Source organism: Amblyomma maculatum, chromosome 6, assembly GCF_055883805.1.
Source record: "Amblyomma maculatum isolate TAMU_Amacu chromosome 6, ASM5588380v1, whole genome shotgun sequence".
In the NCBI taxonomy this organism is placed as follows: domain Eukaryota; kingdom Metazoa; phylum Arthropoda; class Arachnida; order Ixodida; family Ixodidae; genus Amblyomma; species Amblyomma maculatum.
This window is the reverse complement of record NC_139349.1, coordinates 160854410-160998588: the sequence shown is the minus strand read 5'-3', so window position 1 is coordinate 160998588 and position 144179 is coordinate 160854410. Positions and strand designations below refer to the sequence as shown.

At 46.8% G+C, this 144179-nt stretch overlaps 1 protein-coding gene across 2 annotated transcripts; it reads left to right on the top strand.

The window, feature by feature from the left end:
- Positions 1-29029: 29029 nt before the first annotated feature.
- Positions 29030-116164, top strand: gem (transcription factor CP2 like gemini). Of its 2 annotated transcripts, none has more exons than XM_084607637.1 (20): positions 29030-29430; positions 30051-30101; positions 31293-31447; positions 38291-38392; positions 50954-51124; positions 55736-55941; positions 59815-59882; positions 61246-61351; positions 68533-68639; positions 72978-73127; positions 74324-74392; positions 75775-75816; positions 76243-76619; positions 80995-81064; positions 83530-83644; positions 88590-88680; positions 89326-89375; positions 101228-101370; positions 104685-104736; positions 107832-116164. In XM_084607637.1, exons 3-20 carry the CDS (start codon positions 31332-31334, stop codon positions 107891-107893), a joined length of 2097 nt encoding a protein of 698 aa, XP_084463763.1. In that variant the 5' UTR covers positions 29030-29430; positions 30051-30101; positions 31293-31331; the 3' UTR covers positions 107894-116164. The 2 variants fall into 2 exon arrangements, with proteins under 2 accessions (XP_084463763.1, XP_084463762.1); XM_084607636.1 differs by having other exon boundaries at positions 83527-83644.
- Positions 116165-144179: the final 28015 nt, after the last annotated feature.

Genomic DNA, 144179 nt, shown 5'->3' with positions numbered 1-144179 from the left:
GTCTTCTTTGGGCGCTGCATTGCCTCCCTTCCGCAAGTAGCATAGTCTCGATGCTTAGCTCAATAGAAGAGAGAACTCATACATACAAGCACACATATAGTCTAAGCAGGTCTTGCTTGGCAATAAATAAGTAGTTGCTTAAAATTAGGAAGGGCTCCCCTGTGATATCAAGTAACACAGTTTAAGCAGGACTACGTGCACAATTCAAGACGTGGGGAAATGTATGACGATCGTCCGATTCTCCTGGTTAACGCCTCATAGTTAGGGTGACCGATGCGAAGAATAACCCTCAGTAGTCCGAAGTGCCGCTTCACACGTTTTTCCTGGAGACCTCGACGGCGAACCGCTGTCCACATCCAGACCTTGTCACCGTGGCTAAAATTAACGTCAAGCCCCCGGCCATTTTATTAACGGGAATCGGTACGCTGTTGGTGCTGCATATATGGAGTCGTGCCAGTTCCCGAGCCTCCTCCGCGCGCTCACATACTAGTCTGGCGTCATCGATTACAGCGTCAGGCGGTTCATGCGGCAACATAGCATCAAGCATTGTCGTGACTTACCGTGACTTACTTACCATCCAGTTGTGATGTATGGATGCGAGAGTTGGACTGTGAAGAAGGCTGACCGCCGAAGAATTGACGTGTTTGAATTGTGGTGCTGGCGGAGACTCTTGAGAGTTCCTTGGACGGCCAGAAGATAAAATCAGTCGATATTGTCGACCATAAACCCTGACTGCTCATTGGAGGGTCAAATTCTAAAGTTAAAGCTCAGCTACTTTGGTCATCTGATGAGAAGAAAGGAGTTGCTGGAGAAAGATTTGATGTTGGGAAAGGTTGAGGGCCGCCGGAGAAGGGGTAGGCAGCGAACGCGATGGTTAGATGGCATCCTCGAAGCGCTGCAGATGAAGTTATGTGATGTTAGGAAGATAGTGAGAGACCGGAAAGCGTGGAGTGATACGGTCCATAGGGTCACAAAGAGTCGGACACGACTGAACGACTGAACTGAACTGACCTGCCATGCACCAGGTGGAAGGGAAACATATGGGTTGTCTCCTTGATTACAACGTTATATAAGAACGCGATATAGACAGCTCCTCGTCTCTGTTTCGATAGTCATCCCCTCACACTCGTGAGCAAAAGTTGAGAAACCACGTGCTTCGACGTAACTGCCCGTCGGCTTTTCTGACAGTGAAGCGGTTATTTCCGAGATACGCATGGGGTGCCATCCTAAATATACTTGCCATCCTGCCTAAGAAATTTGTTTGGCACAGAAGCAGTCGTTGCTGTTCGCGTGGTCTCTCTATTTTTACTCGTGTGTATAGCATATCAGTCATTGTCTTGTTCAGCTTCTCCGTCAGTTGAGTGACCTCTTGTAGAATTTGTGCCAGAAATATGGTACTCAGTCAGTGATCAAAACTGCCGGTGCTCCATGCCGGAAGATAATGTGCTCGATGAAAATTTTGGTAGTCTCAGCAGCCGTTACCGACAGAAGTGCGCGGAACTCAGTGTAGCATGAGACATAATAATTCCCTATGATGATGCATTTGTAGCTGGACTGCGATGTGGGACATTTGCCCAGAAAATTCATTCATATTGTGTGGAATGGAGCGTGGGCTCGGCATAGTGTCACGATTGGTAGCAGAAGACACGCATGGCTTGTGGGTAGCGTCCTGCTTTTGGCCCTCCCGACAAGTTCTTGCATTCTGACGCGCATACTTAGACAGTTTCGAGTCGTAATATTTTCATCGAATGCGCGGAAGTGATCGGTTGTAACCTAGATGACCAGCTGTTGGTTCGTCGTAGCAAGATTCTGTGACCTCGCGTGTAGAACTTCCGGCACAAGGACCCTAGAGTTCTGGTTGCTGTCGAAGTTCTGGTACAGCATCCTGAATCCTAAAAGTAACTAGAACACACAGGAAAATGCAGAGCATCGCATCTACGTTTTCGAGGTGCGCCATCAGAAAACAAATCAGCTGATCGTGTATCTCGATTCGCCATAACTGACGTTCACGAGAGCAAGCTGCCGGGCTATTTCCATGAACGCATAAAGTCTGCGTCATCATCTCTCCCTATATGGTCGGCTCCACCGGAGATTGAGAGTAATTTGTCTCAAGCCGCCCCAAGAAAAGGCGTGGCCCCTTAGAAAAGCACCCGCCTCGTCTTCGGCTTCGGGAGGGGTAGGTTCGACGAGGCCGGCAGGAAAACCAAAGATTTTATGATAGTGGTACAAGCCACCATCCGGCCTGGGGTTTGGCTGTCGTGAGTGATTGGCTTGGGAAAGCAGCCTGCGCCTTTAAGACCTATCACAGCTTTGAAATGCCTGAGTCTGCCTGATTTTCATTGTGCATTTGTCCAGATGACACAGCCAGATCTCAGTGATTGGAAAGAGTAGACGAGAAGACAGGCTAGTGCGCGAGGTTGAGAGGGCACTGGCGGCAACCATAGTGGACAAACTTGTCAGCATAACTGCAGTCAATCTTAGAACCAGAGAATCAGGACTCTTACGCAGAGCCTAGACGCATTCGTTCTGATTTATCATCTCTAAAGAAAAAAAAACGCAAAGAAGACGCGGAAGGTACGCTTCATCGCCCCTAAGAAAAAAGGACAAAGGAGTCATGCCGCCTCTATATTCCAAAGGCACAACAACAACAAACGTTGCTCTTCCCGTCAGTACAGGTGTTGGCAGAGTCAGTGTAGTGCTTCGTCTTTTATTTTTCTGTGCTTATTCTTGTGCTTACGCCACTCTAGGTAATAATAGAATATGTTGTGTCATCAACAAATAATTCTGCCGTTTGCGACAAGTGTCTGGCGAACCATGTCGTGTCGAAATAATCGTGGTGGCGATAAAATACGTGTATTCAGGCGTTTGGAGGAGCGACAAGACGAAGGCGCAGGAGGAACAAAAGGAAGCCCTTAAGAAATCGGACACTGAATAAGCCTGGAAGTTGGCGGAGGATGAAGCGTTGTCAAGACCACAGAGTGCGGTGGCTAGTAGTTGGCGCGTCTGGGACAACTGAAGTTTTGTGTCGAGTGCGGTGGCTAGTAGTTGGCGTGTCTGGGACAACTGAAGTTTTGTGTCGAGTTCAGTTGCAAGGCCTTCTCGTCGTGGAGCATGGGCGGCATACAATGCTCAGTAAACGCAACAGCCTCGCGAATGTCACTAATTTCTCCCACATGGGCTATAACTGTCCTTTTATTCGTGCGTTGCGGCTTATTGTTGGTTGTGAAAGTATTGGCACGCTATTCTTTGACGTTTGCCCTCTCGCAACGCCGATTCCCCACATTATCAGCCTCTGAACACTTCCTTCCAGGACGCCTTTTTCAAATGCGGATGTCCTGGCTCTAAAGAGGTACAAAGGCTGTCAACAGCAGTGGCAAGTTCACATGTCTGGAATCGACTTTAAGCGAAGCTCGGTTTGCTGTGCGAGGCCTCGGTTATGGAGAGGGTCCGGAGGACAATAAAGACGGTGCCCGGAAGGTCAAGTTATTTATTATTGTGATGATGATGATTAGATACTTGACTGCGAGTCGTTTTGTAGCAGCGTCATTGTGCCCTAAACGACTTCATCGGAACATTAGCCAGTGGCAACCGTTTCGCAGTCGGAAATTAGCTCTTTAATACTTCACACGTCGTCATCATCAGCCGGACTATACCCACTGCAGGGCGAAGACCTCTCCCACACACCTCTAATTACCCTGGTCCTGTGCTAGTTTCCTGCCGCCCCTTGATACGCTTTCCTTTCCATGGAATCCGATTTGTTACCCTAAGAGACCATCGGTTTTTCTCTCTTCGCACTGCATTTCTTATTCATGCCAATTTCTTCTCGATTTCGACTAGAATGTCATTAACTCGAGTTATTCATACGTAGTCTTACAAAATCACCAATGGGCTAATAAATGTGCATGCCTATTGAACACGGATTTCAGCGAAGTCTTTTTATTATTATAACGTTTTGGTTCAGAAAAGCAGTCCTTATGGCATAGTAGGGCTGCTGTGGCAGTGGATGTATAAAAAGGGATGAGTCTTAATAGCCGGCGCATCGGCTACGTAAAATCGAACAGTTCCCACTTCAGCTTCTGCAGTTGAACCAATATCTGCAATTACGTATTTGCAGATGGCCGTTACTATAATATCCGTACCATTCCTCAGAACTTCTAAAACTCGATTCTCCTAGTTTCCCGCCCTCCTGGCCTTTGAACGGAAAACGAGTGGCCGTTATAAGGGCGCAGCGGTATCTACAAACTTCACTTGCTGGCACGCGTGTCACATGTTTAGAACACCGGATAAAGAGATGGCCAGCAACTTGGATTTAAGTGTTTGCGCAGAAAGGACGTTGACTCACAGTGACGGAAAGGGAAGAGGCGACTAACAGTGCAGGAAGCCGGAACATTGAAATAAATTTAAACGCCGGTCAGAAACGCAGATGGTGAGACCTGGACTAATTCAACGCAAAAACTAAATAGATCGGTGGTTTAGATTGGTTTGATTTGTTTTTGAAGGTTTAGCGCCCTATAAAGCGACTCGAGCTACGAGAGACACCGGTGTGGAGGCCTCTAGAACTGTCGACCCCCTGGTGCAGTGCGAGGAAACTGGGACTTCGTTTAAACGCGAAGCAATTGGGGGATATATAAGATAATGTGCACTCGGTGACGGGAATGGTGTAAGTTTCCAGTGCGTGGAAAAATTTTCTTTTTACACTTTTTCGTGCGTTCGCAGAGAGCTGCCATTGAAAACTACTGGCCGCGTTTGTTGAAAGTAATTGTGAGGAAAAGCGGAATATTGCAATATATTTTCTGTGAACCTATTGGTATAAATCGTGTAAGCTTCCGGTGCGTATACTAATATTTTGTTTCTCATGTGTGTCCTGCGCTCAACACAAATGGGTCAGATTGCCGTAGGAGATCAATGGGACGAGTTTCTGAAATTCGACAGCAAGAAGCTAGAAACAGGGAATATCTGCGGAAATATATTGGTAGGTATTGTGTTGTTGAACAATGTGGAAAAAAACGATGTACGAAAATGCGCGCAGAAACTTCTCAATTTCTGTGAAATTGAGCAGCCCCGTGTGAACAAGGGCTATAAGTAGGCAGGGGAGAGGAAGGAATACGGGATTGTAGCTGGCGCTTTGTTAAGTGCTGCAATTTAGTGAGAGATTTGTGCGGAGGGGGATACGTAATATGTTGCTCACGGTAGTGTAGAGTGATCTTGATGTAAGCGACCATACGATCTCGAGTCGTCGGCAACTCTGCTCGGCTGGCAAAACCTCGAGATTTGAATGAGCCACCTCGTACCTATGTGGCCGGTGTAGGCCGGGGAGCGGAGAAGGTGATAAAGGTCGGATCGGGACAGGAGACCGGCTTAGAAGTCTGATGGTGGATTCGTAGATGCGGCCTTTTGCAAATTTACTGACCGCAGCTACTGAAAAGGTCGTCTATGTAGCAGCGATGCATAAGGCTACGGCCGCCTCGTCCGCTTCCGCTGAAGTAGAGGCGATGACAGTGCCTGCCGTAAGAGTTGTGTACGAGTTCGACATTACTGAAAGACCAAAGGCGGAAAAGGAGGTGTAAGTGCCCGGCGTCTGTCAGAAACAATAGTTCAAGGTTCTGAAAAGGAAGTCAACAAATGAGAGGAGGGTTCAGATGAAGCAGACTTGTTGAGGAGGTCCTTGTAATGGGTGTACATAATTCTGTAAAATAATGCGGTGCAGTTCCCGACGTTGGTGATCGCATACAGATTACCTTCGTGCCGAACGAGCTCGCTACAACTTCAATATTTTCATCACCCTAGGCCACAAAGGCGTATTAGCGGAGGACGTGTAGAGAATGTGTTTTATTGTGTGTGAGATAGTAGCGTATATATGATTACTGCAGTGATGCGCAATATAAGAGAGAGAAATAAAGAAAGAAAATGTCAAGGTGAGCTATGGCACTTGAATCTTAAGCCAAAGCTTAAGCAACTTCCGAGTAATAGAAATACCAAGATGCTCCAGAAAGCAAACCTAGAAAAACAAATTTAACCGAGAGGATTTCACCTGTGCAGAGTGTGAGACCTCGGGGTTTAGAGATAACAAAGCTGGTGCAAATGAATTTGCAGTAGACGACTTTACTAAAAGGTGAGTAGAAAAAATGATTACATTAAAGGACAGCAGTGTAACTATGATACGTTCGATATTTAAAACTGATCTAGAGATGCGGAAGAACGGCTAAACGGGCACCTCCTAAAAAAGGAGAGGCCACAGTCCATGCCCCGTATTTGTCTCCAACTAATCTGTCAAACATACATTCGTACCCAGGAATTGCAATGTTTTCAAAAATATACATTACTTGAATTCGGAAAAATTGGATTTTCTGGATAGTATTGTATATAATTGACAGAGTAGTTTGGTTTGCTTTGTGGGGTGCAACGCCCCAAAGCGACTCAGGTTATGAGGGTCGCCGTAGTGGAGGGCTCTGGAAATTTCGTTCACTTGGGGGTTCTTCAACGTGCATTGACATCGCACAGCACACGGGCGCCAAACTTTTCGCCGCCATCGGAAAGTAACCGCCGAGGCCAGGATTCGATCCCGCATCCTTGGGCATAGTAGTCGAGTGCCCTAATAACTGCGCCACCTCGGCGGAACAGAAAAGAAATGCCGAGCATGGACTCCTGTGACCGTAACTTTCAAAGGTTAAAGGTTTAAAGGAGCTCGTTTAGCCGTCCATCCACCCCCAACCAAACATCCGTGAGGATGGATGGTGTAGCGGACAGCCCAATCACATAAAAGGGAACGAAATAAACTGAAATAAAAATGACAAAATGGGTTTTCGCACTCATGCATGGGCTCCGGCATAATTTCGGTCATCTGGAGTTTTTTTACGGAAAACATTTGCATGTCTGATTTCAAAGAAGCGGAGGCCACCGTGTCGCGAAGTGAAAATTTACAGGGGTGTACTTAAGTTTTCCTAAGGTTGATTCACTCGAGGAACCGTCGGTACACGGACCGCGCATTACGTGTTCACACGTCACAACTATGCGAGTCACGCTTTCGTCCCGCGAACTGCATGGTCAAGCAAGAAATGTAAAGCGGCTTTTCTCCAGCGGGTTTTAGCATCGGGCCGCGAAGCTGTGCACGCTAGGTGTGGGAACCAGCAGACTCTTCGCTATGTTTTAATAGGGGAAGGGGGGGGGGGGGAGCTAGTTAACGGAAATGGACTTCTGATCTCCTTGCGACCACTAAATTTGCTTGAAGATGAGCAGTGTACTGCCAGTGCGCTGTTTACCCGTGCTGAGTACATACGCGAAAATGAAGGCATGGTCTGAAGAATTAGCGATTTATAAAATAGCACTTGTTGAGGAGTTGCCCGCGGACCGGCGCGTTGACGGGCGCCGTTTCTAATAACATGACACGTGAAGACCATAATGGCCGATGCCTGGCGCGGGCGAAAGCCCTGGGCTGCCATTATGGGTCGAAACCCGGCACTTATTACATGGACGTCTCCTGCCCACCACGGGATATGGTACAGTACATGGCCACAGTTGTCCACCAGTTCAAAAGTGTTAACGGTCTTAAATTTCGCGCCCGCGACATAAAGGTATGAAGGAGGTCGCCATCAGACTGGCTGCTACCCACTCTGATTCAAAAATAAAAAAAATAGTTGTGGTTTAGGTCTGGTTATAACAAGACCTAAACCACAACTAATTTTCCTTAGTTGAATTGCGAAAGCAGCGGTGGAAGCTTCTTTTGCCTGCTACATTATTCCCCTATCACGTCCTATCAGTGTAAGGTGCTGCATTATTGGGGACACTTAAGCTCATCCTCGAAAGGCATAACGCGAGAGCGTAAGCTACCAGTTTTCGTGTTCCTTCTTTGTCTTCGTCCCTTTCGCGCCGTCCTCAGAATCAACATAAGCCGCATATAAAGTCACGCTCTGACCAACTTCGTATGGAAGTGCCAGCGTAAGGGTAAACTTCATAATCTCGATAAACCAATGGAGAGCCTCGCGGAAAAAAATTCGTGCAGGACGCGCATCAGGATCACAGTGATATCCTGCGATGCGTGAACGCCATATACCGTGGAGGCCCATTAGCATGATTGAATCAAATGGAACCCCCTCCGCATTTTGCGTGGGTAAGTACCGTATTCCGTAAGGATTAATAGGTAAGGATAATCCTGAGTGGTTGCCAAAGGTAAAACCTTTGATGGATCTTAAGGAATTTTAGAAAAGCCAGCCCCTGGCAGGCTTATTATATCAATGTCTTGTGTGTGTTTGTTTTGTCTTGCAAAAGTCAGGCAATAAATAAAAAAAAAGCGTGTCGTAAGGGTAAAAAGAATTCAAACGGTTGTGGCAGGCTAATTCTGATATCATCTTCCCATATGAAAGGAGCGACCCGAGTTGGCAGCTCCTCCCGTTGCAGCGCCAGCTCGGGGACCACGGACACGCACAAGGCACACAGCGACGAGCGGTTAGACCTGGCTTAGTATTGCTTTCGCGATAAAGCAATTATCTCAAACTCGCGAGGGGCCTTTCAAAATGTCGAGCCTACCGACAACTTCGAAACTGCACCTACATCCGGGACCCCGCTCACCAGAAAATTGTATAGGCTCCTGCTCGAATGGGCCCCGAAACAAATGAGACAGCCGACGCCGCCACCCACGCATTCTATTTTGGCGCTTGCTTTCTCGACCTTTGATCAGGGTCTGGAATTCAATTCCGCGTATTCTTTTAAAGACATTGTGCTTCATTATCAATCTCGCCGTAGCGTTTACCCTCGCCCGAATAAATGTATATCTAAGACGGAGGAGCGGCTTCTGCTCCGTCTCTATACCAACACTCTGCTGTGCCCGGCAGCACTCGAACACTGATCTTTCCTACACGGTCAGTTGTCCGCAGCGTGCGAAGAAGTCTTCGAATATCTACCACATGGCCTGAGCCTGCGTATCCAAGCCAATTATTGCCCTTCATTCTAATCCAATTCGGTGGGGCTGGGAGGCGACCATGTTTGACTGTAATGACCTGCAGGCCCAAAAAGCCTTGGTTGGGCATGCATGGACCGTGGACGACGCCACTGTATTTGTAAGTACTTAAAATTATGGATCGGCTCATGCAAACCTCCATGTGGTTCTCGTTTTAGAGTAACAAAGGTTCTTTACCACGACTATAAGAGTCGGCCTTCAAGTGCGGTGATGCGAAAGCATTGCGAATTCCGTCCTTAGATCCGCTATGAGTTCTATCTGCATTTCGTTGTCATTCTAACGTATACAAATTTACTTTTACTTCACTGTCTTACGTTCCTTACTTTAATTTTTATCAGTAATTTTCTTTGTTTAATATTTTCTATTTGGGGTATGGGGCTGTGCGCGTTTGTAATTTGCGCCAATGGGCAGCTTGTGTTGTTGTGAGAGTCGGGGCAGGGATGTGTAAGTCCTCCTGTTTTCGCTGTAGTAAAGGATGTCACGAAATGACAGCAAGCACTCTCCGGCATCTGAGGAAGGCCTTTCCTCCCCAGCCTGGAAAGTGAGACCTCGGGCCATGGAGTGAGCCTCCTCATTACCGGGAAGGCCCGCATGTGCGGGTGTCGAAATAAGGGAGACAGATTGTAGAGGTTTCCAAAAGAAAACCTGCGCTGGAGTTTTCCGCGTACCAGCAGCGTCGCCTAGCGACCGTCGCGCCACTTCTTGGTAGGACGGCTGAGACTGCCGTGGCTGGAAGCGCTGAAAAGCGTCTAATTTATTGCGAAACCAAAGGTATGCTGCTGCATTTAGAAGCGCTCGGTTAGGACACAAAGATTGATCTGTACTCAATTCCACCGCAGCTGTACAAAACAGTGGCGGTAGAACTGAGCTGGATTCAGGAGACTGGAAGAGTACGGAGGATTGTTGAGCTTCTCGTTTGCGAGCTGCCCATTGCGCTTCATAACGTGGCTTATCCTGCCGTGTCCTACATATAAAATTCTGTTTATTCGCTGTTACCATTTCCGCAACCTAATGAGAACGTGTTGTGAAGGGCGCCTTTTAGAACTGCGCGTGAGTGGGCCCATCGCAAGATGGACGGAAACTCAAAGTCAACAAAGGGCGAACGTAAGTGGCATCCTGATATGCATATTGCGATCATCTAGATGACAAACCAAGAGATTTAAAACCCATCCGAATATGCGTTATTTTGTCGGGATTGCAAAGAGTCGGGTAATGGCCTAACCGGCATGATTTCAGACTCCTTTCTGCATTAAGCTATCGCAACTCACCTAGTGACCGTTCAGCAATCAATGGTCAGCAAGTGAGCTGTGATTGAAAAAAGCTCCACAATTATAAAATTAATTCCTTCGTTGTTTGCTCCGACTAAAAGGTGTATTGTTTCTCAGAAGGCGCTTTTTGTTTTTAAGTTGGATGCTTTAGTTTGGTAGCTGAAGTACAGCTGAAACCATTCCTGCAATGATTTTTTTTAGCGCAGGTGCAAATTAATAGGTAGATATTCTTCCTATTCAATCTAGAACTTGGCTATTATAAATATCGCTCTGTACGATCTAGCTGCCTCACCATGAATGATTCTTGTAAGGCACGCATGCTGCTAACTGGCCATGATTGCTCGAGTCTTTTATTTGGGCACGAAATAGTATAGATACACCGATCTCTAGTAGCAGTCGGCGCACGGGGCGGGTGGAAGGGGTGGGGGATACGTCAATGTATAACCACAAACATCACACCGTTAAATGGCGGCTGCTAGAATTTTAATTCTGGGCGAGGAACAAAGCATAGCAATTTAGTTGTTTCAAATTCGCGCCATTTTTTTTATTAACCACCACCGATACTAACCCCATCCTTCGATGTAGTTCATTATTGGCTCTTAAATAAAGAGAGCATTGGTTTAGACTAAGGAGATTCAGGGTATGGCAACTCTCATATTGTATGGCACCAATAGTTTCCGCCCGAAATTTATCAACAGGACAATTGCGGCCACTTAACTTTTTACAGTTAAGTGGCCGTGAGCATTTTGGATGCATGCTTCGTAGCGGATCTCGGTGTTATTCGCTTCGAAGAAAAATAAAAGACAAAAAAACGCATCAGTTACTTCTCGTTCGCTATCGTAAATAGGCAAGTGCCGAAATGCAACTGCGGGCATTTGTTTCTCTACAGATGATTTCGACAGCACCGTCCTAAAAACGGTGCATTATATTTCGCGACACACGGGGCGCTTTTCTAGTTGACAATTTTTTTCATCATGAAGCTAGTTGAATCATTACTGTTCCTCAAATGGGCAGTAGGATTGTACAGCATGCGCTCAATGCGCTTAACGCGCGCAATATTGCTAAATCCTACTCAATGTTAATATAGCACGGAGGTCGTTCCATTTTGCTGTGATATATTTACCCTTCACTAGCAATGCTTCATCGCAGGAGAATCTTATTTGCTTGAGAGTGTGCCCGTAATTCACCGTGCAGAGGCGCTGTACTTTTCAAGCTCCCCATAACAAGAAAGAAAAAGAAAGACTGAACTCAAGACAACCGCGTGAAGCCTACGCGTAGCGACGTTATAGCTTCCATAATGCAGCAGCGGCGCGGCTCGTAGATAAGCTGGCATGCAGCTGAGGAGGTCAGGTAGCGCCTTTAAGCAATCCAAAAGGAAACTACAAGTTCTTCAAAACATTAAACATGCGATAAGATCATTATGAACGGTATAGAAAGCTCGAAATCCGCCGATGGGAGCAGCCACGGCACGACGAACGGCGTGCTCCGTCCTACTTGTCCTACTATACGCTTGCTCATTTTGAAGCCAGGTGGTGTTGGGCGTCTTATTTTCAGCGTGCCCCCTGGGCAGCGCAGGTAACGCAAAAGGCGGTGGTTATTGGGGGACAAAGTTAATGATAGCCGTTTTAGAGTCCGATATTATTTTCGTGGCGGGTGCGGATGTCATGGCTAGCGCAATGGCTGCCTCCTCTGCCTCTGTTGTAGAATCGGTGAGAATTGAGCAAGCAGAGAGAATTCGTTTTGCATGATTGTTTATAACTGCTTACACGTGACGATGGGTGTTTGCATAAGTGGCCGCATCTACATATGCTACAAGATTCGCTTGTTTTAAAGCGTTAGTTGTACTGCTCGCATTCATCAAGGTCATTTTACGCCATAGTTTCACCTTAACTAAAGTTTTCACTGCGAACGTAACCTGCGCCGCGCGCTAGCTGCCGTAGAGAGGAGAAATGGAGAAGGTGCTCTACGCAGCCTCCAAACAAAGGTCGTATTTAAGGTGGTGCAAAGAAAGGGCGCACTATCTGTCTCACTTAGCACCTAAATTGATTGATTGATTGATTGATTGATTTATAGGAAGGGAAAGGTGCGGTAACGGTCTCACTTGTTTTCTGTGGACACCTCAACCGCGCCGCAAGGGGAGAGAGAGGAAGGTGGGAGTGAAAGTGGAAAGAGAGAAAGAGGAGCCGTAGTGGAGGGCTACGGAGTACTTTCGACCACCTGGGGATCTTTAACATGCGCTGACATCGCACAGCACACGGACGCCTCTTCGTTTCGCCTCCATTCGCAATTGTCACAATTGAGAGCTCTGCAATTGCCCCGTCGTGGTGGCGCTGTGGTTACGGTGCTCGACTACTGTGCCCAAGGACGCGGGATCAAATCCCGGTCTCGGCGGCCGCTTTTCGATGGAGGCGCCCGTGTTCTGTACGATTTCAGTGCACGTTAAAGAACCCCAGGTGGTCTAAATTTCCGGAGTCCTCCACTACGGTGTGTCTCATAGCCAGAGTCGCTTTGCGACGTTAAACCCTACAAATCAAATCAAGTCATTAATTCCGACCACCTGAAATATTTGACCCGATCTTAACCACATCATAAACCCCCGCGTTCGAACTAGAGAACTTCGATACGAACATCGTTCTTAGTGTGCATGGTGCCAACCCAAATAGGAATGGCTAGAGCAGGTGCCGTATTTGGTAGGTCGGAAACACTGTGTGTGCAGACATGAGCCGCTAAATTTAGAGGGCCACCGCCATTTACCGTATCCTTCTACTATAATAGCGCTTTCCCGCTTTCTTCTTTCAGTACCTCTTTCCTCCCTGCCTTCACATCATGGTTGAGGTGTCCATCCAAAAGGGTGGCAGATGCTGCGTCTTTTCTTTCTTTTAGATCAATTTATAATTTCACTAATAAATAGACAAACCACGCTCTGCCGCGGTGGTGCAGTGGTTAAGATGCCTGACCACTGCACTACCGAAACCGTGTACGAACCCCACCTCCAGTGGAGGCGAAACCGAGGGGCGTCCGTATGTTGTGCCATGTTAGTGCCCGTAAATCCCTCGGTGATTGAAATTACTCCGCAGCGCTCCACTACGGCACTTCTTTCTCTCTTCCTGCTTTCACTCCCGAACCTTCCTTTCTTTACGGTGCGGTTCAGGTGTCCACAGAAAAAGTACGACCGATATTGCGCTTTTCCTTCCTTGTAAACCAAGTATTTACCATAGAAACATGCCCCATCGAGGCAGAGGTGGCTCAGCTACAGAACCACTAGTAGGATGCCTCAATGCTTTTGGCCTCCGCCTCCAGGGTGAAGACACCTTTTGTACCACCCCACGCCGCTGTTTGGGTCCCACTCGTGCGTGCGGCGCGGCGTTTCTACGTGGCGATGGCGGCGTTTCGGCGCGGTGTTGCAACGCGCCGGTTCGGTGCGGCCTTCCAGCGCGGCGTTCCGGCTCGGTATCTCGGCTCAGAGTTGCCGCGAAGTCGTGCACTCCAAGCCTAATCGGGCCCTTTCAAAGCGTAGACTTTGCTGCAGGGTACCCTCGCTCTGTCTGACACCAGCAGCCAGGAATCCGACACTGACCACGGATGCCCCACCAAACTCCTCCGCTAATGGCGGGGGCCTACCATTCTCAGCCCCGTAGGACCAGGAGCAGTCACTCCACCTCCGTGATGTCAGTGCACATTCAGATCCACAGGTGGTCAAAATCAAATTCTTCCGAACGGGTGAGTGGGACCCAACATGCCGCCGGTGTCTCCACCCTGGAAGCAGAGGCGAAAGGCATCGAGGCACCCTAGCTAGTAGCAGGCCTGTGGATTTTCTTTTTTCGTTCCTACAGTAGCAACAACAACAGCTTACAAGGGAGATCTGCTCGTAATCGTTACAACGTGAATTAAAATCAATAAAATAAACATCGAAACCAGTCTTGTGTCTAATATCAATGGAGCTATCGCTCGACATTAGTTCGGATCAGCAGCGTTGAAGCCCTCCAGCTTTTTTCCTTTCCGAGGGCATGCCGTGATTACAACTCGTGTACAAACCACTCATCAGGCAAGGTATAAATACTCTTATCCCTCCAGCTCAATATATAGCCTCCACAGCCATAACGCGGAATACTCATGGATGGGACAAAGCGCAAAAGGCGCTTGAGTAATGTGCGAAGTCGTGCAGGCTAAAAACCCAAAGTTGGGGTTAAATATTCCGGAGCCCTTGGATGGGCGTTTCCTTGAGAACACTTGCTTAGACACCCCGCCGGGGTGACACAGTGGTTACGGCGCTCGACTACTGTTCCCAAGGACGCGGGATCGAATTCCTGCCTCGGCGGCCGCTTTTCAATAGAGGCTAAAAGCAAGGCGCCCGTGTATTGTGCGATGTCAGTACACGTTAAAGAACCTCAGGTGTTCTAAATTTCCAGAGTCCTCCACTACGGCGTCTTTCATAGCCTGAGTCGCTTTGGAACGTTAAACCCCACAAACCAACCAACCAACTTTCTTAGACGAACCAGGTGACATACAGCCACTACTACTTAGAGTAATACACTAATAAATGCAAATTGCGCGAAGAAAATACAAGTGTTGTAGGCATATTCTAAGAGTGTGCTCCCAGGCACCCAACAACGCTCGAAAGGTTACAAATGAAGAACAATGGGATGTCAATACCTGGACCACCCACAATGCCAAAGCTCTAGAGCTCCTGGTAGTCGTCCAGGCCAAGGGATAGAATCACCCGATTGTTGTACAAATAAAAGTTTCTTCGGCACTTGACCTGGAGGCGTCCACTACAAGACTTCTTTCTCTCCTTTTCCCGCCTTATCCCCCCCTCGCGGAATATGGTTAGGGTGACCACTAAGAAATTAGAGCTACTGCGGAGGAGGAGGAGGAGGAGAAAGCTTTATCGAGGAGAAATTGGTGTTTTCTTTCTTTTTGAAAGGACGCTTCTCCTCAAGCCGCCCCAGGGGTGGTCGTCGCTCGATGGCGCTCGACGACCTCCTTGGCCTAGGCCGTGATGGCGTGTTGCCGGCCTGGATCAGAGCTAAGCAATGCGGCCTCCCACTGTTCCGAATGGGTAATCTACACACCCACCGGCGGTTGCATGGTTTCACATTTAAATCGTTTGTGTTCTAGATATGCCCTCCGCAAAGGGAAATGAGGGGCTGTATTCGCCTGGATACAATTGCTCTAATTTATATGGAGAAAAGCACGTATTTCGCACGAAGTTTCCTGAGATTGATTGATTGATTGAAAACTTTATTTGTCTTTTGGAAGTTTGTTAGCGGTGGAGGTCGAGGCTTCTTCTGGAAGTCCGTCACCTCCCTGGCCGTGGTTGGGCCCCTAGTCCAGGGCTCCACTGAGTCGGGCCACCTCGCTTGCGTGTGCTATGAGTGCACTCTGGGCCTCTAGCTCGCAGCTGGTGAGCCGGCTCTCCCATTGCTCCGCACTTGGTGTTTTCTGTTTGTGAAATGCATGATTTCTCTCGCATTCCCACGTGATGTGATATAGTGTTGGTTTTGATCCGCACCATGGGCAGCTGGCGCTATATTGTGTTGGAAAAATCTTGTTTAGTATGTGTAGGTTTGGGAAGGAGCCCGTTTGTAGTCTCCTCCATCCCGTGGCTTCTTCCTTGGTTAGTTCTTTGAGTGGCGGGGGGTAGTGGAACCTCAGCCCCTCATATAGGTTTAGTAGGTCTGAATAGCTCTCTCCGCATCTGATCTGGGGGTCCTCCAGGGTGTGCGACGCTCCCACTCGGCTGGTCATCCCTCGAGCTAGGTTGTCTGCCCCCTCGTTGCCCCGGATTCCCGCGTGGCTCGGTATCCAGATTATGTTTTGCTTTGGTGTATCCTCCGAGGGCGCACCCTCTTTGAGGATCTTGAGTGCCGCACTGCTAATCCTGCCCCTAGTGTAATTCCGGCACGCCTCTTGTGAGTCTGTTAGGATGTGGAGAGGTCTCCCTGTCCTATATCCTTCTCTTACAGCCAGAGCAATGGCTATCTCTTCTGCTTCTGTTATGTCAGACACCCTGGTCGTGACACTTGCGATGTGTTCCCCTTCGTGGTTTACTACCACCGCTACTGCGTTTCCTTTGTGTGATTGTGGATATCTAGAGGCGTCTGTGTAGACTGCGTCTTCCCTGTATCCCATGTTTTTCTCGTAATGCTCTGCCCTAGCTACCCTTCTGCGAGCGTGGAGATTTGGATCCATGTTTCGGGGTATGGGTTGTGTGCTTATCTTTCTTCGTAGCAGATCCGGTATTGTCACTCGGCTGCTCTGTGGTTCTTCTAGCTTGCGACCTAGTCTTGTACGAAGACCGGAAGAGCGCTCCTGACAAGTTTCCTGAGAAGTGTTTGTTGTGATGTGCTGAGTGTAGGGTGGGGTTCTGGATATTTCAGTCTGTTGTTTTTGTACCAATTCGTAATTTCTCTGTACGTGGGGCCTCTCGCGAGTCGATCTTAGTTCGGGGTAACGCACTTCCCTGTCTACAACGAATCCCAGGGCATACTGGTGCGCCGCCTCGTATCTAGGATGACCAGTGTGGGCGAGGACCCATAAAATGTTAATCGAACGTGCATTTTTAGAGTGATCAAAAGCCTTCAAACTTTCGGCTGCTGGTGGATGAATTCTACCTTTTACAAAATTTCGAATGAATTTAGAGTTCGTCGTGAGAATCGCCAGAGCTACAGCCGCCTCTACTGCCTCCTTCGGGGTTCGTGCTTTGTTTATCGTTCCTGAATTTTGTAAGCGATACGTGTGATTGACTAGTGCTAGGGAATAAGCTCTCTTATCCCCGTATTCTGCCGCGTCAACATACGTCGTTTGTGGTAGATTAGAATAGTGTTTCTCTAATGATTGGGCTCTTGCTGCTCGACGCTGCAGGTGAAACTCCAGGTGCATGTTTTTAGGTAGTGGAGGTACTTCCAGTATTTTGTGTATAGAACGGGGAACAGACGTTACCTGGGAGTGTCTACCCTCCTAGTGTATATCGGTCTTTTGCAGTACCTGTCTTCCAGTCGATGTTGCGGTCAGCCGCTCGTACTGCGCCGTAAGGTGCACTTCGGTCATTTCTTCTAGTGTGTTATGTCACGGCCGCTCGATGGAAGCACACTGCGGCCGTGGTTATGTACTCCCACTTGCATGAGTTTCTCGGTAGCCGTGGTAATTAGGCAGTGCCGTTTTGAAGGACTGCCGAATAATGGAGTCGATCGCTTCTCTTTACTTGGCCTGTAAGAATAAGTAGGGCGTGGAATATATAATGCGGATGAGAACGAAGGCTTTCACAAGTTTTAGTGTCTCCTTTTCTTTCATTCCTCTTTGTTTGATATCCTCCGTATAAGGCGAGATAAAACTCCGAACGATAAGTGATCAAGCACCTCGCCTTATACAGATCGCTATTGCAGCCTTTCCTTTCATCCGAATCATATGAAGCTCGCGCGACCTTCGCCGAACAATTGGGGCGTGCGCTCATCCTTGATCACACGACAGCCTTCGTTACCTCGATTAAATGTTTGGTCGTAAGCCGCCGCCAATCGAAATGCCTCTCGAACGCTGCACGTGGGTGGGAGGTCAGTGACCGCGAACGTTTGCAGGGTTAATGAACGCAGGAAGCAGGCACTCGGAAGTGAGGCCGCCGTCCGGAAATGTGCTGACCGACAAAATCCACAAATCTGGTAGTCTGCACATTTCACAAAGACAAAAAAAAAATGACGCCGTTTTGCGCAGCGGTACGTAATGCTATAGAAATTAGCCTCAGCAGCACCCTCTCAGCGCTGGTGACGCTTGACAATAATATATAGCTCGATGCACGGCTATTCGCCGTGAAAAGCAAATTGATCGAGAAGTGAGAGAAAGAAAGAAGAGCAGATGAAGGCTGGGGGAAACGCCAGATACCGCCGAGGCCTCCGTGACGCCTATCTTCTCACCGGCGAGGCCACAGTGTGCTCAGAAATAGGCATAGCAGATATTTTTTTTTTTTTAATGTTAGGGTTGCGCTTCACCTGAGCTGGCCCTGACGGGGCAGGGACAGGTAGGTAGGTCAGCGCCACTTGCGGCGGGGGCTAGCCTGCCACTGATTTTTATCTGTTATATGCCGTCATTCCCCCCCCCCCCCCCCTGCTTTGGTGGTGGTGGACGACTGCTATTGTTGCGGCGCGCGTCTTTCTCTCCCTCTTCCTTTTTCTTTTTTCTTGTCTATTTTCTCTTCTGTCCGCACGAGGCAGCGGAGGTGGCTCAGCTACAGAGCCAGTAGCAGGCCCGTGCATTTTCTTTTCTTTCTTCCTACAGCCACAACAACAACGCCTTATAAGAGTATAATGTGACCACGGCCTGGGTTCTGACAAATTAGACGAATACTTATTAGCATCATACAGTCGAAAGATACCTCTTTGCGTGAAAGATAACAAGGCATACATTATAAACCCCGCTTGTTCCCAATCCATTCAAGCGTGTCCTCAAAGACTCGCTTGCCCTAGTCCAATGTTTCTCGAAGGGGGGTCCGCGCATAGAGCTTATCACAATCTACGGCAAAACTATTGGCTAACCACAAAACGGCTGCGTTTCGATGGAGGCGAAACGAAGAGGCGTCCATGTGCTGTGCGATGTCAGTGCAAGTTAAAGAACCCCAGGTGGTCGAAATTTCCGGAGTCCTCCACTACGGCGTCTCTCATAGCCTGAGTCGCTTTGGGACGTTAAAACCCACAAACCAAACCACAATCGGACATGCTGCTACAGCACAGTCAACCATTAGTAAGCCGACGTTCGCACCAGTACATGGCACCGTACTGCGATGTCTTGCGTCAGTTCATGTCAAACACATCACAATATGGCGGTTTACCTCGTTTAACTACCGTGTTATAGTCCCTCGTTTTCCCGTTTCAGGGACGAGCGAGCCGCCGCCGCTTCAGAGAGCCTTGGAAGATTTTCCATTTCCTCCATCCTGCCTACCCCTTGGCGCTGCCAAGTGTCTACCGAGGAGTTACTGCATCTTCCTTTCCACCTTATACTCCTTTCTGCGCCAGGTATCTCTGTCCGAAAAACATTTATTGCGTAAGCACTGCATGGCTATGTAGGCGGGTTTCGCATGGGCATGACCTTGCCGGCGCTGTAAAAGAATAACTATAGTATATAGGAAAAGAAATTGGTACCATAGGACAGAGCGTCAAGGAAAGGTGCGCAAATCACAAAATGGTTGACGTAGTTTAACAGGTAATTAATTAGAGCCAATACCAATAATAATTGGTTCAGTTCACAGAAAAGGAAATGTCTGCCACACTCCTTTGTAGACATCTAAACCCGCCGTAAGGTTTAGTTTGGTTTGGTTTGTGGGGTTTAACGTCCCAAAGCGACTCAGGCTATGAGAGGCGCCGTAGCGGAGGACTCGGAAATTTTGACCACCTGGGGTTCTTTAACGTGCACTGATATCGCACAGCACATGAGCGCCTTGCTTTTCGCCTCCATCGAAAAGCGGCCGCCCCGCATCCTTGGGAACAGTAGTCGAGCGCCGTAACCATCGCTGCCTTTCTGAATGCGCGTACGGCTACGCTCCATTTCGTTGACAAAGTTAGCGACAAAATTACACTAGGGACGAGAGGAACACCGCAAGGCGCCGTACTTTCACCTTTTCTCTTCAACATCGTTATGAGCGGCCTCCCGCGTCTGTTAGATGATATCCCACACATAAATCATTCCATATCCGCCGACGACATCACCATATGGACCAATTCTGGCTCCGATGGAGATATTACAGATTCATTACAACGAGCTATCGACACGGTACAGTCCTATGTGCAGGAAAACGGCCTTACCTGTTCACCGGCTAAATCAGAACTATTAGTTATAAGGAACAAACAAGCTTCACAGGTAAAACCAGATTCTCGAGAACCTATCCAGTTACACATTGACAACCATCCGATACCCCCGGTAGCCACGATCAGAGTTCTCGGAATATTGATTCAGAATAATACGCAGAACACAGAAGCTATACGCCGGCTACGCGTCACGGCGCACCAGATAGGTGGGCTGGTGAGACGCATTGCCACACGTCGCAGGGGTATGAGAGAAGCCGACCTGTGCAGGATCATCCAAGCCTTTATGATAAGCAGAATCATGTACGCTTGCCCGTACTATCATCTGCGTCGTAGGGACGAACATGCACTTAATAGCATAATTAGAACAGCATACAAAGCGGCCCTTAGCTTACCAGTATACGCTAACTCAGATCGACTACTGCAGTTAGGAATTTTTAACACACTATCTGAACTAATTGAAGCCCATAAGAAAGAACAAGTGACCCGCTTGTCACGCAGCCTTGCGGGACGTGTAATTCTCGACAAGCTCCACATACACCCCACTGAGGAGGTGTGCGCAACATCCCATTTATCGGCTGACATAACTAGTAGACTAGTTGTTAAACCAATAGCCAAAAACATGCTACCAGGTAGACATGATGCCCGCAGGAAGACAAGGGCACAGACCCTTGAGAAACAGTACGAGGACGATCCACAAGCAGTGTACGTGGATGCAGCTCAACACATCAAAAACGGAGCATACGTGGCATATGTATGGCCACTCCAAAGTCAACTTTCATTAACGCCATAACATTTCATGCTAGCTCCATATGCGAGGCAGAGGAAGTAGCTATCGCACTGGCCATCGCGGATCCCCACACCAAAACTATTCTAAGCGACTCAAAAAGCGCCGTTCAAAATTTTGCCAAAAATTCTGTAAGCGCACTCGCGGCGCGAATTCTGCGCAACCGATCTCTCAATCACAACATCAATCTCGTATGGGTTCCGGCTCACGCGGGTAACTCCGGAAACGAAGGGGTCGACCGTCTAGCCCGAGGCTTAACCAACCGGGAGACGGGAGATCTATCGGGAACGGACGCGCCTGTCTAGGCACCGCGCACATACGCGGAGGTAACAAACTTTTATCGCGAGCTGATGCACGTACCCCGCCCCTCACCCCGACCTCAACCGGGCGCAAGCCACGACACTCAGACGCCTACAAACAAAGGCCATTCTTAGCCCCTACCGACTATCGTTACTTACAAACGGAGAATTCAACCCTGCATGCCGGCACTGCGGTGACGGGACGCAGGCCACTCAAGACCATATACTGTGGGAATGCGCCAGCAATCCCCCTCCAAAGACACTCTTGCCAGCTCCCTCAGCGGAGGAATAGGACAAGCTGTTGGCCAGCCCAAGAAAAACTACGCAACTGGCCCTCGTCACGCGAGCTCAAGAGGTCGCTCCCGACTGGAGGCCACCCTAGACTCGCCCCAGCCCGAAATAATTCCTTTCATTTCGTGGCGGGGTGGTGCAGTGGTAAGACGCCCGACTACTGTGCCGGAGTTCCCGGGTTCGAACCCGACCGCGGCGGCTGCGTTTCGATGGAGGCGAAACGAAGTGGCGTCCGTGTGCTGTGCGATGTCAGCGCACGTTAAAAATCCCCAGGTGGTCGAAATTACTCCGTAGCCCTCCACTACGGCTCCTCTTTCTCTCTTTCCACTTTCATTCCCACCTTCCTCCCTTCCCTTACGGCGCGGTTCGGGTGTCCACAAAGCAAGTGTGACAGTTACTGCGCCTTTCCCTTCCTGTGAACCAATTTATTTATTATTATTATTATTTCGTGGCAATAAAAGTTGTTACCACCACCACCCGTAACCATGCACTGCGTCACCACGCGGGGCCCGCCGTAAGGGACGAGAGAAATATGGGAGTGAAAACGGGAATAATAAAAGGGGTGCCGTAGTGGAGGGCTACGGAGAGAGATGGTGGTTGCTCCTGGTCCTACGAGGCTGGAACTGGTAGGTCCCGCCTGTTTGAGGCGGGGCTAGCCTGATTGATTGATTTATAGGAAAGGAAAGGCGCGGTAACTGTCTCACTTTTTTTTCTGTGGACACCTCAACAGCGCGGTAAGGGAAGGGAGGAAGGTGGGAGTGAAAGTGGAAAGAGAGAAGGGGGAGCCGTAGTGGAGGGCTACGGAGTACTTTCGACCACCTGGGGATCTTTAACATGCGCTGACATCGATGGGGCTGGGACAGGAAGGTCACCGCCGCTTGCGTCAGGGGCTAGCCTGCCACCGAATTTTTATCTGTTGTAGGCCGTTATTGCACCCGCCACTGCTTCGGTGGTGGACGACGGCTGTTGTTGCGGCGCGCGTCTGTCTTTCCCTCTTCCTTTTCTTTCTTCTCTATTTTCTCTTCTGTCTGCACGAGGCAGCGGAGGTGGCTCAGCTACAGAGCCAGTTGCAGGCCCGTGCATTTTCTTTTCCTTCTTCCTACAGCCACAACAACAACAACAATGACGCTGACATCGCACACCACACTGACGCCTCTTGCCATCGGTGATTGTACCTGTTATAGGCCGTCATTGCACCCGCCACCACTTCAGTGGTGGGCGACGGCGGTTGCGACGTGCGTCTTTCTCTCTTCCTATTAAGGCGAAAGCCTTTAATGGCTCATGATCGTGGTGGTGCAGGGATAAGACGCCCGACTACTGTACCGGAATACCCGGGTTCGGACCCGACCTCGGCAGATGTGTTTCAATGGAGGCGAAACGAAGAGGCATCCGTGTGCTGTGCGATGTCAGCGCACGTTAAAGATCCCCAGGTGGTCAAAATTTCTCCGTAGCCCTCCACTACGGCTCCTATTTCTATCTTTCCATTTTCACCCCCACCTTCCTCCCTCCCTCTACGGCGCGGTTCAGGAGTCCACGGAAACAAGCGTGACAGATACGTCGCCTTTCTTTTCCAGTGAACCACTTATTATATAATTATATAATGGCTCATGCTGTCGTGGACAAAATGTGTCCCGCTTTTGCGGCGGTCTGATTGGCTGAGGCGGGATGCGTCCCTGCCATCTGCAATGCAACACTTGAACACGCCACGCGACAGGAGCGATGGTATACCGTCCAAACTCACACTTGCCGAAGAAAATACTGCGCCTTTCCTTTCCTGTAATCCAATTACATATAATTATATGCAGCACTGCAACGAATGGCGACAAGAGGCTAACGATGGGAGGCAAATTATAGGATAGGAAGGGTAGGCTTTCGTCATTCTCCTTTTATTAGGCATCTAAGAGACAGTCTAATTTTTTTAAGGCGAAAGCCTTTAATGGCTCATGCTGTCGTGGACAAAGTGTGCCCCGCTTTTGAGGCGTTCTGATTGGTCGAGGCGGGATGCGTCCCTGCCATTCGCAACGCCACTCTTGAGCACGCGCCCAGGAACGCCACGCGACAGTAGGATGGACCGTCCAAACACACTTGCCGGAGAAAGTGTGATAGATATTTCGTCTTTCCTTTCCTGTAAACCTATTAAATTATATATTTGGTTTGGTTTATGGGGTTTAATGTCCCAAAGCGACTCAGGCTATGAGAGATGCCGTAGTAGAGGACTCCGGAAATTTAGACCACCTGCGTTTCTTTAATGTAGCACTGCAACGAATGCCGACAACAGGCTAACGATGGGAGGCAAATTATGGGATAGTAAGGGTAGGCTTTCGCCATTCTCCCCTTAAGAGAGACTGATTTTTATTTGTTTCCTTTCTATCTTCTTCTGTCCGCACGTGGCAGCGGATGTGGCTCAGCTAGAGTTCCAGTAGCAGGCCCGTGTACTTTTCCTTCTTCCTACAGTCGCAACAACATCTACGGAGTAATTTCGGCCACCTGGGTTCCTTACCTTCCGCTGACATCGCACAGCACACGGACACCTCTTCGCTTCGCCTCCATCGAAACGCAACCGCCAGCGATCGGTATCGAACCCGAATACTCCGGCACAGTAGTTCGGCGTCTTACCACTGCACCACCGCGGCGGGCCGGCTCTGCCGAGAGGCCGAAGGGTGGCTGGTCCTGGCCCTGATGGGGATGGGATAGGTAGGTCACCGCCGCTTGCGGCGGGGGCTAACCTGCCACCGAATTTTTATCTGTTTTAGGCCGTCGTAGAGCCCGCCACCATTTCGGTGGTGGACGGCGGCTGTTGCGGCGCGCGTCTTTCTCTCCCTCTTCTTTTTCTTTCTTCTCTATTCTCTCTTCTGTCCTCACGAGGCTACAGAGCCAGTAGCAGGCCCGTGCTGTTTCTTTTCCTCCTTCCTACAGCCACAACAACAGCAACAACAATGGCTCTGCATGCCTATAGACCAACACCGATCTGTGACGTAAAGACGATGCGGTGGCGCTTCTTTCGCCAGCGTGGTCCGACTAGGGGTGAAAAATAGGCTTAGCGCCCATAGGAATACATGGAAGGGAAATATTCCAAAGCAGTTTTCTAAATTCACGGGTCATCAATGATGTCGTTATTCGGTACAGAGCAACTATTAACGCCGCGGAATAGATCGTGGAAGTATGAAATCTCATTACCGAGGCTAAGTATTTTTAAAACACCGCAAAACGCATCGGGGTGTGAGTTGAGAGGGCGACCCATAGTAATACATGTAAACACAACTTACCGCAACATTTTGCGCGGTTCAGCAGTACGACGCCCCGACGTCATGTTGCATGACACACTACATTTTGTTTGCAAGTAATACAAGTCTGACGACTTGCGGGACCGCTCACAGCACGATAAACTGACCGCGCACAGTTGCAGACGACCATGCACCACCCGCCGTCGCTAGCAGACGCTCCGGAGCTGGAGGCGGCCGCGGTGGGTATCGCCAGCTACGCTGTCGTCTGCTGCAATGCGCGAATCTCGTTCGGTTCATATTGTCGTATGGCGTTTGATAACTGCTATTTAAATGTAATTCTGTCTAGCACGTATCACTGGAGCGACAGTATCATCAAGCTTATTTACCCTATGCGGCAGCATATCAGATTGTAAGCAAAACTGCGCGATTCGCTACACCCAGCTTGCCTTTTGGCGGTGTCTGGATTCATAACACAGGTTATTCGGGGAGTTTTAAAAGTAGACTGCCTCCGTAATGACGCACCATACTTTATCACACACTTCTTCAAAGGTCAACGTTTAACTACCGGCCACCACTTCTGATGCTCTGCGAAATGAGAAAAATGCTCCGGTAAGTTGTGTTTACATGTATTTCTACGGGTCGCCCTCCCAACTCGCACCCCAACATGTTTCGCGGGGTTTTAAAAATACTTCGCCTCGGTAATGAGACTTCATATTTTGATGATCTGTTCTAGGATGTTCATAGTTGCTTTGTACCTAATAACGACATCACAGGTACCCCGTGAAATGAGAAAACTGCTTAGAAATATTTCGGTTCCATGTATTCCTATGGGCGCTAACCCTATTTTTCACCCCCAGTCGGCTGCGACGCCGCGAGCGCCCCCTTTGTTTGTAAACACGGTGTTGGTCTATAGATCTGCCTTTACGTTTGAAGTGTTGGGGAAAGGAAGGCGCAGTATACTTCTGGGTGGATACTACGGAATCACGGACACCCACACTTAATCAGGTGAAGGTCACCTGGAGGTTAAATTCAGTGTCACTCAAGGTCAGCTGTACCTAGTATTGGCAACTGGTTTATAAGAAAGGAAAGGCGCAGCATCTGTCAAGGTCACTTAATGGCCGAACAGGCTTGCGCGACGATTGCTTTACGTAGCGCCGTGAAGCTTTCACATCAAAAGGAGGCAACAAAGGAAATTAAACGCTATAATGGAAGCATAAAAATCGCCGACGTTTACGACACTCGGTAAAAAGAAGTTTCAGCACTGCTTTTTATGCTTTGGTTTTCTGGTATGCTAAGGTAAAGAATTTGAGAGAGACGGGCGAGAAGTAGAGCGATGCCTATAGAAGTGGTCTATCTTCACCACTGATGTATCGCGAAAAAACATGTGTATGTACAGTGATACTTTATTTTTTATTTTTCCAGATATAACCATCTGTCACAACGAAGGCGTCGGAATGATAGATAACCTTCCGACACTCACCATGCCTCGCCGCATTCGTCTCGAGCGGTACGTACAACGTGGCATGTCTTATTTCTGTGCAATCATTTTGCATCGCAACACGCTACGCATTAGCCGGCGAGATTAGCGCGACCCTTTCCCATGCCTCCATTTCAACCTCCTCCTCCATTTCTCAGTTTACAATTCTACCCTTCTCCCTTCCGTCAATGACCTTCGTAATCTCCACTAACATCTTCCTCCCCTGCCTTTCATTATCTCCTTCCAGTTGTGTATTCCACCTATCTCGCCCAAACTTGCGCATGTCCGGTATTCACCCTTTGGCTCCTTGGTATCACTACTCTCATGTAGCTGAACCCTCGGTCTTCCCCATGACCGCCTCCTTCGGTACGGTTGCCTACCCTCCCCTGAATGTGCGAAAGGGATTGCAATCCCTCAAATGCGCCTCCAGCTAGCCGTGGCAGGTAGCGCTTCGCTTTGTTACACGGCTGACAGGTGACGCCGCATTTGTCGAAAACGACGCCATCATTAATCCAGGATCTGTATTCAGAGTTGGTATCGTTTTCAGAAGTGTCGTTTCGCCCTCGCTTGCCCTCGCTTCGAGTCTCCTGAATGGCGGAAAAAGCGGAACCGGATCTCAGTTCGGTGCCACTTCCGGTTACATTTCCGCCAATCAGATGAGGATTAAAACGGCGAAAACGACTCTTCTAAAAACGACGCGAACTCGAAACATGGGCCCAGGAACGAGCGCCTAAGAGCTCCGCCCTGAATGAATTTTTCTTGTCTCCGGCTACAATTACTACCACCATGGCAGGTAATACCTCAGTGAAAGTGTGTCACTGTACCAATCCACGAAAGACCGTCACGTGGGCAGAGAGTGCACCTCTGCCTCCGGTCTCACTCTACTATTTTACTTTATTTTACTGTTAGTACCGCGCAGCAGAAATGCTTACAAGTTCGCAAAATATCCAACATATCCCCGGCGTGTCCCGTTTGTCAGCGCCAGCACCGCCAAAGCCACGCAGATGCAAATGTTCGCATGAACACGCCGAAGTACGAGCGAGCCTGCGCGCAGGAAATCATGCAAGTTCGCCGAATGAGATAGACAGATAAATAGACGAAAAGAGAAAGCGAAGAAGACAGCGCGCACCGCTCAAGCGGCTTCCTTTTAGCGCCGAGCTGCCAATGGCGACCAAAGTGGGACACCCGAAGCGTGAAGGCTCACTTGCATGGCTGCGAAAAAAAAAAAAAAAAAAAAAAAAAAAAAAAGGTCCCCGCGTTTTGCTGCTGCCAGGGATCCAGGACTTCCTGGCACGGGCACCCCGAACAGATGGCGAAAGGAAAAGTGCACAAACGGAGAAAGGACGCCATGCCTGGTTTACTTTGGTTCTATTATTTTGTTGCGTCCTCGTATTTTTTGTTTGTTTTCTCTCACACGTAATATGTTGCATGAATGTGAAGCGCGAAATCTGGGCCGCGCACTTATAATTATTGAGCGATGCCCAGAATGTCATTTTCCTGATGATGTTGTGTCTTCTTTATACATAGTGAATATATAAATAAGTAAATAAAATTGAATATATACATACTCGCAGAGGCTGCTGCGCCATTAAAAAAGAAAGCTATCGCATCCGAATATTTAGACGTGAAACGGGAAATATAGCTGTGCGCAGTTTGACATTTGATCGCTTCAAATCCTCCAGCTGTAGGCTATAAAATCACCTGCAGTACACCGCAATAGAAAGAAAGAAAGAAAGAAAGAAAGAAGGAAAGAAAGAAAGAAAGAAAGAAAGAAAGAAAGAAAGAAAGAAAGAAAGAAAGAAAGAAAGAAAGAAAGAAAGAAAGAAAGAAAGAAAGAAAGAAAGAAAGAAAGAAAGAAAGAAAGAAAGAAAGAAAGAAAGCATGAGACGGGACCAGTTGTAGTGTGCCGGCACGGCTAGGGATCAATCTGCGTGTTTTACTTTTTAACTGTTATGATGTAATTATTGGCAATTATAATTAATTTGCGAATGCATACTGCTTACGCAGGTACCACGCCCCTTTGATTTCAGTCGAACAAGCTCGGCTTCATTGCACTTGATAGGCCTAGCTGTCAAGGAATGAAGTTGTGCTTTTTGGTTTTGTGAACACTTGTGAACAAAGCTCTTTTGTAAACATTTGCTAATCCACAAGCCTGCACTTTAGATGCAAACAGTCGGTGCTGCATACCAAAAACGACACAAGCACGCGTGCGAGTTCAACCTCCGCCGAGGTATCGAAATGCTTAATTCGTGTGTCAATAAAGTGATAAAAAGACTCCCCGGAATCGGATTGTTCAGAATTCAAAGTTGTTGCTATGGGCTTTACCAACAGCGCTGTTTCTTTCCCTCTCCCCTCTGGTGAGTATATGCGTTAAACGACTATCATTCATCTTGGCAGTCACGCGCATGTCTGCAGACAATGGGTTTAACCCCTGCTGACAGCCTTCTCCCCGCGCTATGAGGATAAACGCGTGTTTAACAAAATTATAAACGAAAATGGCTCTTCATCCTCAATTAACTACAACGTCTACTATAATAATCAAGCGATACAACAATTTCACGTTTGTACCTTGTGTACTCCCTGCTTTTTTTACCCTCTTTACTATATTTTTGTCGTTACTTCTAGCTATTTACTTTTCACGCTGTTCGAAAAAAACACACCAACCGGCATTACATAGGCATGCTACCGCTGACACGAAAGCAAAAAGGCCAGCAAACGCGCGGCCGCTGCGCCGATTTAGCAGGAAGCTGGTTGAACGGTATACCGAAACCAAAACTAGGTCGCTGAAATCGAAAAAATTGCTAAGCTATTCTAGCAAATTTTTATGTGCGCGTTGTTGCTCGTAAGAGCAATAAAATCTTTTGGATATTATCAGCGTTTCGAGGACGACAGTGGAAGGGGTTCTGACCTCGGTAGCTGTTTCGCGGCATTTCATGCCGTCTCGCCTTTTGTCGGTTGCAGCGTTTCTCACGTGTAAATCTGTAAATGCTGATATTTTTGTGTACGCTGGGGGGGTTTCATGTTGATCCGTCTGAGTGCGTCCTCGCCACCGCGAATTGACTGCCATTTAACGAAATCTTATCATTAGTGAAATTTTCAAGTGGCTTACTCGTTTCGTGACCAACTTCCGTCGTCGTCCTCTGCCTCAGAAGAGCCTCGCAGCCAGCCATCGCTCTTTGTATTTTGTGCCATGGTGGTATCAGCTGGTGCTCTTCTGTACCCCACGGAACGTCGTGTAGTGTGACCCGTCCCTCTTTTTGCGGCATCATTCGAATATCTTCGCTTCAAAGTGACGCCAGCGGGTGGCTAAACGTTCGTTAGCTTCACCGATGAAGCGGAGAAGGTGAGCAGATTGGCTTCTGTCTGTCCTTGTGGCTGCTGTTAACTCTCGTTCAGTATGCCAGGAGTCGTGCGTAAAATGAGAAATGGTGCTTGAGCCTTGCTGTGATTCTCGAGTGTCATTGCAATGCCTTGTTGCAGTAGTTTCGGCTGCTGTCAGCAGCTCTTTTCTTGTTGTTGTTCTTTTTTTTTTCTTTTTGTCTGGAACTAGGCGCTCGCCTCTCGCGGCAGCGCGGTACTTGAATATTCACAGTTCTGTTATCTACAGTTGTCTTGCGTTCTAACTGATCGACAGCCTAGGAAATGTAGTCCGGACTGTGGCCCACTGATGATAAAGTCTTGTCTTAACAAGGATGTGTAATTCTTTTGATATTTAAGAGCGCAGCTCTAGAACAAAGCGGGATTTTGCAAGCCAGCTGGTAGTGCACTGTCGATCCACTGAATCGGAAAAGCACGGAACATTTACCACTTTGCACGCTTCGAACGTGTCAGTGATATTGATTGTACAAGGATAACGCCATTAGTAAGAACAACAGATTAAACTTAGCAAGTCGTGATGATTTGGTTTGGTCGTTTCCGTCTACGTTTAATTTACCCTTTCATTACTGCAATCCAACGTCGCAGGTGATACGAGGTGACTGCTGCAGTGAGCCTTCTAGGACGGCTGTAATTTGTGTAAGTTTTGTCATTTAATTGTCCTCACAGGTTCGTCTGAAGATTACCCTTTAGTGCCTGACTAGTTTATTGTGTTTACGTACTTTCACAAATACCGCGAAAGCAGCCTTTTGATAAATATATTATGCTGCCAAGAATTCAGTTTGTTCTCTGGGTGCTTACTGCCTACTTTAGGTACACCATGAGTCGATATTCAATGGTGTGCTTATAAACGTCATGCATACTGCTCTCTCTCTCTCTCTCTTTTTTTTTTTTTTTTTTTTGCACATAGGTAATAGGTTATTACAATAATTTTTTGGCATTATTTTGGCAGAGAAACTGTTCTTACTTCAACAATGCTGGTGTCAGGAATAGAGCTTCCTGGCAGCCTAAATCATATTCCATGAAGATTGTAGGCTTTATTGCATGAATCAAGTGTCATTCTGTAGTGTTGTGTGTTTATAAACCACCGCTATTAATTTGCTGAATAATTATCTGAAAATAATTTTCTTTTTGTTTACAATATCCTTATGCTGCATGCTTCATTTATGACTAGGGTTGGGTGCAATACTTTTTTATGTCTCTTAAACGAAAACACTGTCAGTGGACAACCGTGTGTAAAATTCAAGGCTTAATTTTTTTGTTTTTGTTTACAATTTTTGTTAGCATTTCACATTGCATGTGTTACTTGTTTTTTGAAGCCGTGAATTTTCACACTTCTGTTCATTTGATCCTACTCAAGTGGTTCAGCTTTAATCTGATAAGTACTTTTCTTTTGTTGCGTCTTCCTTTTTCTCCCGGCACAAGCCCCTACTGGGACAAATATATGAGTTCTCACATCACCAAGTGAGGCTAAGGAAAATGCTTATATCCTAAATTTTGGGCATTTTTATGAGCTGCTACACCTTATTGCTTGAGTTAGTGGGGAAACAGTGGTATATTTCAACCTACTTTGCATGAACGGAGTAACTCTAGCCAGCAGACTTAGTAGTTGGCAAAAGACCGCTGTGAAATGCTGTGTCTGTGTGAGTGTTAAGTGCAAACTAGCCTGCAGTTTAGTAAATATTTGCAGCTATCTTGGCTTGGGGTGCCATAGTCTGCGGATATGTTACATCATCGTACCTCAAAGGTTTCATGGAGTGTGTAGAGGCCAGCTATGAGTACCTTCTTGGCCATGACCGGGGCTCGCCGTGGACGGTGCACTTGTTGCAGGCACCGTCGGGAAGTGCACGTGCGCGTGCGGGCCTTGGAATGACCTCTGTGGGCCACTGGCAGATTGACGACATTGATGATGCTTTGGCTGCGGACTTTGATGGCAGCCTGTCTGGCCTGGGCATGGAACTGGGCACCGCATCGTTCAACATGAGGTGGGTCACAACACAGCATAATCAGTGTGAAAGGGAATGCCCAACTGGAAATCGAAAACCAAACCAAAGTTGGCCTCTTTATTGTGTTTACGCAATTACTGCAAGAATCACTTGTCAATAGGGATGCTGTGTACTGTGTTATTGAATTGAGCTTGTCCTTAAAAGGATACTGAGGATGCATTTAAGTTCACCTTTGCCTACAGATGACCACTTTTCAACGACAGGCTGCTTTAGATGAAAATGGACGTTTTGTCAGCTAGCAAAGTTAGTAAAATACAGAAATACAGGTTGTACCGCCACCAGCTGTCTTTTCAAGCTGTCTTTTTACTGTGGTGACATCGTGGTAGTTATATTACACAGACCTCTGAGGCTGGGCTGTAGTGCAATTTGCATTGAAACGGTCATCACAGAATCCTTTGTTCATCTCTTGACTTCAACAGTATGATTATAGTAATGGGGAAAAAAGTTTTCAGTATTTAAATTCAGTTTTGTGTGCAATAATACATCTTCTACTGCCAAGCAAGCATGAGTCTTTCTTGCTGAATGCAGGAAAGAGTCAGGCAATCTCTTTTTATTACAAGCAGTTTGGAGGGAGTGTCAGTTTGTGTGTGAATGACGGGTTGCCTTTCACATCACACTGGACTACACATTTCTTTGTACTGCTATTCTCGCAGCTTCTCTTGGTGTTCAGTGCTTGCTTCATTTTAAAGGCTCAATGCGATCTTTGTAGGCAACTCAATTTTTTTTCTCTACTTTCCTTTTTCCTTGTTAATGGGAAAAAACAAAAAAACTTTGTAATCTTGTGTTTCTCTGAAGGCTCTGATGTATTCTTTTGCTTTTACTGAGATCAGTCGTGACGCTGCCACAGTCCTATCAGTTCTTGCCTTATTCATTCCTCCTTGATGGAGGAAAGCTGGGCAATCACTGAGCTATTGAAGAGGCGCAGCTACATGTTTGTTTGTCATAAAGGAGTACATGGCATGTAATGGGCACAACTAGACTGATTATATGTAGGTGTGTTACATGCTTTCGTTGGATTTTTCTTTATATTTAGTTGGAAAGCTAATTGTTGAATATATAAATCAGACATGGTTACCTGGGATGGGCTTTCCACAGGAACAAATAAGTTCTGTTACAAATAAGGAAGACTGATTGTTATGTAACATTGCCCATTTCACATATTTTATCCAGGCTCCCTTGCTCAAAACCAGCTATGTATTCTCTAGCAATATCTTTTTTTTTTTTTTCACAGAAGTACAGCAAAATGCATGACTGGATTAGCAGTATACGGTCGTGTAGCCACTTGGTCAAGCTTCAGCTCTTCAGCAGAGTAGCTTGGCAAGAAGCTCTTGCTTGAAATGACAAAGATGTCAGAAGAGGACTGCGTTTTTTCCTGCTCACTCTGTCCTTTACTGATGTATTTGTCATTTCTTATCATAGCTCCTCTGTAGAACCGGCAGTTTTTTTGTTTTTGTTTTTTTTTTTAATCAAATGGTATACCTGCTGTTTCCATAATCTTAAACATAAACTGTGGTCAATGGCATGACATCTTACATTTCATGTCTTGTTAACTTAGCCAACAGGTAATTTCATGAGCTGTGAGTCAAGACTAAAGTCAGGCTAACACTTCTGGTTCTAGTTAATATTGTTTGTAGATTGCCATCATTATTACTGCACTGATACACTTTCTGCTATTGGTTCCCTTGAGAGCGGGTCAAACGTGATTTGGTTTTCTTGAGAAATGTCTTGTATAGAGGTTTTTGTTTCGCAGTCGTTATCACTAGTGTGACATGTTTTGTATACCGGCATCCTATATCAATAGTGACAAACTTCCTTAATGCTTGATTTTATAAAGAAAGCAGTAAAAAAATATTAGTGCACAATGAGTGATGAATACAGCCCGGACACTGACATTCAGTTTCTGACAGTGAATAAGTTTTGTTTGAAATAGGTTTGACATTTTTTCAAACAGTGTTACTGTTGTGAGGTTTGTCATTTTCCTTGTGCATTATTTTTTAGTGTCAAAGCCCGAGTTACATACTATTTTTCAAGGTTGAACATTTCTTTTGTTGCCCTGCTGTTACGGGATTTTGGAAGCTTCGCGTTTTCACTGCAACTCTGTGCATTTCAGCTCCATGTCTCTGTTGCACTACTTCTCATGCATGGGGTTTCATAACATCATAAATGTTCCATTATTTAACAGCACCGGGTGTTGGCTCTCACCTTTCAATATTCTTAACAACTTTTGTATGAATACGCTTCCAAGGCACTGTGCCAAGTATACAGCAGTTTTTCCAAAGTTTGATACTTTAAACATGTTTTTAAACCCTTGTAATGTTTGGAAAAAATTGTGGCTTAAATGGGGCAATCTTTTGTTGCAGTACTACTGAGAAAGTTTTGAATTGCTAGCATGCCTTGTTTACAAGGCATAAGTGGAGGTTTGTGAATATTCGAATTTACAAAATACAAAACTGATGTTTTTAATCCACTGATTTTCGATTCAACAAGTTTAAATTCAAGAATTTCCAACTCGTCGAATATTTGGCGGTGACCGAATGCCATTGGCTTTCATAAATTTGGCTCTGGCAAAATTAAATGTTCGGACAAATTATGGAAAAATTCACTTTAGAATGCCAGCAAGACAGTACACAGGCATCTTTACTTTCTTTGCTGTGGATTGTTGCATGAACTGATCACATTGGAATGCTGCTAGGCAAAGACTTCATGTGAAATAATGCACATGGGCTTTGCCGCATACCGCACCTGAATACAAGATGGCCGATCCTTTGCTTCAAATGACCGCAATGCGAAATGTGCACATTTACGATATGAGCCATTTTACGAAGTCCAACCTGAGGCATTGTACGGACGAAAACAGTCCACGGTCACCAATTGATGCTGCCTGTATGGATGTGAGAAAAGAGGTGGGCAGCAGTAACAAACTAAGTGAAGAAGTATGGTGAAAATGGATGGTCACTGTCATGTACCCAAGTATAGAAAGTGAAAAAGAAAAGCGGGGGAGGGCTGCAGTAGCATTGCTAACTAAGCCATTGGCTAATTAGTTTTTATGCAGTTCTTCATTGATTCGTTACATACTGAACACCTGCACCTAGTAGCATCTGTGCTGTCGCTTTCACAGCTTGGGAACCTCCATTTCGTTTTGCTGAACTCTGGTATGTTAGTGGGAAAGCCCGCTTGCGAAATTCCAGGGTGACCGAGTTGAGGCGTTAATGCAGGGGCAAGTAATCGTGTAAAAGTCTCGCATGGTTTCCGCTTGAAAAAACTGCGCGGTAACCATGCTGTTCACTACTTGTTTGACGCAACCTTCTTAAAGGCTTTGGCATTTTCGCCATTTCTTTTTCATGGAAGCATTGCTTGTAGCAAATCTCCAATCAATTAGGGCATGTCTTCTCGCTCCTCGAAGGTCGTGTTAATGTCCGTCATTTAATGTCCGTCACGTTATTTTTAGATTCTAGTAACGTGTTAATGTCCGTCATTTAATGTCCATCACATTATTTTTACATTCTAGTAATGTGTCCATTCCTGAATTCAATTTTTGTCGCTAGTTTCACATGACCACATTGCGGATTACTTACTGTTTAGTTGTCTAACCGAACACTGTGCATGGTGGTTTGGCCACGGGGACGAAAATGCCATGTTGTTACAGACTCGGTATTTGGCAGCCACTCGAGGTCTGCCTTTCTGTGGAGCTTAAGCAGGCACTTTGCTAATGCACCGGAGTGTGGCTTGCACTTCACACTCTTAATTTCTTCGCAGCAGCAAAGTGCGTTGCAGGCAAGGCACTGCTGCGGAAGTCTAGTATCTGCCCTGCATTGCTTATGGATGCTGGATGCATTGCTGGACTTTGATACCTGGAAAAGCTATAGTACAAGTGTGTGTTATTGCGACGGAATTCAGTACTGTGCGCTCCCTCAAGATGAACCTGAAGGGAGGATTAGGTCATCTCTCGAGAAGTACTTCTGAAAAAAGCTGTGTGAGCATGCAGGGTTTGTATTAAACCTTTCTGAAATCAGAACAGTGAATGAAATTGCCTTCGAATGAAGAAGGTAATTGCAAGCGAGCATTTATTCCAGTATGCATGGAGTGAGCTAAAGGGGTCATAGAACAAGTTTATGTCAGCGCATTTGATAAAATCATCTGTCTTTCCTTTTTATCCCTGTCTCATTTCCCTCTTTTCTCCAGTAACCTCTGTTCGCATTTCTTTTCTATATTTCTTGCTCTCCTTCCAGTCTCTGAGCATTCCGAAGATGCTTACGAAGTGAGCTGTAAAATCTCATAATTTTATTTTTACCCACTCATCATCAGATTCGTGTAACCAACTAGCCTGCACGCAAGTTTCACTCTCCTCTCCTTTTCCTCTCCCTTGCTAGTTAGGCATGAGGCAGATGGACGGATTGATTTTCCCAACATACTTAATGACCACCAGATACACCCCGCACATATGCACCGTTCATCCACCGAGCAGAAGCTCGGCTAGTGGTGCATGTGACACAGTGATGTGGTCATGTTACATCTCCATGCTTTGCTCAGGCAGGTGGTTTGGTTCCCTGCCTTACCCACACTCGAAACAAAGCTTCCCTGCACTTTCTCTCGAATGGGCGAGCAAAGTTTCTTTTCAGTGTGCTTTCTTTTTGCTGAGCTTCCTGTCCTCCTTGGCTGTTTCGGGGGTGCCATTCTGACTCCAAGTATATTGCCAACAGAGCAGCCATGATTTATGGTTTAGCATAACCGGTGAGAGACACCGAATAGCTTGTCTTAGTATATTTTTAATGAGTATTGGGGACCTGCAACATTCTCTCAGATTTTTCATTGTACCCGAGAGTTCTTCTTAGCCAAGTTTGTTTTAACAGGAGTCTACCTAACCGGTTTGGTTAGCGCTGTTCCATGGTGAAGCGAGCGAGCAATGCGCAATAACAGGAGCACAAGAGAAAAGGAGAACAGGCACATGCTGCACCTGCAACTACAATTTGTCAAAAAAAAAAACACATTCATATACGCAAGCAGATAAGAAAAATCATCAAAACCCGGTTGCAATAAATGACCCTCACTTCTCAGCTGCGTCGGAGTAGGGCTGGTCCTTCCTTTATCCAAGGATTTCTTTATCTCACATGCAGTCTAATCTCTATGCTGGACAAGCCCCTAGACCAGAAGTAGTTAGACTGACAACAATATAAGATCGCTTGCTATCATGCGGAATGGTCAGGCAGGATTGAACCTATTTGCATATTGCCAAAAATGTAAGTGCACTCCATTATTTTCTGGTTTGTGCATCTTTTCTTTCCCAGCTTAGACCTTCATGTGAGATAGAGAGGCCTTCTTTACTTGAGTAGGTCCTACAAGACTTTACTAGTAGAGTACTTCACCAGAGTAGAGTAGGTAGAGTAGGTCATGCTTCGATGTAGTTGATGTTCTTTGTTGGGAAGATGAGTCATGTTTTTGCTGCCAGTATTGTTGGGCGATTTTCATATCTGCAGTAAAACTTCTTTGTAAAGAATGTGTAAAAAATTGCAACCATTTCAATACAGCAGAAATTTTTAATATAAAATTTAGTCAAATGCGCTCGAGCACTGCAGTTTGAAGGGACTGCAACTCGGGCAGTGATTACTAAAATAAGGAGGAGACCTTATTTGAAGCTTTAGTTCCATTTTCGATGCCGTTTGCAGTGATTCCCAAGCGCAAGCTTTGTTGGCTTTATCACAAAGCATGGACGGCACCTGATAGGGTGGCTTCTCCGCATCACAGTTGTGTAGCATAAGAAGTTATACATCGGCGCGAAACCTGTCACTGTTTTCACCACCGCGTTCAGATGGTTGCTGCAAGGTTACAACTGTCCACGCCGCTGCTCTGAGGCACTGTCAACGGGTTTCGAGATAAGAAGATTATATCGCGAGATAAAAGCGCTAGCCTTGTTGTGAAGGGTTGTGCACCACCACCAACCACTTGTGTAGTGTGGTGAAGCATGCTGTTTGACAATCAGTAGTTCGGTATATTCGTTTTAAGGAGAACCATGCTCATTATGGGGAGTTAAAATTACGTGTGTTTATCAAAAAATGTTAAAGGAGTATAGATGCTAAATCTTGGTGGCATTTTTCTTGCTAATGGTGCGTAAGACATTCCTCTATATGGATAACCACGTGGTTTTCGGCTATGACTGCGAAATAATCTTTAATTTAATTTTCTTTTATTACCAGCTGCGGTTTCAGCAGCCGAGAGATGGCTGTGATGTCACATAGTCTAGGTCACGCGCAGGATGAGAAAACAGCAATATATGGCTGACTCTTCACTTATTGTGGTTCCTGTTCTTGAGGCAGGCTGGCTTTAGCGTTGTAATGTATTCAAACAACAAAGGAACAATTATATCACTGTTTCTCTCATCCCTCATGTGACCTAGACTCAACGTTGACGTCACAGCCATCGCTCGGTTTTTGAAAGCGAAACCGAAACAGGCAAGAAACGAAATTCACTTATAAATTATTCAGCGGTTGTCTGCAAATTATCACGTGGTGATCCATGTACGGTAATCCCTTATGCATCGTTATAAATGATAATACATAAACCCAAAAATTAGGTAACTGTACTCCTTTTAAGGCAGAATTAGATATATCCAAAAACTTGTAATATCCGTGTTCTTTGTATCAATTTTTGATTGTATGCCTATGCAAGCATGCTCTTTTCGTCAGTGCAGAATATGTGTCTTCCTTCTTTTTTGCCTTGCGTTCATGTTACTGTGGGCTGTTATCGCTTCACCATGGTGTCTTGTTGCCACTGTGTGCGCTCCCTAACGGTGTGTCGTTGCCGTCTTGGTGACGGGCCGCCTTGCAGCGATGCCCTGCTGGCCCTGCCTAGCCTCTCATCGGTGAAGCAAGAAATGCCTCGAGAGAACGGCTACGCATTGGCCGACGCCCTCAGGGCGGGTCCCGCTAGGTGAGTGCTCTCATAGGATAGGAAAACTTGACCCCCCCCCCCCCCCCCTCCCCCGTGTCAATCCCACTGCTGTTTGCCATGTCAGGAAAGGAAAAAGCAGAAAGTTGGCTGCTCAAGCACTGCATTGCATTATTTGGAGGATTGGCACGTCTCGTATTTCACAGCTGAGACTTGTCATGGGGTGTGCAAAGCTTCCTGTGTAGATGGCTGGTGAAATGTGTGGGCAAAGCATTTTCTTAGTCTTCCTTTTTCTTCTTCTTCATGTGTTTTACTTTCACTTGCAGCCGATTCGGGCTGTGGTTGTTTCTGGGTAGTAAGTATCCAGCCGCGAATGAAGCCATGGGCACCAAATATATTAAAATGATGACTCTCCTGTGTTCAAACTCCACATAATTTGTTCATATTTTTCGTCCTTGCAGATTTTGAATCATCAGGGGTTGGCCATGTAAATTGAAGTTCTGTGACAGAAATCGGGGCAAAAACTGAGGCGTGCATGCACAACAATTCTTGCTGCTGATTAATATTAATATTATTTTTAGGATGGCTAACTCTTAGACTCATGCCAGGCAATTGTCGTACATCTTTGTATGCCTTTGTATGCCTTTATGCGTCAACTAAAAGTCAAGTCCACACAGATATTCAAACTTTTCACTTGAACAACTGGGAGTGCACTGTTTCTGTGTATATATACATCTTTTTTACACATGACCATAACAGCTTAGGAGCAGCAAGACTTCCAATTTATCATACTCTAATAATTTTTTTTAATTCGGCACTCAAGGCACAGGCAGAAAGGTGCGATTCATCCAAAAGCTCGGACTATCGAATGGCCGTAAAAAAATTGCCAAAAATTATTTGCATCTTAGTAATTTTATTTAATGAACACGTGGAAGAATGTCATCTAAGCATTTAAGATGAAAGCTAAGCAGTACTCAAGATGTTTTGTGGTTTAGTCGAGGGCTGTGGTGCTCATTGTCAGGGAGTGTTGATGAAGTGCTCCAAAAACGTTTATAAATGCCTCCGCTGCATTTTTCGCAGTACAGTGCAGTAGCAGCGGTGCTTCTCCACAAATGTCCTCGCCACGTTTTGAGGATGCTGAATTTTAAAGGGCCACTGTCCAGGGAAGGCCCTCTTAAGCAAAGGAGCCCAGTGTTTCGATCAGGTACCAGAGATGGTCTGTGCAAAATGCTACAGTGACACGCGCGCCGCAAAGCATCGAAAATACAATTCAAAGCTCTCTCACGCTCTCTGTTGGGAAGCCAGCTTCCCCGTTTCCTGCGCTGGCCCGACGGGCCACGATAATGACGTACGTACCACGAATGACGTCAATTGGTCCGTCTCGCTGACTGACGGGAGAAGGATGGGTGTCTACCGCTCGCTGCGCGCTTTTCCCTCGCCACGGCCAGACTGAATCCAGCGGCGCGCGCTGCCCCGGCCGTCTTTTCTTTTTTTTTTTTTTGCCCGCGCCCGCAGAGTGCCACGCCCCACCTCCCGCCAAACGCGGAGGAGGAAGGGGAATTTGTCTTGCGGAGGCTAGACGACCTCGGGCAGGAGAGTGAAAAACCTTTGCGAGGGAACAGAAGGAGAGAAGCATGACAGAATCGGATGATTGCGGTGGCTGTAACTGCGTTATTCGTTACTCTTTTCAAAAACATTTTGCGGCCTTGCGATCTAGGGGCGAAGTCTCACAGTTACCGTGGAAGAAAATATTTTCGATCGGAGGGTGGACAGTGGGCCTTTAAGGGAAGCAAAGCAATGTATGTTGCCGGGTTATATTTCAGCAATGGGTGACTTGCGGTCGTCAGCGTGCTAGCCATAGCGCGCATGCCTGAGGTGTGCGGACCCTACTGCTTGATACAATTCCAGTTCGGGGAGGTCTGTTGGGCGATTGCTGGCTTCGCGAGTCGTACCTAAACATTGTCTCCCTTCCGAATTAACCGCTGCAAGTCTGCCCGTGTCCAAATTAGTGAGCGGCCAACACCATAAATTGTCTGGTTGCTGGCCGGGACCGTGCCTCTAGTTCCAGTAATTTTAAATTTCAAAATTAACAAGGGTCAAATTAGTGTGGTTTTACTATAGTTAGTGGTGACATGTTTCAAGCTGATAATTGACACTTATTTTCACCAGGGTGACTTGCCCGGCTGTCAGTAGTTTCCACTGTTCAGTAAATTTTAGATCTGTTTAGAAAGCTTTTTGTTGACCTTAAAGAACCTTGAAGTGGTACTTGAGGCTATGTTTTAATGCGAGAAATCTATAGAGATGGTCTTTGGTAGTAGTCTAGTCAAATTTGAAAGCTTTACTTGGGGCTTACAATTTACAAATAACTTATAAAAAGTGCTCCTTGGAGACTGCTTCGAGGGACACATCCCCGCACGCAGACCTCCCCAATGGCGTCGTCGGGGCTTGCCGAGTGTGCCCATTCATCGGACGCTCCAGAGTAATGTGGGACGGGACATGGCGGGGCTCCGTTGTGACTTGACCTCTTCTTTTCTTTTTTCTTTTTTTTGCTCACTAGCATGCGCCGAGTTAAGGGAGGAGCGGAAAAGCATCATTTTAAATTGCCGATATGATTGGTGCATTGACGCTAGCTTAAAATTTTCGAAATGCATTTTCTAGTTTTAATAAATAGCTTTTCATGGCCCTTTCAGTCAGGTGACAGAGCAGTACCATTTTTGTAGATGTGGATTGAAATTCAAGCATATGACAAACATTCGAAGCTTCAAATACAGTTTTTGGACCATCGTCTTTTCCTTCCCCATTGATGGCACTCGCATGCTTCACTGCGTAAAGATTTCTTCAGAGTAAAAGCCTGACTTTTCTGGCAGCACCAATTCGCTACCAACAGCCCTTTTGTGATTTTCACTGAAATCTGCCAAGAATGTTATTAGTCCTGTGAAATGATGGATTGTTTTTTGTATTTTCTTTGTGGCTCTTGATATTAATCAATAGCAATTAGCTGAAAGCAGATGGCATTTGAGGCAGTGCATGGAGTTAAATTGAGAACTGAATAAAATTTTGCCATATTGAAACACAGAGACTGAATCATAGTTAAGAGTAGGGATGGTTGGCTCATCTTCATACTCTGGAAAAAGGCTTGAATCAATGACCACTGACAGAAAGCATGCATGGGATGACTTGCAGCTTACATTTTGTTCACTCATGAAAAGAGTTACGGGTTTTCAAATTTAAAGAAACCAAGAATATCTTATAATGCAAATGTCTGCATTTCGTTTTTGTGATACTTTAGGGATATACAATAGCCAAGACTACAGATACAAGCCGCATATTTTTTGCCGTTCAGCTCTTGTTCAATTAGAAAATTTTTTTACTGAATACCATTGAGGGTTGATTGAGGGCAGAGTTCAGTTCAGTTCAGTCGTTCAGTCGTGTCCGACTCTTCGTGACCCTATGGACCATGTCACGCCATGCTTTCCAGTCTCTCACTATCTTCCTAACATCACATAACTTCATCTGCAGCGCCTCGAGGATGCCATCTAACCATTGCGTTCGCTGCCTACCCTTTCTCCGGTGACCCTCAACCTTTCCCAACATCAAATCTTTCTCCAGCGACTCCTCTCTTCTCATCAGATGACCAAAGTAGCTGAGCTTTAACTTTAGAATTTGACCCTCCGACTGATTTGATCTTCTGGCAGTCTAAGGAACTCTCAAGTCTCCGCCAGCACCACAATTCAAACGCGTCAATTCTTCGGCGGTCAGCCTTCTTCACAGTCCAACTCTCGCATCCATACATCACAACTGGAAAGACCACAGCACGAGTTATACGGATCTTGGTTGGCAGACTAATGTCTCTGCTCTTTACTAGGCGGTCAAGGCTAACCATGGCTCTCTTTCCCAGTAGCAGGCGTCTCCTAATTTCATGGCTGCAGTCTCCTTCCGGGGTAATCTTGGAGCCCAAGAAGAGAAAATCTGTCACAGCTTCCGCTTCTTGTCCCTTAATGCTCCAGGACTTGATAGGGCAAGACACCATGATCTTTGTCTTTTTAATGTTCAGTTTAAGCCCAAACTTCTCACTCTCTTCTTGTATGCGCATCAGAAGTCTCTTGAGTTCCACTTCACTTTCTACCATTAAAGTGGTATCATCCGCATATCTAAGGTTGTTGATACTTTTTCTAGCAATCTTCGCTCCATCTGAAGACTCGTCCAGACCGGCCTTCCTCATGATGCACTCTGCATATAGGTTAAATAGGCAGGGCGACATTATGCAGTCTTGTCTCACTCCTTTCTCAATCGGAAACCAATCAGTAAGACCATGCCCAGTTCTGACTGTAGCCTCTTGCCCTTCATACAGGTTCCTGAGGAGACAGATGAGGTGAATTGGAACTCCCATCTCTTGGAGAGCTTGCCACAATCTGCTGTGATCTACACAGTCAAATGCTTTCGCATTGTAATAGGGCGTTTATTGACGCTCAGATGGAGAGCTGTGAGGACAGGACCTTGCAACGGCGAGCCCAGCGTACTTCTTCTTCGTCGCACAACGCACAGGTGCATGTCGATGGCGATGACTATCACAGTACATTTTCCCCCCGGGTAAAAAAAGGAGCCATCCTGGCGACTTATGGCGCGGAAAGCACAGCGGGGTCATAGAATGGCTTCAATCGGTTCACGTGAACTGTTTCACGACCACGGCGACGCAAGTCCGCAGAGGGCGTGACGGGCTCAACTACGTAGTTGACTGCAGATGTTTGCTGGAGGACCCTATATGGCCCGTGGTAGCGAGCAAGAAACTTCTTTGAAAGGCCAGGGGTTGTGGAGGGCACCCAGAGCCACACCAGTGTGTCCGGGAGATATGGCGAAGCTTCGCCGGTATCACGGAGGTATTTTTGTTGCCACTGATTTTCTGTTGTGAGAGAGCGGGCGAGCTGACGGCATTCTTCTGCGTACGTGACGGCATCGGATAGCGGGGAAGATTCGGAAACGTCAGGGCGGTAGGGAAAAAGTGTGTCCATAGTACAGGGTGGCTCGCGCCCGTAAAGGAGAAAGAATGGAGAGAATCCAGTAGTGGCCTGTGTCGCGGTGTTATATGCGTAAGTAACAAACGGTAGAACTTGGTCCCAATTGGAATGGTCGGTGTTCACGTACATAGCCAGCATGTCACCGAGAGTGCGGTTAAAACGTTCTGTCAGTCCATTCGTCTGAGGGTGGTACGAGGTAGCGGTGCGGTGTATGATGCGGCATTCTTTCAGGAGAGCCTCAAGAGCGTCTGATAAGAAAACGCGTCCGCGGTCACTGAGCAGTTCGCGAGGGGCACCATGGCGAAGAACCAGGTTTTTCAGAATAAAGGCAGCCACGTCGCGTGCGGAAGCAGAGGGCAATGATGATGTCTCAGTGTAGCGGGTTAGATGATCCACTGCCACGATAATCCAGCGGTTGCCAGCTGAAGTTGTAGGAAGGGGACCGTATAGATCTATGCCGACACGATCAAACGGACGGGCAGGACAGGGCAACGGCTGCAACGAAGCAGAGGACTTGAGAGGAGTTTTTCGGAGTTTCGGAGTTTTCAGTCGTCGACATCTTGATCGGCCGTGCCGCTGAACAGGCAAGGGTCACGCTGGCGCACGACGCCAGCACACATGATCGTGGGTGGAACGGCCGGCTGCGTCGAAGTGTCTTGCATGGCGGTCGTAGAGGGTAGTGTACGGCTTCGCAGTTCCAGTTTGGGTGGGATCGTTTCCGGCACCTCCACCAATTGTAATAGGGCGTTTATTGACGCTCAGATGGAGAGCTGTGAGGACAGGACCTTGCAACGGCGAGCCCAGCGTACTTCTTCTTCGTCGCACAACGCACAGGTGCATGTCGATGGCGATGACTATCACAGTACAGCATAATCAATAGAGTAGAAGTAGATGAGTTTCTGGAACTCTCTTGCTTTTTCCATGATCCAGCGAAGGTTGGCAATCTGGTCTCTAGTTCCTCTGCCCTTGCGAAACCCAGCTTGCACATCCGGAAGCTCCCGATCCACATACTGCTGCAGCCTACCTTGGAGGATTTTCAACATCGCCTTGCTAGCATGCAAAATAAGCGCGATCGTGCGGTAGATGGAATAATCTTTGGCACTGCCTTTCTTTGGAATGGGGATGTAAACTGACCTCCTCCAATCCTGTGGCCACTGCAGGGTAGTCCAAATCTCCTGACATAATGTATGCAGAATGTTAACAGCATCATGGTTGAGGTTTTGAAGCAACTCAGATGGAATGCCATCAATTCCACTAGCTTTGTTCTTAGCAAGGCTGGTTAAGGCCCCTTCAACTTCACTCTTCAGGATGTCCGGCTCGAGATCAGTAATCACGACAGTCTTATGTTGGGTTTGCACATCCGGGTCCTTCTTGTACAGTTCTTCTGTGTATTCCTGCCACCTCTTCTTTATCTCTGAGGCTTCAGTGAGGTTTGCCTCGTTTGTCCTTTATCACACCCAGCTTAGCACAGAAGCTTCCTTTGATATCTTTGATTGTCTTATACAGAGCTCTTGTGTTGCTTAATTGGCTGTTGTCCTCAATTGCTTGGCACTGTATGTTCAAAAAGGCATTCTGAAAATCTGCATTGAGAACCTTGTATCTTTCCCTTTCCCCCATAACTTTTTCCATCCTCCTTTCCTCAGCTATTTGCAAAGCCTCTTCAGATAACCAGTTTGCTTTCTTGCATTTCTTTTGGTTTGGAACTACTTTAGTAGCAACTTCTTGTATTGTATCACGAGCATCAGTCCACATCTCTTCAGGCTCTCTGTCTTCTAGATCTAATTCTTGAAATCGATTCCTCACTTCCACAGCATATTCTGATGGAATTTGATCCAGATCATACCTGAAACGCCTTCTAGTTTTCTGCGTTTTCCTCAATCGAAGCTTAAATTTGGCAACAAGAAGCTGGTGATCGGGGCCACAATCGGCCCCAGGCCTTGTTTTTACTGCTTGTATAGCGCTTCTCCATCTCTGCCGGCAAAGAATATAATCGATCTGATTCCTGTACTGACCGTCTGGTGAAGTCCATGTGTACAGGCGCCTCTTGTGCTGTTGAAAATGAGTATTCGCTATGGTCAGGGTGTTTTCTTGACAAAACTCTACTAGCCGCTGCCCAGCTTCATTTGGCTCACCAAGACCGAACTTGCCTGTAATTCCGGATATTTCTTCACTCCCCACCTTAGCATTCCAGTCTCCTATGAGAAAAAGGACGTCTGATGATGGAGTGCGGTCTGAAAGGCATTGCAGGTTCGCATAAAATCTCTCAACGTCGGCTTCTTCAGCAGTAGTGGTTCGTGCATAGACTTGGATAACTGTTATGTTGAAAGGGTGACCTTGTATCCGAAGTGAAATCATTCAGTCGTTTTTGGGGTTGTACCCTAGCACTGCTTTGCCCATTCTTCTGTTTACTATGAGAGCGACCCCATTCCTTCTCTTGGATTTGTGCCTACAATAAATGACGTAATTGTCGCCGGAATTAAATTCTCCCATTCCGGTCCACTTGAGCTCACTGATACCCAAGATATCAATGTTCAATCTGTCCATTTCTCGCTTGACGACATCCAGTTTACCTTGCGTCGTAGGTCTTACATTCTATGTTGCTATGTGATATACAGTCGAACCCGGATATATCGAACTCGAAGGGGATCGCGAAATAGTTCGATATATCGATAATTCGATATACAGAAATCGGCTGGTGACGGCTCTTACGATGCGAAAAAATGATACCGCATTTGTCGCGTAATCAACCCACTCGCATAATATACCCACCCTCCACTTTTGCACCCGAGAATTTGAAAAGAAAAAAAAAAGCTTTAAGGCCAGCTCGCTCACATGCGAGCGATCTCAGCGACGATGCGGCAGCGACAGAGCGAAAATTTTCAAACTTGAAGCTGCGTCCCTCTCGCCGCTCGAGCCACCGCAGCAGCTCAAAACAAAGTTTCTGTGTCGCCGCTGCAGAAATCAGAAATCGCGAGCGTTTTCGCATGCATGTCTATGGTGCGCGTCAGTCCGTTTCGGTCCTCTCATCCACAGCTCATTTCTTGGCAGCGTGCCAAGATGCTGCGCAGCGATAACGCCAGGGTGTGTTTATCTTTTGATAGCTCCTGCGGTGATGGGGAGCGAACTTGGCAGAGTGCCTGTGATGGCTTGATTGCACAAGCCCGGTTCGATTTATCACGCCGCGCTTGGAGCGGGCATCATGATCGCAGCAGTTGACCGTGTGCTTTGGTTGATTCATACATGCAAGGATAAACGACTCCCCCCCCCCCCCCCCTCAAAAAAAAAAAGAGTCCTGCCGCTTCTTAACGTCTGCAACCGCCAGCACACCTATAAAAATGAATGACTCTCGCAAAAAAAAAAAAGAGAGAGAGAGAGAGAGAGCCACGTCAGCCGCTGCGCGGGGGGTTCGCAACACACGCTAAAGCGTCCGACGTCTGTCTGAAAACGGGCTGAGCTGGCTTGGCGCATGCATAGCACGTGCTGAAGGAAAGAGGCACACCCACGCACATGGCTTGCAAACGGCATGTGCTGGCGCACGGGAAACGATAACTGCAGATGCGCGCCTTTGAAGAATGGGCGCGGCGCTGCCCAGAGCAGCCGTTGCTGAACTGTCCTCTCATTCCTTCCGCGCGTGGCTTGAAAACGTCACGCGGCAAACGGCCAAGGGTGATGCGATCGTCTTTGGGGAAGGCCCACTTTCCAGTGCGTGGTGCGGAGTTCGATATATCGAACGCACCGGTGAAATTGAGTTCGATATATGACACGGCTTTCCTATACTTTTACATAGGATTTTCAAGGGGATATTCCGCGAGTTCGATATAACCGGGTTCGACTGTATCTCCTTGCAACATCGGATTTTCCGGTCGCTTCCCGACACATCCACAACTGAGCGACCTTTTGGCTTTAGCCCAGCCGCTTCATTCATCCTGGAGCTACTAGGAATCGCCCTTTGTTCATCCCCAGTAACATGTGGGACGCCTTCCAACCTGGGGGGCTCATCTTCCGGCGCCATATTGTTACGGATGACAAGGAAGAAGAAGCGGGCAGTGGCGCGGGCAGGAGCGCTCGCGCTAGGCCCGCGAAAATTCATTAAACGTCATCTACCATCGTCATTGGTCATGTTCTGTCTCCTGTCTTCATCGGCTTGCCGCTTCGTAATATTTGGTTGGAGGTGCGCCGTACGGCATCCCCATCCTCGCCTTGGAGCATCGAAGCCGTCTTCAAGCCGGGACCATCACCGAGGGCACAGGGACATCGCCGAGCAGCTTCGCCCCAGCCCTTCAAGCCCAGACCTGAACAACTACCACCGCCCAGCCCCCAGCCCGGACCTGAAGACAAGAACTGACATACCGATCAGAACCGAGATGAAGGACCCGAAAGACCCGAATGACCCAAAGGAACTGATGGACACGAACACGCAACCCCCGCCCAAACTGCCTGACGTGACCTCGAGCCATCGGTCCCATGGACTCTGGTGACGGATGGTTGACAGCTCCAAGGGAGGCGGATCACCCACGCATCAGACATCGTACCGGCAAGCCGTTCTATTCTTCCTTCTTCTTCTTCTTCTTCTTCAAGCATCCAGACACGCCCATCATCATGCCATAAAATCATTAACATCGCTAAACTTCCTCGTCCATGATCGGGACGATCGCTCGGTGGCCCCGGGTCATGTTACAGACGACAAGGAAGAAGAAGCGGGCAGTGGCGCGGGCAGGAGCGCTCGCGCTAGGCCCGCGAACATTCATTAAACGTCATCTACCATCGTCATCGGTCATGTTCTGTCTCCTGTCTTCATCGGCTTGCCGCTTCGTAACAATATCATTAATTCTATTGTGACTGGCCATAGGGTTTTCTTGGCAGAAAATACTAGAGTGAGTTGCCATTACCTTCTCCAGTGAATCACATTTTGTCAGAACTCTCTGCCGTGACCTGTCTATCTTGGGTAGCCCTACACAGCAGAGCTCACGACATCGAGTTTCGCAAGCCCCTCTGCCACGACAAGGCAGTGATCCATGAAGGGGTGAGGGCAGAGTATCTGAGCTTATTGCGAATACTAAATTTACCTGAACTTTTTCTTTCGATGGAGATCACCAAGCTTGCATCAGCAACATTATATGTGGTGTTATGAGCGTACGGTTGGACCCCAAAACAGCAGAGTCCACTTCAACAAAATTTTCACTGCAACAAGGTACTTCTGATTTTTGGTATCGGCCCCTTCAGAAATTGTAACACGAAATTTCTTTCCTCAGTGAATAACCTTCATAAGTTGTTCTCCCTGAAGCAAGTGTTTCAAAAAACAGAAATGAATTTGGACAAAAATTGTACACAGGTGCTTGCAGAAAGGGCATCTGTGACTCGTGCCAGTCTGGACTTGAACTGGGGAGGATTTCCTGTCATTACTGCAAATTTGAGTTCTGTTGGCTGTATGGGGATAACACCATAAAAGTGCCTCACAGAGAAGGCGCACAGTTAGATGCAGGCAGATTCAGCATCTGTTAACTGTGCCGAATGGCTCGAAGTGTCTCTGTTGATAATGTTTACTACACACCTGATAACATTTTGGAATGACATTCTTGGGTACCACTCGCATTTAGCATTTAACAGAGAGATAAAGAGATAAGAGATAAAGCACCATTTTAACTTGCAGAATGGCAATGGTATTCACGAAGGAATTTGAAGGGGTTGCTACTGTTGTCGATGCGTTTAGGCGTTTGAAAGGGTTGCCACGCCAGTACCTTCAGCGACTTGCTGCACATGTACCGACGTACCAGTAGGCCGAACCTGGGTGGACGTAACATGAAAAGCTGCAATACTGAAGCAGTTGCTCGCCACGGCAGTTTCTATGGATTGCGTAGGTGCAAAGGGTTGAAGCTCAAAAGCAGCATGAACTGCAAAAACGATGCTGCAGCCGTTATTGCAGTGGCTTCTCCACATTGTGCCAGTGCAAGTTGGGGTAAGCATCCTTAATCAATGAGGAGATGTTGGAGGCAGACCTGCTGTTAGTGATGTTTTCTCCGTTCTGACAGTGCTAATGCGGTGAAATTCTGTGTGGGCTACAAAAGGAGCTGTTCAGAGCTTGCATCAAGAAATGCTAATCAACATTATTATTAAGTGAAATGGCAAATAAATTACTTTGTGTTCAATTCAGCAGTTACATTTTTTAAAATTAACCCTTTTAATAAAAATCCTATGTCTTCTCGGATAATGTTTTTTGCACATTTTCTTGAAGGATGTGTCATTAAGGTTCTACTCTTTATCAGAAATACTTAGCATCTTGCTGTTTCTTTTATTCTTTCCCCAGTTTTGAGAAGCGGGACCTCGCATTCATTAATTGATTTGATGTCGCAGGCATTTCTTGTTTTTCATGGTCACCACTAGAATGCTCATTATCACAAAGTGTTTCCAGTTTCTGCAGCTGTCTACGAAGCGTGGGCCAAGCACAAAGATGGAACTCCTAGTTTGCTCTGCTTTATCTTAGCAGTTCGTTTGTGAATACAGCGCAGTCCACTTATAATGATATTGAGAAAACCTGAATATCGGATCGTTATAATCGATTATTGTTATGAAAAAAAAAAGAATAAAATGCACACCCACATATTTTGCCGTGCATGTAGGCTTGCCTACTTACTAGCGATGAGTAAATAGGGTTGAACAACGCTAATCATCGTAAAGAGCACTTAACACTTTATTACAGTATACATCAATAGTCATAAAATAACTTAAGCGTACTTAAAGAAGTTTGAAATTCGTGCTCGCTTGAGCAACAGCTGAAGCTTGACAATTGCTGTGAGCATCGCTTTCAGTAGCGTGTACTATGCTGGCGGCAGTCCTTCTTGCATGCACGAAACCGATTAGCGACTGGATGAACTGGAGAACATCCCCAGCCTTGATGATCGTTAAAACCATAGAGTGCGAATGTCCATATTTTTTTATGAGGCTTCCAAGCTTGAAACCCTGCCAAAAATTCCGATGAATCTGCCGTTTCATCTCGTGAGCTATCACGCCGTCCGTCAATGTGGTCACCGCCATCTTCCACGGATGCAGAATCAGCGATGGCAATGACGATACGGCCACAGCAGCACCCTTTGCGCGGCTGTGATTGCGATGATGATAGTGCTCATTTCCTTCCGTTTTCGCCACATATGTCGAGTTTTCACGTCATTTTCTTCTTAATATTTCATCTTTTATTAAATATTCAGTTAAATTTTCGTGGTAAACACCTGTCGGGCGGCAATAAAGCTATCATTGTATCCGATGTAGCGCCGATAATCGACGTTATATCTGGTTTATTTTTACGTAAGGGCAATGGGAAAAATTATAAATCTCAAGAATTTGATCGTTATAAGCGATATATCGCTATATCTGGTATTGTTATAAGTGGACTGCACTGTAGTCTCCATATGGTCAACGAATCTTCAGTTTGTCAGAGTGTGCCCTAGTAATTTCCACTGCTCTTTCGTTGTTTTGCATTTTGTAAAACCTTGAAGTGCATTCTAGCATGTCTAGTTCTGCACCTTCCTGCCCTGTCGTGAACTCTCGCAAAGCTGCGTTCCCTCATTGGTGCTTCTGGTTGGGCCTATTGCAGCACCTGCAGTGAGGGTGGCAGCAACAGCCTGGGACACGCCTCCGAGGCACGCTCGATAGTGCATGGCAAGAAGAACCGCCTGCCCCTGAGCACCGACGACGACGTAAGCGGTGCCATCAAGCGCTTCTGTGTCAGCACCTCCCGGGAACCTGGCGAAGACACCAGCCCAAAGTATGTGGACTCCGCCCTTCAACACGTCATGGCGGGTGCAGAGGAAGAGGCCTCCTTAAATGGGGCAGCTTGCTTTGTCATTGCTTACTGCATTGCTTACTGCGCCTTTGGATGTTTCCTTCACCGGTCGTGCAAGCACCAAATTTTCGTCGTGCGGTCTTGCTCTGCAATGGTCCGCCACTGCGTGGACAGCAGTGTTTGCGTGTGGGCCTGTAATGGGCCTGTCACACTAGCACGACACGCCGCCGATTTGGTCTGCCTACAGAGCGTCTTCCTGATGTCTGCGTCCATGTCACGCTGTCGCGACGAAAACAGTCAGCCGACAGTCTGTGTCGGCGCTACGTCACTCGCAAGGTGTCTGTCAGCCGACGGTCACCCAAACTCTAATGTCACACTAGCGAGACAACATGCGAAACCTCCCCACCGACTAGGCCCTCCCATTCCCAGTCTCTTCTCGTGTCATTATACTATTCCTTTTCTTAATCCTTTTATTTTTTCTGCCATGCGAGATTCTTCTTTCTACACCTACTCCTGTTTTTATTGTACTTGGTGTGTTCTCATAAAATGAAGGGACGCTTTATTTTTAATCCTATTTCATAAATTCGACCGTACCAAAACAAGCGCTTCACCAGTCGTGATTATGGGTCGAGACTGAATACAGTATTGTATGGCTGTGGTTGCCGGATCAAAACGGCAGTGTTCGAAAAATAAAAGCTGTCCACGGTGAATAAGAGAGACAGTATATTAAAAGGAAAAAAAAAAAAAAGAAATCTACCCATGGGATCGAACTTACGACTTCCTGTACGATAGCTAGCTGCGCTAACCACTGTACCACAAAAGTTAGTCCTAATCGGTGCTTTCAGAGGTTGAGGTATGGCTTTAGCTGATATGCTGTCTTGCAGTGTGAAAGTCGTGAAGGCAGTAGTAGCGTTTACCGCTTAACTGACTGTCCAGCTTGCTGAGAGTAAACTGCAGATACTTCGAATCATGCCGTGTAGTGCGTAAAACCTTGAGCGTATTTCACAGGGCCGGCCGCGGGACCACAACTGCTGTTGGTTCTGTTGTAAAGTTTAAACGCAAGTTCTGTGCTTTCTTGCACACACAGTTCTTGAAACACATTGAATTATGGAACGAACATTTATTGCGTGATGCGTAAGGTAGCGTTGAAATTGACTTGCGAAGTAGCGATGCAGCGGCTAATTTTATGACTGTAAACACAACGATCTAAATGTGCTGGAGGATGGCATCTCTGCTGGCTTCAGGAAAATAATCTCTTCTTTTCATTATTTCTTAATCACATACTATGTTCATTTTGCACTATTCTGTGCAGTTCGTAAAGGCGGAAAGATTGCTCACGTTCCCGACGCGCGCCTCAAATCTATGCGCCCCGAATTCACTCGCCCCGAAAAGAAAACGCTGCCGTTGATATTCCACACGCATTCGGCGGCCCTGAGTATTCTGGCGGCTTACGTTCGTGTTTGGTCGGGGATAATGTATTGATCCTACTTTTTTACGTATATTAGTGCTAAAAGGTATTCGCCGTCGACGTGGTGTACTGAGTCGGCTTAGCGTTTCGAGAAAGTGTTTGCTTGGCGGCCAATCTCGGGAACACTCGGTCACCGATAGTCGGCACACTGGTTTTTTCAGTGTCCTCGGCCTCAAAGCCTGTCACACTGGGAGGACACTTGGTTTTCGGTCGTGTTGGTGTCGTCATCGGCCTAGTGTGACAGCTTGGTCGGCCGCAGACACGGTCGGACGACGAGTTGGCCGACCGTTGGTGTCATTGTCGGGTCTGCGTCGACGTCGTGTCACGCTAGTGTGACAGGCCCTTAGGAGAAAGCAACAAAGTAAATAAGCAATTCTTGGGATATTAGTGAATTTATGTCGCGCTTGTGCGTGACAGACAATTTGTAACTTCATTTTTTTATTGTGTGTTGTTTTGGTTAGCAGGACAGTGCTGTGCTGCGGAGGTCAGTGTTACAGAGCTCTGTTGCGGAGATCCGCCTGTGATGTGAAATTTGACTTCCGTTCAAGTGAGTTATTGGAAGAAAACGGTGATATGGCAGTTGTTTTCATTCCGCTTTTTAGGGAGTTAAATGAAGATCATAATGAAGCAGCTGTTGATATGGTAGCCCTTTAGTGCCTATAGGGGCGTGAAAATATTCAAAGTTTCGAATGTGGATTGAATATGTTTAATATTCGATTCGTATCCATATTCGAAAAAACTGATATTTGAAATTTCTGAATAGATTCGAAAATGTTCTAATTCACCGCAGTTTCCACGCACTGCGCACTTCACCGCGATGCTTGATCGCCTAGTCTCTGCAGTGAAGGACTCTGAAAATGCGACAGAGCCTTTTTGTGAGGAAGGCTTTCTTAACAGTACGCACGAGGGGAAGCACATGAAGAAACCGGGAAAAAACAACCTCATTCTCACTTCGTTTTTGTCTCAAATGCAAACAACCATTGTGCAGCTGCTGCTCATCAGGTAAATGTTTTCAGGCCCATTTGATAATTCAAGGTATTGAATAATTCCTGAATATTTTTTTTATTCTTTAAAGGCTGAATTAATGAGAGCTTACTGTATTCAGGAGTAGTATTACAGCTCCACTCGGTTTACAGCTTTAGTAGTTTAGTATTACAGCAGTTTAGTATTACAGCTCCAAAAAAAAAGGAGAAGAAAAACGGCATACCGAACCCTGTATAAAATTTATACTGGATTTTTCAGGAGGGCATACACTTCTGTGCAATTGTTATTTGCAAATACTATGGCAATTCTGAAATAAACAAGATAAACATTATTTTCTGTTTTTTTTTTTTTTTTTTTCAATTTTCTTTTTTTTCCCACATGAGATATGTGATACAGTAAAAGCTCGTTAATTCAAACTTCACGGGACTGGGAAAAAAGTTCGAATTATTCGATGTTCGAATGATCAAATGGCCTCGAAAGAACTGACAAGAACCATTTCTATTAAAATAAATGTATTGTATTTAGTCGCGTATTGGACTCGCTCGCATAATGAACCAACCCAGCCCCAGTTTGTGCCTATGAATCTGAAAAAAAAAATTAAAAAAAATGAGTCACCAGGTTCCACAACACATTTCTTGGCAGTGCGCCAAGATGCAGCGTTGTTTTTTGACTTTAGCTCCAGCAGGGGGGGAGGGGGGGGGGAGCGAATTTGGCAAAGTGCCAGCGCTTATCTGGTTGCAAGCCTCCTTTTCAGTATGTTCGCTTTATCATGCTATGAGCGACTGGGGCGGGCGCCCTCTACTGCCATTCCAGTCATTGGAACGCGCGATAGCAGCAAGCGGCTTTTGAAGCGAACTGATCGTGGCTGACTTGCGTGCTTTCATTGACAGCTAATGGGTGGAAGGATGGATGGCTATCGCAAAAGTTTAACCCATTGTGCCTGCCACGAGATCATTCATGGGCGTTGGCTGGGACCTCGCCGACAGTACTTATATCCCTATTTCCAAATTAATAGGGTTGGATTTAATGAGTATTTAGTTGCTAGCTACGGAGGTTGCACTGAAAAGAGAACAGGCAGCCGCCGCCACAGCCATGCACTGACCTTGCTGCAGCCGCCGTCCCCTCCCTCCAACACCGCCGGCCGCCGCGCCGCTCATGGCGCCATTTAAGTTTATCCACTCTTCCAAGGTTTTACCTGGTTCCATCTTCTGTCCCCGTTTTGGACGTGTGGAGCCTCTAATTATGGCTTCTGATCGCGGAGGTGTTTCTTTACTTTTATTGCGAAAGCAATACTACTTGCAGTTTGAGCCTTCAGCATGGAACGGCGGTGACCACCTTTCTTTGACCTTTAGACGACCCGCGCAGACGACCCCAAGGTGGCAAGAGCTGCCTACTTGGGTCTCTCGTTTCACATGGGACGCTTATGTTATAATCAGCCTGCCAGGACCTTGGCATTTCGTTACCCCTCTAGGCCGCTAAGGCACATTCATACGGCTTGGTTAAAGCGGGGCCTTATGTGTGGGCTGGAGAAGAAGAAGAAGAAGAATTAGAAGAATGCTCGGTCATCCGCAGCTATTGCGTTCGCTCAATATTCGGTTCAGCAGCGTTGAACTCTTCCAATTTTATTTTTTTTGCCGCTTGATGTGCGCCAAGCTACCCAGACGCAGCGGCGCATAGTTCGAATAATCCGTAGCGGAACTGACTCACGTTCAAATTAACGGGCTTTTTTATACACAGATCTCTATGGAGCTTGGCCGGACCAAGTAGTATAGTTTGAATTATCCGAAAGCTCAAATTATCGAGGTTCGATTAATAAATTTTCACTGTATTTGATTCGATATTTCAAGGCATCTTTTTTTTGCCATATTCTTATCCGATTAAAATTAAAAAATTAGAATATTCGCACACCTCTATATGCCTCACATGACCTGAAGTCAACGTTAGGGCTATAGCCCCTTGATTCAGCTGTTGAAGCTGGGACCAAAAGAATACGAAAGATAAGGTCCAGTTGTAAGGTATTTGTTGGGCCTTAGCAGGACAGCTGTGTTTCGGAGATCGGTGTTACAGAGCTATGCTACTGAGATGCGGCTGTGGGCACAGCTGTGTCACAGTTGATAATGGTGAATTGATGGTGGCCGCAGCCGGTGCCGGCACAGCTCGTCGGCGCCCGATCTGCGGATGGCAGTGTACCAGCCAACAGGGGCCCTGTCTCTGCCACTGCCCCGCTTGGGTCCCGGTGGTGAGCTGGCGGGTAATGTGTCGACCGGCGGCTTCCAGTACTTCCTGGGGGCGGCCACTTCCATCGCCACCAAGCTACACGAGGAGACCATGACCTACCTCAACCAGGGTGAGCAGCTGACACCCTGGGCGCTGGTTTTCATTAGACATGTGGTAGTTAGTGGAAATGTTTGTTGGTCGCCTTCATGTTATTTTTTGTTGTTTGTTCTTATGAGAAAAAAAATGGAAGAATTAAAAGGTGTTTCCTGATGACCACCACCGGAAGAGAAATACACATGTCTGCCTACACTAGAAAATAAATAATAAAGAAAAACGGTCATTGAGGTAATGAAAGGTGCAGTAACTGTCTCACTTCAAGGTGGCCAACTTAACCACTCTGCGAAGGAAGGGAGGAAGGTGAGAGTGGAAGATGGACAGTAAGAGGTGCCATAGTGGAGGTCTGGAGAACAGTTTCAACCACCTGCGGATCATTAACGCATACTCACATCACAGAGCATATGGGTGTGCCTTTTGCAATACATTACAATTTGAGGCATGCAAACATTCGAAATTTTGAATACGAATCGAATATGTTTGTTAGTCTATTCGTATTCGTATTCAAAAAAACCGTTATTCGGGATCGCGAATATTCATAAATTATCGAACACACCGAAAATCCCCATAGTGTTTCCTCACTGCACGCTTCATCACAGTGCTTGGATGCATGAGATGGGCAGTGAAGCATCTTCACAACGCGATGGAGCTGTTTTGTGAAGAGTAGCCTTCCCATTTTAAAGAGGGCCTTCCAAACAGTGTGCAAAAAGGGGAGCACCTGACTAAACTGAAAACAAATGTCGTTCTCGCTTCCGTTTCATCCCAAGTGCAAACGATCATCGTGCAGGTGTTCAGCAGATAAAATTACCGTGATGCAAATGGCTTTTGGCAATTTTTTTCAGGCCCCATTTGATAAATCAAAGCCTTCAATTGATTTGGGCGTTATTTTCTTTAAGGCTCAGTTAGAGTTTACTGCATTCAGCAGCAATATGACAGCTCTACCTCCTTCCTGTAAGAAAAAAGTTTATATACGGAACCCTTTATAAAATTTATTCTGTATTTTTTAGCTGGGTATACACATTCCTGCAATTATAGTTTAATTTTATTTGCAAATACCATATGAATTCTGAAATAAGCAAGACGAACAGTGTTTGCTTGCTGTATTTTTGTTATTTTTTTTCACTGATCAGATATTTAATTCGATAGTCGAATAATTTTTTTGCCATATTTGTATTCCATTCATCGTTGAAAATTACAGTATTCGCCCACCGCTACTTTTCAGCTGTGGTTGTTAACCACGTGCGCGTCAGAGACACCTGGTTTATAAAAGTGGTGGATCGGGCTAGTTGGTGCAGGTTTGACATTTTTCGAAAGCGCTAAAACAACATGGACGGAGAACAAACAGATGGCGACAAGCACTCGTCCCTGTCTGTTTCTTCTCCATCCATGTTGCTTTAGCGCTTTCGAAAAATGTCAGACACCTGGTAAGCTGACTCAAGCACTGGGAAAGGGTGCATAGTTGTGGTGAGCGTGCACATGCGATTGATGGCTTCGCTTCTGGGCTTCACTGGGCGATGGCTTCGCTTATGGGAGGACCCTGGTCTTAAAGCTTTTTTTTTCTTATTTCTAAGCTAGCACAGTGTTGCTCAGTTTTCTGTGCTGATTTCAAATATGCGTTTCTTTTATTTTTTTCTAAATTAATTAGCATGCACATTGTATAATGTTAATTAGTCATTAATTAGAATCTCAGTGAAGAGAAAGTGATTGAGTAAAATTTTTTTTTGCATGCCTACATAGTCCAGTACATAGGAAATACAGCGTTCACGAGTTTTTTTTTTTTTTTCATTTTTATTATGTGTGTAATTAATGAAAATTTGTATGTGCTGCTTCAAGCATTCAAAAGTCTACATAATAAGTAATTATTGCAACTCAATAGAAGAATTCCGTCTTTAACATTGCAACCCCCGCACCTTCAGCTTCCTTTTGTAAAAAAAAAAAAAAAAAATTACACCTGTATCGGCTCTATGTGCATAGATACCAAATCCGAAACCAGCTGTCTGTCCAAAATTTGCAGTTTGAGAAAAATTAGGAAAACCCAAATGGCCAAAATTTATTAAGGGGGGACACTGGTCTTAAAACTATTTTCGTTATTTCCCAATCAAAATTGATGCAACTTGGTGGGTTTGTGTAGTTTTTTGTGCAGATTCCAAAACTGCAATTATTTATTTTGTGATCCAATTATTTCATGAGATAATTTTACCAATTAGTCTAATTCTTACAAGAACAATTACAAAATGATCACTGAAGAAAAACTTCAGATGAACACATTGCTAAACACTAGAAAGAATGAGAAACACAATGTTGCAAGCAGTTTTTTGATTAAGCAATTATTTCTTGTTTTATTGCATAACAAAGTTCAAAGGTCAAAATATAGCATATAATGGTCATAAAAAAAAAGCCATTTTAAAATTTTTTAACAAGAAATTAAAAAATCTATTCTACTTGCAACATTGTGTGCTCCACATGTTTGGCTTCATGCTGAAAAAGAAATTATTACTCTATCTGCAATAGCTGCCGAGATATTAAAGCCGCAAAACTGCAAGTGGTCGACAATGCATGTTTTGAGAAAAGAGCAAAAAAGAAACAGGGCATTATTTAACAGACATTCACTGGTGCAATGCACACATATACAGTTTAAAATGGCTATAAACCTCCGGGAATGTAGTCTCTTTGCTTCCCAACGTCCAAGTGTCGCCTCTTTCATTTTGATTTGCAGTTGCAGCACATTCAGTTGTCACCTTTTTGGCTGCGCGAGTCACATGCAGGCAGCGGGGTTTTTTTTTTTTTTCTTTTTTTTGCGTGCGTCGTTTTGCTACGTCCTCGCATCAAGATTGTGGTGAGGAACGTTTATTGCGGAAAAGAAATGTAATTTGGAGCTGTTTGCTGCTTCCCAGTGCTCTGCATTGCACTGGAAGCAAGTGAATTCCCTAAGGACTATGAACGAGGTCCGATCGGCGCAAACGAGTGGCGAGCTCTACGAAGACGTGTCCCGCAGTTTACACATTGGAGAATAAGTTTGACGGCGATTTCTTATCCCCGTTCACTTTTTTAAGTGCCAATATCGCCGCCGTATGTTTTGCGCTTCGCCATTAATACATCGGCCAAACGGGCCGATGTATTAATGATAGGCTACGGGAGCACAAGAACTCGCTAAGGACTGGCACCGGCTCCAACCTTCCCTTACATTGCAGAAAATGTAATGATGGCACGTGTCGAGCCCTTTTGTATGGCACGACTGTATTAAAACGATGTAAGGACAATATCGCCTGACAGCTCATAGAATCATATCATATTGAAAGAACTGGGTTTGGCTGCGTGAGTTCTGTCACCATGGTGCTGCACGGCAATGAATATGCCTTTTTAGATAGATATGGAAGATTATAGCTCATCTCATGATAACCTCCCTTCACCCGCTGCATATATATTCTGTGTGTTTGCATGAATTAAAGCATTGTTGAAAGTGTAGCGCCATCCTGTGCATCTTTTTTCTCTGTGTCGTTTTTTAGCGCTGCGAATCTTTTTAGTGCTTAGGTGTCTTGATCCATGGAGCGAAAAAGCTCTTTCTGAATCGTCGACTGGACTAAGGTATTAGCGATTGGTATCTTGAGCTTAATGCATGCGCTCTTCCTCCTGTTTGGCAACACTATAAACGCTACTCATGTTAAGGAGTCAGGATGCTGGCATTCAGATCTGGCAGCACCCTGAATGTCATTTCTTTTGCTGGCACATATCATCCACGTGAACTGTTTGCTATCAAGTTCAGCTTGGAACAACTCAACCAAGTCATACATGGCTGTGTAAGAAGTGACTGAGAGGCTGTATACGACTCACTGGGATTATAGTTTGAGCTTTCATTTGATAATTGTGTGTCCCTGGTGTCTCTCAACAGGTCAGTCGTACGAGATCAAGCTCAAGAAACTTGGCGATCTCACCGAAATGAGGGGGAAGATGTTGAAGGTGAGGCAAGGCTTGAAGCTTAACTTTCTACGCCCAGCATTTTGCTCCTTCTCTGGAGCAGACAGGTGGAAGCCACTTTGTAAAAATGACTGAATGTTTAATTAGATTGTATGATGATCACTCTTTTACCCAGTCACATTTACTGCCAAGCGTCACTAGCTGATGAATTGAGTTTCTGTTCTGTTTGTGTTGCATTAACTGGCAAGTGTCAGCAACTGATGAATTGAGTTTCTTTTGTGTTTGTGAATTTGACTGCTTCTGCATGCACTGATTTTCTCAGTGGTTAGTTTGCATCACCTAATGCTGTAGTGGACTTAGATGAGCCAGGCTTGTCACGAGCCAAATGTCATTTTTGGCTTTTGACATGTCCAGCTCGCCACCAATTTTGTGGCACTCTGTGGTAGGGCAGGGTTTTATGGATACTAAAAGCCCATTTTAGCTAAAATTTCTTTCAAGAAATATAATCTATTGAGGGCTCTAGGGGGGACCCGAGTCTTTGCGGCCGAAAATCGGTCAGAAAATTGGATTTTCGATCTCGTATTCGCAATCCTGAGATCTTTCCGCAGCTACCTCCAAAGTTTTGTTCAAAAATATCACCTAATTCACGCGTCACAGCGTTCCAAAAATGAGAATCTGCACGCGTGGCCCTTTAAACTGAGGTCAAATCGCACCTAATTACGATCACCTACAGTTAGAGAAATATGCGATCCACGGGCATAATCTTAGTCTCGTTTGAAAAAGCATGATCCAAGCCATTCCTATACTTCGGCGACCATGAGCTAGCCCACCGAAGCAGAAAATAAAGAAACAAAATCATGCAAAACACGCGCTGCTATTGGTCTCCCACCGCACAGGAGGAAAATGGCGAGCTTTGGTTCGCTGGCAGCATTCACTGCTCGCAGTCCAGCGCCATTTTGAGGCTTCTCCGTTAGGCGTAGTCAGCCTAGCACCACTCCCTTGTGACCAGAGCACGACGACAGCACGAAATGCGCAATATTTAGATTCGCTCTTTGTTTTTAGTCTAAAAAAGTAGCAAAAGGAGATAAACGCGCCGGGGACGCTGAAATGCCACATCTGGTTATCTGCAATCAATGACGAAGCTGCGTAGAAGCATCTTAATCGTGATGGTGCAGATGAGCAAGTGATGCCTAAACAGCTTTCAACGCCGGAATAGATTGCCCTGTGAGGCAGTAGCAAGATAGGTTCCTCTCGTTCCTATGTTTGGTAACATGAGGTTGAAAACAAGGGTTAGTCGATTGTTCATACTCTGAACTGGATTTCTAACAAGTGTAGCAAGTTTGATTTCTTTGAATGATTTCCAGTATATTTGACATCCGTTTTGTGTGCATTCACCACATTACAGAGCACCATTCGGATCGGGTTCCAAGAGCGCCGGCTTCAGTACATGGAAAAAGAGCAGATCGGTCAGTGGGTGCGGCAGAGACCAGGAGAGAGGATTCTTGAGGCTGGTAAGAATCCTCTAAGATACTCGGTGAAGGGATGCCACTAGACAGAAAGCATGCAGTGCATTACTACGCATTTGCATGATTCTAACGTGCACCTTTTATTCCGAAAATAAGCGTTTAAATATACATGCACGTTACAATTGGACTCAAGACTACAAAACCTCAAAACCTGAAACGAAGCAGCTTAATAAACCATGGCCAGCCACATTGCCATTGGTATCATCGATATAAAAAAAAAAAGGAAGCCTCAGTACCAATCCAATCCAAAACTACAGTAAAATCTTGGGAATACAAATCCGGTTGATACGAATTTCGGAATGATACGAATTTGCGAAATTCCCTGGGCAGAGTGCATTGTGTACAATGTGCAAAATTTCGGATGGTCCGAACACTCTCCCGCGCCCCAGCAGATGATACGAACGCGCGACCTGCGGCTGCAACCTTGAGCACTACGGATCGCCCGCACATTGTTGACTCCCCGATCGCCAGCTGCACTTTATGTACGCATCACGAGCAGCTCGCGGTGACGCGTGGTCTGTACCTCGGCGATGTTGAGATTTTCTGTCGGGCTCACGCCACGAAACGCTTTCAGCGGCACGTGGCTGACAAACCGCAGACGTCGCAACCGCCATAGCTGACGGCGGCATACACGGCGGTTGCGCACGGACTGGACATGGGTTGCTCCGTGATCGCGATCCGCGAGCAGTTTGCGGCGCGGTGTGGCCCGCTTGTCGCCATCTCCCAGTCATGCTGTACGCGCCGCAAGAAATACGCGGAGACGGGTGGATCGCACATCACCGGCACCGCGATCGCTTTCCATGCCGCGAAAGGTTTGCAGTGGCGCGCGGCTGTGAGTAGTAGTCCGCGGCGGCGGGCGTGCTTGGGCCGCACAGACTTCGCAACCGCTAGTGCGCTGTACGCATCGCGAGCAGTTTGCGGTGCTGCGCGACTGGCACGTCGCCATCTCTTGTCGTGTTGTACGCGCTGCGAAAAGTCCGCGGAGGCACGCGTCCCGGGCGTCGCCGACGTCGCGATTGCCTGTCGCGCTGTGTGCGCCGTGAGTGGTGAGCTGTGACCGCGCAACCATAATAAACCTTCTCGGATGTCAACAGATCTGCGCAACTGCCTTTCCCATGATTTTGCATACTTATTTTCGTTCGTTTTTATGATACGAATTTTTTCGCGACCCCCTGAGATTTGCATCACAGAGGTTCTACTGTAGTAAGCTTCCGAAGGATGAGCTGCCTGTGACCTTTTGTCCACCACCTCAACATGTGCGCATAAATAAGCCCGTAAAGGATCGCATGCACACAGCGATTGTCACGAGGTCTCAAGAGTGGCGCTTAAGGACGTAGCAAGGTGGATTCACGGCGTTTGGAAGGCCCTCCCGCAGGCAATGGCCATGTGTGCATTCAAAAAAGGCAATTTTCATTCCCTTAGATGGTATAAAAATGATCCTTTGCATTCGGTGCACAGCGGTAAAGCTGTTTTCCGACTCTGACGGCGAGTAGCCTGTAACATCTGCGTCTCATGGTTGTGTTTGTACGTGCCAATTTTGTTCCAATAAATGTTTTAAACAATTTTTAGGCACTTGTTCACTGCATTATTTCTTGTGTGCGGAAGAATCAGTGCCAAGTTATTTTCATGGGTTCCAGGCTTTAAATACTACTGCGCGTTACAATCGTGCAAATACGGTTACTATAAACATCATGTTAACCAATTTCTCCAATTAACAAATCTTTTTGAAATTAGTAGCAGATTCTCTATGTTTTTAGTGTAAAGTATTTCAGAATTATGAGTTTCAATATAAAGGATATTCAGAATAACGTACATATTTTATTTTTTTATTCTACAATCTAGGAGCATCAGTATTATGATTTCAGCTAAAATTAACGGGCGCCGCAGCTTGCAACTCTCGCGTGAAACAGAAACTGCCGTTTCTGTGTGTACGGTCCGTGGGCTGTAGCTATCATCATCAGCATATGTAGTGCAAGCGCATAGTGCCACTACAAAGCTGTGGTTTAACATGCAGTAGCCAGCAGGCCTATCCGCCTGCCTTTTTTCATCCTATGTTGTGTGTCGTTTGCTAGCCGGTCGTTCGTGCCATTCGCGTTTGCGGGAAGGTAGTTGTTTTGTTTTTTTTATCGTGGATTATCTTATTGCGAAGTTATGTTATTGTGAAGTTATTTTCTTATTGCATTGTCCCATCAACCGCCATGATCATTTTGAAAGACCGAGACAAGGTTTTCAAACTTCAGGGGACACTGAAGATGAGGTCATATCAAAATTCGGATGTTTTTTACGCATGGACAAAGTCCACACTTTCATCGCTCATTACAATCACATACACGATCAAATGTTGCTTAACTCTTTGATTGTTGAATATTCTAAAAAAATTCACCACCAGTCTCAAATTTTTTTATTGCCGATTTCAAACAAACAACAGCCGAACGGCAAAAACTCCGCAGGACGCCATGCGGCCGCAGTACCTGTATGGCAAAAACAGTCAAAGGGTTCAAGAGGAAGGTTTATGTGCGGTAGTGGTTCTATGTAGTGTGTGGTACGTGGTCGTGTCTGCTGCACGAGGCAGAAGAAAGTAACTGATGTCTTCAAATAAACCAGCTTTGAAGTTAGTGCAACATTTTCATTTGGCGTTTTGCTTATACACGTACCTACTGTCAAGGTGCGTCATTTTCATACCTAAGTTTGACCACTGGCTTATAACTGGAGATTTTTTATTGAAATGATATTTCAAAATAATTAATTTTTTGCAGTCCTGCGTGATCGTAACCCGTTAATCATTATAGGTTATTAACGATGCGGCACTGATGGTGCGCACACTCCCAGACACCCTTAGAATGAGTGGGGGTAGCTGTCCCGGTCTTAAAGGAGATGCCCTCGACTTGCGTGGCATGCTCAGCCAGAAGCCTTGTAGTGACAGAAGAGGGGAGGGGGGGGGGGGGTCGTTTGGTACCCAGCTTTCGTCGGTTCAAGCCGGAGTAAGGGTCAGGGTCAGAAGTAACAAACAAAACAAACTTTATATGCAGCAAGAGATGATACGGAGGAATACCCACTAGCACTGAAAATACACAGAGGAAAGGTTCACAAAAACGCAACGATAAGCATGCAACTAAAGAGGCATTCAATAAGCACAGATGCTTTACAACACATAACAATACACGAGAGGCTCTAACAAACAAACACTAAATTGTTCGCTGGGCACTGTCGCTGACCGGTGTCTGGAGAGTCACGATGGCCGCCGTGTAGACGAGCGTCACTCCCTCGCAGATCAGTGTGCTTGTCGAGCAGCAGTTTGACCTCGGGAGCTGAGCAGTAGCACTTGCGAACTTGCAGCAACACTGCCTCTAACTGTGGCTGGCTGGCACAAGTGACGTGACCTCAATAAATAGGATGTGCCGTGTCTGTCTGTTACAATGTGGCAAGGTTGGCATGCACATGCACGTAATTTTCCCTCTTTTAAGCATCCCCCTTTCTTCTGTCGAGCCGCGCGTCGTCATTGGTTAGGGCAGCCGAACCTTTTCGAGAGGACGAGTACCTTCCGGCCGGGTGAGTCACCGTTGCCGCCGAGTGATGAGGAAGGTGGTGCCGGTGCGTGCAAGGCTACGCGCTCTCCTTGCCGGGAAAAGGAGATGTTTCTACAATGTGCTAAAATTTTCTATGCAGATTCCGCGCGGGCTTCCTTCACTCCGTGCTGACCTAATAAAAATGTGCGCAGATTTCGTGACAGTGATTCTTTATATTGAGATTTGACTGTACAATGTGCAGAATTTTGGGTATTCCAAACACTTTCGTGCAGCGCTACAGATGATACAAACGCCCACACCACTATCGCAGCCTTTAGCACTACGCACTGCCCGCACATCGTTTTTTGTGATCGCCAGCCGTGCTGCGCGCACCGTGAGCAGTTGGCGGCGGCACGTGGCCTGTACATCGTGTCACACCTTACACACCACCTGAAGATGGCGGCGGTTCGCGAACAGTTCGCTTGCGGTGCCCAACATGCCCAGGTCGCCTATTTCCTATTGTGCTGTATGTGCCGTGAGTGGCCATCTATGGCCATGCGGTCGTGAAAACATATTTACTCCTGAAATGAACCCACTCGCATAATATACCCACCGTTCACTTTTACCGCTAAAACAAAAAGCATTAGTTGTCAGCAGGTCCCTTCATTTTACGCCCTCGTTGTTGTCCACAGCGCATTTCTTGGCAGCGAGCCAAGGTGCTACGCAGCGATAACACAGTGTGTATCTTTTACTGTTATATGGGGGGGCAAACTTGGCAGAGTGCCAGTGGCGGCTTTCTCAGCTCGTCTGGTTGCACAAGCCTGAGTTTCAGCAGTATTTACTCGCATAATGATCGCACTTTCTTTTTAAAATACTGGCGCAAATTTCGGGGTGCGATCATTAGCGGGGTAAATTTTCTACAAAAAATTTTTGAGCACCGAAAACGCAAACAAGTTGCAGGTCAGACGTCTTAGAACATATATCTCGATTACAACCAAAAATAAAAGCTGAGTAAGGCTTACCTTCGCAATAAACACGCACATTAAGCATCACATGGAGTGCACAATGCCCATTTATTTTTTTTCGTCAGTACTCTAATCAAAGTCTGAATCCTCGCCATCCTCGCTTTCAGTGCTGCACGACTCATCGGAAACGGCAGTGTCGTCGCTGGGAGCATCTTCACAATCCCACAGGAAGTCATCTTCTGTTCCATCCAAAGCGTTAGATATGCCTGTCTTCTTAAAACTCTTAGCCACTACCTCGTCGGGGATACTGCTCCACGCTTCTGTGATCCACGAGCACAGCAACTCCACGGATGGCCTTCTAATCTTTCCGCTCGGCGTCAAATCATGCTGGCCCATCGCCATCCACTCGGCATAAAGTCGTCGAACGTTGTCCTTGAACGGTTTGTTCAAAGACACGTCGAGAGGCTGCAGCAGCGAAGTCAGGCCGCCAGGAATGACTGCAATGTCCGTGCGCAGCTCTTTCAGCTTGGCACGCACGCTGTCCACAAGGTGACCCCTAAAACTGTGCAAAACCAGAAGCGAGGGAAGCAGAAATGCTCCTGGTCTTCTTCCCCAAACAGTCTTGATCCAGTCGACCATCAGGTCTGCAGTCATCCACCCTTTCATCTGTGCACGTATATGGATGCCACGGGGAAAGTTTCCCTTCGGAATAGTCTTCCGTTTGAAGATAACGTATGGTGGCAGCTTCCGCCCGTCGGCCGTCACAGCAAGCATGACTGTGCATCGCTGTTTTTCTGCGCCAGACGTCTTCACGAGGACGCTCCGAGCACCCTTCTCGTTCACAGTTGTATTCCGGGGCATGTCGAACGTCAGTGGAGTTTGATCGGCGTTTCCAATTTGCGACATGAGGTAACCGCATTTTTCGCGAAGCCTAGTGACGAAGTGATGGAAGTCTATCACTTTGCTTTCATACGCGGCTGGGAGCCGCTGGCACAACGACGTCCGCTGCCTCAGGGAAAGTCCATTCCGTCGCATGAAGTGAGTCGTCCAACCGGAGCTAGTGCGGAAATCCTTTGCGGCGATTCCCAGCTTCCTGGCAGTTGTGCGCGCCTGCGTCTGTATCATTTCTAATGACACTGCACAACCATCCTTGCGCAGGTCCCTCACGTATTCTAGGACCGCCTCCTCAACACGAGGGAACTTACCCGTTTTGGGTCCACGGAAAGCCCGCCGTGTCTTGTTCGTAGCCATCAGCTTCTCGCGCTGCTTCTTCCAATAGCGTATCCTCATTTCGTCCACGCCGAAATGCCTACCAGCAGCGCGGTTGCCATGCTCCAGTGCATAGTCGACAGCCTTGAGCTTGAACGCGGCGGTGTAACTGGCTTACCGCCCCATGGTGAAATGGCGTAAACTCGCACAAAAACACAAAGCACGCTACGACGCTGCCGAATTGCAAAATGGCGAACGCCGCAAAGCATGGAATCATGGGAACTCCAACGTTACTAGACTAGGTTGGGAACTCGTCGGAATGCATTCGCTGCGGGATGACTGCAGATCAACCACCAGGCGGCTCCATGTTCGGGGTGCGATCATTACGCGGGGAATTTATAAAATGGAATTTTGATCTCAAAATTCAGGGGTGCGATCATTACGCGAGTGCGATCATTATGCGAGTAAATACGGTATTTGCTTTATCACGCCGAGATTGGGGCGGGCGCCCTCCACTGCCACAAAATCATCAAAACAAATAAAAGCCCCTACGTTTCGAAGGAACGATACTAGAAGTCGGCCTCATGCTCGCGGTTGACCGCATGCTTTCGCCGATGATTGATGGCTAGAAGGATGGCTAGAAGAAAAAAAATGTACCATCTGCCCACACCCTTTTCTTGTGATGAACCCTCCCCGCAAATCGACATCAGTTTTTCTTGAAAAGAAAAAGTGGGTTCACTGCGCGACTAGATACAGTATATCTCCTCAGCTACAAACACATCACGCTTCTGCTTACTGATTTGTGTTGATTTTAAGGATGCGAATTTTCAGATGATATAAATATTTCCGCGATCCTGTGAGATTCTTCTCTCTAAGGTATTACTGTAGTGCTGTTAAAGCTCCATGAAGCAGCGTTGAAAGTTGCAATAAATGGCACGCATTATCCAGATTAAAAGCCAGTCCGCATTCATGCTATTTATAAGTTCTCAAATGCAAGCAGGTAATTTGCAAATGATTTTTTAAGATTTTAGTAATTTCCCATTCTCACACCTTGCAGCAGCCACATTCAGCGGCAGTCTTTCGTGTAGATCCTGCCATGGAGCCGTGGCCTGCAGGACGGCAGTTGATTTGGCTCGTCAGAAACTGCAGCAATGGGGGTAGATGAAGCAGCTGAAGGAGGTGGAGGGTATAGGTGGCTGGAGACTGCAAGGCTCTGTGTTGTGACGATGTTGCCGGATGATATCTGTGGGTGGAGCTTAGTCTCGACAATTACTGCTTGTAATTTTTATTTTATGGCTCTCTGAGCTGAGAGAGGGAAAAAGGAAAATCGTCACTATCCTTAATGCTACAAAAGCTAGGCCGAAAACTTTTGCGGAGAGATGATGAGCGATTCGATACCTGTCAGTCTTTCGCTTTTCTTACCACCGGTGCAAATCGTTTCAGGGACCCCCTTTAAGGCTGCACTTGTTGCCTTGTGCCTTTCCAGATGTGCCCTTGTCGTACGGTGTTTACGATGTGCTCAACACACCAAACAAGGTTCACTTCTGCGAGTTCCTTTGGGATCCGACTAAGGAGACGGGAGTCTTCATACGGGTACGTGCATTCCTTGCCTTTAGTGCAAGTGTCATGAGCTTTAATTTTTCTTTTTTTGCAAGAATCTCATAAATGCTGAAAAACTGTTTCATCTTGAGCTATGGTCGCTGCAGTGTTTTCTTTATTTTTTTCTGGTTCTACTCGCTTGCACCTTATCAGCACGCTTGTTCATTTCTAATGATATTGATTCATTGAGTAAAAAGCTCTTGCCTGTTGACAAAAGGTGTGTGAATCTTCCAAATTTTAAATGCAAATCGAATAAGTTTGTTATTCAATTCTTATTCATCTTATTCATATTGAAAGAAACTGACCATTGTGCAGGTGTTTATTGGATAAAATTGCTGTGATGCGAACAGTTTTTGGCAGTTTTTTTGGGCCCATTCGAGCTTTCAGCTAATTTGGACATTTCTTTCTAGTTCTTGAAGGCTGCATTAAGGAGAGTTTACTGTATTCAGCAGCAATATGACAACTCCACTCGTTTTCATGCGGCCCCTTCCTGTACAGAAAACTGATATACGGAATCTTCTATATAATTTGTACTGTATTTTTAGTAGCTGATGCTTTTGCAATCCTAGTTTAGTTTTATTTGCAAATATCATAAAAATTCTGAAATAAACAAGATGAACTATGTTTGCTGCTTTTTAATTCCCATCTTCTTGCCTTCTTTTTCACTGATAGATATTAGATATTCAAAGGAATTTCTTTCCCATATTCGTGTTCAATTCACTTTCGAAAATTTTGATGTTTGTACGCCCCTTCTACTGTTAACGTTTCTGAGCTTTGGCCTCTCTCAGGCGCCAATGGTGGATGCAGTGGGTTGCCTAATACTAAATGTTGATGTAGTAATACTGAATGGTTGCAATAACAGGAAAGGTGTGTGGGCTTAGATCCTCGTTTAGCTATCTGTTCTCTATGTTGTGTCGAAGTGCCATGTATAGCCGAGTCTTTGTTTTGCAAAACGCAGTGGTTGAGATTGCCCTTTTTAATGTCATTGCAGTGCATTGCAGACACTTGCCAGACCAGGCAGCTTCTTAGTTTGAGAGTGTGCTGTAATTTACCGCTTGTTTTAGTTCGATGAAGTTGAGATCAGAAGGCAATAATGTTTGCAAATTAAAATGAGCTGCGAATTGTTGACAGGTCCTTTGCTGATCTATTTTGATAAGCAACCTTTCAAGGTATCAGATGGGCTGATTAACAAAGGTCTATGCTTTGTTATGAGAGGAAACAATGTAAACATGAAGTAGCTTTGGCAGCTCATGTAATTTTCTGCACTATTAGTAAGGGCAGTTTGAAAATGTAACAGTTTTATTGGCTGCACCTTATGAAATGTCAATAAAGAATGGTGAAATGAGGTGCTTGTTGAAGAGGTAAGCTTTTCAAAGGGAATAAATTGTAAAGTACTGGATGTGAAGAAAGACCAACGTCTCAGTGGTATTTTGTTTTGTAGCCATCGAAATCGTAGTGCCCAGCTTTTCAACATCGGTCTTGGTTTCACGAGTTTGACAGGTCTAGTACTTTGACAGCCCTATTGTGGAACATGAGCCCTTTGTTCAGTATTGAGATTCTACATTTAACAACAACTTTGTGGGCTGCCTGAATACCACCTGTCACATTTGGCAGGTGGGGGCTTTACACTGACACCAGTGATAATAAGGGAGTAATTACTCATTGACGGCCACCCAAGCGCAGCCATATGGCTACAAAGGAAAGCTATACTGTTTTCTCAGAAACTTCATTGTTAAAGAGTCGGGACGAATTTTTCTTTAACTAACTATGAATTTTTTGAGAAAGCTGTGTAGTACAGTCAAATCCGGATATATCGAACCTGGATAATTCGAATTTTGGTTATATCAAACTCGCGGAATATTCCCTTGAAAATTTCATGTAAAAGTATAGGAAAGCTGCGTCGTATATCGAACTCAATTTCACCGGTCGCTCTAGATATAGAACTCCGCACCACGCACCGGAAGGTGCACCTTCCCCAAAAACGATCGCATCACCCTCGGCCATTTGCTGCGTGATGTTTTCAAGCACACGCGCACTCATTTCTAAAAGGCGTGAGCATCTGCGGTGATCGTCTGCTGGGCACCAGCATGTGACGTTTGCAAGCCATGTGTGTGAAGGAACGAGAGGGGAACCGGTGGGAACAGGAGAGGGGAAGAACGCGATAGAGCAAAGCGCAAGGGTGTGCCCGTTCTTCTGCTGAACTATTCCTCTCTTTCCCGGCCTTCGTTTCCAGCGGGATGCGCTACGCATGCGCCAAGCCGGCTCAGCCTGTGGCAGACAGATTGTCGGACACCTTCTCCAGCAACCCTCTGCATGCGGCGGCTGGCGTTAAAAAGCTGCAGCTTTTTTTATTCTTTTTTTTTTTTGCGAGAATCATTCATTCTTGTCACCGTGGCGGCTGCAGATTTTTTTTGTTTTCTGCGAGTCCTCCATCCTTGCATCTATGAATCAATGAAAGCACGTGGTCAGCTGCGGTCATGACACCGGCTTTTAGCATTGTTCGCTTCAGACGGCATTAGCAGCTATCACGTTTTCCAATGATTTTGTAGCAGTCGACTAACCCCCCCATGCCCTTGAGCACGGCGTGATAAATCGAACCAGGTTTGTGCAATCAGCCTTCACGGGCACTCTGCCAAGTTCGCTCCCCGCCACCGTAGGAACTATCAAAAGATAAGCATGCTGGGACGTTATCGCTGTGCAGCATCTTGGCGTGCTGCCAGTAAATGAGCTGTGGATGCGACGGCCAGAACAGAGGAACGCCCCACCGACATGCAAGCGAAAACGCTCGCGATTTCTGCCGCGGCGACACAAAATCCTTGTTTTGAGCTGTCATGGGCAGCGAGAGCGGCCTTGTTCCAACAATTTGAAAATTTTTCGCTCTGGTGCTGCCGCTCGTTGCCGGAGTTCGCTCAAATAGCTTGAAATGTAAATCGGCCTTAACGCTTTTTTTTTTTTTATATATATATTCTAGGGAGCGAAAGTGGAGAGGGGGTTCATTATGTGAATGGGTTGATTACGTGACAAATACGGTATCATTTTTCACGATTGTAAGCGGCGTCTCAAGCAGATTTCTGTATATTGAATTATCGATATATCGAACTATTTCGCAGTCCTCTTCGAGTTCAATATATCCGGATTCGACTGTATAGCTTTCCTTTGTAGCCATATGGCTGCGCTTGGGTGGATGTCAATGAGTAATTAGTACTCCCTTATTAGAAATCTACTTCACCTTGGGGAATTCCCCTAAATATTTGACCAGACACCAGTGATGTTAGACAGTTCATAGGACTCCTAATGCTATACACTAGGGGTGTGCGAATATTCGGAATTTCGAACAGAAGTTGAGTATGTTAGTAGTTCAATTCATATTCGAAAGTTACCAAATATTTGAAAATTTTCTAATCCACCGCAGTTTCCCCAGCACGGCTGCTTACCGCAATGCGTGACCATGTTGGCTATGCAGTGGAGCATCCTCAAAACGCGACGGGGCCGTATTGTGGAGAGGGTCCTTCCCTATTGTAAAGAGGGCCTCCCCGACAGCATGTGCATAGTGAAGCATGTGACAAAACTGGGGAGAAAATGTCGTTGTTACTTTGGTTTCATCACAATGCTGATAATCATTGTACAGGTGTTCACCAGGTAAAATGACTGCGATGTTAACGGTTTGTGGCAGTTTTCTCAGGCCCATTTGATAATTCGAGCTTTCAGTTAATTTGGACATTTCTTTCCGGTCTCTTTAAAGGTTGATTTAATGAGAGCTTACTGTACTCAGCAGCCGGATGACAACTTCAACCAGTTTCAAGCAGGTCCTTCCTGATCAAAATCTTGCATACAGAATTCTGTATAAAATTCGTACTAGATTTTTTAGTAGGGTACACGCTTCTCTGTTATTCTAGGTTAATTTTATTGCCAGTACCATGTGGCTTCCAAAGTAAACAAGGTCAGCAGTGTTTGCTATTTTTAATTTTTTTGCAGTGAACGGATAATCGATACTCAGCGACATTTTTGTCCCGTATTCGTATCCGATTTGTATTTGAAAATTTCAATATTTGCGCACCCCTATTATAAAATAAAATGGCATAAATGGCACGGTGTTCCACCTCCATCGAAATGCAAAGTGCCCATATGCTGTGTGGCAACAGTGCACGTTGAGGAACCCCCGTGGTTGAAATTTCCGGAGCCCTCTACTACTGTTTCTCACACTTGATTTGCCTGGGACAAGAAACGCTGTAAACCATAATCCAAACGGCAAGCGGCATTGCACAAAAACGTGGGCAGGTTCTCTGCGACAGTGGTTGCTACAGTGTTGGCGCCTCCTCTTCTCATCCGCAGCTGAACTGCATCAGCACCGAATTCACTCCCAAGAAGCACGGGGGCGAGAAAGGGGTGCCGTTCCGCATTGTCATTGAGACGTACTCCCACGGGGAGCCCGGGCCACCACAGAAGCTGCACTCCGCATCTTGCCAGGTCAAGGTGTTCAAGGTGAGAGAGGCACAATGACTGTTTGCTGTAAGTACCATGAGGCTACAGCTCGGTGTTCTCGTTAACTTGAAGAGCTGTTGAGATTGCCGGCATTCACAAAAAAAAAAAAAAAAATTCTGAGTCAGCTGTTGAATCTACACTGCACAAATGCGAAAACCAGAAATGCTGCTGTACAGGGTGCATCACATTTGCTCTCTATTATTATCAACTAAATGCACCGTCATTATTATCGCTGCTGTCATCATTGTCATTATCATTAATTACAGCATCATTCTCATGGCCACTATCATCCTCACGGTAGACAAGAATTATAGTGTGCTTTTGATGATCCCGGGCATGGCACAGTTTGTTAAAACGCTCTGCTGGGGATCCGAGAGATGAAGGTTCGATTCCCGGTGGGGACAGGATTTTTATTTTTCTGATGACGTCATCTGATTTAGAGCTGTAGTGTGACCGGACGAAAGCTGGCAGTATGAGCCAATAAAACCTTACAAAGCTTGTCTTGAGATGTGCTTTTTGAAGAACTGAATTTGGTGTGTTTGCTTACAAAAGCAAGGACAGTGGCTTGGGATGCTTGGAACCCTATTGCTTAGTCTGCTGTATTGTTCAGCCTGCTGCTCGGCGGACACCTCCATACTTTCTCTTTTTTTTTTTTCATGTTTTATAGTCATTTCAAATGTGTGTGCCATCTACAAGCAAAATACTCCTTTTAAAAGGCACAGCAAATTCTCTTGACTTGGCTTAATCCTGGTATCGAGCCCTGATCTTTACATCTCTGCCCTGCTGCTGGCATTAGTTGCTTTTACTAGCACGTGAAACAGATTCATAAACATTACCTTTGTTATCTTTAGATCTCGGGCCTCTGAAATAGTGACTGCGCCTGTACTGACATCTTGAGGGGACATTAGAGGGTAGTCATTGTTATGCCCAAAGAAGGTTCGCATTGCAGTTATTCCAGCGAAAGAGACACCTGTCACAGGTGCACGCATTTCACTCGGGGGCTCAAGTCGCACGGTGTTTGGTTCGGGCCAAGCAAAAGGTTTTATATAATTGGGCAGAATAAAGGGAGGAAATGGCCAAAATGGTAAAAGGGCTTGACGAAGTGGTGCCCTGTGATGTGATTCCTTTGACTGTGGTGAAGTGGCGGTCAAGAGTGCTTTGCCATTTCCGCTGCCTAAGCCCTGCGCACTTTGCAGCCTAAAGGGGCGGACAGGAAGCACAAGACTGACCGCGAGAAAATGGTCAAGAGGCCCCTGTCCGAGCAGGTGGGTGAAGTGCAGTGAGTTGTTTTGCTTTCCACTGCGTTTTGAATTGAATGACCTTTGTGAAACTGAGTTGCCCTTGTTTTCTTGCTGTACTAAAGATGGGAAATTCCATGGAAAATGGAATTATTTTACTGAACATCCCGAGAAATCAGCTTCATTGTGGATTCTGAATCTTTGTCTTTTAAAAAAGGGTAAAGTAAGAAATGTTTCTTTGTCAGTTGCTGTTAAAGCAAGTGGCAGTGAGAAATTGTGAGCTCTGTTCTTTTATGGGAAGCATGTTATTGATTGGAGGGGAATTTAATGAAGTAGGACAGACACACCCTCTTTCTCTTTCCTTTTGCGCATGTTTAGCCATTGAGAAATTTACTGGGCTAGTAAAACTGGCATTCAGGCTAGTTGGTTTACGCAAAGCTGACGATTGCTGGTGCCTCGTAGTCCATCACATACACAAGAGAGACACTCGCATCTTTTTATTTAGCCCTGCAATGTTTTCTTCTCTTTCTTAGTACCAGAAGTAAACTACCAGTTAGTAGTATGCACATCACCAGTGTAGACATCTTTCAGTGTTCTTTCTTGTGTATGTGGTGGACTGTGCAGCACCAGCTGTCGTCAGGTTTGCAAGGCTAGTAGAGGCAGCACCTGTTCATTTTTTGTTTTGTTCCCCTTCCCCAGTGCAGAGTAGCAGGCCAGATTTGAATTAATCCGGCCTACCTCTCTGCCTTTTCCTTTCAATAAATCCATCTATCTATCTATCTTTGTTTTGGCTAGTGGTTGTCATTCCTTGTCACTCTACATACCATAAGACTGATGCATACAGTGGGATTTTCAAACTGTATAAATATTCTCATTTCATTCTGTCAGGGTAGGACAGTCGACATGCCCAGTGGCTTCAGGATTGATGACCTAAGCAGTTGTGTCCATGGGGTGTGCAGTGAGGCAATTTTGTCCGAGGCCTCCTGCGATGGTGCAGTGGTTAGGGTGCGTGGCTACCGGGGCTAAGGATGCAGGATCGAGTACCGGCTTCGGCGGCCGAAGGGGCCTGTGTGCTATGCAATTCCAGTGCACGTTATAGAGCCCCAGGTGATCGAATTTTCTGGATCCCTTCATTGTGGCATCTCTCGTAGCTGGAGTCGCTTTAGGACAATAAACCCCATATAATAAACCAAACAAAACCAATTTTTTTCTGAAGAGGATGTCCTGACGCACTGAACTTGGCGTTAAGTTGCAATAAGTTGTAAATAAATGCAGGCTCTCTTGCCCTCCTTAACCTGTGCCGGCTGTTGTTCGCAAAGCCTGTGGTTGGAGAAAGGGAAGGGAAGCTCATTTATTACATTTGGTTTTCTTCCTTCTCTCTCACATCTCTTTCCTCTTCTTTCTTGCAGGAGAAACACCAACCATCATATGACTGCACCGTTTTCACAGAGGTGTGTAATATTTTCTACGCTTGCTACGTAAAACATTCGAGGAGGGGATGAGGCAAAGGGCTATGTTGGAAATGGGGAGAGAGCACAGTGTATCAAGGAACAAATGCAAGCTTGTGGTGTCTTAGCCGAATTTAAGAAAAATAAATGGTTACGGGCAAGTCATGTATTATCAAGGGAATAGAATTGGCAGATCTTTAATATTTCCAAGAGAACGAAAACACAGTGGAGGCTGTAGAGGTTCAGGTGGGTAGACGAAGTTAGAAAATTGGGGGGAAAAGTGTCTGTAGCTGGCAGGAATACCTGGTTTGAGAGGCTCTACAAAGGGGCTTTGCTGAGGTGATGGTTGTTGCGGGCTTTTGGATGAGTGAAAAACGGGGCGTTCAGTCTGTATGAGCTTTTCCACCGGGCACTTTTTTTGCCACACAGTGCATCTCGGAGCCGGCATTTGCACCTGCCAGCCCTCCCCTGGGCACCAGCAGCAACAGCAACAGTGGGGCCACCAGTCCACCTACAGTGGCTGTCATTGGGACCCAAGGCCCAGTGGCCGTGCCAGTCGGGGCTCCGGGCCCTCCAACGACCACTGGGTTGTTGCATTCTGCTCCCATTGCTGCTGCTCCTGCCAGCACCACTGCCCCCGGCAAGCCAGTGGCCAGCGCCGTTGTTCCATCACTGCCGCCGACGTCTGTGTCGCCACCCCAGCCCCTGCAGCAGCGGCCCAGCAGCACCAGCAACTTCTCACCACAGGGGAACGGCGACAGCTTCCCTCCCACTCTTCCCCCCACCAGCAATGCCATGCCTGACCAGTGAGTGGTCTATGCTGTCACGTGTGCAGCAAAAGTTTGATATCTTGCGCAAGATGTCGCCCGAGGAAGCCCACACTGAGTTCCTTGGATGTCAGTCTACTTCGCCATCATTGTCATTCATCCACATGTGTCTGTCTATGCTGCGGAATGGTGGACAGTCAAGTAACTGAATACTATCGCTTTTAAATGAAATGCTGACTTGGCACAACTGAAGTGAAAGTACAGTGCGCTAGCATCCCATCTTCTTCAAAATTTTGTTTGGCTGTTTCCATTTCCACTCTCTGGCTCGTGCATCACTGGACGCCAACTCTATGTATGTGTATTTAAAGCTGCCGACTCGGGCACCATGGGACTACTCTAGCCTGGCTTGCATCCTCCAGCAGAGGCCAGTCTGGGCATCAGGGTTTGAATCGGACCGTGATGCACAGCACAGTTCCGGTCAACCATGAATATGCACAGTCCTTCATAAGTGCCCGATACCATTCGTATGCATCAGGGGTAGGTCAATATTAGCCAAGACATGCAGGATTTGATGACTCAATAACATCCTGCGCAAACTAGTCTTAGTATTGTGATAACTCTGTGCCTCTCACTACGTCTCTTGCTTCTGCTAGACTCCTCTTCATGGATTCTGCCTTTCGTATTGTCGTCTTGGTATGATATCGATATGGTATGAACATGGTGTGAACATGGTATGGACATGGTTCTATATGAAAAAGTCTGTCTGCCATATTCAAAAGCATGCATTCTCTCGAAATTCTACTGCAAGGGGCCCTGATGCTCCACTTTAATTGCTTTTCAAGTGGAGAAAGAGACTCAAATTTCGTCGAGGGGGCAGAAATGCTACCTTGGGGGCTTCTCTGCCACTGCTCCACTTGTAAACACATCAATGCTTGCTGTATGGACTTCGTTCTATCGCTATACCAAAAGTTTCACAAAAGTAGAGATGTGCAAATATTGAGATTTTTGAATATTAATCCATCAGAAACAAGTATTGGAAAAAATTGCCTTTGAATATCAGATCGAATATCGAATACCTGATCAATGAAAAAAAGAAATGAAAAATTAAAAATAGCAACCATTGTTTGCCTTGTTTCTTTTAGAATTCACATAGTATGTACTTGCAAATACAGTTAAAGTACAATTGCACACAAGTGTACACCCTAATGAAAAATTCGGTATGTTTTGCTTCTAAGCCTTGTAACGAGGCTCGTTACGCATATGTAACGCTCGAAATCTCATAAATAAGAAATCTAGTCCTCACTATTTTCTGTAATTAACTTCATATATACCAGTATTGCTTTCAGGAGCCTAGTTATAGTGCTTAGAAGTGAATCTCTTGGGCTGTGTATGAAGGACCTGAATGAAATTGGGTAAAGCTGTCATTTTCACTGTCGAATACAGTAAACTGTCATTGATTCGACCTTCAAGGGACGAGAAAAAATGTTACAATTAACCGAAAGCCCACATTATCAAATTGGCCTGGAATTTCAGCCTGTATGCTTGTGATTTTTCACTCACTCGCCAAAGCTGGATTTTTGGCAAATGGGGCCTTAACGCCATCACGTTAAAAGCTGCCGAAAACCGTTTGCGTCACTGTAATATTATCTGCTGAACACCTGTGCAGTGGATGTCTGCATTTGAGATGACACCAAAATGAGAACAATGTTTATTCCCAGTTTCGTACCTTTTTGCAAACTGTCGGGAAGGTCTCTTTCTCAAAAGGGAAGGTCCCTCTTTCACGAAACGGTTCTTCAATGTTTGGAGGATGCTTCAGTGCACAGTCAACGCTGTCAAGAGTTGCAGTGAAGCACGCAGTGCAGAAAAACTTCAGTGAATTAGAAAATTTTAGGTATATCTGGTAATTTTTGAATATTTGAAAAATTTCGAATGGTATCAGCTTTTCATTTTCAGGTGCAAATTTGAATTGAATAACAAACATATTTGGTTCGTATTCAAAATTCCAAATATTTGCACATCCCCTGCACAGAAATGGATGCAATAAGGGTGTGCGCAACCATTCAGCATTGGCTGAGTGCAATCTGTTTGACCCAGAACTTCCAGCCCGTTATCATTTTATGGCGATGGCCATGACTAGACTCCTGACATCCCTGCCACTGGCGCTGAGCATGGATAACCGTAGTCGGTTGCCGAATTCAATACTGTGGTTGATCATGACGTTACACTTCTGGGGTGCAGCCACATTTCAAATCGTCCCTGGATATCTGAGCAACATTTCAGAGCCTGCCGAGTGCCTAGTTGTGGTACACATTTGACGGCTAATAGTGAGCGAGCACTGCACGATGGCTTTTGCAGGTGGCAATGCACTTGTGGGGAATGTTGTGAAGCTGGAGGCAGCGGAGACACAGTTCAGCTGTGCGAACATTGGCTCGGGAGCATGCATTGCAATGCACTGCATAGCAGCTCACATATTTTCACTGCTCGCCTCCAAAGGCAAAGGGCGAACGCAACAAAATTTTCACGCTAAACGTGAATACATGCAATAAAGTCGCTATGTTTCGCAGCATTTTTTTACATATACTTCATGATCTGCGTGAGCTGTACATCAATGGCAACGCCTGTTGCCAGAAGTGAAAGAATTTCCTGCCATTTTTCATTGCCCTTGAGCAATCTAATAATGTAATGTAATCATGATGCTTTTTATTTCATTTCTGTGGGCTGTCAAGTTCCCCATTTGTGTTACAACCATGACAACATTATTTAAGTTTAAGTACGCTACTACAGTAGAACCCACTACTATAGTTTACTCGGGTATGGTAAAGTGAAACTGATGTCTCAATTCATTTTTCATAGACAACTATATTTTTCCCGATTTACAGTAAAGACATTTTTGGTAAACATCGCTTATAGTAAAGTGCGCCTAGCCGCCGCGACGACTCCCACGATCTAACAACGCCACCCACGCACTACCTAGAATCGCGAGGCAGTTTTTTGTATTTGAAAAAAAAAAAATAACACCGTGTGTTCTTTTAAGCGGCTTTACCACCAGGCTTAGCAGCATTCAGGAGAAGCCTACTTTACGGAGGAATCGGAACCGTGATGGAAAGCACGCAGCGCGTGGGAAAAAAAAATGTAAAGCTGTCTACAAACATGGAAAGGAGGTGGCGTGGTCCGTTCAGAAAGTAAAGGAGAGTAAAAGTGTAGCAAGAAATAGGGAAGGGGAAGGAACGAGCAAACATTCAGAGCACTGTGCAGCACGGAGCATGAGGCGCAGCGGAGGGAAGAAGTGGAGAGGCAGCGTGTGTGGTCTTGCAGCACTTGACTGCCACGCGCATTTATCATTTATTGCATTTTAAAACTCAGAAACAGTAAAAAGTGACATCGTGTTCATGCAAGGCTTTGGTTGTCACATGAAATCAAACTTGGTTGTATTCATAGCCACGTTGTCCTCGTGCTTAACAGGTACTTTCACAGGATGTAACAAATTCTTATAATTGAAAAACATTGCACATAGAAATAACAAAAAAATGCAGATATTTCAGTTTTTTTTTTTTCTTTTTCATTAAGCAACAAGACATGTTAACTACCAGGCAGCATCTTCAGGACCATGCCACCACCAACAACTGATATAGGAAAGACCCTGCTATAGTAAAGATTTTTGATGGTCCTAGTGACTTTACTATAAAGGGGTTCTACTGTACTAGTCAGCTGCATCACATCAGATTTGCCTTTTCTTTATGTAGGACTCAGGCAGTTTGCATAACTCAGTACGTCCAGGAATGTCGCAAGATATGAGATCTTCGCGAGGTGGATTATCTATCAGTGCTACGATGCACTATTCTTAATACTGTTGAGTATTCGAGGCTTTTAGCGATTTCTCAGTAGTACTAGTTACTTTATCATTAGGATGGTCGAGCACCTTTGACCTTTTCTGGAGGCAGCTAATCTTGGACTTTTTGCGAGCAATCTTGGTAGCATTGCCTATGTGTCTGTAACGGGCTCAGTCAGGCTTGCCATTTTTTGCGGAATTTCAGTGATACCGTTGCATTATGAGTCTCTATTGAATGCCAGTGTCAGTGTACAATAGTCCTACAGTGGTTTTAAATAAACTATTACTCGCCCAACTGCAGTTAGTGTTGTTTTTATAAAAGAAGTATTGTGCATTGTAACATGGCTCTTTCTGTCACTACTGGCATATGGTTTCCGTATTGGAATTTATAATTAAGGCGTTAGTGCAAACTGGAGCACAGTATCACAAGGTGCATGTTTTGATGTTGCTGTAGCATGTCCTGTAAGTGTCACTCACTCAGACATGCAAGCGCCCTTCGTGTTCTTTGCTGCATGTATTCATTTCCTTGTTTTCTTTTTCAATTGATGTCATGTAAGTTCTTATTGATTTCTTGTGTGTGTGCAGAAACCCGGGGACACCAGGCAGCTCAACCAGTGATGTGCTCGAAGTCTCTGATGCATCTCTTTCATCGCCGGTAAGATCACTGGGCCATTATTCTTAGAGCTTCTCATATTGGTGTTCACATGCTAGCCTCCCAGGTCACAATTTAGCCATCATAGTTTTTCTTGGTCACCACTCTTCCAGTCGCGCAAAAATGGTTTGGCAGGATTACTACTGTTATGCACAACTGAGTAGCACATAGCCTTGTTCTCCTGAAGCAACATTTGCTCTTGCCCATGAAAGCTACCGCTGTTTCTATGCCAACACTTTTCGGTTGCTCCACTTTTGGGAGTGGCCCTTCATCAGGAAAATTCCGTGCTGTCAGCTCATGCTGATGCTTTGGAGCAGACTACAGCCAAATCCCATTATGGAGGTAATGCAATCAATTGCACAGTAGCTCGATATAGCATAAATTCGTTTTATATACCGTATTTACTCGCATAATGATCGCACCCCTGAATTTTGAGGTCAAAATTCCATTTTTTAAATTCCCCGCGTAATGATCGCACCCCGAACATGGAGCCGCCTGGTGGTTGATCTGCAGTCATCCTGCAGCGAATGCATTCCGACGAGTTCCCAACCTAGTCTAGTAACGTTGGAGTTCCCATGATTCCATGCTTTGCGGCGTTCGCCATTTTGCAATTCGGCAGCGTCGTAGCGTGCTTTGTGTTTTTGTGCGAGTTTACGCCATTTCACCATGGGGCGGTATGCCAGTTACACCGCCGCGTTCAAGCTCAAGGCTGTCGACTATGCACTGGAGCATGGCAACCGCGCTGCTGGTAGGCATTTCGGCGTGGACGAAATGAGGATACGCTATTGGAAGAAGCAGCGCGAGAAGCTGATGGCTACGAACAAGACACGGCGGGCTTTCCATGGACCCAAAACGGGCAAGTTCCCTCGTGTTGAGGAGGTGGTCCTAGAATATGTGAGGGACCAGCGCAAGGATGGTTGTGCAGTGTCATTAGAAATGATACAAACGCAGGCGCGCACAACTGCCAGGAAGCTGGGAATCACCGCAAAGGATTTCCGCACTAGCTCCGGTTGGACGACTCGCTTTATGCGACGGAATGGACTTTCCCTGAGGCGGCAGACGTCGTTGTGCCAGCGGCTCCCAGCCGCGTATGAAAGCAAAGTGATAGACTTCCATCACTTCGTCACTAGGCTTCGCGAAAAATGCGGTTACCTCATGTCGCAAATTGGAAACGCCGATCAAACTCCACTGACGTTCGACATGCTCCGGAGAACAACTGTGAACGAGAAGGGTGCTCGGAGCGTCCTCGTGAAGACGTCTGGCGCAGAAAAACAGCGATGCACAGTCATGCTTGCTGTGACGGCCGACGGGCGGAAGCTGCCACCATACGTGATCTTCAAACGGAAGACTATTCCGAAGGGAAACTTTCCCGTGGCATCCATATACGTGCACAGATGAAAGGGTGGATGACTGCAGACCTGATGGTCGACTGGATCAAGACTGTTTGGGGAAGAAGACCAGGAGCATTTCTGCTTCCCTCGCTTCTGGTTTTGCACAGTTTTAGGGGTCACCTTGTGGACAGCGTGCGTGCCAAGCTGAAAGAGCTGCGCACGGACATTGCAGTCATTCCTGGCGGCCTGACTTCGCTGCTGCAGCCTCTCGACGTGTCCTTGAACGGTCGACGACTTTATGCCGAGTGGATGGCGATGGGCCAGCATGATTTGACGCCGAGCGGAAAGATTAGAAGGCCATCCGTGGAGATGCTGTGCTCGTGGATCACAGAAGCGTGGAGCAGTATCCCCGACGAGGTAGTGGCTAAGAGTTTTAAGAAGACAGGCATATCTAACGCTTTGGATGGAACGGAAGATGACTTCCTGTGGGATTGTGAAGATGCTCCCAGCGACGACACTGCCGTTTCCGATGAGTCGTGCAGCAGTGAAAGCGAGGATGGCGAGGATTCAGACTTTGATTAGAGTACTGACGAAAAAAAATAAATGGTCATTGTGCACTCCATGTGATGCTTAATGTGCGTGTTTATTGCGAAGGTAAGCCTTACTCAGCTTTTATTTTTGGTTGTAATCGAGATATATGTTCTAAGACGTCTGACCTGCAACTTGTTTGCGTTTTCGGTGCTCAAAAATTTTTTGTAGAAAATTTACCCCGCTAATGATCGCACCCCGAAATTTGCGTCAGTGTTTTAAAAAAAAAAGTGTGATCATTATGCGAGTAAATACGGTAATTCGAACTTTTTTCCCGGTCCCGTGAAGTTCCAATGAATGAGCTTTTACTTATTATAAGTTATTACAGTGTAATAAGCATAGGGAGCTCTGACCTCTCTCAACACGTCTTGCACCGATGGTATACGGCCTTATATACCTAGCCCCCGTTTGAAGGAGTGGCCATTTTTGTTTTCAAATTACTGTATGTGTTAACAGATGTGTTTGTCATGTGTGCTATTCATTTTCTCCCCTTTGCGGAGGTGCGAAAGGCGGGCTGACATGCTGTTTCTTGGCTTATTTCACCAGCAGAACTATCAGTCCCCGAGCTCTCAGCTGTCATCGGAGGCCACTGCCAATGAAACGGCTCACTGGCTGCAGCAGAATCACTTCGCAAACTTTACCCGGACCTTTGCAAGTTTTTCTGGTAAGTTTGTAACACATTTCTCTTTCTCCCTATTTTGTATCTTTTTCATCAACAAAACCATGTTGACGGGAATACCCTGCAGCCGCACCAGAATGCGGCCCAACTTGCACATTGTTACGATGCTGTTTCGGCAGTCACAAACAATTCATAAGATTTGATTAATAGTTTGAGCTGTTATGATACTTCAAAGCAGTGTACTTGTTTTGCACAGTAGCTCACTTTTTGACGCCTAAAAGGCAGAAAATTTAGGTTTAATGCAAACTTAATAATAGGATTTTCTTATTATTAATAGCTATGTTACAGCTTTCCCTGAATGTAATGAACCTCAATGCCATGAATTCCTCAATGTTACAATATTTCTCAACTTCACAGTTCTCTCAGAGTGAGTTTGTTTAAGAATTTCATGTAAGAACTGTGGTTGACATTGATGTAAGCAATCCTATATACCAACTATCTCTCAGCTAGAGCTTTGTCGGTTGAAATTTGATTAAATGAGGCGAAAGTTCCATGACTGTTGATCACAAAATGTTTCTCTCTCTTTAGAACTTCATAAAAATGGGAGTTAGTGTGAATGTTTGCCTTCTATTTCGTAGCATTTATTTTCAGATTTGGTGTTAAGCATGAAACTTTTTTAGCTCCTGTTGTTGACTACCTTGGGGCGACATTGAGCCAAAATCGAACGCCAACATCCGGTCTCCAATTTCTCTTCATGCGGGAGCCGAAACGGGAACATCCGGGCACCAGACAAGATTTAATGAGGCTTTCATACACAGAGTGTCGCGACGAATAAGGACAATGGGACGACGAACCACACAATGCTGACTTTAAGCTTGTGGTGTGTCCTTCCTTTGTCCTTCTTTGCCGTCATGCTGTGCATATGGAAGCCGGACGTACCAACACGCCCAGCAACTAGTTTTAAGATTTAACGAGACGAGTTCTTTGTTCTCTAAGATTTCCGCTTCTCCTACATCCTTATCAGGCCTGCATTGCATTGTGGCCACATTCGTTTCTGTATCATTGTGCATTTCAGTGCTATCACTATCATAGTTACTTAAGGGGGACACCCCTCTTAGAACTTTTTTCCTTATTTATGGGTGGATCTGACGGAAACTTGCACCATTAATGTACTTTTGCATGCTGATTTCAAATATCTGATTAGTTTTCTTGTAGATGAAATAGCTTTCAAAATATTCCCTAATTCATGTTCTTCGTTTGGAGGTGAGGTAATTACTAAACACTTTATGGCATGAGGAGAATAGCCCTGCCAGAGTGATCTAGAAGGATCATAGAGTGCCGCTAGTCATGAATTAACGTGGTAGAAGAATTTGAACCAAAGTTACAATAAGTCAAACTTTTATGAATAAAAGCCCAGGTTGGCACCTAAGATTGATAATTAATTCGGTAAATGTTGCCGCATAACAACTGTACATATTTTTGTCCTACGGCACTGTCGAAGGTTTTCTCTTTCTAACAAGACAAGAATGAGAGCTATAGCACAAATAGACTAAGAGATATCTCTCCTCCAAAATTGCAGCACCCTCAAAATTGCAGTTTTGAGAAAACGAGGAAAAACACTTCACAGCATGTAGGTGTAAATTATGTCAATGATTGATATGTCAACAAGATCAGAAACAGGTGGAAAGTGATCTGAAACGAAAATTAATGGCCTATGCCAATTTGAGCCAAAGTTACGCAATAGGAAACGCTTGAAAGGAAAATTCCATTTGGGTACCGAAGACAACATAACCTTCTCAGCAAATTTTCTTTTGTCGTCACTGCATTTACCTTGGTTTCATGAGACTCGCAGGATTCCCTTTCTAGAAAAAAAAATTTTTAAAGCAATAGCAAGAACAGGACCAGAGATATTGATCTTTAAAAAATGCAACACTACCAAAATTGGGGGACTGTCGGAAGCAATCAAGCCTCACGGCATTTAATCAGGAAGGGCAACCCCAAAGACCTCATGCTATTAAAATGCACCAGGAGCATAGTCGGGGTGCATGCTGTCGCGGTGTTTTCTTTTTTCTGTTTTAGCAACGCCAAGCGAAGCCGCCCGCTTCTTTGCAGAACGTACGCTACGGTGCAAGTCCTTTTCTTCAGCTCTCCTGGACCCAGTTGCTGTCACATTTGTACTGCATTCTTGCAGAATTGCTGCTGCTGTATGCTTGCAGCCGGCATTGAAGCGCAGCACAGCTTCTGCTGTGGCTGCTTCCACAGCAAACAGTGATGAGTGCCGCTCTTTGTGGATCAAGGTCCAGATGACCGAGTGGAAGCTTTCGTTCGAGTTCTGGGTCTTCCCCCGAATGCACCTCTGCAGCAGGCTCTTCTCTGATAAACGACTATAAACAGGCAAAAGAGCATTAGCCACATCTCTTGGCAGACTGTAATTGTGCTTTGGTGCAGGCTCCTCTTTTGCCTTTGCAGCGTTGTGGCGGCACCATGACTTCTCACCGGTAGGACACAAACTGTGTTTGGGGCAGTCATCAGTAGATGTGATGTGGTAATATGTCGCCATCACCAGCTCGCTGCATGGCATCCACATCACCTACATTTGATCGAAGCGCTCGGCCATAATATATTGCCAGCTTGTCAACTAGATCAGCTGTCAGCCTTCCTCTGCCACCAAGACTTTGAAGCACCCTTGTGTCTCTGCAAGAGGTTGCGCAAAGCTGCTCCCATACGCTTGTGCACGTGATTTATGCAGTCCTCTTTGACTATTTCAATGTAGCCATAGATTGCAGCATCTTTAAGAGCACTGAACGTGCGACTGTCCCCATCGCATAGCATGGTTGTGTAGCGCATGTTGTGGCGCTGCAGAGATCTTTCAAACAGAATTTTGCCAGCCTCTACTTCCATTTGACCAGCCTTGGAGTTGGTGTTTTTTTGGCACTGGTGGCGTGATTTCCAAAGTTCGTAGCCGTCAGTATTTGGCTTGGGACCAATTTCGCAGCCCAGACAAAAGTTTGACAACACCACATAATCAAGCACGTAACCAGTGAAGAGTTCCACCACGGCACCGACGCCTATATGTGATGAGTGTCCGCGCGTCATCCATGTGCCGTCATAGCACACGGCAATGTTCCCCCTATGCCCAAAACACAAGTCATCGTAGACCTTCGCCACTGCCTGCGCGGCTTGTGCCATAGCGGTCGTGGCGGCTCGGGTAGCAGCGGGTTGCAGTGTGTTCTTCAGATGCCGTTGAAACGTCTTGTTGTGCATCCCGCGCCGCGACAACCCCATCGCCGAAAAGATATCGTTCATTGCTGTCTGGCCGTTACCGGTCGACAGCATTGCTCGACTAGCCAGAATATTCAGCTCAAAAGGATTGCACCTTTTCTCGCCGTCAACCCTCCGCGAGTTCCACTCGGCCGCAATCTCACCGCAGTTGTCGCACAGCACGATCAGTTTTACGGCGAGGCCATAGCTCCGGTCGCTGGTAATTAAACGCACGCATCCACGACACGTTTTGCACCGCACGGCATCCAGAAGGATATTCACAATGCTGAGGTCAATTACCGCATAGGAGGCTGTTCCGTCCGCATCTGACTCTGCGGACGCACCACTTGCATCGGCGAACAGTGCGGTCTTTCGTGCCGTCGCCGGCGTCGATACCAGTCTATCAAGCGTAGCCTGCTCACGGGCACTCACTTGAGTTATGTCACTGTTAGTGACAGGCGCGGTATCAATACGTACACGACTGCAGTCGGCACGAAGAACGGCGCCGTTGTCCAGCGGAATCGGAGAAGCGTCGCCGCCCGCAACGTGATCGTCACACAATCCCGCAGCACTGGCACTTGCTTCTTGCACAGTATGCAACGAAGTCGCATTCTTAACGCGTTTCTTTGGTTGCTTTCGCCCGAACTTGTGCAAAGAGCGGTACTTCTTCGCGCCTGGCATGACTCTCGCGTTGCACTAGCGTGGTCGGCAGAAAGACAAAATGGCGTCACTGGGAGTCCGCATTTCAGGGCTAGCTAGCCGGAACCAACCAAACGACGCCATTTTGATCACGTGCCTTAACCGGCCAATAGTAGCGCGCGCTGCATGCTATCTTTTTGTTTGTTTTTTATGGGGAAGGCGGAGCGCACAGGGTTGCTTTCCGAAAGAAAAAAATAAGCCGAAAGCGCGCGCTTTCGAACAAGACCAAAATCGCCGCGGTGGAGCGCGTAGTTCTCATGCGCCGGGCGATCGAAATTGGGTGTCGTTTGTCCACAATTTAAAGGGCAGTGGGTGTGGTACTGCATTTTTTTATCGCTATAACTTCATAAATACGCGGGGTATAAGGATGAAAATTTGCGTGCAGATGCGGAATGGTGCGAGGAATACGAAAATGAAAAAATTGAAAATCCGATTTTCAGACCGATTTTCGGTGCCAAAGAGCCGTGTCCCCCCTTAAGCCGATGAGTGGAGCCTGATGAAAGGAGACGTAGGAAACGTCTTGGAGAACGTGATCGCTTTGCGAGTAATACGCCTCAGCTGAAGACTGCTCGCCCCTGCCCGGCAACGTGCTGTAACCCGTAGCCATTTCATGCTTACGTCTACTCTTGATCACCACAGAGGCAGTAATTTTTTAGCTAGTTCACCACGCAGCTTCCTCCCTCGGTCAGAAGTAGGGTCTGAACTTTTCGTCCGCATGTTGAAGGCATCTTGGCACTCCTGATGTTGAGGATGTTGCCATCTCGCAAGAACGACTGTAAGGAACTGGGCACGTGAAAACTGTGCTACAAAATTATGGACTTTTCCCAGTTTCGCAATCTGCAAGTTTAACTTCATTGTTAGGCTCCAAACTCTTGGTGCCCTTCAAACGTAACACACGTATTGGCTCGTTAAATGAATGAACAGGAAGAAAACGTCGTGCTTATGAAAAGTTAGACCATTTTCGTCGTCACATGTTTAGGGTTGATTGTCAAGCTGCTTTTCTAATTAGTAATTCTTGTGGTCTTGTCAGGTGCCGACCTTCTGAGGCTCACCAGAGACGATCTCATCCAAATCTGTGGTCTCGCTGACGGCATTCGGCTCTTCAATGCTTTGCACTCAAAGTAAGTGTTGGTCTGCATTGCTTGGTCTCAATGTGGATTCCTTGACTTGACACCTGAATTGTCCTGAGTTGTGCTATCGAGACTGGCGGCACTTTCTAGTGTTGAAGATTTGCCTGAAAGGGCCAGTTTCAAACAGTCATTAGTTTCCGCCAATTAGTGATTATAATCAGAGCTTTTAGATTGACCAGTTGGGAAACTCTGCTCCCATAAGTGACTAATTTTAATGCGCATTTTTCGAGGGCTTATGAATCGTCACGCCATCTAAAAGTGGTCAGTAAGAAGCTTTCCGCTATTACTGTCATTGCCTTCTGGAAATCAGTTGTTGTTTTTTCAGTTTCCACCTTAATTATCTCTTCGGCTGTTATGCCTAAGAAGTTTCACCGCTGCAACTCCTTAACTGATTTTGTTTTCCTGGCTTTTGTGCATTTATCAACAATCTGAAAATTTGCAACTTAGTTAATGGCCACGGGGGCCACCACTTTTCGTTAACACCCTAATTTCGACCAATCAAAACTGCCAATTGTAAATACATGGGCCCTGTGGGAAGTTTCACGACTGGCAATATTAAAGAGCTCTGATTGTAATTGTATTTGCCTTTGGCAAACAGTGCTCATGAATTTACCAATCATTCATCTTCCTTTTCAGGACTATTCGGCCCCGGTTGACTGCTTATGTCTGTCTGCCCTCGGAACATGGTAAGCCAGAAAGCCGCACTAAGCGACGTCTTTTTCTTTTCTTTTCTCTCTCTTTTTTTTTTTTTTTTTTTGTTATTATGTGGTCACTCTAAATTACATAGGCGCTTCAACTTTGATGATCACGTGGATGCAGGAAGTGGTTCCTCCGCTAACTCTTCCTCTCTCTCTTGTCATGCATTAGCCGGAAAGTCATCTGGGCCAGGTACTGCCTCTCACTGCTTTTTACATTGCACGGCTCGGTTCACTTTTGCATGGCATGGGAACAGCTGTTTTATTTCGTAGTAGTTGCCATGGGGGATCATTAATTTCCTCCTCTCCACCGATTGCTTGTAAATGGGCCTAGTGGAGTATTTTAATTTCTTCTTTTCAAAGTTATGCCGTGGAAAAATTGTTGCTTGCCTATGCAGTTAAACCTCTGTGTAACGAACCTACATGTAGCGAGTTCCTCGATCTTATGAAGTTTTTCATTCTCCAACGCCACCCCCATTGAAGTGCGTGTATTTCGAAACTTCATGTAACGAACATGTCTTAGCAGTTGACCTTGATGTAATGAACTCGCGGTGCTGACTTGTCTCTTAGCTAGTGCTAAATTACTGGAAATTTGGCAGAACCTCGGCAAAATCAGGACGATAAAATGAGAACTGACGTGAGAGAAACGTCTATGATAGCAACGAGTGACCGCAGTTGATACCACGCGCCGCATTTCAGCGCCGACGGCGCACCTACATGGAAAATGCATGGAACGTGGCACTACAGTAGTTAACCAGCAAAAAATAATTGCAGAACAAAGATAAAGAGACTCGGGACACGCAGTGTTCGTCCATCTCTGCCACGCGGTTGCTCGCGGGTTCTCGCGAGCAACCGCGAGTGGGAACAAAGGTGCACACCGACGACGCGAGGCAGTGTCTGTTTCCTAGGGGAGTAGTGATGGTCGAGCGGAAACAAGCGTGAAGACACGCGCGCCTCCTTGCTTGGCGATGGCACAAATGCATGCGCTCTCCCCCAGACTGATTCCTTCTCCAGCCCTCTCCCTACTCCCTTGTAGATGCGTCACGCGAGCCGCGCCAGAGGTGGACCATAGTAGCTGTTCCTGCGCCACAAGGCCGCCACAGTCGCGCTGCGCTCTCTCTCAGCGCGACCGCGAAACATTTCACCTCTTCTATAACTCCGCATCATTCTGATTTACTGTAAACACTTTCAAGGTGGCTTTCCTTATAACGAATTCTTAATCTGGTTATCGCTCTGCGTTGTTCTTTTTGGTCATCACACGAAAACTGGATATAACGATAACCTGGATGTAACATAACATTGCGGACATTTTACAATTTCATTATAACAAGGTTTAACTGTATTCCTTACCATTTTCCAGTGACAGAGAAGCTACTTTCAAATACTGTGGGGCTCTAAAGTCAACGTATACCGTAACAGGCACTTTTGCAAAAAATAGAGATGTCAGAAGCTAAGAAAGGTCATAGGGGTAAAAGGCAGGTATGCCTGCAGTGGGCCATCTCCACCAGCAAAAACTGTTGTAAGCCCTGTGCTTTTTTTTTTATTAATATTTCTTTTTCTTTTTTTTTTTTTTTTGTGCATCCTTGAGGCGAAACATGTTTTTCTTCACTTCTACCCAGCAATCGCATAGTTTGAAATTCTCTCAACATCATCATCATCATCCCTTTCTGAATCGAGCAGCAGCAACAGAAGTTCACTTTTTTCAAATCCGAATATCTCGGGAACAAGCGTATTTTTTGCTCCTGAAACTGTCAACTGATTCATAAAAAGGGATAAGAAAAGAGGCAGTGAAACTTTTTTAGCAAGAAAAGAAACCTGCGAAGATGTCGGTATCCTCTCAGGGACGTGCAGTGAAGACAACGCTGCAGAAACGAAAAATGACTACAAGGGATGCAAACGCATGTTTCCACGCCACTAGCAGCCACTTATGTATACATGTCAGCAGTGTCTTGTTTCACGATGCGGAGGCTGTAATTGTGCATTCCCTAGCATCAAGAGCCTGTTGTTGCCTTAGCAGTGAGTAGGATCTGCTGGGCCTGTGTGCGATTAGGTCGCTCTATAACGGACTCTACTTCGGTGTCCTCATTCTTGCACAGCCTTGGGCGACCCTAACCCCCCCTCCAATGGCGTTTCGAAGGGATGATGAACCCCACTCATTTTGGCTTCTATCCGCGCCTGCCTCAGACGCAGCTGTGCAAATTCGCAGCACAGAAAATCGCCAGCCTTATAAACAAAATGAATAATTAGAAACCATTTGGGTCTGATTGGCCCGAAATTAAGATGGGCTAAAGGAAAGGTGGCAGTTCAGGTGTGCGGGGCGTGTGTGTGAACACGTTGCCATTGTTTCTATTGTTTAATCATATCTACAGTACAACCTCGATAATTCGAACTCGGTTAATTTGAAATCCCAGATAATTCGAAGGTTTTCTGCGGTCCCGTATTTTCCAATGTAAATTTGGCCGGATAATTTCAACAGGCGGCCTGCGCCAGCCCAGTTAATTCGAAAATTTGGACTGCTATGCGGCAATGCCTGATCCATGTTTCGCCGCAAACCCGGCGAAACGACGGCCCTACGGAGCCGCGAGGCAAAACCACATAGTAATGGTGATGATTTATAGGCGAAGCGCCCCAGCCGGAGCACTCTCTGCACAAAAATCGGTCCACAGTGCGCCTCGCGCACCGCCGAAACACGCGCCTGCAGAGGAGAAGACGTGCTTCACTGCAACACGGCGGGCATACCGGTTTTTATCACATGACCTCGCCCCCACTCCATCCCTTGGTGTGCTTCGCCCACTCTTCCCCCGTGCCTCTGACGCTGCAAGTACGCCACCACCACCGCCGCGCCGGTCTCGCCTGCGCCATTTCTTTGTGTTGTGCGCTGTGGTTAGGGGTCGGCTACTGTGCCATTTTTTTGGGCGGGACTGTGCAGAAGTGCTAGCTTTGTGACCGTAGCAGTGCAGAAATGCCAAAGTACAAGACTTTAACACTGCAGCAGAAGTTCTGCTTGATCCAGAAAGCAGGCAAGAGCGCTTGTTCGAAGACCGAGTTGGCCAAAAGGCATGGCGTGCCCCTCTCGACGTTGTCCACAATATTGAGCAACAAGTCAAAAATACTAGAGGCTTACGGCAAGACCTATTCTTCGAAGCGGTCACGAGTGCGGGCTCCCACGTATCAAGATGTGGAAGCTACTCTGCTTCGCTGGCTGCAGAAAGCAAACGCTGCCCACCTTCCCGTCAATGGAACGCTACTGCGGGAGAAGGCCAACGACCTAGCTCTGCGCGGGTCGTTCATGCGCGGCTGCCGCCAAAGGATGAACTCATCTACAGGCACAATAAGAAAGCCTGGATGACAGGTGCAATATTTGAAGAGTACGTGCGGCAACTTGACCGCAAGTTCGCGGCCACGGGCAGGAATGTCCTATTTGTCGTCGACAACTGCCCGGCACATGGCGACATCCCACATCTCCAGGCCATCAGGATGGCATTTTTACCTCCGAATACCACTTCGATCTCACAGCCGATGGACCAAGGCGTCATTCACCACACTAGGAAGATTTATCGGTACCACCTGCTCAAGCACATGCTCCTTTGCTACGACAATGGCAAGGAGTACTCCATCGACCTCCTCGGAGCCATATGCCTCATGGTGTACGCTTGGAAACAAGTGGAGCCCACATTGATCAGGCGGTGTTTTGAACACGCTGGTTTTTTCAGTGAAAGCACTGTTGATGCCGATGCAGACCACCCATGTACTACTACTCTTGACGAAGAAGGAGCAGAGTATTGCGACTGCATCAATGCGCTCTGCGCACAGGATTAGTCCAACGCAGTCGGCTTCGCCGAGTATATCAACATTGAGAGCGAAGAGCAGACTGGCTACTCTGACTTGGAGAGTGAGATCACTGCTGGTACGAACATGCACGATGACAGCGACGATAGCGACGACGACACTGACGAGCCTCCCCGAGCACCTGCTCTTGGTGAAGTTATCGGATCGCTGAACGTTATCCGCAGTTTTGTTCAGTGCCGCGGTGGAAGTTCAGAGATGTTTCGTCTATTTGACCAACTCGAGAGCATGACCTTAGGAGCCGCAAACTACCGGACGCGGCAAACCAGCATCTCTGATTACTTTCAGTAGTAATTCAAAATATGCCGAATAAAGGTAACACGTTCCTGCAACGAATTTTTTTGCCAAGTCTTATTTCTTGGTGTGTTCGGTTAATTCGAAAACCCGCTTAATTCGAAGATTTCTTGCGGTCCCGATGACTTCGAATTAACGAGGTTGTACTGTACTTATGGTCACAGTATTCCGTTTTACAGTATAGTCAAATCGCGATATAACGAATCCCGCGGGACCGCAAAAAATTATTCGTTATTTTGAAATATCGTTGTAATGAAAAATCTGCAAAACCTCAAGTGAAAATGTTGCACTAACTCCAAAGCTTATTTATTTGAAGAAATCAATTATTTTCTTCTGCTGCGTGCAGCAAACACGACTGCGCACTACATTACACCACTACAGCACATACACCTTCCACTTTCCGGAACACCTCATTGCGTGCGTGATTGCACCGAGCGATGAAAGAACGAACTTTGTTCATGGGCAAAAAAAACAACAAAAAACATCAAAGTTCTCTATGACCCCATCTTTAATGCTCCCTGAACTTTGAAAATCTTGTCTCGGTCCTTCATAATGTTCGCGGCAGTCGATGGGGCAATGTCGGTAGCAGCCGAATCGCTTTTTCCCTGCGTCGATTTCTTGCAGTGAAAGCAGCTGCATTCATATATTCTTGGCACTTCGCTGGCTAACATCATCGCCAATCTCGCACAAACTTCGCAATAAAATAATCTGCGGCAAAAAAAATAAATAAAAATACCGTCCCGCACGTGCAAATGCACGAACGACTGAGCCGCGTATGGCACACAACACAGGAAGAAAAAGACGCAGGCAGCTGGGCCTGCTGGCTACTGCGTAATAAACCATAGCTTCATAGTGGCACTAGGAGCTGGTCCTAGGTGTCCTGATGATGATAGCTACAGCCCACGGACCATACACACAGATTCGGCGGTTTCTGTTTTGTTTCACGCAAGAGTTGCAAGCTGCGGTGCTGTTAACTTTAGCCGAATTCGTAATACAGTGTACTCTCGTTAAACGGAACCTCAAGGGACCGGGAAAATATGTTCTGTTTATCAGGAGTTCCGTTTACCGAGAGAATGGGTTCAGCATTGCGCAATCAGCTTCCGCGGTCCCGACACGACAGGCAGGCGCGGAGTTTGTGATTTCCGCGGAAGTGAATCCCGAAATGCAAAATTTCGATAATAAGGAGAACAGTATACAATGGGCAAGAACTTTACTGCACAAAGTACACAGCGAACATTTCTTTTTTTTTTTTTTTTTTTCTCAGAGTACAGGATTATTAAAAAAAAAAAAAGAACAGACCATTTATTCTTCTGCTGGTAGGGTAGTGGGAACTGCGATTTAATTTAATGGCTGCTGAAAAATGATTTTATGCTTGATTGTTTTAGCTCTCGCAGCCGCTTCTTCTGAATAGCATCACCCATGCTGGACAGGCTGCGGAGAAACAGTTCGGAGCCATGTTCTCGCTGGAAGAAGCTCTTGAGCATTTGAACGGCCGACTCCGCTTGTAGTGGTATCACCACGGGGTCAATATCTTCGTTCTCGAGCTCTTCCTCCTCGTCATCGGTTTCATCGGGGGGGCAGACATCGGCTAAAATACTCTCCGCAGTATTTTGCGGGCATGTTGCCACGTCACAGTCAATTCTGACATACTCTTCAAATTCCATGCCCATCGCAGCACAATTTTCCACCAGCAGATCTCCCTCAGCTGCATCGCAGACATCATCAGGCTCGTCCTGTGTGCAGGGTTTTTCTGCCGTTGAGGCAAACCCAGCATGCCTAAAGCAGTTGGCAATGGTCGTCGCGCCAACCTGCCGCCAAGCGTCATCAAGAATATAAATGGCACGCAGGACATCCACCTTGTAGTCCTTCCCTCGGTCCATACATAACACCATCCTCCGAAGAAGGATTTTGCAGAAGCGCGACTTCAGTGCTTGAATTACACCCTGATCCATAGGCTGTAGTGCTGTGGTGTTGGCTGGCAGGAATTCCAATGTGATGGACTTCAGCCCCGGCACAGTGCCATGTCCAGGGCAATTGTCCACAAGGAATAAAACTTTCCTTTTCTCTCGCGAGAAGCGTGCATCCTCGGGACAAATCCATTCTGTAAAGATGACCTGCGTCATCCACGCCTTACCGTTGGCCTGGTAGGAAACTGGCAAGGTGGCGACATTTTTGAAGCAGCGAGGATGCTTGGTTTTTCCGATTACTAACGGCTTCAGTTTGTTGCTTCCAGTCATGTTCGCACCGATGAGGACGGTCAATCTGTCCTTACCCAGCTTCTCGCTGGTGCACTTCTCTCCTTTGAATGAGAGGGATTTTGAAGGCAGTAGCTTGAAAAATAATGCCGTTTCATCCACGTTGTAGACGTTTTCAGGGTCGTACTCCTTTAGAATTTCGTGCAGCCTTCTTGCTTTCCTCGGCAGTTGCAGCTTCCCCTGAAATGGCACGGAACACTACACCATTCTGGTCTTTAAACCTAGTCAGCCACCCGTCGCTGCATGAAAAGCCCTCAATGCCGAGCTGGAGAGCGAATTCTTCTCCTTTAGCACGAATGAGTGGTCCGCTGATGGGGATGTTTTCGCTGCGGGCCCTTCGCAGCCAAAGCACGAGGCACTTCTCCAGATCCTCGTGTTCAGCGGCTCGTAGTCTTTTTCGCTGGGGACCAAAGCATGACGTTTCGAATGCCGCCCGCAGCTTGTCCTTGTCTTGGAGGATTCTCGTCAGGCTGCTCTTCGGGACGCCGTACTTCGTCGCAAGCGCCGTTTTAGTAAAGCGACCACTCTCGAAGTCATTGATGATATCCATCTTCTTTTCCAGTGCAAGTGCATTGTGCTGTCGTTTCTGCGTAGCCATCGGATCCTGACTTCGCGACGAAATGTCGCTACGACACCGAACAAAGGTTCTGAGGCTTAGGCCTAACTGAATACGGAACAGCACGCACACCGCGACAACAAGCAGTGACGCGGCGCACTGTGCGAGAAAACCCGAAACTGCCGAAACCACCACAATAAAGTGAGCTAGAATTGGGTAGTGGGCTCACTCCTCAGCCGGCGCCAGACATTGCGATGACGCCGCTTATGTCAGCAGATTCTAGATCTGCACGCCTCCACAGGGGGCCGCCACCGCTGCCTTCAATGTAGCAGCGCGCGGCACTGCGCGGTGCGCGCTGTTTGCCGTTGCCTGCCTTCCTCTTCGCTGCTGTATTCTCGCCATTGCGGAGGTTTTGTTTTGCGGTGGACGATGTGACCCAACGAATTGTGACTTTTTATACGAAGATGCCAACCCGATGACAAAACCATTGTGCTAGGCTGCCGGACACGCTTATGGGAAAAGTGCCACGATTCGAAAGATATGTGGCTCTTGGAAAATAATGGGAGCGAATATAAATCCTCCCTAATGGATAGAAATACACGATGACCTGATCACATCAATGACACGTACACCAGCCTAGTTTTTTAGTTGTATTTCATTCTATATGGCCTTGTGGAAACAATAAGCCAGGGGAAGTGAAAGCAGGGCCAGCTAGCCGGATTGTCGACATGCTGCATCAAGGAAGCGCAAACCAGACACAAATGTGAACAAAAAGGAGGACCAGTAGTTAGGAAATAATTTTATTCAATGCATTACTAAGCGTCAAGAATGCGCTGGTATATCTGTTGACCACAGCCAGCATATTATAGCTGAAGTGATTATAGGCTACTATTTCACAGTACTGGGTATGTTGCTAAATAGAGTCTAATGAAATTGAATTGCGAATCTTGTAAAGCCTGCTAACCGCGGCGTCGCCGGGAGCAAACAGCTTACTCGGCACAAACTTCCGCGACAATGGGAACTGTCAGTTCAGCTTTACTGCTTCTTGAGCAAGCTCGAAAATATGACGGCCTGTGGGGCGATCATTCATGACTTGAAAACCACTGTACAAGGCGCAAATACGACAACACAAGAAAAAAAAAAAAGGGACACGATACATGTTGCGTCTTTTTCTTTTTTTGTGTTCGTAATGCAGTTCATGACACGAAAGAAAAACTCCGTGAACACATTTTCGAGAAACACTGTATACGGCGCAAAGAAGACAACACAAGAAATAAAAAAACACCATGTGAGCATGTGCTGTCCTTTTCTTTATTGTGTTGTCTTCTTAAATTTGCGCCGTATATACAGTGGTTCTCGAAAATGTATGTTTACGGAGTTTTTTGTTTTTTTTCGTGCCATGAACTGCATTCGGGCAGAAAATTAATTGATGCACTCGGAGTAGTAAAAGACACGCTTCAGCGAGAAATCGGGTGCTTACAACATATACGCCTGCCCTCTCTCAGTTAAGATTAACACGGATGCATACTTTTTGTCAAGGAAGCAGTGGAGCCACCGTTCATCAAGCCGAGATGCCTACTAAATGCTTGTTTTCACACTCCTAGAGCTCCTGTCAGGTCCTTCCCTATCGATCAGAACACAGTGTCTACACGAGAACAGCTAATTCGCAATTGTGCAGTTATCTGTAAATTTTCAGATTAAACTGCTGATAATGGACGGAGGATGCGCAACTGCAAGCTTTTAAGATGTGTTCAATAATGACTTGTGGCATTGTGGCAATTTTTATACACCTTTTTTCCATAAACAGCATCGACAGTAAATTCACGATTCAGAAGGCAGGCGCGACAAAAAGGTGCTGACAGCTGCGGCCTATTAGGAATACGGATACAGCTTTGCACGTTACCCGCGCAAATCTACGTGGCTCTGTACTCTTTATCATCGCGGCCGTGGATCACAAAGTTCAGAAAATGGAGCTATCGAACGCCGCAGTCATTTTCATACAAGCGCCTTAATTCACTTTTCGCCAAGGACGCCGGAGAGAAATCGGACACGCCTTTGCAGTTAGAAACCTCTTAGTTCATCGTATAGCACCAGTAGTAGCACAACTTGCTAATATGTCCAACCTCTGCATAGCTGCCACATGCAAATCTAAAAAGCGTGGATGAAGACTGTGCGTTTTTCTATAGCGAGAAGGCCGCGGTCGCACGAACGTAACCCCTCAACCAGAAACGCTACATTGAAGTCTCCGGGGGCGCCACCTAGTGCATGTAACATACACTGTGTCAGGGAAGGAGCCCCCGTGAGCCCACTACCCCATTCTAGCTCACTTTAGCCAGGAGGTCGGGGAGGTTGAGGGGGAGGGGGACAGTGATGCGCACTGCGATGGCACTGCATTTGCCCAACTAGTTTTGGTTTCGAGTTTGCTTTCAGTTCTGTTTATGCGATGGTCGAAAAACTTGAGTTCTGATTAACGAGATTTTTTTTACATTGCGTTGATAGAAAACCAACCAACTCTGATGAGTTTGTTCCGTTCAACCGATTTCCGTCTATCGAGAGTCTACTGTACTGATGTTCCAAAATTATAGAAGAAGAAATAAAATATGTTCGTTATTCTGAAGGATACGCTATTTTGAAATTCGTAATTCTGAAATAGTTTTACATTTAAAGCACAGCAAATCTGCCGGGAATTCTTAAAGATTCGTTAATTTGAAAAATTCGTTAATGTGGTGTTCGTAGTAACGAGATTTCACTGTACTTGGAACAGTCAAGCCCTGGATATTTCAAATTATCAGCTATATCAAACACTCAGATTATCCCTTTTAAAGTCCTACTCATAAAATAAAAAAGTTGCATACATGCTGAACTGAAAATTTTCTGGTCTTTTGATATATACATCAGTGCTCCACCTTGACAGGGATCGTTTGTACAGTCGAAACTTGCAATAGGTAATGAAATCGCCGGGGACAGCAAAAAAATTCGCTTTCGCAAGAATTTTGTTGCCGCAAAAATGACACCGAAAAGATAGAAAACTCACAAAAAGAACATTTATTGCCAAATGTCAGTTAGCTTGGTTTGCCAAGCCTTGCCTTGCAACAACTTCATAGTTCTACTTTCACATTGTAAGCCACAATATCGTGACGGGATTTAAAGCGGCTCAGCCAGCCAGCTCTTGCTCTGAATTGTTCATACCCGAGCATGCAGGCAGAGCCCAGAGCCTTCTGTTGCAGTACTTTGCCAGACAGAGGCACTAAATTTGTTTGCGCACTGTTCACAGAACAAGCCAAACACCGCCTTGCCCCGACGTCTGGGAACGCCGCAGCCGTTGCTGTTTTGTGCTGTGCTCGAGCACTATTCTCAAGCGCACTGAGAATGGCTGCCTTACTTTTCAAAATTGTGGACAGAGAGCTGCATGCAATCACATACTCATCGACAATATCCATTGTTTTCCTGCCTTTTCCCACTTGAGCAATGATGGCAGCCTTGTCTTGCAGCGACAAAAATCTTCGTTGTTTGGCTGGCGGAGACATCTTTCGAAACGCAGACATGCGGACTGCTGCTCATACACACAGTCACCCACAGCACCACCATCATACACAACGAATGCACGTGCACTGCTTCAGCAGGCCTAAAAGTGTAGCGCCAATGATAAGTGTAGTGTCGCCCCCTGATGGTGTCGCTGTGAGACTGCTTCCCCTGAACATAGCCTCCAAGATCCACGCACGCACACGTGCGGGTGATCTTGAAGGTCGTGCTCTGAGCATGTTCAGGCGTGGCCTTCGCGAGCACCGCCCAATCACAGAGGGCCCACGATGCGCCGGTATAGTGGCTAGCGCTGGATAAAGGTGGCTATAGTCACGCCGGCTGCAAGGTTGCCAGGTGCCAACACCGTCACTGCAGCCAAGCAAGTGCACTGTAGTGTACTCAATTTGAGCACTTTTTTGACGCTGTTATTCATAATATGGGAGATAATATGCGGACCGACGTTGCAGTGAATTTCGTTATCATGGGATCGCGGTACGAAAATGTTTCGTTGCCGAGAGATACGAAATACATTGGCCTCTATAGGCATTTGCCGGGGATCTGGAAATATTTCGTTGCGGCAAGAATTTCGTATTCTCAAGATTTCGTTATCGTGGGTTTCGACTGTACATCTTATTTCACTTCAACTGTTGACAGTGCTAAAACTGATAAACCATGTGAGATGGTGTATATGGGCCGTGTTGAGCAGAGGGGAGGGGGATACAGCTTTTTGCAGTTTGCCTCTTGACAGTGCTAAAACTGATAAACCACTTGACAAGGTGTATATTGTCTGTGTTGTGTTGAGTCCCTTATATAATTTTTTGCACCACACAGCTGTCCTGTGGTGAAGCCAAAACTAAGTAAAGCGTAGTGGCGGTGTTGCGTAGCATGCTCAGCTACCAAAAGAATTTCAGAAACCGCCCCTACCTTAATTTAAGCAGCGTGTACTCTATTTTTGGTCTGCTAGGTTAACAAGATTACGCATCTTATCACCGGCAGTAACTAGGTACTAAGCATTACCTGCAGTGGTTTCGCTGTAAGACACGTTAGGCCTAGCAACACCTAGCAAAACAGCACGTCTCTGCAAGAAGTGCACCACTGTTGTGGATGCGATGTACTTTTTCTTCTAGATTGAAGGTGTGTTGCCATTTTTTTATATATCGACACATATTTGTGATTTCCTCCAAGTTCGATAAACCCAGGTTCGACTCCGTCCCTCCATCCCCAAAGTGATGCCCATTTCAAGGGTGCTCGAGGTGTCTGAAAGCATAAATAAAATGCAATGCACTGCATGCCTGTTACTGAAGTTTCACGTTCTTTCTGGAAATGTTCGGCACAGTTTTGGTGATGCCTGACGCTATCTCCTTTCTCAGTGTTCAGGGCCGTGTACCTGAGGAGCCTGACTGTACTGGAGCTGCTGAGCAAGCTCACCTCACTGTGCAGTGTCTCCCCCTTCACCGTTCACGAAATCTACATTGACGGCCCATCGGGGATCCACGTGCTGGTCACCGATGAGGTGTGTATCTCTCTGGCACAGGTCTGGGAAGTTAATTCTGTAATACAATAGAACCTCGATGATACTTTCTTGCTTCGTACGATTTTCCAGTTCGTGTTGCTTGAAGTTACAAGTGATAAAAATAGCATGCACTCATACCTGCCAACTCTTCCGAATTTTCCGTAAAAGGTACGAATTTTGACCAGTCTTACGATTTTACGAATCTTGCGGGAAATTTTTCGGAAATTGTTTTATTTTCGGAAAAAAAAAAAAGTGCGGACGTCTATTAACATCATGGCCTTCGAGATAACACCACATGCGTGGAGGGGTAATCTCGTAGGCCATGTTAACACTGTTATGGTACCTTTGGCGGCCACGAGAGGGCAACACATATCTGTGATATCATCATCAACAGCTGCAAACGTTGTAGTGACTTCTATCGTCTACTCGGGGGAACACGAATCCATATCCAAAACTCGATACCGCCTCCGCCAGGCTAGTGGCTGTTCCTTGCTCACGTGTTTGGACAACTTTGGTGTTGGCCTCTGTTTTTGTGTGATCTGCGGCTGCGTCCGACTCAGTGTGACTCTGAAGTTTTAGTAGTAGCGGTTTCGCAGTGCAATGGCGAGCTCAAAGTCGCGACAGTACTTCCAAGTATTTTTGAAGTCGTACGCGGCAGAATTTCCGTGCTTCGTGCTGTCTAAGAAAGGAGAGAAGTTCGGATTTTGTACCACGTGGTGCCTGTGATAACATTTCACATGGTTGCAAGTCCGACATAAAGATCCACATCGTTTCGAAAAAGCACCAAGGATACGTGCGAGCCGCGGACAGCCAGCCGAGCCTGACAAGTTTTGTTTGCAGTGACAGCGACCTCGGTGTGATTCGTGTAGAATGCCATTTCACGGCGTTTTTAGTTGAACACAACATACCGCTCAGTGTCAGTGATCACGCTGGACCACTTTTCCGGAAAATGTTCCCCAAGTGCGAGGAAGCCAAACGCTACGCCTGTGGACGGACGAAGACGACGGCAGTTGTTCGTGAAATGGCCGCGAACGCAGAGACTCCTTTGCTGGATGCCCTAAAAAAGCAGGTATTTTCGATTGCGGTGGTCGGAAGTAACAATATGGATACGCAGCTTTACCTTATTGTTGCGACATACTTCGTTAAAGAGACCAGTAGAGTTGAAAGCCGCCTCCTTTGCCTCGGTACAATCCAAGGGGAAGCGACGGGTCAGAAAATTGGAAATCTGATTCTGGACAAAATGAAGTCCTGAAGTTTGCCTCTTGAAAACCTGTTGGCATTGTCTTCGGACAATGCCCCCATGTTATGATTGGCAAAAAAAACAGCGTTTCGGCTGTACTGAGGGAGGCCCAACCAGCTTTTAACGGGGTTGGTTGCCCATGCCCCCTCATCAACTTGGCCGCCCAAAAAGGAGCTGCATGTCTTCCTGTAAAGGTTGATGAGGCCTTGGTTGACGAGGCCTTGGTTGACATTTTTTTTTACTTAGAGAAAAGCTCAAAGCGGAAAGATCGACTGAAAGACTTTCAAAGATTGCACGACGTCGGCGTCAGGAAGATGCTGAAACATTCGCCGACACGTTGGCTGTTTTTGGGGAAGTGTTTGAAAAGGCTGCTGGACCAGTGGAAACCACTACTTAGCTTTTTCTTGAATGAAACAAAACAGTGCAGTAAGCAGAGCTTGTTTTTGGAGTCTTACCAGATTCCCAAGACTTCTCTACAAATCGCCAAGAACCGTGCGCCGGCCTCAAATACTGCTGCACACCTCCTAAGGCTGCTGCAGGGTTGGAAAAAAAAGCACCGACTGTGATGGACCTTCACTAAAAAGAAAAGGAGTTCATTCTGCACCACAAGCAAAGAAACTGAAACTTCAATGCGAGGCATCTGCAGAAGGTAGCCACGTGACCCGTGAAGAGCGCCTATTTCTTTTTTTCTCATCGGAGCTATGCTGTCTTTTTCTCCAGAATGTTATACCTCTTTTTGAGAAGACAAACTGCCTACTTCCAGTCACAGGCTCCTCAGATTTATGTGCTCAGGGGCCTCTTGAACCGCCTTCTCGAGGATCTCTTGACTCGATTTGTGCGGCCAGGTGTTCTCAAGGGATGCCATTCATTGCCTGAAGTTGCCTATGGAGCTGTAGAGAATCAAAAAGATGATAAAGATATCATCATTGGCATGACAACCTCCTGTGTAGTTGAGACGCTGACCTCAAATGAGAAAGAGCAGTTCTTCTTGGCTGTACGTCTCTACTTCACTGCAGCATATGATTATATTCGCCACAAGTTTCCGCTGGAAGACGTCAGCCTGAAGATGGCTGAAGTTGCCCAAGTGCAGGCTCTAGAAACTGCTTCATTCAGCAGTGTACTTCATTTCATTATGGCATTTCCTGCTATTCTGCCCCAGCAGAGTGGGGAAACAAGAGCAGAAACAATTGATGCACTCGAAGTGGAGTTTGCCAACATACAAGCTTACCAGATTCCAGCAGACATACTGAATGAGCCAAGGTGCGACATGCAGTGGTCGCAATTGGGAAGCATTCGAGATGTCGACGGATCACCCAGATTCCGCAGAATCTCAATGGTTATGCTGGGCATACTCTCCATTCCCCACAGTAACGCTGAATGTGAGAGAATATTCAGCTCTGTCAACAAAATTCAAACAGAGTTTCGCTCATCTGTTTCCGAGAAAACTCTAGAAAGTCTGCTGATGGTGAAAGGACACCAGAGTGGCACCTGCTTTGAGCAAGCCTACACAGAGTTTTTGAAGCAGGTGAAGTCAGCAACTGCAAAAGCGTTGCAAAAATAAATCGTGACACAATGGAGTTTTCGCTCATTACTCTACGGGACACGGATTTTGCTTGTGGGTGAGTGAGCAAGGGTGTCGCTAAAGATAAATTCTTGGAAAGTAAAAAAAAAAAAAAACAGCCCCCCCCCCCCCCCCCTTTTGGTCGCGGAGGTTTTACAAATTTTGAAATCTTCAGGTTGGCAGGTATGCATGCACTGTGAACACGTTGAACCCAATGTGTGGCCTTGTAGCATTGCACATGGCCCATGTTCTTTTTCCGAGTTGGTTGGTTGTCACTAAAACTTGTCTCGTTTCCCCGCTTTCTTCTGTAGATATTGTTACGGGAAATATTGCCAGCGAATACCGCTCAGTAACAATATTGTTGCATCGGGCTGGACAATGTTTTCTTCTTTTTTTTTATACCTGCAAGTGCGTTTGTCGTGAATGCACTTATCATCCAAGTTTCGTTTGCAGAAGTTAGTATAATGTTCGTTTTGCACAAGAATCACAGTGTATTGATTTTGATTCTCACAGGTGGTGCGCAACATGACGGATGAGTCAATGTACATCATGGAGCTACTGAGAGGTACGATGGCATGCGAGCCAAGTTTCACTAACTTCTGAAACATACATTCTTCTGGAATGTTCAACTATAGACGCACTTACAGACTTAAAGGGACACTAAAGACACCCAAATATGCTATCAAAATCTAATAAGCGGCATTTGGTGACACTGTCGCCGCCTATCTGGCAGCAAAAAATCGAATTGTTGCGGACATATTGCGATAAAAAGTTGAGGTTTCTTTTTTTTTTTTGTTCGTGCCGGTCGAATTCAAACTGTTCTCTCCTACTGCGTAGTAGGGTAGGATGACGCACACTACGACGCAAGAGGAGACTCTGTGATTGCTGGAGCGTGGGGAGCGGAGAATACTTCGCAGGTGCGCGCCGAGTCATGATCTTCATCCGATACGCTGTTATCTGTTATCATCTTCTGCTTCTTCTCTCCTACTGCGTAGTAGGGTAGGATGACGCACACTACGACGCAAGAGGAGACTCTGTGATTGCTGGAGCGTGGGGAGCGGAGAATACTTCGCAGGTGCGCGCCGAGTCATGATCTTCATCCGATACGCTTTTAGGGTAGGCGCATCTGCTGCTCCGAGCTCGTGTTTCAGGCTCCGCAGGCCCAAACCAAACTATCCAAGCACGCACGAAGTGCCTGAGGTGGAACATAACCGAAACTGAAGTGGATGCCTGTAGTGCCAGTTAGCTGAGAGACTAGCAGTATCTACCGACAAGTGGACGAAATGAGTATACAGTAAAAGCTCGTTAATTCAAATTCCACGGGGCCGCCAGGCCAGTTCGAATTAACCAAAATTCGAACTAATGAAAGTGAGCAAAAATGAAGGCGTTTGATGCCCGGAGGGCACAAAAAACATTTATTTAGCAAAAAAGTCTGTTATCATCTTCTGCTTCTTCTCTCTGAGGGCTACCGTACTCACTCGGTCTTCTAGCATGCGAATGCGACGCAGGGAGTCTTCTTCCCCCTCTGATTATGTCTGTCTCTAAAGCGGTGAAACCATCCTTCGGAGGCGACAAAATCTTCCACATTCAAGCGCAGGGCGAAGTCGGCCGCCTTCGCCATGATAATTGGGCCGCTCAGTGGAATGTCAGCGCTTCTCATTTCTTTCACCCACGTGATCACAGCGGTCTCAATTTCCGGATACTTGGCTAACCGAAGCCTTTTTCTGTTGCTGGCGAAATCTTCGGCTTCATGGGCATCCTCAATGGCCTTCCTATTTCGGACGTACGTCGACAACGTGCTTGGTGGAATCCCGTGCTTTTTCGCGATTTCCACTTTGCTGGCCTTCCGTTCATCCACCTCGCGTAAAATAGCCACTTTCTCCTTCACCGTCTTGGCACAGTATTTCCCACGCGAACACATCTCGCGGACACAAGCTCACAACAAGCGACGTGCAAAACGAGGGCTCACGAAATGCAACACGAAACCGTGGTCGATAACACTAAAACGTCGTTCCTCGAAGGAGTCGCGGCAGGAAAGACTGTTTAGTACTTGTTCCAGCACCCTAGCGGCGCCCCGATGGTTGTGCCATCTATCGTTCTGCCGTGAAAGCTTCCAACGATGGTTTTTAACAGCGCCGCTTGGCGGCGCGCAGTTCGAATTATGGGTGGCGGCGCCAATTTTTGAGTGAATTAACGAGCTGTTACGCGCATAGACTTCTATGCACTGCGGACCGGACCACGATGACTATTTCGAATTATCCAAAATTTAGAATTAACGAGTTGTGAATTAACGAGCTTTCACTGTATTTTTATATTTGCCTTGCAACATTTACGTTGTCTTTCCGTCTTTTCGCCGTCGTTTACGTGTGATAAAAGCATGTTATCATATTCGAAACAAAACCGACTACCGCATTCAAATGATCAACGTAATTTTCATTTGTGAGCCTCTGGGATCCCTTGCGCGTCACGTGATTTGTAGTTGCGAGCCTCGGCCGTTTTGGCTGTGGCGGCGATGCCTGTATTCCTGTTCTTTCTATTTACTACCTTATAACAGCTCTGATTTCAGTAAGAGGAGCTTTTTTGTAACCAGAACCTGGCATTCTATGGATGCAAGCCCACTTCATTTTTCTCTTTAGTGTCCCTTTAAGGCCATATGTGAGTGGAAGGGGGGTGAGGGGGGGGAGGATTTGCTTTGAGTCTCATTTTCTTCTGACTGATGGCCTCACAATCGCACAAGACAATTGCCGATGCACCATCGTCTATTCTGCACACACATGAAAATATGCGAGTATGTTTAAGAGCAACTAAGGGCACTATTCAAAAGCTGCTGTTCCTGTTGCTCTTATGTCACAATAGATTAGTGTTGTGTTTTTTGATTCATAACTACAGAGGTTCGAATCTGCCTTTTACTGTTACATTTTCTTCGCCTTTCTTTTTTTATTCCTTTATTTTGTATGAAAATGGGACACATGCATTTCACTAGCTTCAAGTGCTGGTAAATGGACGATGGTAGAGGTGTGTACTACATTTTTGCATGCTGAGTACCACCAAACTGTTAAACAAATCATTCAGCATGTTTCTGTCTTTCGCTGATAGGTGTACTTGGTATTCTGCGAAATTTTGCAAGCCAGGTGTTATTTGGAATTCGAGGAAGTGTGAGGGTCAACTTTTCACACTCAACCTATTCACAGGAGTGTACAGCAATTTTAAAAGAGTATTTGGCCTTGTTTTGCAGCAGCTGTTTTTTTTTTGTTTGTTTGTTTGTTTGTTTTTCAAACTTCGAATAATTCAAATTTGCAGTCTCCCTTTTATTTCAAAATTATTGAGAGTCAACAGTATACCAATAAACCATAGTTTTTTTTTGCCAAATTTGTGCAAGTTTGTGTGCAAGTGATCATCAAGTCACGTCAGACAGCTGTCAGGCTGGCTTGATGCAGTCATACCAAAAAGTTGAATGGAAAGCTGAAATGCATGAACTACTAAAATGCCTCAGCTTAAGGACTTATGCTGTGCCAAAACATGAATCTAGCATCTAGCATTGCTAGCTTCGTTACCGAGCAAGACAATGTCTTTTTTCTTTTTCGGAGGAAGCTCTTAACAGTAGGTTCACTTTTTCTGTTGGATTGCCAGTACAGTGTTACATGTCTTTCTCCTGACCAGGCCCAGATGATGAAGTCTACAGCCTCCTCCTGAAATCATATGGATCCAACTCAAGGACATGATGATGGATCAGCTATGTAGCCATCTCTCCATTGTTGGTTTGCATTGGGTGTTCATCACCATCACAGCCATGGTCCACTGGCATCTCCATCCCCTGGGTTTGGCCTGCGATCGCCTTTCGCCGAGGCCCGGGTCACCAAATGCATCTGTCGAGAACAGTACGCTCGTAGAACATGTAGTAAACGAGTGCTTGGGGTGCCGGGCGTGCAGATCGCTTTTGAAAATGAGTCTTGCAACATCACTGTGTCACAGATTTGTTGAGCGTGTTCACTGACATCACAAACTTCACGTTTCAAATGGACGGTCGGTGGCATTCTTGGCAATGCAGAATGAACACAGGGCCAGAGGGAAACCTGATTTTCAGCTAATATATCAACAGGAGTGCTGGTCTTTCTCTGTAACGACATCCCAGAGAAAGACCAGCACTCTTGTGGATGTCTAGGCGACATCCCAGAGATGTTACTGGAGCTTCTCTTTCGCCCCTTGTTTATCTTTCAGTGCTATGATTTTAGAAAGAAGGAACTCTTCATATGCCCTTGGTCATTTTATTCAGTACTTCTGAAATCTCCAAGCACAGCTTCTGTCTCCTTTTAAAATCTCTCTCACCATAGTCGGCTACAATGGTCTCGTATAGTTATTTACCGAACTGGTGTGCATGAACTGATTGGTGTCATCTGGTTGTGTGTATTGTAGGCCTTCTGGAAGGTGTGCAGACGATTGCGCAGTATTGTTAACATTAGTGCACATACCGCTGTAGCAAATCAGAGATCAGATTGATCTCACTGATGTCATTGTGGTGGTTTTCACGCCTATAGTTTCTACAGCCGTGCTCTTCAGGCTGGAGTCCGTGGCAGGCCAGGTTATGAACAGATCATGGATCCATGACCTGTTTCAGATGTTGCCTTTGGGCTTGCTCTTCTGGGGCACATGCTCTGAAGAGCTGCGTACAGTGGCCATTAGCTTCTTTGGAAGTTCATCTTGTTCGAGGAGTGTAGCTCAAGGCTGACTTTTAGAAAGGTGGCTTTCAGGTGAAAATGTATCTCTTGTGCACCGTGTAAATTTTAAAGGTTTAGTTGCAGCAAAGAGAGTGTACATTTAACCAACCACAATTGCTTGAAATCTTGACAAAGCAGTAACAGTGGCCTGTTGCCCGCATGTACTGTATCATGCTGCAAACCAGTCAAAACATTTGTAGCTGTTTGTAGTTTTCTTGTTTTCTTTCTGCTTGGCATGTAGAAAGCAGCAAATTATTTTTTTTTATCAAAAGGCTAGTGCGTGGCGGCCATGAATATGGGGAAGCTATTCTGCAGGCTGAAGGCCATAAGATCATTCTGTAGTGCTCTAGTACAAGAGCGTACATTGTTCGTCATGCTGGTTTTTTTATCTTGGAGCATATCAGCAAAACCTCGTTGATACATATCTTTTTAACGTGGGGAGTAAACATTATTTGGAAAAACCCATGATCGAAACTGTGTGATTTTGGAAAATGCAACCGTTGATTGAGGTACAGTGGCATTTATTGACACTTTTACTTCATAAAAATGTTAACTAGCATTTCTTTGCTTAAGGTATGAACAGCTCTTTCTTTTAGTTCTGGCACAATTTAGTTCGCATTTGGGCTGTACTTAGCGGGTAAGAGAATTCGCGGTTCTCGTTGACGCCAATGGTATACTAAGATCACTTATCTCGTTTCCGGATGCTTCGCCCCCTTATGTCAATCACCTCGTTTTTCTCTGTGCTGCATTCCCGAGACCCGGCCCACTCATGTTTAAGCACATACAGTAAAACCTCATTAATTCGAACGTCACGGAACCGGAGAAGTTCGAATTATCGAACGGCCTTGAGACACACTGGCAAGAGCCATTCGCATTACGGCACATTTACCATAAAAGCTCGTTAATTCAAACTTCGCAGGACCAGGCAAAAAGTTCGAATTATCAGATGCTGGAATCATCGAAAGGCCTTAAGAAACCTTACAAAAATCATTTGCATTGCAGTAAATTTACTGTATTGACTCACTTAATGATCCCAAACGCATAATGAACTCTGCCAACTTAACCCCCACTTTTGCCGCTGAGAATTTGAGAGAAAAAAAAAATAAAGCGTTAATGAAGCACGTCCCTCCGTTTCGTGCCGTTGCAGCCCACAAGCTCATTTCTTGGTAGCGCACCAAGGGGCTGCGGGGAGGGAGGTGGGGCAAGCTTGGCAGAGTGCTAGCGGCCTTGACTAAAGCTTTGTCCTTGACTCCTCGCCAGCACTCATCCTTCACGGTGCGACGCCATAGCGGGAGTGCCCCTTCACAAGCAGCCTGAGTTACATGTTAGGCTTCACTGCACGACATGCTGAATGGCACTTGACGAGTGCACATTTTGGGAGCAGCAGAAGAACCATGATGGAAGTGTGTAAAAAACCGACTATCTGAAACGCCACCCCACTGCGATCGGTTAGCTGGCTGGTGCACGGCCAATGAGCGCCACTGGCGCGAATGGCGCACGACTCGTAAAAGCGAAAATGAAACATAGTCGGCCAATTAAAGTAGTGTTGAAGGAGGCCATTCGTGTTTCGTTACACTTGCCGTTGCGCACACATCAGAGGTGCGTGGTCAACTGTGCAACATGTATTTCAGGTTTTGAGTACTATTTTGACGATTGTATATGGGTGGTACCATGCATTCGTAACCGGACGCGTGCTGGTGTGAGACCAGTAGCACCCTTCCGATGCCATAGCCTTACATGGGCGTTGGCTGGGGCTGCGCCGACAGGAACACTTGTCCATATTTCCAAAATAACGAGGGTTGGATCAACGAGCCTTGAGTTGCAAGTCTCGGAGGTCATGCGGTGCAGACAGCAAGCAGCTGTCGCCACCCCCTGCCCTCCGGCCCCGCCGGCCGCCGCACCAGTCATGGATTAAGCTTGGTTTCCATTTTGGACGCACGCAGCCTTTTAACTATGCTGCCCTCCGTGGAGCGTTTCTGTGGCCATGTGTTGGGTACCAGGCCGCCGTAGCAGAACCGACACGCGTTTGAATTAATGGGCATTTTTGTACACATACCTCTATGGAGCTTGGTAGGACCAAGCAGTGTAGTTTGACTTATCCAAAAATTCGAATTATCGAGGTTTTACTGTACCATATTTACTTGTGTAATGCACCAACCGCATAATGACACTTTTGACGCTGATAATTAGAAAAAAAAAAGGCATTAGTCATTAACGAGTCCATCTGTGTCTCGCTATCACCATCGCAGTCCATGCACATTTCTTGGCAGCCAGTATGTCAAGATGCTGCGCAATAACATCACAGTGGGTTTACCTTTTGAAATTAGCTCTAGTGGTGGGTATAAGGGTGATGGGGGGGCAAAAGTGGCAGAGTGTCAGTGGCCTTGACAGGTGTGCTGGCGGTGACGTGCTGCTTAGCTTCCCGGTTGCACAAGCCTGGTTTTCAGTGCGTTCGCTTTATCATGTCGGGATAGTAGCAGATGCCGTCCGCTGCCATAAATCATCTGAGCTCATGATAGCATCAAACACCTTTTGAAACAAACGATGCTAAAAGCCAGTGTCATGATCGTGGGTGACAGTGTACTTCTTTCATTGTTGATTGAATGGGTGGAAGGATGCACAACTCTCGCAAAAAAAAAAAAAAAAAAAGATATCTGTGAAGTTATTCTTTTATAATGAACCCTTCCCTCAAATTCACTTGCACCCGGATATGGTCTAACCGGTGCTAGACCTGCAGCGCCCGTTCGACGCCATAGTCTTACATGGGCGTTGGCTGGGAACTCACTGACAGAAATACATATCAGAATTAACGGGGGTTAAATTAAAGAGCATTTAGTTGCAAGTCTTGGAGGTTGCGCGGATCAGACAGAAAGCAACCACAGTCACGGCCGCCACCCCCCTACCCTCCTTCGTCGCAGGCAGCCACGCCGGTCATGGTACCATTTAAGCTTTACCTGGTTTTATCTTCTGTCCCCATTTTGGACGCACACAGTATTGCAACTATGTTGCCCAGATGCAGCAGCGAGTAGTTAGAATTATCTGTAGCTGAACCGACGGTTCGAATTGAGATTTTTGGACATGGACCTCTATAGAACTTGTTTGACCAAGTAATGTAGGTAAATAAGAACTGATTGTAAAGGAAACCACCTTGAAAGTGTTTACAGTAAATCAGAATTATTTAAAGTTACAGAAGCGGTGAAACGTTTCACAATACCATTTATGCCACAGCACGACTGCCGCTCGCACGATGCATCTACTAGGGAGGGGAGAAGAGGGTGAGGAGGAATCGGTCTGGGGAAGAGCATGCGTGTTTGCGGGCTCGCTTTGCCACTAAGCGAGGAGGCAGGTGCCTGTGTCTTCACCACAGTATAAGAATATTCTTGCACCATGGTCTTCACGTAAGTTCCCGCTTGCCCACCGCCGTTGCCCCGTGAAACCGACTCTGTCTCTCGTCATCGGCGTGCTCCGCTGGTCCCGCTACGAACACGCAGGAGCCTGTGAGCAACCGCATGACAGCGATGGACGTAAACTGCTCATGGGCCCACTTTTAACAGCATTGCTGTTTAAGCCGGAGGTTGTTCTGCGTATCGTATGCAGCTTCATGTGTTTGCAGTAATGATGTCACCATCACCAGATGGGACGTCATCGTAACATCACAACTGGTAATGTCTAATAACCGCAACTGATATCGTCATGACGTCACATTCAGTCATGGCCAACGACTTCACCGGGCAATTCACATATATACGAAGCTGGCGCCGCCAGGCATCCGATCTAGGCGCCCGTGCTGCAGTTTCCTCAAACGCCGCACCACACGGCACACAAAGGCAGACACAGGAAAGCAGGAATCAGCAGCATATCAAATTGCTTTACAGGAAAGGAGAGGCGCAGTATCTGTTTTCGCAGTAATATCTCCCACGGACGCCTTACACCCCAGTCATTGACAACTAACACAACCACAGACGCCCTCGGGGACGTGGCGTAACCTACGGTGCACTATGGTGCCTGACGGCAGAGCGATCGTTTCTTCAACAAAGAGTTGCTACAACGGATTCGAATTGTGAGTCCGCGTTACCTGGCGAAGCGTGTGCGCAACCAGATGTATCGACATGGGGAAGTCAGTGAGCTGCAGAGGATTCGAGTTAGAGCCTGTACAAGCCCACTTGTACAGGCCCTTATGTACAAGTTCCAATATACAGTTAGAGATGACAAGTCTCGAAGTATAGTCACAGATAACTTTATTGAACCAAATGCAAACAGAATCGGTGTGTCATCAGTCTTATACGAGAGTTTAATCTACCCTAATTTTTTCCTTTTTTTTTCTGTTTATTTTTGCTGCTTTTAAGTGTGAGCTATTATAGTGCCACATTCCACAAGCGAATGCTGCAGAGACTGCTGCATTTCCCTTGTAGATGTGCCATCAGAGCTGAAACACAGCGCTTTAATTGTATCAACTGCAGTTGCTCGTTGCTATTGTAGGCATTCCTCCCTCCAGTTTGTGTTTTATCATCCTGAAACTTGCAAGGTTCTGCCAAACCTCCAGTAATTCAGCACTAGCTAAGAGATTGTAAGTGGCTTGAGTCCATTATATCAAAGTCAACCGCTGCGCGTCATTGGGGAATTTAAACTTTGTGATATCCAGAATTCGCTACATGGAAGTATATTACATAGAGGTTGAACTGTAGTTTGGGGAGTTGTGTTTTCTGGGAACATATTAACTGGGAGAAAAATAGGGCAATTCTAAGGCAGATTTTTACTACTATGAATTTGAGCATGTGAACTGGGAGTGTATCAACGAGGTTTGACTGTAGTACAACAGGCGTACAAGACATCAAGAAAGAGTGTCATTTTCCCTACTGTCTGGTGTGTTTGCACTGCCTGCTTCATGATGTAATGGTGCATATGCAGTAAAACCTTGTTACAAGAGATGCTCAAGGGACCTCAAAAAAATGCTTCTTGTAACCAAAAATTCTTACCTTCTCGTATGTGTGGCAGTTTAGATTCCCTTAGCTAAATTCTGTTCCAGATTTCAGTCCTTTTCCAGGGACTGGAATCCGCTACTCCTCCTCTGTTCCAGTCTCCTTTGTTTGTTGCAATATGTCGGGAACCAAGAAGGAGTGCCTTCTCTTGACTTTGAAGTCAAAATGTCTCCATTGTTTCAGCCACTGGCTTCACATTCCTGTGTGACTGAGACAGTAAGGACATTTTGACTTCCTAGTTCCTGACATATTACAACAAAAAAGGACACTGATCTGGAACAGAAATTCAGCTAAGGGAATCTAAACTGCGGCACATACGTGTTGTTACAAGTCAGCTGTGTTGCATGAGCGTACCTGGGCTAATTGTGTCTCTTCTAAATAGTGAAGAATTTACTCTAGAGACCTGCAAAAGGTGCCCTTAGTAATAGAGTGTCTCTTGTAACCATGCATTTTGTACGCAATGTGTTTGACATGGCGAACATAGGAAAACCAGCCAAACCATTTTCAAGTGTCTCTTACAAGAAACGAGTGTCCCTTGTAACCATGTCTCTTGTAATGAGGTTTTGTTGTATACGTGTTTAAGGAAACCCTCCTTAATTGTAGCATTGTGGAAGGAGCATTGTTCTAATTAGGCATAAAGGTTGAAGGAGTGCATCTTACCACACGTGGCCATTCATCGTGCAAAGGTTTCATGACTGAAGGTGCATAGTTTTCTGAACCTAAGAAATCTCTTCAAGAGTGAAAAGGCCCTCATGCCCTGTGTTCACGCTACTGAAGCTAGCAGTCCCTTGATTTGAACTCGTGATGCTGAGACTTAAAGGGGCTTGGTGATCTCGAACATCGGAGATCCACATAAAAATAAATAGTCAGTGTAAATGTCAACTCTGTTAGCTTGCGGAAACTGGTGGTACCATGATACCTGTACTTCATTCTTTTGGCCTTACTTATCTGGTAAAAGCTTCACCCTTAGTGAAAATAGCCTGTTTGATACCCCTATCAATGCAGGTGAGCTTCAGCTTGCCCTACACATTCCTTTAATGCCTAGCATCTCCTCAGCCTGTATACACCGTTAGCCAACCACCGCCGCCTTTGATCGCTGCCTCACTGCATCAGGACCTGCAGACTGCCCTTGCCTCTTTGGAGAAGGCAGGTTACTTTGTGTGTGACCGAAATGTAGCTGGGCAGAATTCATTGGTCTAAAGGCTGTAATAGGTTTTTTTTTTTTTTTTTTATCATTATAGCAAGGTTTGATTGAATACTGTTTTATGTAGCACCTTTATTGACCATGGGGTTGTACCAATGGTAATGTTTTTATGGATTTTAGCATTCATCTGTACCGCATGATATGGGAAGACGTTTTATAATTTGTCACTTTTTTATTATGACATTCTGTTTGTTCACACTGACACTTTCGGCCCGTAGACATGCTTGGAAGAGTTGCTTGAGCCATGCAAAAGAGGTCAAGAATTGACATGCCACAGTGAGTTTGTAAATTGTCAGCGTTCTAGAATGTGGAGTGTGCACGAAACTTGAAAGGCGTTGACCCAGCGTGGCCTTCATTCTGTCAGTTCACATTTCACGGCACTGCTTAATTAATTATTATCACAGTTTTTTACATGATAGCAACCTGTGCTGTTGCTTTCAAGCTGTGGCCATAGTTTTTCATGCATTAACATTAGTGCATTTCTTTCCTCTCTCAATGTGTTCTCATACTTCGTTTAGGACATCATATCTGGTGTTTCAAAGCCATGCATGTTTTTTCACAGAGTGCATTCTGAAATGGTACAAAGACACCTTCATTCTCAGTCGCCCATGGGTTGTTCATTTGGAGTATTCCCTGGTGTCGGTTAGGCTATTCTTTAGCATCCACCGTGCAACCATGACAAGGCTCGTTCCTTTCTTGTCATGTGGTAACACATGTTTGACCACCTGATGTTAATAGCAAACAGAGAAGTGCTGGGCCCAATAGGATCTTATAAACCGTACCGTCCTGCTTAGATCAGCTTTTGTCATTTTACACACCCAGTCGTTAGAGCTGTCAAAGCTTGTCGCAGGTGTCAGGACCGTATCCAAGCTCAGCTTTCAGTGAATAAAGGACCTTTTGCATCCTCAGCATGTCCTTAGCTTGTATAGACAATTGACAGACGTTTGGTGAAAGTGCTTATTTGACTTTTAACATTGAGGTCTGTGCTCGTGTCACTGGTTTGGGTAGAATATATGGTAGAGTTGGGTATTTGTCGGGTGTTACAGTAGCAAAGAGTCATAGCAGATTGTGAATGAAAAAAAAAAAAAGGATTAAGCTGAGTAGAAGCGCTACTGCTTAAAGTTTCCTGTGTCGCTGCTGTGATGTTCTCTATAAGTTGCTCTTTAGTCCCCTTCAGCATATGTGCTTTTCTCCTAGTAAGCATAGCCTAAGGGACTGGAAACGCTTTCTACAAAGACAGTTGCCGACTGGTGAAGAAATCAAGTTTCTCTATGGAGGACAATGCATAACTGTAATCAGCAGTGAGGGTTGCACTTAGTAAGAGAAAAAGGGTCATGACAGAAAAATTTTTTTTTAAGTTCTAGAATATTAAGCCACCTAACACAAAAGGGTTCAGGTTTTGTTACACATGCAAAACTTCAAATCATGAGCTACAAGTGCTGTTGATGGGTGGGGTAGGTTAGTCATTCATCATGTTCTCTGCTCCGAAATATCCCCCTTCCCTTCTCATCGTTCCTTTAGCTGTTCGCCATTGGCTAAACTTAAGGCCAGCTTAAGCAGCTAAAATTGTTTCAATTTAGGCTTTCACATGTGCGTTTTACTGTGCAATATTTTGATGTTCGGTAATTGTCAATGGGCACTCCAAGAATACAGGCAAGTGATTTTGCATTCACACTACTTTCGATCACACATTTAACATGCTCCATTATTCGCTATCGCGATTTGTTTTTTCTTTTTCACATAGGCCGATGGTGCAAGCTTTTTATGAACATTTTGGGGTGCTCAATTTCATTTCCTTTATTCATTTCTCTTTTGTCATTTTATGCAATCGACCTTGTTTGGAGAATTCTGCCACAGTGTGAGTTAATGCTTAGCCCATCGAGCAGATAACGAGGCCTCGTGGTGACAGTGGTTCCGGATATTTCGTATCATTTGTTCTCCCATAAACAAGCGTGTCTTGCTTAGTTGTAGCCATGCGCTCTTATTGTTTGTGGTACCAGCGCATGCCTACACAATGTTTTTACTTACTCCAGAAGTGCGCAGCTGACATGTAGAAACTTTTTTTTTTATTTCATTGTTTCTCTCTGTGGCTTTGTGGTTTACACTGTAATACATTGGTCGAAAAGGGTCTCATATACACTGGGAAAAAAAAAGAAAACATCTTCGTTCACGTTGACCTGCAGCATTCGTGTTTCACGCACTCGGCAGAGAGTGCAGATAGTAGAGGTAGATGTTGTTGTCATCGCATTTGTACAGAGAGCTCTATTTTTTCCAAAATGGAATAATAAAAGAGTTTAGGCACATGCACTGGTGATATCTTTGTGGGCTTTTTGCACACTGACCAAGTCATTTGGCTTTTAGCGCCTGTAGCTATATTGCTTGCGTGTAGGAGTTAGAACCAGACATATGCCTGTCATATACACTTAATTTCCTTATCCAATTTAAATTGAGATTTTTGGCATCATGCAGAGAGTCTACCACGAGAAAAATGCTGCATAGTACAGGTAATGACACTGAACGGTTGGAGTCGCCAGCCCTGTCCTTCACTGGTGTGCCAACCTTTGAACCTTTTTCTTTCAAGACTGTGTAGTCTCCTTGAAAACTTGATACCCAAATCATAAATGTGTGCTTTCCAATCTTTTGCCTATTTGTTGTTACGGAAGCAACACTACGCCTGCTAGACCATTTCTTCGTGGTAGCCACGGTGCGGTAGTTACCAAGGCCTCGTGCCGCTGCCTCTCCTAGCAACGCCATGATGCATGCTCGCTCCGTGTGGAGAGTGCTGCCGCGGGATATATACCAGTGCGCTTCAGCTCGGTTGATCAGTTTCGTCATGGACAAAGGCAAAGAAAAGGCCAGGAGGCAGGCTGAAAAGCTGAAGGAGCAACGTGCACATGAAGCCGACAAAGAATGTGCCGCCTGATTGCAGAAACGCCGTGAGAGGTTTGCAGCTAAGCGTTCCGCTTCTACTTCTGAATGTGATAACTCGAAGGCTAGCTGCTCAAGTTCCCAGTGTGTCCTCTTCTGCAGAGCCTAGGCTTACCAAACAGGAAGTTTGGCTTGGTCTTGATGCTCCAAAGATCTACACGAGAGACAACATACAAAATTGACAAAGTAGAGACCAAGTCACACTACCGACTACAAGAAGTTGAAGTTGAAAGTTTATTTTTGCATCAAAAAACAAGGTACAATAATATACAGCGAGAGGTCCCATGGTACAAGACCGCAGGTGGGACCTCCCATGGTAATAGATTTTGATAGGCAACATAAAGAATAATAATATTGTAAGAAAATTTATGAAGCAACACTGAAAGTAAATAATGAAATACATAGTAAAGAGTGCATTGGCAACAGATTTAGATACAAAAACAGAATACAGAAAAAAGTACAAAAACACTTATGCATTCCGCGACACAAAAGGTAAATAAAGAAATCAGAAATTAAGAAAATTTTTTAATTTCAACTTGAACAAAGAAAGTGTATTAGTTTGCCTAATGTCGAAATTTAAAGAATTCCAGAATGATGTGGTCGAAAATTGAAAGCCTTGTTTCCCGTAGTTAGTACTGACCTTAGGTAGTAGAAAATTATGTAGAGCGAACCGTGTAACGCTGTTGCTTTTTATCATGCCGGGAGGAAAAATGCTAAATGGGAACTGATGGTGAAGAATCTTAAAGAATAGAATACCGATATTATAAAGATAAAGAGCCGAGAGGGGTAGAACATTTAAATTCATGAATAAAATGTGCGACGGTGACATTCGAGGGGCGGAGGTTATGATGCGTATGGCTTGCTTTTGCAGTTTTATTAATGGCCAAAGATGAACATGATAGACATTACCCCAGGATAAAATGCCATAGTTTAAGTTGGTATGGATGAAAGCGTAGTATAGTGATAGTAACGTGTGGATTGGGAAGAAGGATCGGGCTTTGATTAGTGCGCGTAACCGAAATGAAATTTTCTCGCAAGTTTCCGCGATATAATAGAATTTTAGGTGAAGGTCAATAACAACACCTAGAAACAAAATTCGGTCTTGCGACGCGATGGCAGTGGAATTGAAGTATAGCAGTGGTGAGACGGGCAATGGCTTCTGAGGGGGATGAAAAATCTGAAAGCAAGTCTTAGTAACATTCACAGTAAGGTGGTTAATATGGCACCAATGCTCAAGAGAATTAATGTCATTTCGAAGGTTAGATATGAGCTGGTAAATGTCATGGTGCGATGTTAACATAGTAGAGTCATCTGCGTATAATATACTATTACAATGCCTAAAACAGGATGGTAAATCGTTAATGTAGAGTAAAAACGTAGAGAGCGTATTCATTGGGATTAATAAACAAGCTACATAAGCTCTTTGTCTGTCTGCGTCGATAAACCAAAGCACAACCAAGCTACCACAATGTGGATCATAAGTGTAGCCAAGGCTTCCACAACACAACGAGGTTTAACACAGAGCTAAAACCACAGCCATATTTTTTTGTCCACTGTTATTGTGCTGGTCTAAAACGTGGTAAATGCACAAGGTGAAAAGGAGTGACTGGCCATGGTGAAGCGACAGGCTTATGTGGTGAATGTAGGTGTTTGGGTTCTTGACTTGTGTCACATTCCCGGAGCAAATGCAAGCTGCTAGCGATAAAACTTCCAGGACTGCGAAAGAAAAGGGGAAAATAGGTTTTGATTCTGCTTCAAGAAAGGACTGCTCAGCCAGCAGGATGAATTTGCTCTGTCAAGTGACAAATTCACAAGGGCCAGAAACCTACTACCGGCATCACACTCTGTTGCCTCCTTGTCATCATTGGCATCAGCAATAAAGTGCCATAGCAGAAGCTGTAGATCGCCCCAGAAACATTTGGCTGAAAAATATTGCTCCAAGCTAAAGGTTACATAAAGTAGTTCTTTTCAACGCTGTTATGGCGAATTCGATTGGGAGAGCAGGCGTGAGTGAGTGAAAAACTTTATTGAGTAGATTTAAGGGAGGGGGGGGGGGTGTAGTTGGGGTCCCTAGTCCGGCACTCCAGCGGCTGCCGCTGCTATCCGAGCGCGTCACGAGGGCCCGTTGGGCCTCTAGTCCAGAGCTGGATAGGGCAGCCTCCCACCCCTCAATGTTGACACTGCATTCGGGTCATCTGGAGGATTGTGTGGGCAGGCCCACACCATTAGGTGCAGGCCTGCCTTCTCCCCGCAATTTTTGCATTTGGGGTTGCAGAACCCGGGGCGTGTGTTTAAACGGGCTGGTAGATAAATGAAGGGGAAATGAGGGTGCTCACTATAATACATAAAGGAAAGAAGCTAGCAGTCGGCGAGGCCAAGGAAAGCATTGGGGATTGTACTTTACGTCTTTTTTTTTAATTTTTACTTAGATAATGACAGAAATTAGTAATGTAATCTGTTTAGGAGGAAGATAATTAAACACTAAGTAGAAGAAAAAACAACGTGCCGATGGTGGGAACCGAACCCACGACCTCCGAATATCGCGTCCGGTGCTCTTCCAACTGAGCTACATCGGCCGCTGTCCCCCCTGCTACTTTCTTGGGCATTAATGTTGTCTGTATAGACCGTTTTACCGAGAGCAAGCAGGAGAGAAGGAAAATACTCTCTAACCAGATTCCTTGCGCCGGCCCATTGTTGCCAGTACCGAGTGGGCTGGGCATTCGCACGCTTAATGCATAGCAGAGCGGCCTAGCCCCTCGGTATATTGTCGTTTGAGAGACTTAAATACCTTTATTAGCACCCGTTTTAGTGGTAATGTCATCGGAACAGCAATGCGGGATCGTGAACTGCACAATCAGAGAAATCGCATGATGATTGCCGAGGGCGTATGCGGGAAGCATGCATCGACAGCCCGAGTTCGGCTGTGATATGTTTCTGCTTCACTGCTTTCCAGTCTAACCTGATTTAATTCGACCATGAACGTTTTATGTAAGCCAGATAGACTTACTACCAATGACGGACTCACAAATATGATGCTCATTTCACTTCCTTCGCCGTATAGTAACCACGCGCGCCGGGCAGGTCGTGCCTCACGCAAGCCCTCCGCGCCAACGATCTCTTCCGCCTACGCAAGAAGAGCGTGCTAAAATCTATTCTTCACTTGAACAATAGGCCGGCATGCAGCAAAAAAAAAAAAAAATCTTGCGGATTTCTGACCCATACTGTGTTATTAGTAATTGCAATACAAATAAGTTACGCAACAGATTGCCGCATGGTGCGGCGCGCGGTACATCGTCTGCACGCTAGCTCCGCTGCTAATGCGTCATCGAAATTTACATCTTTCTTTTACTGATACAATGGTATCGGCAGTCTGGCAGTTCCATGAGAGACAATTTACTCTAGCGCTGAGCAATTACAAATTGCGCCGTCGGATGTGCCTTCGATGCGAAACAATTTAGGCCTAGCGACGACTAGGGAGTAGCGCTCGACGAGAGTGGCGTAATCCGCCGCGCCAGCGGGCGGTGCCGGTTTCGTAAGCGCTGCTGCATGTGCTGCGAATGTGTCGTCTTCGTTCATGGTGCAGCTGAGAGCGTACGTTTTTCGACGTTTTGCTCAACAGTACGCCGTGCAAACAATGCTGCTACGACGTACGGGACGGGGGTATACGACGTTGCGCCGCGGGACGAACACCAAGGCTGCATAAAAACGTCGACAGATGGTACTCCAGACACTACTTCTTTTATGTGCTGGTCTTGAACAGTGGCTTAACTTGAGAGTATACATTGTTGAAGCAGGACAGCTCGATCGTATATCGAAATGGGTCGCACTTCACGTTAAATCAATGCGGCGATGACTGGAAAACATCTTTCGTAGTATCTGCATTCCGCGTTCTGTAGCTGCCCGTACAGTTCAGTCGCTGTGTGTTTGTGTGCACAGTTACCATTGCGATTAAAAATTTAATTGAAAATACATGTATCGTGAAAGATCCAACAGATACATCCTCACTACGGAAGTGGAGCGCCGTCCTTCGCAGTCACCCCAGCCGCTAGTGCTGTTTCCAACAGCTACCGCCATGCCAAACGGATGGTATACGGTTTGCTGGCGCGCTCAAACAAAGCACAAATAGCACCAAGGTGTCGGATAGCTTTCACAAGCACCGCGAAACAGCACTTTTCCACTGCCGCACCGCAGCATCAACACGCACAGCACAGCCCAAAATGGCGTCAAGAGGAGCCGCAGCGGACTTTCCCGATTTGGCTCATGCGGGGCGCCACCATCAAACTAAGATGGCTGCGCCCAGGCATCGAAACTAAAAAGGTCTATACGAACCTTGAGAGTGTTCACCAGCGCGCCACCCTCAACCATAGCAGCGGACGTGGAACGTCCTGCGATACCGCCAGCGTCACATAGAACGTGATCAAGAGCGAGGGTGAAAGCTGTGCTAGAACCCTCTTACGCTACCTATGGCTTCAAGACTGCCAGAACCGAGACCCCCGTAAGCTACAAGCAGATAAATGAAGGGGAAATGAGGGTGCTCATTATAATACAAGAAGGAAAGAAGCTAACAGTCGGCGAGGCCAAGGAAAGCATTGGGGATTGTACTTTTTTTTTTTTAATTTTTACTTAGATAATGACAGAAATTATAATGTAATCTGTTAGGGGAAAGATAATTAAACACAAAGTAGAAGAAAAAACAACGTGCCGATGGTGGGAACCGAACCAACGACCTCCGAATATCGCGTCCGGTGCTCTTCCAACTGAGCTACATCGGCCGCTGTCCCCCCTGCTACTTTCTTGGGTATTAATGTTGTCTGTATACGAACCTTGAGAGTGTTCACCAGCGCCAGCCTCAACCATAGCGGTGGGCGTGGAAAGTACAATCCTGAATGCTTTGCTTAGCCTCGCCGACTGTTGGCTTCTTTCCTTCATGTATTGTGACGAGCACCCTCATTTCCCCTTCATTTATCTGCCTGTAGCTTACGGGGGTCTCGGTTCTGGCAGTCTTGAAGCCATAGGTAGCGTAAGAGGGTTCTAGCACATCTTTCACCCTCGCTCTTGATCACGTTCTACGTGACGCTGGCGGTATCACAGGACGTTCCACGTCCACCGCTGTGGTTGAGGATGGCGCTGGTGAACACTCTCAAGGTTCGTATACAGACAACATTAATACCCAAGAAAGTAGCAGGGGGGACAGCGGCCGATGTAGCTGAGTTGGAAGAGCACCGGACGCGATATTCGGAGGTCGTGGGTTCGGTTCCCACCATCAGCACGTTGTTTTTTCTTCTACCTTGTGTTTAATTATCTTTCCCCTAAACAGATTACATTACTAATTTCTGTCATTATCTAAGTAAAAATTATAAAAAAAAGACATAAAGTACAATCCCCAATGCTTTCCTTGGCCTCGCCGACTGTTAGCTTCTTTCCTTCATAAATGGGCTGGTGTGTTATATGAACCTGTCAGTAGGCGTCGCCATCTAACATTCTCCGCTTTGCAGAGCCCCTTGGCTGGGGGTGGATGTTTTCTGCGAGAGAGTCTGCAGTGCTATAACCTCTCCGCATACGTCGCCAGGGGTCCGGGATAGGGGAGTGTGGAGGATGTAGGTGTCGAGTCCCGGGGGAGGAGAGCCCGGGCAGCGGCATGGGCGCACTCGTTCCCTTCCGCGCCTTGATGTCCCGGCGTCCAGACGAAGCATTTGTATTGTTCGGAGTGTCCATAATTTTGCAATATTTTGGCAGCCTGGGGGACATATTCGTCATTTAATGTAGTTGTGGTAGGCAGCCATAGAATCTGTTATTATATAGGCGCAGTTGGTATGCGTGGCGGCTAAAGCAATGGCCACCTCCTCCGCCATTTCTATATAGTCATCGCAGACGGTGAGGGCATCAACCAGTTGTTGGTGAATCACAACCGCTACCGTGTACCCCGCTTCTGACTGCTGCGTCTACGTAGTAGGATTCAGTGTCCGTCCCTTACTTTTCCTGGATGTATTTGGCCCGCGCCTTCTGGCGCCCTTGCTGGAACAGAGGATGCATATTGCGGGGTAGGGGATTGGCTAGGAACTAGTTTGACCACCCGGGTGGTATAGCCTGTTTTTGTACGAGACCCTGCGGGCTAGTCAGGTTAAGGTCCATAAGAACGGTCTGGCCTGTGCGGGTTGCTGCTAGTCGATTAATCTGGGTGGCGCGTTGGGTGGCAAGGAGTTCTTCGGCTGTATTGTGCACCCCTAATTGCAAAAGGCGTTCTGTGGAAGTGCTTTCGGGCAGGCCCAGCGCCTTTTTAACTGCGTTTCGTATAATGACGTCAATTTGCTTATAGTCTCCCGTTTTGAGGTGCAAATACGGTGTCGAATACACAATTCTGTTAATGGTGAATGCTTTAACCAGGCGCAGGTCTTGTTCGAGCATACCCCTGTTGTTTATATTGACCCTGGCTGTCATACGCGCAACCTGCAGACTGATGTTTTTGAGCCGAGTGAGGGCGTACACATTTCTGCTCTTGTCGTTGATGTAAAGACCTACAACACTGATGGTGTTCTTCTGTGGTATTGGGTCTCCATTGAGGTTGACTTCAACAGTGGGTCTGCGTTGGCGCACTCGAGAGCCAAGCGGGCGCCTTCCAGTGGGAGAGCAGGAATAGAATCAGTGGCTTCCAATGGTAGAGGAGGAGAGCTTTTCCTCCGCTGAGAGCACCCGAGTGCACTCCCGGCTGCTCCCTCGTCTAAAGCGAGAGTAGAGGAAGTCACATGACATAAAGCGTCATATCCGTGCCATCTTTTTTTTTTCTTTCTTTTTCTCAAGTCGGCGAAGCTCAAAATGGTGGCTGCCAAACGGCGCTCGGCGAGCGGAAAGCATTGCTCATGTGCTGTATGCATGTTTGAAAGTCGCTGCTGGCGTCGATAGGGCCAAAGGAGAAAGATCGCCGCGCTGTGAGAACAAAGGCACACAAAACAAGCGTTGGCCTCTTCGGGTTGCAACGGCCGCCACTGCGGGCAAGCGGAGAATGCTGGGGAGAGAAGTGCGGTCACATGGTCATATCGTTTTGCTCTCGACATGCAGAGAGCATTCCCGTGGGCGTACAGTTACACCCTCGCTCGGCGTGCTCCTGCACTGCTCGGCACCTCTGCTCTTGTCCCCCAAACCGAATGCGCCATTAGATAATAGCTCAAACCAACGTTTATAACGTTGGCTCAAACAATATAAAGAACTTCCACGTGACAATGGTGCAACTTCAATGGCTCAAGGCATGTCTCGGGGACCGAATTCCGCTTTTCTCTTGAGCAATCTCCCCAATGGGGCTTTGTGCATGCACTGGGCATGAGATACGAGCCAGACAAGTGGGAGCAGATGTGTTCATGTGTTAGGTTTCCAAGGAGGCCTGTAAATAAAGCTATACATAAATTTTATCGTGGTGCAGGCATCGCAGTTAGCTGTTTTTCAAGACGATGTGCAACTTCTGAATGGATGCTTTGTTGCTTGAGTTAATAAAAAATTAGCTGTTTAGTAAAAGTTACTGTGGTGAGCAGAAAAGAATACAGACGGTCTAACTTATTTAATCGTGGAATATCGTGCAGCATGAAGGACGTTTTGACCTGTGTTTGCTGTGTATCAAATACTAAACATTATTTTGCTATATTAATCAGGCGGCCATGCTTCCAGACCACACATTGCATGTGCTTCATAGAGAATCATCATCAGCCTGACTATACTCACTGCAGGGCGAAGGCCTCTTCCATATTTCTCCACTTAACCCGGTAATATTCTCTGTTAACCCACTTAACAGAGAATATCTTACAGTAATGCTTTTATTGGCGATGGGTTTGGTACGAATCACACTTTGTAACACAGTTTGGCAAACAATTTCGTGGTCAGTGAAGAAGACGCGGTCTGTACACCCGCCACAAGAAAATCATATATCTACAACTATTTTATTGCCTTTCTTATCTGTTTTTCGCGGACCTTTTTTCTGTACATACTGCCTCTGCGCGTCCATATGTGTCTGTCTCGTAGCAATGACATCGGCCTCCGTTGATTCCTAGTGCCGCTGTCGTCTTGGCCGCTGTTGTTCCCGTCATCGCACATGACGCTAGTCTTCGTCAGACTACCAGGACGGCCCCGGACAACCCTCCATACTAACCTAAGAAGCAGAGCTACGACCGAAAGTAGTCAAGTGCGCCTAGCCATGAATGCAAAGAGGGGCGAGCTCCCCTCTGCCCCCAGCGCCGCAGCTTTGGAGCAGCAGCCTTTTCGCTTCGCTCTCGAACAGTATCCAGTGTCGCAGTAAGCGTTGCTTACGATGTGGAGCTCTCCGCGTCCGCCCACTCTGAAGAGAATGTCGGATGTACCACCGCAGCCTCCCTCTTCGGAGTCTACCGAAGGGTAAAAGAAATCCCCCTAAAAAGAAAAAAAGTTAGTTCTGGTTCAGCTTGTGGTTAAACCTGGAATTACGCGAGAGCTATCCGCATGGCTACACTTAGATTCGGCTTGAAAGGCATGGCTTTTGCACATAGTAGTTTACTCTATGGTTTCAGCTTTATGCCAATAGGGACACTTTTGACCACTAAAGTGCGATGAGGCGAAAATCTCTATCGCGCGGTGGTCCGAAGCCCTCCCCTACGGTACCTCAATCTGTTTTCACTTCCACCTTCGCGATGACGCGATAGCGTAAGCTACAGCCAACATATAAAGTGCCGCTTTAACCAAGCCGTACGAATGTGCCTGCGTGGCCTAGGGATAACGTGAATAGTGTTTTGGCAAGCTGATTGTGATATCACCCTCCCATATGAAAGGAGAGGCTCAAGTTAGCAGCTCCTGCCAAACGTAATGTCAGAAAGACCTACGCCCAGTTAGTGCTCGGACATGTCTCTCTTTCTTTTCTTCGGACAAGCACGGCGAAATGGCGAGGTTGTGGCCAATGTACTCTCGCTACAAAAACAAAGTGACAGCGGTTTAGCTTTGGTTGGTCGGTATGTCGCGATAGCTTCAAGCGGCTACGCCAGGTAGAGCGTCGAGTTTTGGTATACGGCTATACTCGGTAAATCTTTTATTGAAAGGCCATGTCACAAACGAGTGTTACCAACACCAGAAATGACTTTGTTCTTTCATTTGCTTAGAAGCTGCTATGAAGAGTTCGGCTGGTGTCCCAGAAAGAACGCTGCCTCCAATGAGCGGCGTTCCCGCATCTCAGCGTTGTCGCGGCGGCGTTCCGCAAGTCGCTCCTCACGTTTTTCTGGCGTATTGACCACTCTCTTAGCTTTACTCAATTCTCGCCTTTAGGCTTTCTACAAGGACCAGAATGTCCGCTGGATCATCCGAAGTAGCCAACCTTCTACTGTACTTTGTATGGCGATTCACTCGCTCTTCCTCTGGCTCCATGGCGTGGCTTTGGCCGGAGGCGGTGGTTGTTGCGACTGTAGGAAGAAGGAATAGAAATCACGGACTTGCTACTGGCTCTAACTGAGCCACCTCCCCTGCTCATGCGGATATAGAAGAAAAAGGAGAAATAGAGAAATACGCGTGGCGCAACAACCGTCGCCCGCCACTGAAGCGGTAGCGGGTGCAATGACGGCCTACAACATGTATAACGGCCGGTAGCCGGCGGGTTCCCACTGCAAACGGCGGGAGTCATTCCCAGCCCCATAGGGCCAGAAGCAGCCAGCCCTTGTTTACCAGTAGGAAGAAGGAAAAGAAAATACACGGGCTTGAGCATGGCTCTGTAGCTGAGCCACCTCCGCTGTCTCGTGCTGGCAGAGAAGAAAATAGAGAACAAAAATTGGCCGTGGCTTAGCTCAGCTAGGTCAGGATATACGTAGCTGAAACTGATAAAACTTTATTCACAATAAGTGGGAGGAATAGCGAAAGTCAGCTAGCGTTCCGCACGTCGTGGAGACCTTTTACGACGCCGGCCCATTCGACGGCCTTGAACGGAATGTCGGGGTCATCGCTGAACCTTAGCTTGTCCCAAGTTTCTTTAGAGGGATCAGGCAAGAGTTCTTAGGGAGGCTTATGGGCTTTGCACGCCCCAGATCATATGCTTGAAGTTGGTTTTCTCCCCGCAAAAGTGGCAGAAGGGATTCATATCCTTATTTATGATTTTTGATGTGTAGTTTGTGGGGATTCACAATCCCCTGCCCCCAATATAACGACCGCGCGTAATTAACACGCGTGATTGCATGCGTTGTTAGGAGGAGCGCAATGAGAGGGCACACTGGCCACCCCTCACAACCTCCCAGACTCCCATGGCGACACCACGCGGGTTTCCCTCTTTCTTTCCAGCCCAGCCGGGACACCACCTTTCCCCGGTCCGTGTCGAGTAGCGCGTCTTTCGCAACTCGCTCGGGGTTCTTCAGCGGTTTAGCTTTGTAATGGGCAGTGAGTTCGTGGTATGATACGACTGGCTCGCCGAAGGGTTCCGGTGCCTGATTTTGCGCCACCGCTCGGCCGGCTAATTCTCGAGAGATTGGTGGGCAGCCTCATTTCCCGGATTCCCCGCATGAGCTGCGGTCCATATTACTTCGATCTCTCACAAGAGAGCAGATTCTCTCATTTCAGTATTTTTGAGGCGGGATTGCAGACTCTAGCTACCTCTAGCAAATTCATTGATCGCCAGTTTGGAGTCGTTTATATGGTGGTTGCATTAGTAATCAATAAAGTTTTTCACAGTAAAGGCAATGGCGGTCTCCTCCGCCACTAGAGGTCTGGATGTCTCCACCGTAACGAGTCCCGCTGGGTTAATGCTGGGGTGTGTGACTCCACATATCGAATATTTATTACGGTCTTCCGCGTCTTCTGCGGCGTCGACGTAGACGACATTTTATAGCCGGCTCAGGGTCTTGTGTAGGCTCTTAGCTCGTGCTTCTCTTCGGCCTTGATGTGCGTGGGGGCTCATGTTCCGAGGAAGAGGTTTGATAGTGATCCTCTTTCGGATATCGCGTGGAATAGTTTGAGGGAAGTCTTGTAGGGGTTCGCCCTCAATACCTAGTCTTTCAAGTATTGTCCTACCGGCGGGCATGCTAGACAAACGCCTTATTTGGGAAGGTCGTTGTGCTTTTTTGAGTTCCTCGTAGGTAAGCAGTGCTATGATAGGGGCCAGATGGTTCTGCATATTGGTTCTCAGCGCGCTAGGACACAAACAGAAGAAAAAAACGTTCTGTTCATCCTGTCTGTTTTCACGTTTTTTCTTCTGTTAGTGTGTCCCAGCGCGCTGAGAATCCTCGCAGATATTGTGGACCCCGAGTTTGAGAAGCTCTTCGTTGGGAGTCGAGCTAACCAGGCCCATTGCTGTTTTGTAAGTCATTCTGATGATGGCGTCGACTCTCTCCACTTTGTTTCTTCGGAGTTTTAAGTACGGGAGTGAGTATGAATCCTGCTTATGATGAAGGCGTCTGAGTTTGAAGAGGTCGTGTTCTTTCATGCCTAGTTTTCTATTAGTAATTCTTTGTATCAGTCTGGCTGTTTGGTGAACCGTTCATTTGACTTTGTTGATTGTTGGCATGTTTCCAGAGTTTGTTTGCAGCCTGAGCCCCAGGATCTTCATCTCTTGGACGTTTGTTACTTCCACGCCCTGTATAAGGACTGTATAACCTGTATAAAGACGCATTTAATTTGCATTTATGAAACACTGTAAGCTCCGATTTTTCAGGGGAGCATTCGAGTCCCGCTCTTCTGGCCTCTTCATCGATGACGTCTGCAGCCGCTCAAAAAGCGGCCTCGATTTCACCATTAGAGCCCTTTGCTGCCTACAGATCGTCAGCGTAGAGGCAGTGCTGTACTCCTTGTAGTTAGACGAATCTATCCGGGATCTTGATTATTGCCAGATTAAAGAGGAACGGAGAGAGGGCAGCCCCCTGAGGGGTTATCAAGGACTCTCGTCACCAGACCGGTGAACATTATATATCTGGCTGGGGAGATATCACATCTTGCCTAGCAAGTTCTAAGACAGGCTGCCACCGATCCAATCAAGACCAACATCATCTGGGCTCCTGGCCACCAGGGTCTGCGAGGCAATGAGGCCGTTGATGCAGCCGCCAGAGAGCTTACACACCGGGCTCCTCCTCCTAGCTCTGCTGGCTCAGAGGCTCATGAATCGCTTCTGTGGTTCCAAGAAATCCTAAGCCATCCTACAGCGACAACAACCGTCTCCATCCAGCCCCTGCCAAGAGGCTGAATAAGGCGGAGGAGCGAATTTTACAGTCTGCAGACAGGAACTCTTCCCTGTCCTGCCATACTTAGCCATTTGTATCCCAACACCGATGGGTATTGCCCGCACTGTGGAGAGATTCGCGATATTTATCACATGGTGTGGGCATGCGTTAAAAATCCCCGCCTTTCCCCTACCCCTAGCCGAAAGGCATGGGAGACTGGCCTCCTCCACTACTCCAGACTGGAGGCCCAAAGGGCTCCAGTAAAGCGGGCGCGAGATAGGGCCTCGTCTTGTGCGGCAGACTAAGGACAGTGACCAAGTAGCGGGTGGTGGTGGTAAAAACATTTAATGCCAATGATATGAATAGTGGGGGCGAAGCCCCCTACATGGCACTTGGGTGCTCCCTCACTGTGAGGAGGGCACCCTTACAAAGCGAAGGATAGCCCTTGGAGCGCTATCCTTCTCATAGCACTGGAGATGATCCGGCGCTGGTCTTGAGCAGAAGTGCTGGTCAATAGAGTTTCCCAGTAAGACTCCGCCACGGTCGGTGATGGGGGATGAGGGAAGGTGGGGCATGTGAGGAGGGTGTGTAGGAAATCTCCTGGTTTGCCGCAAAGTTTGCATGAGGAGGGAAATTGGTCTGGGTATCTGGCATGTAGTAGTATGGGGTATGGAGCCGTGCGAGTTTGTAGTCGTCGCCAGTGTGCGGCCTGCGCTATGATAAGGGCCGAGGCTGGGGGTGCGTATTCTCTTCGTTTGTCCCGGTAATATGAGAGAATATCGCGGAAGGAGAGCAGACGCTCCTCGGCCTGTAGAAGGGGCTCATCTCCTCCTGCCCGGAATGTGAGACCTCGGGCTAGAAAATGAGCCTCCTCGTTGCCAGGGAGGCCGGCATATGCTGGCGTCCAGATAAGGGTTACAGGGTGCCGGGGCTGCCAGAAGCGTAGTAAGCGAGCAGCGGTGCGAGATATGTAGCCATTGGCATAGTTGAGAATGGCAGATTTGGAGTCAGAGATAATAATGTTGGCAGATGTAGAGGTCAGAGCAAGCCCGTTGGCTGCCTCTTCTGCCTCTATGGCCGAATTGGTGATGATTGAGCTGAGCTGGATGATAGAAGTTTTGCTTGATTGTCGGCTACCGCCAGGGCCATACGGTGGCCTGACATATATTCCGCTGCGTCCACATAGACCACCTCATGGTCCTCGCTATACTGTTTGTGGAGGGCCCCAGCCCTTGCTATTCTGCGGTTCCCATCTCGCTCAGGGTGCATGTTCTTGGGGAGGGGGGTATATTGAGGTTAGAGCAGAAGATAGAAGGGGGACACCCTTGGTAGGGTGTGTAATTGGGTTTAGGTTTAATTTGGATAATAGAGCGCGGCCAGCCTCTGAGTTCGATAGACGGTATATTTGTGCCGTAAAGGTGGCTTCTGTCAGTTCCTCAAAGGTGTTGTGGACACCGAGTTTGAGAAGCCGATCGTTGGATGTGCTGGGGGGAAGGCGTATACGAGCCATCTTCGTGCAACTCCGCAGGAGCGCGTTTACCCGGTCTCTCTCCTTCTGTCGGAGGGGTAGGTATGGAAGGGCATATACGGTGCGGCTTATGATGTAAGCCTGGGTGAGGCGAAGGGTGTTTCACTCGCGTAGGCCAGCCCGGCGGTTCGCTATGCGGCGGATCAGTCGGGTGGCCTGTTGAGCGTGTGTTTGGAGAGCCTTTGTGACTTTTCCGTGCGCGCCATGGGAGTGGAGCATTAGCCCTAGCACTCGGATTTTGGATACTAGTGGGATGAAATGGGTACCTAGCGTGAGGGAGATGGGAGGATTGACGTTGTCCTGTTGCTTGGGGCGGTAGAGAAAGAGCTCTGATTTTGAAGGGGAGCAGGTCAGGCCACGCTCCCGTACGTATGTGTCGATGGTAGTAAGTGCCAATTGTAGGTGTTCTTTTATTTCGGCGTCACTGCCGTGGTTTGGCCCGACAGTGATGTCGTCGGCGTAGAGGCTGAAATGGATGTCGGGGATTTGAGCTAGTTTTTGGGGTAGGTGAAGAAGTGCTATATTGAATAAAATAGGAGAGAGGACGGCACCCTGGGGCGTACCTCGTGCTCCCAGTGTGATGCTTGGGAGGCGGTGGTCGCCGAAGGTAAGTGTGGCTGTGCGGTGGCTGAGGAAATCTCGGATGTAGTTGTACATCCTGGCGCCGACTCCCAGGGCTCTAAGGTTCTGTAGGATACCTGAGTGCGTAACGTTATCGAATGCCTTAGTGAGGTCCACACCTAGGATAGCTTTGGTGTCGTAGGTTTGGGAGTCGAGAATGTGCTGTTTTAACTGTAGAAAGACGTCCTGTGTGGAAAGCCCAGGACTAAATCCAAACATACAAGTGGGCATAAGATTGTTGCCTTCTAGGTACTGGCACAGCCTAGTCTGGAGTACATGCTCCATGAGCTTTCCAACAGAAGAAGTGATGGAGATGGGTCTGAGGTTAGAGGTGAGCAGAGGTTCCCCATGTTTGGGTATGAATACGATTTTGGCCTCTTTCCATTGCGGTGGGAGGGTGCCCGTTTGCCAGCACTCGTTAAAGTATTCAGTAAGGGCGGCAACAGATTGAGCGTCGAGATTCCGGAGTGCCTTGTTATGAACCTCGTCTGGACCGGGGGCTGAGGATGTGTTAAGTTTCTGGAGTTCAGCCTGAACCTCTGCTTCTGTAATGGGTTGGTCGAGGAGGTCGTTAGGGGGGCCTGCATAATCGGGGTGCGTTACAGGAGGGTATGTAGGGAAGTACTGATGTCTAAGCTTTTGGAGAAGTTCCAGTGGAGGTGTATCGGAAGAATGCATGAGTTTGGTGAGGTTATGTCTTTGGGTAGTCTTTGACTGCGTGGAGTCTATTAAGTGTCGAAAGAGGTTCCAGGTCCGAGGTAGACTCATGTTGCCATCTAGCTTGTTGCATAGTGATTCCCAGTTTTGTCGTGAAAGAGTCGCTGCATGCGCCTCTATCTCTTTGTTAAGACGGGCGAGGCGGCGTCTAAGTGTGCGGTTCCAACACTGCTTTTGCCAGCGTCGTTCTAAGACTGATTTAGCTTCCCATAAATGTAGGAGGTGGGAGTCAACTGTGTCGCTTGGGAAGTCCTCTTGCAGGGGAAAAGTTACGGATCGGACATCACTTTGTAGTTGTTTGGACCATTCAGTGATGTCCGTGATGGGGGCGAAGGCGCGGGCTGCTCTACGTGATCGGAAAGAGTCCCACTTCGTGAAAGTGGAACCTCTGGGAGGCCTGCGGGGTAGTTGAATGTGCAAGAGAATTTCGATGATGCAATGGTCGCTACCTAGATTCTCTTGTGTGTTGCACCATGTGGCATGAGGGAGGCGATGTGCGAACGTAAGGTCTGGTGTAGTGTCTCTGCAGACACTGGTTCCCGTGCGCGTAGGAAAGGTAGGGTCGGTGATCAGAGAGAGACCGGTTTGTTGCGCGGCTAACCACACCCGCCGTCCTTTTGGTGTGTCGTGCGGGTAACCCCAGGAACTATGCGGGGCGTTAGTCTCCTACGACGAGTAAGGGGCACTTGTTTGCTATGCATTTCGCAAGTGTAAAGAAGCGTTCGAAGTTGGTTTGAGGCACTTAGGGTGGCTATATACATTCAGAACGAAGAGGCTGTTCGCTCGAGCGTGTTGCGGAACAAGCTCAATTAAAAGGTGATCAATATCTTGAATTGCTAAGAGATGGGAGATGGTGGTAATTGAGCTACTAACTAGAAACGCTACGCGAGGGGGTGTGGCTGATGTGGGCAGAATAGGAGTATATCCGGGGAGGGTGAGCTGGTTGGAGGGTTCCTGCAGGGCAAGGATGTCAGGTCCCGTAACGCAGGACAGCAATTGGTGGACCACATGACGCTTCTGGCCAAAGCCCCGGCAGTTCCACTGCCAGAGTGTAAGGTTACGGTTCGGAGATGCCATCATCATCATCAGCAGCAGCCTACTGCAGGGCGAAGGCCTCTCCCATATTTCTCCACTTAACCCGGTTCTGAGCTAGCTGCATCCACTTGACCCCTGCGAACTTCTTAATCTCATCCGCCCACCTAACTTTCTGCCGCCCCCTGCTACGCTTTCCTTCCCTTGAAATCCAGTTTGTTACCCTCAGCGACCGTCGGTTATCCTCTCTTCGCACTACATGTCCTGCCCATGTCCATTTCTTCTTAATTTCCACTAGAATGTCGGTAACTTGAGTTATTTCTCTGACCAACTCTGCACGCTTTCTATCTCTTAATGTTACCCCTACCATTTTTCGTTCCATAGCCCTCTGGGTTGTCCTCAACTTAAGTAGAACTCTCTTGGTTAGCCTCCACGTTTCAGCCCCATAGGTGAGTACAGGCAAGATGCAACTGTTGTATACTTTCCTCTTGAGCGATACCGGTAAGCTGCTAGTCACAACCTGCGAGTGCTTGCCAAATGCGCTCCATCCCAATCTTATTCTTCTTGTTATTTCCTTTTCATGGTCCGGAGATGCCATCATGAGAGTCGATAAGGGGAGAAGCCATAACGGGTGGGTGGGAGTCACGAGCTACGGCAGGGATAGGATTGTCTTGTCCTTCCGGTGCTTTGGGCTTCTTTCATCTATTTGGGGTGGAGTCCCGCTTTGGGAGGCACGTTGCGTAAGAATTGAGCCGGGATTCAAGATCGTTATAGCGGTCAGAGAATCCTTGCGTTAGCACGTCGAATCGGTGATTAAGAGTAGCATTGTCTTGTGTTCTGTGGATTACAGCGTCTTTGAGGGTTGCACATTCCTGGTTGATGTGAGTGATAGCGTCCTGCAATTTTGCCTCAAAGTGTTTAGCAAGGGACTCAATCAGCATGGTTTGTATGTCGTCTAGTGAGACGGGGGTTGAGGGAGGGGGTGTCGTGCACAGAGTTGAATTCGTAGGGGGTTCTGTGTCAGCCTCCATTGCTAGCAAATCAGGAGATGTAGGGTGGGAGTGACTCGGCAAGGTGTGGGCGGTGGGTGGGTTTGGGGGTGGGGGAGGTTGGGATGCGGTAGGAGCGGTGGCAGGGAGAATGGGAGAGCTAGTGGCAAGAGCACTTATCTGGGCTTCCAGTTTGGTGATGTGCTGACGAAGGGCGATGGCTTCTGCTCGGGCTGCTGAAGTAGCGGGGACTTCACCTCTAAACTATCTTCTCAACGATAAAAGTTTTCATCGCCACATCCAATAGCAAGAGTCCCACGCTGACACTGTGGGTTGGTTTATAGGAAGGGAAGACACATTTTATCTGCCACATTTTATAGCGAGAGCTACATTATGCCGCGTTTTCGAGCTATCAGCGTGGCTAAGCCATGACCCGGCCCTAAGGGAAGATGATATCATAACAAGCCTGCTGCCGGGCCGTTGCATTCACGTTACCACTAGGCCAAGCCGTCACATTTACACGGCTTGTTGCGATGTGGGATTGATTGATTGATTTAATGTCCTTTATTGAATGGGAAGGCTCATGGTCATGGATCGGGGTAAAGGGGAGAAGACAGAATCTTTATTGTAGGTCGTCACTCAAATCATATTACTCTCACTAGGCCACTAAGGGAGCCATACTTGGCAAATATCATCTGCGTGTTAGCATCAGTTTCTAGAAGGGAACGGTAGTTCAGGCGGTAGGATTTCATCTCGAAGCGTCCAGTAGAAAAAGCAGGGCAATCCCAGAGTAGATGAGACATGCCGCCGCGCGTTAGAGTCGTACAGGAGGGGGGGGGGGGGGGGGGCACGTAATCATTTCCTCTGTATGCTGACGTCAGCGGGTCATAATACGTGGCATGTAAGCCGCATGGGCGATGAGCTTATTCAAAAAGACTTCTTTACTTCGGGTGAGGTGGGTTTTTCTCGTAAAAGGTGGGTATGGTGTGGCCACGTGCATGCGATGCTGACTGAGGCTATGAAGACTGGTCCGATTATAGTGCATAAGGGCAAGAGAAGGGGTGTGTTGCCCGCCCACGGTCGAGTAAGGATGAAGCAAGGGGGTTGGGGAAGTAAATGTGGACATCCTACTTGCCAAGGCAGCCGCGGCGTGTGCCGCCGCATTGCCCCCTGATTCGTCCGAGTGACCTGGGGTCCACTGAATAACGACAGTTCTGGTCACGAATTGTTGGCGTTTAAGGAGGCGCTGTATCGCCGTAGCAGTTGCATCTTGTGAACCCGGAGTAGCGATTTCCTTGTAAGCTTGTAAGGAATCAGTCAGAATACGTATTGAACAAGTTCCGGTGCAAGGCACTCCTGACAAGGCTCCCCAAATCGCGAGGAGTTCAGCATGAAGAGGGGTACCTTGAGGTAGGTGACAGGCATAAGCGCCTGAAAGGGAAGTGTTGTCATCGCATACCTAGCCCATAGATGCAAATTCGCTTGTAATTGAAGCGTCGGTGTATATGTCAGTCGTATCAGGGATTCGCTCTTGTCGGTGATGGGCAGCGAGGAGCTCTCGGGGGATGACAAAATCGTGGTTTATAAGTCGGCGATGGAGGCGTGTGACTACTGGCATCTCCTAAGTGGGAAGAGATGCATATAGGGCTGGTGTTTTGTCGTTACCCTGTTTATCCCAGGCCAGCAGGCGACGCCCTTGGGCAGTGTTCTCTAGACGTATTCGATGACGCGTCTGCGACTCGGAAACGATGGTAGCGAGCAGTGGAAGAGCGGCCAAACGCTCAAGTTCGGCTATAGGAGTATGCTTAGGTAGACCGGTAATAGTGCGTAGTTTTGCGCGATGAAGGCGTTCGACCTTAGCGAAGTCAGTCTTCGACAATCGGAGGACGGGTGTGCCATAGAGGTTTTTTCCGGCCACCGCTGCTCGGGCCATCGCACGGCAGGCATGTTGCCGCGCTCCGCCGTGTCGGTTGGACAGGCGACAAATAGTGTGTAGCAGTGCTAGCCAAAGGCGTTGTAGCTGATGAACCCATTTCTGGGGACTGTTGCAGCTTGAGATGTGCAGGCCAAGAATGCGGACTTCCCCATTTGAGGGGGTGATGGTGTTGCCTCCGATGTGAAGATGGATCTGCATACTAAGGTTGGTTTTTTGTTTTCCGTCGATACTAATCAGTTCTGTTTTATGTGGAGCGAGTCCGAGGCCAATTTTGGTTAGTGTATCTTTGGAAAAGAAACTGCACGGACCTGCTACTAGCTCTGTAGCTGAGCCACCTCCGCTGCCTCGTGCGGACAGGAGATAATAAAGAAGAAAGAGAGAGAAGGATGCGCGTCGCAATGGCCGTCGTCCGTAGTATAAGGAAGGAAGGAAGGAAGGAAGGAAGGAAGGAAGGAAGGAAGGAAGGAAGGAAGGAAGGAAGGAAGGAAGGAAGGAAGGAAGGAAGGAAGGAAGGAAGGAAGGAAGGAAGGAAGGAAGGAAGGAAGGAAGGAAGGAAGGAAGGAAGGAAGGAAGGAAGGAAGGAAGGAAGGAAGGAAGGAAGGAAGGAAGGAAGGAAGGAAGGAAGGAAGGAAGGAAGGAAGGAAGGAAGGAAGGAAGGAAGGAAGGAAGGAAGGAAGGAAGGAAGGAAGGAAGGAAGGAAGGAAGGAAGGAAGGAAGGAAGGAAGGAAGGAAGGAAGGAAGGAAGGAAGGAAGGAAGGAAGGAAGGAAGGAAGGAAGGGAAAGGAAAGTCATCCGCTGCGACGCGCGCCACCGCGCGTCGAATTTGTGGCGGGTGCGATGACGGCCTGCCTTTACAAATCTTGGTTTAAGTGGTGCTTTATATATGTGGGTTGGTAGCCTACTCTCTCACTTCATACCTTTAATAGCATCCCACATAATTTTAATGCGAAAGCATTACTTCGCTAAGTTCACCGATTTCTGTCCGCAGGCCGTGTCCGCAGACCGTATCCGCAGAACTTGTCCGCAAAATTGTGTCCGCAGCAGTTGTGAGTAATTGAGGTGATAGAGGTTAACGAGTGGTGTCAATCGATAGAGAGTGACGTAATGTTGTGTCCAAAAAATACGTAGGGCAATAAGTTAATTAGGTAATTAATTAGAATAACGTTCACAGAAACGGAAAGGCGCAGTATCTGCCACACTTGTTCTGTGGACACCTGAACCGCTCGTAAAGGGAGGGAGGAAGGTTCGATAGCGACGCAAACTCGGAATACGGGCCCTGAACAACATAGTTATCCTCCTTGAAGGTCAAGTGAAGGTCAAATTGGACCCCACACGAAGACTGGGGCCCGTATTCCAAGTTTGCGCCGTTATCGATCCACCCGGGTCTGGTGCGGAGACACTGCTACACTATACCACACAACATGGGGATGTAGGGCAAGCCCCATAATGCCTAAAATAGATAGCCCTAGTCCTGAGCAGTGGGAGGACCTTCTAGCAGACTCGTACGCACAACATCAGCTCATGCTGATGCAGCGGGCCAGAGCCGCTGCTGAGGTCAACGGACTCCTGGACAGAGGACTGCCGACTGTTTCTCTTTTCTAACCCACTACCCCTAACCTCAATTTTTCCCAATAAAGTTTATCAATCAAAAATCGATCCCGACCGCGGCGGCTGCGTTTCGAAAAAACGCTGGTTTCGATGGAGGCGAAACGAAGAGGCGCCAGTAGCCCTCCACTACGGTTACTGTTTCTTCCTTTCCCCTTTCATCCCATCTTTCTTCCTTTCCTTACGGCGCGGTTCAGGGCCCGTATTCCGAGTTTGCGTCATTAAATGTCGCTATCTCACGTAACCTCGAAGGATTGAAAAAATGCACTGCGCTAAAAAAGACGACGACGAAACACTTAAAGAACTAGACAAGCGCAGACTCACAACTAAATTTATTCGAACAAACAAACGAGATAAATATACAGAAAAACAAACAAATGCACCTGCGCGGAGCCACCAGATTGTCAAAAAACCATTACGCTTCAAGTTTTGTCAAGGTATAAAAATTGACACTCTGTAAGGGAGACAGAAAGCTGGCTGATGCACCTATCACCTTGTTTCATGATACAGTAGGCCTCCTGAACTTCTCGCGTTAGTTTATCGGTATGATGGAAAAGAATTCTAGTTTGTGAGAACAGCGGGTAGCAGCTTTGTCTATCTTATTACCTTTTTGATTTTTCTTTCGTTGCATTTCCTGCAATGCCCAGCCACGTGGAAAGCAGTGTCGGATGAAGTGGCCGCAAAATGCTCCTTCACACGTACATTTATACATCGGCCCGTCTGGCCAACATACACCTTACCACAAGATAAAGGCAACTCATACACAACCGCACATACGCAGGGCACATACCGTGATCTGTGCTTAATACTACACTGAAATGGGCCAGTACTCTGGGATGAATCAATATTTCGCTACACACGGCGACACAATCTGGCCAATTTTAAGGGTGCGGAAAAAATCCCTCCAATCCCATAACGATCAGCCACATTCTTTATGTTATGAGAGAGTGCGTGCTGTCGTGACGCTGGGACTAAGTCGACCCGGCCTTCACTTGGTAGAGTGCAGAGATTCCGGGTTGATGAAGGATTGAATCTTCGAAGTTGGTAAAATATATACAAGCAGGTTTAATGGCACTTTGAGAAACCTTATTTACATGAAAAAAGGGTACATCAGCAAAATGGCAAGCTTTAAGAGTTCATAGCGAGAAGCGCCTGGATGAGCCGTTTACCCAGGGCTCACGGCGTTATTTCGTGCTCTGCAACGTACTTAAATCCCCTATGTCCAGCCCCTCTCTGAAGATGCTGACCAATCAGTTCCAGGGCACACCCCTCAGATATCGGCAACCAATCGAACACATCACTGCGCTGATGGTCTGATGCACTGACTGGTCTAGTATTGTTTCGTCGGGGGCGTGGTCACTTGTTGTCGGGTAGAGCTTGGGAACGGCGAAGAGGTAAATTTCGATGCTTCTTCAAAGATCCGCTATGTTGGTTCCGGCAAGGGGATTTCCTTCTCAGAAACCCAAGTGTACGTGCGCGCCACGAATACTGCTCCCAGCATGGTCCCTTTCCGGCAATTGCAACTGTTTCCTGCACTCACGGGAAATCCTCTAATGGCCGTAATCCTCATGCTCCTTTCTTCTCTTGTACGTCAGCGGACGTATCACGCCGATCGTCTCCTTTGGACAATAGGCATTCCTCACTTGACAATAGCGCCTCTCGACGGGAAGGGTGAACAGTTGAACAAAAGCACTTCCGGCTATTTGTTACAGGGCGACGTTTCTTTGTATTTTTCGTGACGCTCCCTTGACAGGGCCAACTTGGCAGTTGTAGGGTCACGACAAAGCAAAGCATGCTCACACAAAAAGATTCATGTGAACACGCTCACTTAGAGCCCTTGCACAAACAGCACATATCAATACCATGCCCATGGGCGCACAATAGTGCGCGCAAGCGCGGACCATGCACGGTCACAACAGCCTCCTCCCCCGCCAGAAGAGTCACGGAGGGCAGTAATCGCAGTTGCTGCATGAAGAGACGACTTAATGGCCGGCACATGAACGCTTGAAGCTCGCTGTCGCTTGTCGCGTTGCCTTGATTGTCGCAGGCCAAATTGCTTGCGCTGTCCCTGAAACTCAACCACATGTCTAAGCAAGCACTCGGCTCCCGTCTGAAGAGACCAGGTCAAAAGAAAACTGCCATCGTTGTCCGAGAAAAGCCCACACTCAAGACACTCAGGACCCACGTATGCCTAGAAAACCAAACGTGCTGCTTTACATAGTCACATATATACAAGCGCACAAAAAAAAAAGAACCTGAGTATCAATTTGGATACAAGGTGAGGAGCACCTCGGACCGCTTAGAAACAGCGGCTAAGCGCGTCCGCATTCCCATTTAACTTCCCTTTTTGTATCTTATTTCAAAATTGTACTGCTGTAAAATAAAGCTCCACCTCAGAAGGCGACTGTTCTTGGATGTCGCAGTTTGCAGCCAAGCCAGGGGACAATGATCCGTCTCTACGGTGAATTTGGCCCCTCCAAGATAGCACTGCAATTTTTGAATGGCCCATACAATGCAAGCGCACTCTTTCTCTGACGCGCAATAAGCCCTCTCTCTAGAGCTCAGTTTTCTGCTCAGGTAGAGCACGGGGTGCTCATTACCGTCGTCATCGCTCTGGCAGAGAACAGCACCTAGCCCCCGATCCCTTGCATCACACTGGACCGTGAATTTTCGGTCGTAGTCTGGAGCTCGCAATACCGGATGGCTAATCAGCACAGCCTTCAGGTTTAAGAAGGAGGCTTCCTTTTGTTCGTCCCAGACTACATTTGTCGGTTCTGTCCTGCGGAGAGCGTCGGTCAGGGGGGTAGCCAAAGCTGAATAGTTAGGGATGTAGTGATTGTAGTATCCCGTCAGCCCCAAGAATGCCCGAATTTCCGTCTTCGTGCTCGGCCGCGGGTAGTCTGCTACCGCAGAAATCTTAATCTCGCTGGGTTTCCTGAAACCTTGACCTACATTGTGACCCAAGTAGTCCACGGTCGCCCTTGCCAGGCAACATTTCTCGGCCTTTACGGTTAGCCCAGCTTGACGCAAAAGGCTCAGTACAGCTCTTAGATGTACCATATGGTCCGCCCATGAGTAGGAAAAAACCGCAATGTCATCTAGATAGGGCACCGCGAAAAGCTCACACCCCTTTAAAACCCTATCCATGAGTCGGGAAAAAACAAAATGGAGCATTTTTGAGCCCGAAACTCATCACTGTTGGCTGGTAGCTGCCCGTCGGAGTGACGAATGCCGCGTATCTGCTGGCGCTTTCAGTGAGCGGTACTTGCCAGTATCCTCGAGTAAGGTCCAGCGTAGTCACATAGGCCGCTCGACTGACCTGTTCTACTCTCTCCTCGATATTCGGAATAGGATACACTTGATCCCTGGTGAGAGAATTTAGCTTTCGGTAGTCTACCACAGGCCTAGGGTCTTTACCTGGAGCTTCTACTAAGATCATAGGTGAAGCATAATCGCTTTCCGAGGGTTTTATTACTCCCAATTCCAGCATGCGAGTTACTTCCTTATCCAGAATTTCTCTTTGCCTTGGAGAAAATCGGTAGCACCTTGATCGCACTGGCACGTCTGAAGTCAGCTCAATATCGTGCTCAGTCAAATCAGTACTGCCTGGCCTGTCCACGAAGCAGGCCTCAAACTCTGTTATTAGCTCGCCCAGATCGGACAGCTGAGATTTCTTTAGTTCTCCTCTCTGCTCCGTTTTTTTTTTTTTTTTAGAAGCTCTTGAGCGTTGCTTTCTTCTCCGCTGAGGCAAATCAAATTGTCACCCATCCCCTCGGGAAGGTTTAATGTTAGAAGTCTCGTGAGATTACTAGACACTGGCGGCAAGAGGTTACTCTCAAGAACGTCCTCATTCCGCGTCTCATCAAGCTCACTTTCAAGTTGACTTATCTGAGATGCCTCGCTCTCAAAGCTTTCTGACCCGCTATCTTCCGCATCGACCACTGTTTTAACTGCCGTTTCCTCCGCTGTGGAATTTTCTGGAATGAGCAGTGTAGCTAGTTCTCGCGCCTTTGAACGTGTTAAGGCTTGCACAACTCTGTCTCCGAAAAGGATGCCCCTCTTTTGCAGCAGCATGTCCGATTTGTTGGAAAACAAATACGGATAGCACTTAGGAAGCTTTCCTGAAACGGCAGCCTCGGTTGTTAACTCGCCGAAAGGGCCCTCGATGACCACGTTCGCGATTGGCAAGCACACATTCTGTTCCTCCACTACCTGGCGGATCCATGCACACTGTCCTGTATAGTCGGAAGGCGACACATACGCCGGATGGACAACATCCATCGTTGCGGCCGAATCGCGCAGTACCTTGCAAGGCTTCCCGTTGACTACTAGGTCATGCATGTAGGGTTCCAAAAGCTTCATGTTTTCATCGCAGTCACTGACATACGAGAAAGCAATCTTTTCTTTCCGGCAGTTAACGGCAATGTGACCCTGCTCATTACACCTAAAGCATGTGAGCGGCTTCCTAGCCTCAAGCTTCTTTGTGTTCTGCGCGTTGGTCACTTCCCCACTTTTCTCACTGCCGTCCTTTCTAGGGAGTTTGCCTGAAGAAGCCTTCCTTTCTTCGTTTGCAACTCTAGCAAAGTGCCTTTCCCGACGGTTATTCACACTCAACTTAGGAATGCGGGGTCTATCCACTGCTGGGTTGCTGAATTGTCGGCGCGAAGCGTACTCCTCAATGAGTTCGGCAGCTTCAGTTGCCGACTTAATGTTGCCTCGGTCCTGTAACCAATTTTTTTCTTTTTCTGGGAGGCAGTTATAAAACTGCTCCAAAAGAATTCGCTCGACTACAGCGTCCCTATCACTGTAGGAATCAGTGCTCTTTAGCCACTCGCCCAAATTGACTCTTAAATTGTACAGGAATTCAGGGTAACTCTCGTCCCTGGACTTAGTAGTGTTCCGAAAACGTTGTCTGAACGCCTCGGCGCTAAGCCTATACTTTCTCAGAAGGCAAGCCTTGACCTTCTCGTAGTTGTCCGCGTCCTCCTTGCTTAGCCGCGCGACAACCTCCGCTGCCTCGCAGGACAGAACCGTCAATAATCTCTGAGACCAAGTGTCTCGCTGGAGGGACAGTTTTTCGCAGGTTCGCTCAAAGTTAGCCAGATACAGACCGATATCCCCTGATATCACATATGGCTGCATGTACTTTGACATCTTGAAATCTACCTCCTTGTTGAGAAGAGGTACCGCTAGCTGGGGACAATTGCCCGACCTCTTGCTCAACTCTACTTCTAATTTCCGGAGCTCAATTGCTTGCTCCAGCCTTTTTGCTTCTCTCTCAATTTCACGCTCATGCCTCTTTTCCTCTTTTTCCCGCTCTTTCTGCTGTCTGAGCTGCTCCTCCTTTTTTTGTCCGATGAGGTTCCATGCTTCACTGAGCTCCTCATCATCGGTTCCCAAATAAGTGATTGCCTTTAAAATCAAGGGTTTTCGTGCCAAACCACTTGCATATCAATTCGCAATTCCTCACACAATAACAACACTTCCGGTTTCTGCACCTTTTGTAGGTCCATGATCGCTCCGAGTGTCGGCTACTTCCAAAACAACTGTGCAAACTTCCAAACCTAAAGGCGTTTCAACACTCTTTACCAGTTCTAAAATCAAACCCTGTTCT

Excerpts from the sequence above, each read along its gene's own strand:
- gem (XM_084607636.1), top strand. The coding sequence starts at position 31,332 with ATGACCTCTGTGGGCCACTGGCAGATTGACGACATTGATGATGCTTTG. Across the intron at positions 81,065-83,526 it reads ATGCATCTCTTTCATCGCCG|CAGAACTATCAGTCCCCGAG; the intron begins GTAAGATCACTG and ends TTATTTCACCAG. Across the intron at positions 101,371-104,684 it reads ACGTGCTGGTCACCGATGAG|GTGGTGCGCAACATGACGGA; the intron begins GTGTGTATCTCT and ends TGATTCTCACAG.